Genomic DNA, 144,179 nt, shown 5'->3' with positions numbered 1-144,179 from the left:
CCTACTGGGCAAATGTGCTCACCAGCACAAAAGTGTTACGACTTTTATAGGACAATAAACCACTCTTTGGATTGGATTTGAGACCTGGCATGCGTACAAGTCCACAGCTGAAGATGTCATAAGCTCAAGGGTAGAACCTAATACTGTTATTTTTCTAAATTATCATGTTACCAAACTGCCTTCTAAATGGTGATGTCTACATCTCAAACATGGGCTCCTCCTAGCCTCAGTCAGAAAAGCTTCCATTTGTAGCAGGTAGCAGTCAATGCAGCGCCTCATAAACCGACCAAAGAACTAAGAATAAATGACTATGGTCAGTCCTAAATGGAACATGTTTGTAAACATGCCCCACCACTGACACCACCACCACCAAGGCTCGAGGAACATCATAGCCAAAGAGGCAGAAAGAATGTAGAAGCCATGTTGAAAAGGTATGGAGAGAGTGGACAGCCTTGTTTTGTTCCTGATTTTAGAGGAATTGCGTTGAGTTTCTGTCCATTTAGTTTGATGTTGGCTGTTGGTTTACTGTATAGAGCTTTTATTATGTTTAAGTATGTCCCTGTTATCCCAGATCTCTCCAAGAACTTTATCATGAAGGGGTGATGGATTTTGTCAACATGGTACTTGAAGTTCTAGCTATTGCCATACGACAACAAAGGGGGATCAAGGGGATACAAATTGGGAAGGAAGAGGTCAAACTTTCACTGTTTGCAGACGATATGATAGTTTACGTCAATGACCCAAAGAACTCTACCAGGGAACTCTTACAGCTGATTAACACCTTCAGCAAAGTGGCAGGCTACAAGATCAACTCAAGAAAATCAGTAGCCCTACTATATACAGATGATAAAAGGGCTGAAAAAGAAATCAGAGAAACATCACCCTTTACAATTGCCACAAACAATATAAAATACCTTGGGGTAACGCTAACCAAACAAGTGAAAGACCTGTATCATAAGAACTTTGAATCTTTAAAGAAAGAAATTAAAGAAGCCCTCAGAAAATGGAAAGATCTCCCATGCTCTTGGATAGGTAGGATCAATGTAGTAAAAATGGCAATCCTGCCAAAAGCAATCTACAGATTCAATGCAATCCCCATTAAAATCCCAGCACAATTCTTCACAGACCTTGAAAGAACAATAATCAATTTTGTATGGAAAAACAAAAGACCCAGGATAGCCAAAACAACCCTGTTCAACAAGGCAACGTCCGGAGGCATCACCATCCCTGACCTCAAGTTCTATGATAGAGCTATAGTCCTGAAAACAGCTTGGTATTGGCACAAAAATAGACAGGTAGACCAATGGAATCGAATTGAAAACCCGGGTATTAACCCACACATGTACGAACATCTGATCTTTGACAAAGAAGCTAAAAATATACAATGGAATAAAGAAAGCATCTTCAACAAATGGTGCTGGCATAACAGGAGACTGACATGTAGAAGAATGCAGATCGATCCATGTTTATCGCCATGCACAAAACTTAAGTCCAAATGGATCAAAGACCTCAAAATAAATCTAGCCACACTGAACCTCTTAGAAGAGAAAGTGGGTGGTACCCTTGAACGAATTGGTACAGGAGACAGCTTCCTGAACATAACACCAGTAGCACAGACAGTGAGATCAACAATTAATAAATGGGACCTACTGAAACTGAGAAGCTTCTGTAAGGCAAAGGACACAGTCAGCAAGACAAAAAGGAAGCCCACAGAATGGGAAAAAATATTCACTAATCCCACATCTGACAGAGGGTTGATCTCCAAAATTTACAATGAACTCAAGAAGCAAGTCTCCAAAACATCCAAAGGACCCAATTAAAAAGTGGGCTGCAGAACTAAATAGAGAGTTTTCAATAGAGGAGTCTAAAATGGCTGAGAGGCACTTGAGAAAGTGCTCAACATCCTTAGCCATCCGGGAAATGCAAATCAAAACAACTCTGAGATGCCATCTCACTCCTGTCAGAATGGCTAAAATCAAAACACCAATGACAATTTATGCTGGAGAGGATGTGGTGAAAGGGGGACACTCCTCCATTGCTGGTGGGAGTGCCAACTGGTTCACCCACTTTCGAAATCAATATGGAGATTCCTCAGAAAAATGGGAATAAACCTACCACAAGACCCAGCAACTCCACTCTTAGGCATATATCCAAAAGATGCCCATTCATACAACAAAGATGTCTGTTCCACTATGTTCATAGCAGCTTTATTTGTAATAGCCAAAACTTGGAAGCAACCTAGATGTCCCTCACCCGAAGAGTGGATAGAGAAAATGTGGTACATTTACACAATGGAGTACTATTCAGCAGAAAAAAAACAATGGAATCCTGAGATTCGCAGGCAAATGGATGACACTAGAAGAAACCATCCTGAGTGAGGTAACCCAGTCACAAAAAGAGAAACATGGCATGTACTCTCTCATATATGGATTTTAGACATAGATCTTGGGAGTGCCAGCCTACACTCCTATGGCCAGAGAGTCTGGGAAACAGAAACTTCATTTAGTGGCTGATCGAAGAAGAGGCCGACTCCCTCGGTTAAGTACTGAGCTGAACTCAAGAAAGCCAGTAACAGAGAGGGAGGATTGATGATCAAAGGGATTAAGACTGGGCTGGTTTAACCCCCAGAAACAGCTGACCAGACAAAGGTTAACTCTTGAATCCCAGGCATCAGCCTTGGAATCCAGCATGGGACTGATCAAGACCCCCCTGAATGTGGGTGTCAGTGAGGAGGCCTAGGTAATCTATTGAGCCTTGGGCAGCAGATCAGTACCCATCCCAAGTATACACACGGACTTTGGACTCCCATCGAACAATGTGAGGTGCACTCTCACCCTGAACTCTTGGGGAAGGATCTAGGCCCGGCCCTATATGAAATGACAGACTATGGACACCCCCATGGAGGGCCTCACCCTCCCTGGGGGAATGAGGGGATAATGGGAGGGTTGGGGGGGAGGGCACGGGAGGAGGGGAGGGAAAGGGAGAGGGACCTGGAACTGACTTGTTTCTTATCTAAATTTAAACTGGAAAATAAAATAAAATAAAATAAGAATGTAGAAGCCAGCAGTTGGGATGGAACCCTGAGAAACGCTTTCTCTAGGATATGAATGTTGCATGAATGAACTCATAGAAGCTGTGGGTACCTGCACAAGATCTACCCCATCAAAATTCCAGCGTAGATGGGAAAGGAACTCAGGACGACCCCAAACTGGGGAGTTACTGGCAGTTGATAGCAGCTGGGAGAAGGGGGAACATTCTTCTTTGGGGTGTGGCCCTGGCAGGCTGCCCATGCTCCAGCAGATGGCCCCATGCCCATGCACAGGGCATCACTAGATGGACTTAGTTGATGATTAAAGGGAAAAGGATGAATAGGACATGAAGTTGGGAGGTAGACATGCTGAGGAAGATTTGGGGAAAATGAAGGGTGAATGTGATCAGATTTCATTGTAAAACATGAAATTTTCAAAGATTAAATAAAAGTAAACTCAAAAGCTAAGGAATCCTAAGAGCATCAGTAATATTTATCAAGTATTTAGTGGGTGTTAGGCATTGTTCTAAGTACATTTCGAATATCAATTCACTCAATCCACAAAAAAAAAACTTATGAGAAGTACTGGATGCCTTACTAGCTTTCTAGTGAGGGTAAAAGTATCCTAAAATAGACAAAGTAAAAGTGTCATGCCCATGAGATCAGTGAGAGTATAAGATGAGAAAACATAAAGTACCTGACACTCCCTGATGCAAAATAAGCATAGAATAAATAATTACTGTAAAAGAATAATCAGACACATCTCCACAATGACCAGATTATATGCATTCTAAATTTCTTCTTCCACGTGAATGAATTTATAATTTCCCTCCATTTCCTCATGGGTTTTATCTCCAACAGAATGCATGCCAAGTTGCATGGTCCTCTCAGGTCCTTCACAGCTGTCCATTATTTCCATCTTTTTTTTTTCTTTCCAGTGGAGGGCTGATTTTCTTGCATTGTGATTTCTGTCTAATCTTCAGTGTCTCGGTAAGTTATTTCTTGTTTTACAAAGTCCTAAATTTTTTTTTGGTTTTTCGAGACAGGGTTTCTCTGTAGCTTTGGAGGCTGTCCTGGAACTCACTTTGTAGACCAGGCTGGCCTCGAACTCACAGAGATCTGCCTGCCTCTGCCTCCCGAGTGCTGGGATTAAAGGCGTGTGCCACCAACACCCGGCCAAAGTCCTAAATTTTGATCTAGGAAACAGGAGGGAACTTCTTTGTCTCTGCTACACATCCTTTTCCTCTAAAGTGCCCCAACCCGCAGGACATTCAACGTGGGGACTGGGGGACACCAAGGAGAAAGATGGGGGACAAGAGATATGAGGGAGGACAACAAGACAGGATTCTGTCAAGTCCACAACCTTTATTCATCCCAAAGGGATTTATATAGGGGAAGGAATGGGGGTGTTAACTGTAGCTGCAATGAACCTGGCGGAGCAAAGGTCAGTGGGATGGGTAGGTCATCCTGTGTGTGTCCTCTGGTAAACTAACTGCAGATTCTAACTTTATCTTGCACAATCTACCTTCTATTGCTCAAGCCTACACCCTGGAGATTTGGTAATTTACATGAGGCAGATAAGCCGCAAGTCTATTTTCTTGGAACTTGCTTCCTATCTTAAGAGGCTGTATGTCTGCAATGTAGCCTGGAGTCACATCTTCTCCATGAGGTCGTGATGGTGCTATGGCTGGGTTATAGCAGAGGCCCATAACACTGAAGTTAGGAGTATAAATCATGACTATCATACTTCAAGAGTGCTTCTTGACTGTGAACATTCTACTTATATATAAATCTAACAAAAAACATAAGAGACCAATGTGAATTTAGGAATTTATGTAGTTTTGACAATAATTAAACTTAATTTTGATATTTTGGTAAAGGGGGGTCATTTTGAGTTAATATCTGTGATGGCTAATTCCTTATGGCAGGTTGGAAGATATTTTGGATAGAATTTCATTTAAACCAGTGACCACTAAATAAAACAAACTACCCCCATTAAAATTGGTAGACCTTGTTGGGTGGTGGTGGCACACGCCTTTGATCCCAGCACTCGGGAGGCAGAGGCAGGTGCATCTCTGTGAGTTTGAGACCAGCCTGGTCTACAAGAGCTAGTCTGCAAGGACAGCCTCCACAGCCACAGAGAAACCCTGTCTTGAAAAAAAACAAAACAAAAAACAACTCCATCCAGTTAGTTGAAGGCTTAAATAACACACAAAAAAAATCTGTCTCTTTGAGCCACAGCATCTTCTTAAGAATACACGTTTGGACGGCACCATTGTCTTTTCAGGCAGGCCAGATTTCCTGATCACGTGACCCAATCAATTTCATTTACCCGATGAGTAGGTTTCATAGTACTAATGGTTGAGACTTCACATCTTAGCACTCCTCAAATGCCTGCTCTAGCACACAGCAGGGAGTGCCTGGTCTTTACATCTATTCAACTTTGTTCAGAGGCTTTAAAAACAAACAGAAATGGAGACTCATTTAATTGCTTAATTCTACTTATGTGTACAGGACTCAAGCAATTCCATCTAACTTAATGTCAACCAAAGTTAGATTTAACAACCTTTGCTCCAGAAAATCAAAGTACTCTTCTTCACAGTCCTTCATTGTGATGTCTATTGAAATTTGATTTTTCTAATGGCTCATGAATCTTTTGCTTAATTTTACTGAATATTGTTTAAATGCCCTGTATACAATAAAATATCAAGTAAATTTAATTGGCAGTCTTGTTTTTTTGGTTTTTTTTTTTATTTTGGTTTTTATGAGACAGGGTTTCTCTGTATTGTTTTCGAGGCTGTCGGTCCAGCCCAGCCTCGAACTCACAGAGATCCACCTGCCTCTGCCTCCCGAGTGCTGGGATTAAAGGCGTGCACCACCACCGCCTGGCTGGCAGTATTAAATTTCATGAAAGAAAAACTTTCTTAACTAGTTGATAAGTATTCATTTCTAGGACAAAAGTCTTAAGAATGTGATAACAAGGTGACTTTTATTATTCTTCTGTATTTTTACAGTGACTCGTGTCCAGTTTTAAGATCTAACAGCATTGTTTGTTGGAGGATAATTCACTTTAGGAAATATCTCAGAACTAGTACATTATCTACACAGAAAGTTTATCTCATTCACTATGTCGGGACATACCCTCTGTAAGCCATTAGATGCGGATTACACACCAGAGTAAGCACTGAGAAGATACCAGAGATATCTTGTTTCAGAGAGAGGCAGACCTCTGAGTTCCAAGATACCTTGTCGACATAGTGAATTCCCAGACAGCCAGGGTTACATAGTGAGACCTTATCTCAGAAAACAAAACAAAAAGTGATCTTGTGTGCAAACCCTTATCTACAACTTGGAAGATCAAAAATTGCCATTTCCTTTTGCACTTTCATATCCAAATGCCTCTGGCTGCAAAACATAGTCTCAAATATTATAAATCCCTTCTGTTTATAATAATTTTAATTGATGCCACTTGGTTTGAGTGTTTATGTCTTTTACTGTGTATGTGTTGATGTGCTTAGCTATAAGGTGCTGATTCTTAGCTTCTGAAGATGCTTCACAATAACACTGTTTACATCATTTCACATTTCCAAAAGTTGGAAGGAAAGGGAATCTGATTCTGAAATACTTTTGATTCTAAGTATTGGAAATAGAAGTTATGAAACTAGGAATGAGGAACTAGCTTAATTGACAAAGTGCTTGCAACTCATCACATAGACTTGAGTTTGAGCCCCAGAACCCAAGTAAAAATAAAAACACTAGGTGTTGGTGAGATGGATATAGACAGATCCCTAGGATTCACTGGCCAACCAGCCTAGCCAATTGGTGAACTGGTTAGTGAGAGACTAACCTTGGTCATCATGCATATATGCATACACACGCACATCCCATATGCACCCACACACATAGTAACACACACATGCATACACCTAAAAATAAGTAAGTAAATAAATAATGAATTTGTGAAATTGTTTCCGTAGAGTACATCACTGGATTTGTTTAAAAGTGTCAGTACTTAGCTAGTCCTCACCAAAGACTCTTCATTCTCAGTATTGACATCAAACCCACACACTTAGCAAGATCCTTTACTGGGAAGCCACATTCCTAACCTGCTCAAGAACTTTTCTAAAATGGATACATGTAACATAATTTTTAGAAAGCTTCCCAGATGAGTTTAATATACATCTAGGTTTGAGAACTAATTTAATTTCAAAATTATGTGTGAAAGGGTGGGATACTTATGAGGTAACTTTGGGAGTGTCATGTTGAGTAGACAACGCCATTTGTAAAAGAAACGTAATATAGAAACTATGACCAGAGATCATATCAGAAATTCATTCAAGTAACTTAAAATATTCTATGGTGAATAAAAGACTGTAGCAAAGTGCATAGAATTTTAAACTATAAGATTTGATTTTGTATATGTAGTTTTAGGAAATAAGTCATATTCTAGTTCAACAAATATGTACTAACTAATCCATTAATTCAAAGATCTGTACCAGATATTTTCAAATGTACACAAATTAAATTTTCATTTCATGTTATTTTTACCATAATATTATGAGGTAGGCATTATTTCTGTTTTATAAATGAAGAAACTGAAACTTAATAGAAATAAAATGTTTGGTTTTTTAACCCAGTATCACAAATATTCAGAGGAAAGTTTTTCAGACACATTTATTGTCCTGTACATTATTGACTCCCAAGAAAAAAGGCACAAGAAATAGGCTCTGAGAGTGTAATAAGGAAAAGTAACTCCAACCTTCAGGACTTAACTGGTAATGATTTGGACATTCACAAGATTTAATGGCATTTCCTTTATTGAGGTGATCAAACAAATAATCCTAACTACTAGGAAAGACTATTGTAGAAGGATTTCAATAACTGAAAATACATCGAAAAGCAGATATCTTCAATCTCTTCCAACTTTGGAACCCTTAAATCCATGACTTAAGTACATAAAAGTTATACAACAGATCAGGATACACCTAAGAAGAAAATATGTGGGTGAGCAACAGGAGTTTTCTAAAGAGGGGGACTCTGGACCATGTGCTCCAGAAACGACTTCCTGGAAATGTCCCAAAGATGGCTCAGGTTTGGAAAGGGCATTTCAGGGGAGACTCTTATCACAGAAACCAGAGGCCTATGCATGATACATCAGCCAATTCTGTGGCTCCCATAGAGACAAGACTATGATATAATGAGGGGAACCCTGCAGGTATCGCGGCAGGCAGGGAAACAATCTGCCAAGAGGTTAGTAGAATGACTTAGACTGAATCAAATTTCCAGAGTCTGATGCAGACAGTTTATTACAATCATATTTAAATATAGTGCAACTTGGGAAAAAAGTTTCCTAGTGTAATACAATCCCCAATGTACAAGGAGGCAAACTCAACTCAAAGAACACATCATTTCTTCCAAGAAAATGGGTTCTGGAGATAGGCTGCTTGTACTAGCTTAAGGGCCTAGGGAAGGATCTAGTATGGTCTTGATCATGCAGATAGCATAGAGATCATTTGGGCTATTAGCCACCTCCGGTCCTAGTTGTGGAAGCTTGATATGGCTTGGCCAGATAGGTAACACAGATCACCAGGCTGTTCTGTTAACCATCTTGAATTCCCAGCCTTCTGGATGGAAGGAGAGGTATTTCTTCCTTGAGGAGAACTTCTTGCAAAATTAACATTCTTGGTTTCCTTGGAGATCTGTCAGCACAAGGACCTTTGTGCTTACAACAGTATAAGATTAGAAAAACAAACAGGAATGGCTAGGATGGCTCCGAGGGCTTTAATTCTTTTTAATTCTCTCTCTCTCTCTCTCTCTCTCTCTGTGTATGTATATATACATTCTTATGTGGGTGCATATTGTATGTGTAGGTACATGTGTTCATTTGTGTGGAGACCAGAGGTCAACATTAGGTGTATTTTTCGATTGTTATCCATTTTATTTTTGAGACAGGGTCCTGAAACTCACTGACTAGGCTAGGCATGCTATCCAATGGGCCCCTGGGATCTGCCTATCTCCACATCCCCAGTAGTGCGACTGTAAGTGTGCCCCAACATGTCAGGAAATGTATGAGTTTTATGGATACATAGTATAAGTCACTCTTTTACTATATTTCTTAGAACAAATATAAAGTCTCTAAAAGACACATTCAGCAATATTGAACAAGGGTTATCAGAATGGCGAAACTGCAAACAATTTCTTTATAGCTACTAAGATACAATTTTCTATCTCAATGAATTTATTCTATAAAAAGAAAGTAAAGGCATTTTTTATTCATGAAGTCAGGAAAAGAATTAGCCTGACATAGCATCACAATATGGGTTTCAAGAGAAACACTGCAGAGTTGATGGGTTATGAATGTGTAACCCAGAATTACTGGGGGAAGAGTGCTGGAAGTAAAGAAGGGTAACAGCAAAGGAACCATGCTAGAACTTATAGTTTATGTCTCCCATTAATCCGTGGGTTTGAGTAACATCAAAGAAAAGCAGAAGTACCTGGCATGAACCCTTCCTTCTGATAGGGCCAGCAGCAAGCTGATGAGTGTTGGGATCATACAAGTTCCAGCTCAGTGTGCTAGAAACTGGGTCACAGTCTCTGCAGTGTTGAGTCAGGATAAGGTCTAGGGTTAGGTAAGTCAAGTATTCATCTCATGTATAAAACTTAAGGGGCATAAAAATTCTCAATGATCATATTCTTTAAATAAAAATGGAAGTATTATGTAATAAAATATTGAAAGTTTAAATTAAAACAGGATCAGTATAAGCAGTTTTCATTACTACTACACTATGCTTAAAACCAATTTTCTTGTCCTTAATTCAAAGTTTGATATTCTGTTTAGCATCAATTTTTACATTCATTTTGATTCTTTGACATTACTCTAGAATGTTATTTTTACTACTGAGGGATGTGTGTGTGTGTGTGTGTGTGTATGTGTGTGTGTGTGTGTGTATTCCCTACATTCTTATTTCCAAGGCCAATGTCTTTGTGTATATCCTAGAGTGCCATACTCTAGATGGCTTACATGATAGAAACTTACTGATTCACAGTCTGGAGATTAAAAGTCAATTCAAAATGTCAGAGTAAGTTCATTCTGCAAGCGGCACTCCCTAGCTCTAGTGGTTTGCTGGAAGTAGTTGGCATTCCTTGGCTTATGATGGGTTGGTTCATGGCTCAGTGTTTCTGTTCACATTCATATGTTGTTCTCAAGTGTGTTTCTTTCCATTTTTCCTGTTTATGGAGGCACCAATTATATTTAATTAAAATTTCCATGTGAATCAGGGGCCAAAATTACCATTAGAGATTTGTGTTGGAATATTGCCCCATCTTAACAGTTATATGCCATGTTAGGATGGTTCAGTCAGCAGCAGAAAATATATGTGGCAGGACCCAAAAAGGCTTAGGATTTGTCTGCAACTTCTGGCTTCCTTTTGACTAGATTAAATTCTATATTTACCTAAAAACAAACATCTCATAGACTAGAATGTGTACTCACCTCATCACTTCCTGTTTCCAGTCCATTCAATCTAAGACTTACAAATTGAGTTCTGGAAAGAAAGGAAACAAAGGAGAAGTCAGAGCCACTCGTACCTTGGGATTCTGGGAAATCCTAGGAAGTGCCCCCATACAATTGCCTAATCATGCATTCATCTAGTCTTTATCACTCATTCCTGGAGTTCAGGAAAAATGGAAGTGGCTTGCACACTGACCTTACTTCTCAGAGTCAACAATGAGTTAACTGAACCTTTACAGGTATGTGTTATCTCAACCCTCGCCAAATCTATTGACACAATACAGATGTGAAAACTGAGGCTTAGAGTACCCACAGCTGGTGGGTGGTAGTAAAGTTAGAATTCACACCTGCTATAGCTGACCTCACAGCCCTGAGATCTGAAGCCCCACCCTGCATCTAGGTGTACGTCTTAGATGCAGTTTTAGGGCTTTGCCCGACAATGTAGACTGATCATTACACATAAAGGACACTCAAACAAATGCCACATCCACACACACACACACACACACAGTATGTCCAATAGGTCCCAAGGGATTTATCCTTATCATTGTGTTAATTATTGCAAAAGTGGGTCTGGTACTGAAGCAATTGTGGCCCTGTCTTATCCCATCTCTCTTGACATGAGATGAAGGCCCTCATCAGATACAGCTTCCCCACCCACCCACTTCCTGGTCCATCTTGGGCTTCTGAGCCTTTACAACTATGATTAAGTAGACATCTATTCTTTACAAATGACCAAGTCTCAGGGTTTTTGTTATAGCAACACAAACCAAATTAAGAAACATTCCTCATTTGTATTTGCACAGAGGCTATGTAGTATGTAGGTTTTTGTCTCATCTCTCATCAAGACCTTTGCACAGATGGTTAGTCTAAAGGAGAGTTTAGATGGATGATATATAAATAAGTAAAATTCACAAATATTTTTCATTGTGATATAATTAATGCTTTAATGAAACCACTTAATGAAGTGCAGCAGATAGAAGAACTTGCATCTCTATAACATAATTATTCAAGAAGTAAACATCTGGAGCGTTGAATAATGATGACCTAGGGCTGAGCAGAAGGAAAAAAAGACAAATGAGGGAGACATGTAAAGCCTGAAAATTCCAAACCACACTGTGGCATATTTTTTTGAGAGTTCTTTCGGGAAGAAGCAGCAGTAAACTTAAACAGGGAAAACACATGAGCTTGCCTCCTTATTCATTTATTAGTTGTTGTTGGGTTTTTTTTCTCATGAAAATGTGTAATTAGAAATGGTAGCCCTCAGGAAAAAACCATGGCTAATATAATATCTTTCCAGTGACCCGTTCCATTCTGAATTCATACACTTGCCATCGCTGAAGTCTTAATAATGTCATTTTTTAAACCCTTGTTTCTGAATGCCCTAGAAGGTAGTTTTCTGCTATTTACAGAATAGGAGAATAGAATGTCACCACTTAAAAAGCTCTCCTTTCTGTCACTGTCACCTCTCTACAATCTCACGATACCCATCCTCCCCTTCATTACCCCACTTACTGTCAAGCAAGATGCTCATGATTTGCTGTTAAGGTTTTTGTTTTAACCAAACAAAAAGCTTAGAACCATTTTGGAGTTTTGAAATAGAATATAGAACAAAAATTAAGCATGAAAACGTCTTACTATGAAGGGAGACAACTGCCCACCCTGTGATGTGTTCTTCCTTCCTCGTGAAATTATTTTTGATGGGATATCGACACCCGGACTCAAGAAATGGCCTCTTTCTTGGGAAAGTGAATTTGTCCTTGAGTTGTAATCACTAAGCTCTCTTCTTTACACACAAAGAAGGCTATGTAACTCAATCTCCTATTTCTAATCACCTCTTTATTCCCTTCTTCTTCTCAGGCAACTGAAACAGGACTATCACCAAAGAAGAAACTACTCAAGAAAAAAACTAAGTGTCCCTGAACTTTTTAAAGCCTTATGAATAATAAATACACAAATTCCATGTCATAAAATAATTGACAGTGTTAAATCTTCTATTCATCTTTTAAAATTATATTTACAATTTTTTTCATTATTAGTACATGAAATGTCCTTATAATTATGGAATTGACTTCTGGAACCTTCAGGCCCTGCTGCATCAGCAACAGGTAAAACAGTGGCTTACAAATTGGTAATATTAACAATATGGGAAGAATTCTATAGTCCTCCCTTTCTGGTTTGAAAGGAAATGGTGCATTATCATTTATTGAATAAGCATCAATTTTTAAAATATAGGAAATACATTAGTGAAATAACAGCAATTTTCCCAAGTAGAAAAATTTAAAAGGCTCATGATCACAGCTACAAGGCTCAGTCCATTCCATAGTTTTCTGGTCCTTTGAAAGTTTTCTAGAATACAACATAGAAATAGACGAGAGTCTACCAGAATGGTCCATTGATGCTGCAGCACAATTCCCAGTGTAGACAACATGGGAATAGCTAACAGAACATTTCAATCCCTCTTGAAAGGAAACATGAAAGGTTCTTATACGGGTGAAGAATCTGCCCACATGTCATACTTTCAATGCTACATTCATTACCCTATTTATCTGTTATAGGAAATACTGGCATGTAGGAAGAAGATAAGAAAATCTAACCATTTAGCTTTCACCTGTAATTCTAAGACAATGCCCTGCCAAGAGACATCTCAGCCAGTAATCTCACCTCAGCATGGTGCTCTGGCATCTGTGCAGCCTTAGCCATTAGCTTTAGAGAGATCAGAGTACTCCTATTGTCTACTTGTAAGGAGCATTGCTCAGATCTAAGTGTTTCCTTCCCAAGATTATATATATATATATATATATATATATATATGTGTGTGTGTGTGTGTGTGTGTGTGTGTGTGTGTGTGTGTGTGTGTATATATATATATATGCAATACAGAAAAACAAAAGAAAAAGAAACTCACCTGAAGGTATAGACAATATATTTCCATCTTCAGACTTGTGTTGCTTAAACTGAGGTCTAGTATTTCTACTTGGAAATCTGTTTTTAAACTTGACCTAAGACTGAAAATGGTGGCACATGCCTTTAATCCCAGCACTCTGAAGGCAGAGGCAAAGGCAGAAGCATCTCTGTGAGTTCGAGGACAGCCTGGTCTATAGAGTGAGTTCCAAGACAGCCAAGAGTATACAGAGAAACCATGTACCCCCCCCAAAAAAAAGACAGAAAAAGCTTAATCCAGGGACAGGAAAGATGGTTCTGCTGTTCAGAGTGTATACTGCTCCTGCAGAGGTCCCAAGTTTGATGCAGGGGGACCCATTGACTCTGGCCTCCATGGACACTTGCACTCATGTTCACATATTTCCACAAAGCCACACACACAACTACGTACTAAAATTAAAAAGTAAATCTTTCTAAAACACTTGATCCATTTGTACAGAGGCAACTCCTCCAGACACCACTCTACCATCTCATACCCACCCCTTTCCTCTCTCCTTAAGGAAAAAGGATCTCTGGCCAGATTAGTAAACTGACAACAGCCAGTTGGTCACGCTTAAAAAAAATACATAAACTCTAAGGAAAATACTTTCTCCTGTCATTCTTGTTTCTTGGGGCTGAGTATAAATCAACCTGAATTACCACCAAGGAAAGGAAGGTGCTGCCAAGCCTTCACTATTAAAGGGATGGCTGCCCAGAGGTTTCCAGAATACCCATACACAGACTGGCTGGAAGCAACAGGTTTACAGAACACTTGTGGAATAAAAAATCGTAGACTGTAGTGTGTCCAGAGGGAGGTAGTTCTCCGAGACTCACTGATCTAGGTGGTAGAGAGCTGATAAATTGAGACACACTGATCTAGGCGGTGGAGAGCAGATAAGTTGTCCCCAGCTAACAGCTCTTCACTCTCCACCCCCGTTACTTAAAACTGAGCTGGAGTGCAAGGTGGCAGGTCTCCACAGGGTCAGAAATTGATTCCTTTGGCTGATCAGACCCGAGCATGGTCATGGTGTCCATATGAACATTGAATCCATCAGTATTTTTTACCCACACCCACGACAGCTAGAAAGAGTTGCTATGGCTCACTGTCCTGTCCTGTCCTCAGGCCAACACGGCACTCCAAGAACTTTCTGTGACCTGAGGGCCCTAGATTAACAAGGTTTGTGGAGGAGAAAGGACCTATGGTATAATTTGCCCCAGGTCCTGAACCAAAGGCTGTCTGCTTCCTAGAACTATTTAGAACAGACACAATCAATAACACATTATCCAGGCTTTTGAAATTCTTCAAGGGTCAGTTGGCATAGGCTGTTGAATTTTACACCCTAGAAGTCAACTCAGTCTTAATTTTAGTTCATAAGTTCCAGTAATGAGGAAAATACTTCCTTCTTTTTGAGGAAATTTTCTAACAAATTGACATTTCACATATAATATCACTTCGGGTATGTCGAGAACTAAGGAGGAGCAAAGCCTTCTTAATAACTAACCAGTGATCCCGAAACACCAGGGCATTCGTTTCAATAAACGCACACTCTTCCTCCTATCAGAGACAAAGTGCCATTTAAATATATATGAATACAAATGTCAACAGGATAAATGGGAAAACAACACAACTATAGTAAGATATGAGTGTACTGAACTTGTAATTGGAAATTTTTAATACAGAGGTAAACAGCAAAATTTGTATAACTGTATTTATAGGACGTTTCTCATGAGACATTAATCTTTAATAAGAGGGTGGCCATGGCCTTCTTAGAGTGTCAGGGGAGGGAGTTGATTGCTGTACTCACTCCACAGAGGAGAGTCATCATTGGCTGTACTCACTCTGCAGACAAGTGTTTGTTCCCTGCTGTGTACCAAGTACTGTCACAGTCTAGCGATTTTGGAAACTCTAGGGAATATGACAAAGTACTTTCTCTTGCAGAGTATACTTGTGAGTTGAGAAAACTACAGCAACAACAAAAAGTAAATCATATCCACCCACACAGCAGTCAGTGCTTCGAGGAAAATAAATTGGATCAATGGACAAACTGCAGATGACAGATTTAGGTAAGACCAGAAAGCCAGCCTCGCTTCGGGGAGAAAAACTTTCAGGTGCTCTGCCAACCCAGCGCGAAGCTCCTGAAGCAAAATACAGCCAGCAGAGAGGGCAGACGTTAAAGGAGCAGGAAGGGCCAGATCACAATGCATGTGTTAGATCTAGCAAAGGACCGAATCTCCTATCGTTGAGAAGCCAGGGACCGATGTGAGCCGGCACAGAACAGCGTTCAGAGTCACTTACATCGTGTTAGATGCAGACAAGCACTCTCACGCCAGACCACAGGACGCATCAGAGATATTAATACGATAAGAACAAATAGTCCAATCAATGAGTGACCAACTGAACCAAACAGATGCTTTTTAAGTCAGTACTTAAAATGGACAATAAATGCATAAATAAATGTTCAACATTGCTAGCCACCAGGAAAATGCAAATAAAAATGGCATTGAGATTCCATCTCACCCCAGTCAGAGTGTCGACTATTGAGAAAACAAAATATATATCGGAAAGCACGTAAGGGAAGAAACCTTCAAGTACTGTAATGTCGTCGGTAGGAGTGTAAGCTGATCCAGCCACAGTGGAAATCGGTATAGAGATCCCTTAAGAAACTAAAACTAGAGCTACCGTATCTACCACATGCTACTACTGTACCATGCCTGTGCATATACCTAAAGGAATCAAAGGCAGCATAGAATAGAGATGTCTGCGTACCCATGTTAATTATGACTTTATTCATAATAATCCAAACACAGAGTCAGCCTAGGTGCCCACAAACAGATGAATGGGTAAAGAAAATGTGGCTTGTACACACAGTGAAATATTATTCTGCCAGTAAGAAGGAAATTGTGTTATTTTCTGGAAAATATGTGGATTTGAAGTCACCAATCTAAGTAAGCCAGACTCAGAAAGACAAGTATCATGTTTTCTTTCTAATGTATAGCCTTTGATATATTTTATTATTTTATAATTCACATAATTTATTTCTATTGTATTCATCCCCCACTGTTGTGATATATTGTTTATGATTTATTAAAGCTTGCCTGAGGATTCAGAAAACAAAGTCAGCCTCAAGCTACAGAGATCAGGCAGTGGTGGTACACACCTCTAATCCCAGGACTCAGGAGACAAAGGCAGATGGATCTCTCTGAGTTCAAGGCCACTCAGGGCTACATGAGATTGAATCAGTCTAAAAGAGTAACAGAGCTCATGCCGTTAAGCCTAGCACTAGAGAGGTCAAAAAGACAGGAGGAGGGTCTTCAGCTGTCAGTCTCGTGACTCTCCAGCCACGAGGAGAGCATAGCAGTCTGGGACTGCAAGTCTGAGGTTTGCCGGAGCCATGATCGCCTTTCCGTCTGCGGTAGAGGTAAAAGCTGGCGGCCAGCTGCTTTTCTTTTCTGATTCTGAACTTAAACTTGAACCCCAAATATCTGTCTCTGTGTCTTTTATTCTTCGTGCTGCACCCCACCCACTAGTCTCACTTCCACCGCTAGGTGTCCAGCGCCCCCCCAATTTCAATCGCTTTGTTTTTCATAAGTAGCCTGCCAAGTCCAGCCTGTGCTAACAGTATACTCTTGAGAGTGCGTCTGTCCGCCAGAGCGTGGTAGACCTATCAGAAGCCATACCCTTAGGAAAACTGACCCTCCACTGATGTTTGCCTGAGGCTGAGAACCACTACTTCAGCGTTTGCTCAGCCTGTTGCCGTTCTTGGCACGTGAGAACTGCAATGACAAGTTGACCCTCACCTTTCCCTCTCTCGTGCACCACAGACAAGCTGGCTTCCTACCTATTATCTATCCCAGTGACTCTTTTCTGGAAAACTAACAAAATTCAAATTAGCAAAGAAAATGTGAAATCCTTGACTATTGTTTCCAAAAAGCTATGCACACATGTACAAATGTCAAATATTATATCCCCCATGGTTATAGCTGTTTTACAGTCATCTTTACAATTTGTTTATACATGTAGTGTCTAGGTATGATATAAGATGTAGCCCTCTCAGTGAGTGACAGTTAACGGTACCAGATTTGTTTCCCCTGGTGCATCCTCAACATAAAAACGTAATGGATTTGTGTCCAAAGCAATTCATGTTATTAGTAGCATTTCCCGATATCAGTGTCAGACTCAGTCTCCCCAAAGGAAAGGCCAGCCTCTGGCATGGTGGGCACTTTGCCTACTGTAGCAAATCCACTATAGTTCCCATGTCTTAGTAAAACTGATATAAACCACTAAAGCTCTGGCTTGTCCCATATCTGCTCAGACTACATACATATGGTCTAGGCACTGCAGTGCATCATAAAGATAAACTTCTTGCCCTTCAGGGATCACTGCCTACCTTCCTTCCTTCCTGTCCCCAAGTCACACTGTTATACTGGATCAATGTCTGCGAGTCATTTCCTAAAGCCACCCCAAGTCGCCAAACTCATGCCAGCTAGAAGTGAGCTGTCAAGCTGAGGAAGCCAACCTGATCCAGACTTATAAAATATCATTAATAAGAAACATCCTCTACATCCACACTGACAGGCACCAGAAGCTGCTGAACGGAGCTCATAAGAGATATTACTAAGGGCACAAAGCCCAAGTCTATGAAATTGGCAGTAAATTCACTACACAAAAGTCCTTGGCACTCCTGTCTATTGGGATTTGCTGCTTACTACGGACTGGAGACATTGGGATGTTTTTGATTCTCTCTTTTCAAATGCAAGCACATTTCCTGCTTCTTCACCATTGCATGTGATTGTGCTGGGAACCTATACTTAAGTTTATATGGAACCTATACTTAAGTTTATATGTCTCTTGAACTTGGGAGCACCAGGAGGCTTGACAGAAAGAAATTAATGGAGGGCTTGGCCTTTAAGGGAGTGAGAGACATGTTATGAGTGTACTCCTAGTTTCTGTACTCTTGCTTAAAATAGTTATTATACTTCTTAAGTCTTTATTATTATTGTTTACCAACCTAAGAGGTATAAAACTATATAACAATGCTAAATTGGTTTGCACTTTGACCCTGTTAAGTGCATTGAAGTGTCTTTTAATGTATTTTCTGGTTATTTAGCTATACTCCTTTGCAATCTGCATATGTATGTTATGCTTTTTAATGAGTTTGGGATTTATTAAGCAATAAGAACTATATATCTGATTAGTCACAACCCCTGATTAGGCTCATATGTTCTGCTTTGTAATTACCTGTTCCAAATCTAATGGTCATCTGCAGACATTGCTCAGGGATTCTTCTATCTTATAAACTTTTTATTATTTATTTTCTCAAATACATCTTTTAAAAATATCTTATAACATTATTGTTATTTTTATTATTATTAAGAATTTCCCCCAGAATTAATTATATCTATACTGTCACATAGATGTTTTTCTAGATTCCTTGCCACTGTGTACACCTTTTAACTGTTATTCATTTTCTGTGTATGACACATAGGAATTCAGTTTTATTTTCCTGCAGATGGACATTTGTGTCATCACCAACTGTTGAATCAGCCTTTTCCCTTGCTGTCATATGTTACAGTCTCACATTTCCTGAACTATAACTGGGTGAACTGTTTATCTACTCCTACGCCAGTTCAACCTGACTTGAGTCACATCTACTTTACATTGTGTCTGGTGCCAGGAAAGTTCCCCACTGCCTTTCTTTTAGCTGTGTGTCTTACTTATTTACAGGACTCAGTGGTCAAAAACATTTGCTATTCTTGCAGAAGACCTTCCTTGTTCAGGTTTCATTTTCTTCCATTGGAAACTTAAGATCATCCTATCCAGTTCCAAAAACAAATTCAAGAAGGAATATTAACTGGGATTGCATGAAATATATACATTGACTTGAGATTAGTTTTTAATAGTTAAATATTAAACATTTATTTTATGTTTGTGTGTTTTGCCTGCATTATGTACATGCACCATCTGTGTGCAATGTCTTTGCAATTCAGCTAGAGGGAGCTGTAAAGATGAGGAAGCCATTCCTACTGGCCATTTATCTATCTGATCTCATGGAACTGGAATTAAAAATGGTTGTGAGCAAATATGGAGGTCCTGGGTACTGAATTCAGGTCTTCTGCATTATTGTTCTTGACCACTGAGCCCTGTTAAGTTTCTTATTCAAGAATATGGTATGCATTTTAAATTACTCAGCCTTGATTTTGTGATGCCTATAAAATTATAAAGATATAATATCTACAAAATACATATGTTAATTTTTTAAATATAAAGTTGGGCTGAAAGATGGTTTTGTGGTTAAGAGCAGTTACTGCTTTTCCAGATAACACTTGTTCAGTTACCAGCATCCACATCACGTAGCTCACAACACCCACAACTGCAGCTCCAGGGCATTTGACTCTCTTCTGGCCTATGTAGGTACCTGTGTACACGTGTGTGCACATATGTGTATGTGTGCACACAAGTATTTGCATGCATATGCATGCATGAATACATACAAACAAAATAGTTTTGTAAATATATAATTATATATAATTTAAAATACAAATATATATATTTTGTAACCCACCATTGTACTGTTGTGTGGAAAGCACAACATTACTGTGATTTATATGATATACATGGAGTACAGCCATTCCCGGCCACTCTGGCCACAGAAGACTGAACTAAACATTATCATGTATCCTAAAGCAACAGTGGTAAGCTGGATATTAGAGAGATCTAATCCTTTGAGATGTTTGGAATAAAGCCTGTACCCAAGAGAAATGTACTGTGCTGGCACCAACATCAATGCAATTCATTCCTTTTGCCGAGAGTGAAGTCATATACACACAGAAGTTGGTCAGTAAAGCACTAAGCGATAAAAGGTCACTCCACCTCTTCATTGAGCCTTAGAGAATAAAACAACTACTCCATATTGATGGATCATAGGTAGAAGAGCAAGGATATAAAATCTGGCTCTCATGCTGGTTTCCTGGTCTTAAAGCAGTGACTCTCAAAGCGTGGACCCAGACCACCACCAGCAGCCGCAGCACCTGGGAAGGTGTTCGAAATGCAAATCCTTGGGCCACACCCATCAAGTCTGCCTTAAATGAATAACAACAGTGGTCAGGAGAGACTTTTCTAGCATTTAGTTCTGTTTTCTCTGTTGTACTATAACCTCTGAAAGAAATAACTTCCTGGTTCCATATTTAAATGATAGCTAGAAGATGGATGGATGGATGGATGGATGGATGGATGGATGGATGGATAAATAGATAGATGACATATAGTAGACAGACTGGATTTTGTTCAGCAAATAAAATTTTGACAGATAAAGTATTATTCCAGGATCTAAGTGAGATTGAGCTTGGCATTTCTGTATTTTCTGTGCACAATTTTCCCATCTTAGTTGATCTCCAAAATCTTAAAATTCTCAGCCGAAAATGATCATGCCTATTCTCACATGGCTCTCAGCAGAACCATGTGCTCCTGCATCACTGAAGACTGTGTGGACAATTACACTCATTTTCTTTAGCTATGAATCTATTACTGCCTGAACAAACACAAGAGGAACTCCACATTTAGCCCTTTTAAACTAAGACTTTTTAGGAAATGGAGAAAAAATAAGCTTAGATGAACAAGGAAACTAATGCATTTGTTATATAAGAGATATGCTTATTGATTAAAATCTGAGTTAGGCACAGATTTAGTAAGTAGAAGGCTCTGAGTAGTGTTCTCATTCTAATTCACATGATGTTGAAATACTGCAGCTACTAATTCCTCCTATTAGAGATAATCCCAGAGGTGCAGAGGCCATAATGGAAATGTAGTATATTTGTTTTCCATGGCAGCAATATCCTGCTGTGATTCTGATGAACATTGCCTAGGTATGTGATAATGCATATATGATTATATAACTTTGAATTCATAGAGTTCTCCCAGAAAAAGTCCTATACACTTAAAAATTATATCTAAAGTGATTCTGAGAGATAAAGATACTCTACTCTGGCAAAATATTCCACTTCCCCAAAATTAGAAACTAATTTGAATTTGCCTGATGCCTAAGGATATTTCAACAAAACAGCAAGCAGATAAGGAATGTTGTAATACAACATAAGTGCATATATATGTATATATATATATCATACATACCTACAGAGAGAGAGAAAATGTGTGCATGCACGTGCACGTGTGTGTGTGTGTGTGTGTGTGTGTGTGTGTGTGTGTGTGATGTACAGAAGTCAGAGGACAAGTTGCAGAATTGGTTCTTTCTTACCACTATGTGTGTCTTTCCTGGAGCCTGAATTCATGCTTAGCAGAATTGTCTTTGCTAACTGAGTTGTCTCACTGAACCTCACATATGACCTGCCATAGCTATGTGGTAAAAGCCTACTGTTAAAGATGTCATACTCCTTCATTACAAAGAAAAATTCAGTCTGAGACTGATTAGGAAATTCTCTCCATGCTGACTAGAGTTCTTAGTGCTAGAGGGTGCTATGAGGGTTGTTGGAGGAGAAAAGAAGTCAGTGGTCTTAACCAACCCAAGACCCTTCATGCTACAGTGCTGACTTAACAGGCAAGATGGGCATACTGGTACAACAGTGACAAGTCTATTTATGGGGGTAGCCCACATTCTCTTGATTGGATTTGAGGCCTGCTCTGCAGGAGGGAATACATGCCTGGTCCTGTAAACACGATCAAAGCACATTGCTGAAGAAGTCGTTGGTGCAAGGTGAGAATCTATTAATGCCTTCTAAATGGTCATGTTTGTATTCATAGATTTGGGCTGTTCTCGACTTTTGTCAGGGAGGCTTCTTACTGCAGTGAGTCGTGGTCAATGCAAAAACTAGTAAAGGTTCAAAGTGATGAGAACAAGCAACTGAGAATGCTCAGTTGTAGATCTGACATCTGACATCTGTCCCTTCCCTCCACAGGGCTTGGAGAACACTGAGTGAGGGGAGCAGGAGGAATACAAGAGCTGGAGAAAGGAGATGCATGCTAGGAAATGTCTTCAGGACATGGCAGGGCTGTCATACAAATGGATTCACAGCAGCCATGATGACCTACACAAAACCATGAGAGTTTAAAATGCCAATATGGGGGCAGGAGGCTCCCAAGCCCCCACCACTGACTGAGAAGCTATTAACAATTGATGGCTGGTAAGCCGGACAGTCATTCTCCTCGGGGAGTGGTGCTGGTAGGCAGCTCAGGTTCCGTTAGATGATCCCAAACCCATGCATGTATAGGTAGCACTAATTGGTCTCAGTAGGTTATGAAAATGGAAAGAATGAAGCTGGGAGGTAGATATGTTTTAGGGATTGGAGGGGAGTTGAAGAGAGGGAAAGACAAAGGGGGGTGATTCAGATTAAGATACAATGTATATAAATGTACACAATTTTCAAAAGAAATTAAAAGGAGCCTGAAACCCAAAGCATCTAATATTTAGCTCATAGAAAGTATGCTCTAATGTTTCTTATTTTAAGTAATTTCAACAACAATTTGTTAATAAATAACAGGCAAACAAAATAAGAAATGGTTTAAAGGGTAGAGGAAATAGAGGAATGTATGAGAAAAAGGAATATTAATAAGACGTTCTGGATTGCTTAGCCTTCAAGAAACAAAGTTTCTTATTTAGTATTTGTCAAATAAATAAATCTATAGATCCAATATAGCATTTATTCTGCATTACAGTTACTGCTTTATCAACTTCTGTACAGGATGATGAAAAGAAAAGCATGTGTATTTATAATATATTCTAACACTTAGATCATAGTTCTCACTTAAGAATTAGTTAGTGTATTGGTTGGTTTTATGTGTCAACTTGACACAAGTTAGACTCATCAGAGGGAGGAGCCTCAGCTGAGGAAATGCCTTGCAGAGACCCAGATGTAAGGCATTTTCTCAATTAGTGATCAATAGGGGCGGGCCCAGCCCATGGTAGGAGGCACCACCATTCCTGGGCTGCTGGTCCTGAGTTCTATAAGAAGGTGGGCTGAGCAAGCCAGGGAAAGCAATTAAGTAAGCAGCTCTCCTCCATAGCCTCTGCATAAGCTCCTGCCTCCCGGTTCCTGCCCTGTTTTGAATTCCTGTTCTGACTTCTTTCAGTGAGGAACAGCAGTGCTGAAGTGTAAGCCTAATAAACCCTTTCCACCCCAGCTTGCTCTTTGGTCATGGTGTTTCATCTCAGCAATAGACACCTAACTGAGATGGTTAGAATAAAATAAATGGATCATCTGCACCATTGGATTAGGATCCTTTATACCACAGCATGTTGAATTATCAGATCACCCAGGCAGAGATATCTCAATTCAAGAGACATTGAAGGATGTTCTGGTTCCATTTAAAATAGTGTGTGTTGGTGAGTTCATACCTTAACTCTTCTGATTACAATTCTTAAAACTGAATATAAAAGGTGGTTTCCTTTTATTGCTACCAAAGGCTACATGGAAGCTCAGGGTCTGGGCCACAAACTGTGGCCATGTTGTTAGCTGAGGGTCATGCCACTGCTGGAGCCATGCTGATCTGAGTGACCTGTACTGCCACCCTGATCTGTTGTGTTGTCCAGGCCTGAGCTTCTACCGAGGGCCAGATCTGGGTCCATGGTCCTGCTCTAGTTGAAGTCTGTGTTCATATCTGTGGCCCATGTCACTACAGGAGGCCATAGGAAACATGTGTGATGAAATCAGAGGGCCATGTTGAGCCAACCCCATCTTCGCTGGATACTGCAGCTAGAAAGCTGTCTCCAACCCTCATGTGGGAGAGCTACCACCCCCTGCACTTGGGAGAGATGGCCCCAACCCTCACCATGGGCATGGGACAGCATGGGCATAGAAGAGCTGGCTCTGCCCCCCGTCTGTGTGGGGTGGCCCCAGTAGCCAGACTGACCAGCTCAGCTGCCTCTCAGACCCACATCCAGAGCCATGGGTTCGCCCACCCTAACATCTGCCCCATCTATGTCCTGCTGGAGCCTGGGAGGTGAGCAGAATTGGGGTGCATGATGTGAAATTCCCAAAGAATCAATAAAGAAATTGTGTTAAAAAGAATCTATGTTTAGCTGGGTGGTGGTGGCGCACGCCTTTAATCCCAGCACTCGGGAGGCAGAGGCAGGTGAATCTCTGTGAGTTCGAGACCAAGCCTGGTCTACCGAGCGAGTTCCAGGACAGCCTCCAAAACAATACAGAGAAACCCTGTCTCGAAAAACCAAAAAAAAAAAAAAAAGAATCTATGTTTAATAAAAGGGAAAAATTAAAAAATAACATAAAAAAGAAAATTAATAAGGCCAGCTATGTTGGTGAATACTAATAAAAACAAAACCTAAAGAAGGAACTGTACAGTGTCCAGTTGTCCAGCTTCATCTCATGTACTCCAAATCTTGGAACCTCAGCATGTTCTAATAGAAACATACCCTAATCAGAAGACTGGGAGGGGCGTGCCCTGAAATGCAATTATAAAGAATGACAGAAGAGATGAGACTCAGATGGGCAAAAGACGCCCGCTGGGCAGCCTGGGCCCTCATGGTCCTGCCTGCCTGAAACACCCGCACACCCTGTGGCCCCGGAGGGCTGGGTGTAATTATGATGAGCCAGTGTGTGGTGAAATAAGGCAGAGAACAGGAATGGAGCCTGTGCTATGGTGAGACGCAGAGCTGGAAGAAGCAAGGTCTGTGAGAAATGGACCTAGGTCGGTGGCCTGCTTGCCATCCCGGACCTAGGTGACATGGGCTGATGCCTACCACCATATCTGGGTCTCTAACAGCTGGGGTCTATGGTGATGCCCATGCCCCATGTTGCCACCAAGGCCACCCCAAGTGTGGTTATTGTGGCATTGATGGGCTGTGCTGCCACCATGCTTCTCCCCAGGGGCCACGATGACATCGGGCCTGGGTTGCTTCCGGGGGCCATGTCTGGGCCATGGATGCCCTGCTATCCATGTAGTTCTCCCAGGGCCATATTTCTGCTGGAGCCATGCTAATCTGAATGGCCTGTGCTGCCATCTGGGTCCACGGTGACACCTGAGCCCCGACTGTTGCATGGGACCATGTCTGGTTCCACAGTCCTACCACACTCAGGGTCTGTGATGTGTGGCCTGTAATGCTACCAAAGGCCACACAGATATTGGTGTCCGAGGGCTGTGTGACCACTGGAGCCATGGTTGCCCGGGCCAGGGCTTCTGCCAGGGGCCATTGTCTGGATCTGTGGCCTTGCAGCAGCCAAGGTCTGTATTGATGCCCATGGTTCCTGATACCATTGAAAGCAATGCCAATGACAAGGGTCTAGGTGGCTACCCATAGCCCTGTAGGTGTTAGGGAGCCTCGATGCCAGGGCCATAAGACCATTCTGAGTGGTGGCACAGCCACACAGTGCTGGGCTCATGCTGAGCCAACCCTGTGGCTCACTGGCCCTAGGGTAGTTAGTCCTTCCCCTTGCTGGGCACTGTAGCAGGAGAGCTGGCACTGACCGCCCCTCCCCCTCAATGACCTCAGCACTCAGGAGACATGGCCCCACCCCACAAAGGTGTGGGAGAGCAGGCCCCCCAATGGCATGGGCTTAAGAGAACTGGCTCTGCCCCTCACCTGAGGGGGCAGCCCCAATGGCCCAGACTAACCAGCTCAACTACTGCACAGACTCATATCGTGGGCCTTGAGTTGGCCAACCCTAACAGCTGCCCCATCTTTGACCTGCTGGAGTGCACGATGGGACTGGTGCTGCAGAACGATAACCCCAGAATCTTCATGACTCAGGGCAACAACAGGATATCCAAGAGAAGTTTGATGAGGGCCCAGCCCAGTGGTGATGCTGTGCCAGAAAGAAGCCTTGAATCAGACCAATGACTCATTGCAGCGAACATCTTGAGGGTGGTACTGATTGGATCAAAAGGGTATATTGCATGACACACTGCAGCTCCCGATGCCACTCAGATGAATGAAGAGGTATTGGAAAGATAGAGGAGCAAGGTGGAGCATTTCTGTTTATTTTTTATTGATCTGGAGGGCGGCATACTGCAGGGGTAAGGGACGGATATGGAGGAACTGGGAGATGAGCAGGACTGGGGAACATGTGAAATTTCCAAAGGCTCAATAAAGAATCATGTTTTAAAAGCAGGTAAACAAAATTTAAGTGTTAATACCTATATAAATCTTCCTAGTAGTTTGTTCCTTGTTTCTAGGGGGCCATGTGACATCTTTTAGCCACTGAATTTGGGGGGAAGTGATGTAAAGCATTTTCAAACTTGGCTCTTAGCATCTCATGAAAACTTTCAACTCTGTTCTGCTCCTTCACATTGGAGACTACAGATTCCAGAAGGTAACATTCCAAAAATTAAGAATGCTGTCATATCTGTAAAAAAAATATGACAGAAGAAATATCTGGAGGTCCCATTCTCCACCCATGGGACAGGCAATGTAAGTGTGGGTCTGTCTCCAGCCTGCTCTCTGGTGGCCTGAGCAGAACCACCAGAGACCTGAGGACTTGCCACACCGATCCGGATCCCAGCCCAGTGGGATTCAGCCCACCCAGAGACTGCCAGCTTCCAAGTCCCGTTCTCCACCCACGGGACGGGTGAGGTGAGGGTCCAGCCCAGAGTTTGCCAAAGTCCGGATACTAGGACAGCCTTCATCCACGTAAGAGGAAAGCCACCAGGATGTTGGACCTGCTCTCACCCACTGGAAAGGAAGCATGGTCATATACACACCAGGGGAGAAAGAGACTGCTTCGGCACCCACAGAAAGAAATGATGGGAAGGAGACAATATAACAACACACCAACCAACAGAAAAAAACAATATGACACCGCCAGAAACTAGAGAATATACACCAGGAAGACCTGAACAGCCCATTTCGGAGGAAGCATATGAGAAAGATCTTAAAAACAACTTCATGAAAATGATAGAGGCCCTCAAAGAGGATATGAGAAAAAAACAAACCAAAAAAAAATACAAGAAATGGAGGAAAAATGCAAGAATTGCAAGAAATGGAGGAAAAAAACAATCCAAACAATGCAAAAAATGCAAGAAAAGACAAACCAAAAAATTCAACAACTGCAAGACAGAGAGGAAAAGACAAAGAAAAATTACAAGAAACAAATCAAACAGAGCAAAAGGTTGAAAGCTGAAATAGAGACAACAAAAGACAAAGTCTGAAGGAATGCTGGAAATAGAAAAGCTGGGCAAACGGTCAGGTACTACAGATACAAGCATAACTAACAGAATAAAAGAGATAGAAGACAGAACCTCAGGTGTTAAAGATACACAGGGGAAATAGATTCATCAACCAAAAAAATCTTAAGTCCAACAAATCCCTAACACAAAATATCCATGAAATATGGGACACTGTGAAAAGACCAAAGCTAAGAATACTAGGTATAGAAGAAGGTGAAGAAATCCACCTCAAAGGGGCAGAAAACATACTCAACAAAATCATAAAAGAAAACTTTCCCAACTTAAAGAAAGACATGCCAATGAAAGTACAAGAAGCCTATAGAACACCAAATATACTGGACCATAAAAAAGGAAGTCCCCTCACCACATAATAGTAAAAACCCCAAACATACAGAATAAAGAAAGAATATTCAGACCAGCAAAGGAAAAAGGCAAAGTAGCACACAAAGGCAAACATATGAGAATCACGTCTGACTTCTCCATGGAAACTCTGAAAGCCAAAAGGTCCTGGATAGATATTCTACCAACATTAAGAGACCACAGATGCCAGCCCAGACTGCTGTACCCAGCAAAGCTCTCAATCACTATAGATGGAGAAAACAAGATATTCCATGACAAAACCAGATTTAAACAATACATATCCACTATCCCAGCCCTACAGAAAGTTCTTGAAGGAAAATACCAGTCCGAGGAAGTTAACTACAGCCAGAAAAACATAGGCAATAGATAATCCCACCTTACCAACAGCCAAAAGAAGTCGAAATCCACATATAATTCCACCACCATCAACTATTCCAAAGCAAACAAGAATGAGCACTCAATGGTCATTAATATCCCTCAATATTAATGGTCTTAACTCTCCCATAAAGAGACACAGGCTAACAGAATGGATTTGAAGACAGAACCCATCCTTCTGCTGCATACAAGAAACACACCTCAGTCTCAAAGACAGATATTACCTCAGAGTTAAGTTCCAATAAAATGAACCCAAGAAACAAGCAGGGGTAGCAATCCTAATATCTAACAAATTAGAATTTAAAATAAAATCAATCAAAAGAGATGAAGGAGAGCACTTCATACTCATCACAGGAGAAATCCACCTAGATGAAATTTCAATTTTGAACATCTATGCCCCAAATACAAAAGCAGCCACGTTCATAAAAGAAACATTACTAAACCTCAAATCACATATAAAGGCCTACACACTTACAGTGGGAAACTTCAACACAACACTCTCACCACTAGACAGGACTACCACAAAGAAACTTAACAAATAAGCAAAGGAACTAATAGAAGTTATGATACAATTGGGATTAACAGACATCTATAGAACATTCCACCAAAATAAAAAAGAATATACCTTCTCTAAGATCAGGAACAAGACAAGGCTGTCCACTCTCTCCATATCTGCTCAATATTGTACTTGAAGTTCTAGCTATAGCAGCACGACAACGAAAGGAGATCAATGGGATACAAATTGAAGAGGAAAAGGTAGAACTTTCACTATTTGAAGATGATATGATAGTATACATAAGTGACCCAAAAAACTCTAACTGGGAACTCCTGCAGCTGATAAATATTTTCAGCAAAGTGGCAGGATACAAGATCAACTCAAGAAATCAGGGCTGAGAAAAAAATCTGAGAAACATCACCCTTTACAATAGCCACAAACAACATAATATACCTTGGGGTAACCCTAACCAAACAAGTGAAAAACCTATATCGCAAGAACTTTGAGGCTTTAAAGAAAGAAATTAAAGAAGACACCAGAAGATGGAAAGATCTCTCATGCTCTTGGATAGGTAGGATCCACATAGTAAAAAATGGCAATCTTACCTAAAGCAATATACAGATTTAATGCAATCCCCATTAACATCCCAGCACAATTCTTCACAGACCTTGAAAGAACAATAATCAACTTTATATGGCAAAACAAAAGACCCAGGATAACCAAGACAACTCTGTTAAACAAGGCAACATCCAGAGGCATCACCATCCTTGACTTCAAGCTCTATTACAGAGCTATAGTCCTGAAAACAGCTTGGTAATGGCACAAAAATAGGCAGATAGACCAATGGAATCGAATTTAACACTCCAACATTAACCCATACATGTATGAACACTTGATCTTTGACAAAGAAGCTAAATTACACAATGGAAAAAAGAAAGCATCTTCAACAAATGGTGCTGGCATAACTGGAGGCATAACATGTAGAAGACTGCAGATAGATCCATGTCTATCGCCATGCACAAACTTTAAGACCAAATGAATCAAAGACCTCAACATAAATCCAGCCACACTGAACTTGTTAGAAGAGAAAGTGGGAGGTACCCTTAAACGAATTGGTACAGGAGACTGCTTCCTGAACATAACACCAGTAGCATAGACACTAAGATGATAATTAATAAATGGGACCTCCTGAAACTGAGAAGCTTCTGTAAGGCAAAGTACACAGTCAGCAAGACAAAAAGGCAACCAACAAATTGGGGAAAGATATTCACTAACCCCACATCTGACAAAGAACTCAAGAAGCAAGTCTCCAAAACACCAAAGGATCCAATCAAAAAATGGGGTAAAGAACTAAATAGAGAGTCCTCAGTAGAGGAGTCTAAAATGGCTGAGAGACACTTAAGAAAGTGCTCAACATCCATAGCCATCCAGGAAATGGAAATCAAAACAACTCTGAGATACCATCTCACTCCTATCAGAATGGCTAAAATCAAAAACTCCAACTTCATACAACAAGGATGTCTGTTCCACTATATTCATATCAGCATTATTTGTAATAGCCAGAACCTGGAAGCAACCTAGATGCCCCTCAACCGAAGGGTGGATAGAGAAAATGTGGTACATCTACACTACTCAGCAGAAAAAAAAACAATGGAATCTTGAAATTTGCCGGAAAATGGATGGCACTAGAAGAAACCATCCTGAGTGAGGTAACCCAGTCACAAAAAGGCAAACATGGTATGTACTCACTCACCTATGGATTATAGACATGAATCAGGGGAGTGCCAGCCTACAATCCCAGGGCCAGAGAGTCTGGGAAATAGAACCTTCATCCAGCAACTGATGAAATCAGAGGCAGATACCCACAGACAAACACTGAACTGAACTCCTGGAATCCAGTGTCAGAAAGAGAGAACTGATGGGCAAAGGAGTTAAGACTGGGCTGGCTTAACCCACAGAAACAGTTGACCTGAACAAGGGGCAGCTCTTGGACCCCAGATTGATGGCTGTGTGGAAAGCATGGGACTGACTCAGACCCCCTGAATGTAGGTGTTAGTGAGGAGACCTAGGTAATCTATGGGGCCTTAGGCAGTATTTATCCCTGGCGTACAAAGAGACTTTAAGTGCCCATGACACAATGTGGGAGGCTCTCTCAGCTGGAACTCTTGTGGGAGAACCTAGGTCCTGCCCTGGATGAAATGACAGTCACTGGAGATCCACCATGGAGGGCCTCACTCTCCCAGGGGATCAGAGTGGAGATTGTGTTGGGGATTGAGGAACCTGGTGGGGAGGGCAGGGGAGGAGAGGAGGGAGAGGGAGCTGGGATTGACATGTGAAACAAGCTTGTTTCTAACTTAAATTAAAAAAAAAATAGAATAGAGGAGAGAAGGATGAAAAAAATCTGGATTTGCTTTGGTATTTCTTTTTCTCCATGTCAACATGCTCCAGAACAAGACCTAGCCGTAGGAATCATGCAAGCTTGTGGCGCCCGATTTCAGTGTTTCATTTGTGACACCCATGCCATGAGCAAGTCCGAGGTATCCGGAAATGAAAGACACGAAGTCCAATCTTTTGTGCTTAGAGAATGTGTCTGCCACCTTTATTACCAGGAGACAGAGTGCGTGTGTGCGTGCGTGCGTGCGTGCGTGCGTGCGTGCGTGCGTGCGTGTGTGTGTGTGTGTGTGTGTGTGTGTGTGTGCTGCATGTCTGCCTGTGTGTCTGCTGGCGAGTGAGGAGGAGTCTTAGATACAGCACAGTGGAGAAACCCCAGGTGTAAGAGCTCATGTTTTCCTCGTGTTAGATATTGATGTCAGTTGGGCAAGGCAAGGGCTGTAAGCCAGGACTAGAGAACAGGACGCACCTATGGTTATCAGCTGACAAGGAATGCACAGAAATCCGTGGGGGCTGGGACCCAATACAACCTCCTGAGGCCTCAGCCAAAACACTTTTCTCTAGTCATGAAATGAAGAAAGAGTCCTTCAAAAGGCAGAGGAAGCCTGGGTTTTTATATTTTTACTTTTGCACATTGCCACAAAAACTCGGTGATGCAACTTTCCATAAGGGAGCTAAAATGGAAGCACAGCCTTCTGGCCAGAGAACTGGGATAAATAGAAATCCTTGGAAATGGACATCACTGCGACTCAAGGAGGAGGCCCTCAGGGTCTTCATGCTTCCCTACGAGCCATCACAGGTCTTGGGCTCACTCCTGGGATGGATAGCTCAAGACAGACCCAGGAGAGAATGGGGAAAGCTTTAGAGCTGAAGGGCAATGTAGACCACACCCAGATACCAGCCTGATGTGGCACACAAAGATGGATCCAGGCAGCTCTAAAGTTTCCAAAGGCTGAATCACTGGCATAGAGGCAGCCTCACCAGGCTAACTGCTGCTAAAATCATCTTAGTGGAACCATTAATTCCAGCAGATTTTGCCAACATTTGGAGACTCTTAACACCGCACTAATAATATTCAGGTGCTGTACTGAAAGCTCTTTCAATACAAAAATACCAAATTATGCTTGCTCTTTAAGAGAAAGTTATCACCAAATGTCAACCTTAAGATGCCCGAGTTCAATGATTCGAGATATACTTGAATATAGTTATTAAAGTAATCTCCAAGACATGTATTTGTCTACTTCAGATTCTGAGCTGCTACAATACCCTGCCTACCTCTGACTCAGGGGCCTCTATAACTAAGCAAACTTGTTAAAAGCAAAATTCCTGACTTGACATTTTAATAAATATCGAGAATTAGAGAAGAAATGTTGCTACTTCTCTTAAGAGACACTTAAAAAACATTAAAAGAATGATGTTAACAACTCCATTCACTCAATAATGTATTACAATTCTGTCTTTCATACAATAAGAATCTAGCACTATATAAAAAGCATACCACTTAACCAATATAGTTTGCCTTAGAAATGCAAGAATGCTATAAACATTGAAAGTCAATCAATATAAGTCACCACCTTACTAATATATTACTATAATTTATATATTATATGATTTATATATCATATAATTTATATATATTGTAAATATATATTTCTCAAAGTATAAAGCCATTTTACAAAATTTTGGGAAAAATAAAACCTTATTCATGAAAAATTCTTTGAGGGATGTGTAAAGATTTTTAAAATATGGTCTGGGACTGGAGAAATAGCTCAGTGGTTAAGAACACTTAGTGCTCTTGGGGAGGACATGGGTTTGTTTCCCATCATCCATATGGTAGCTCATAATCGTCAGACATCTGTAGGCACTGTACACATATAATGTACAAACACATAAAATTAAATAATTATTAAAATAAATAAGTAATGTGGTCTCCTATAAAGCTATAACTATACAAATTTATTTGATTATAAATAAACATAGCTACATAATAAAAAACTTGATATGACTAATTTATAATAGGAAAGCTCTGAGCAAAAAGTGGAAAACAGGGAGTCTGCTCAGGTAGAACACACTCTACTGACTGGGGATTCAGACTCTGTTGCCTGGCAAACCGAGATCCCTCCTGGGTCCAACCTCTATCCACCTGTTAACTCTGTAATCTAGGCAATATCAAAAGCACTTTTTTGGTGCCAGATTATTAATTTGCAAAGTGGGAATACAACAGTACCCATTGCCTAGGACTTCTGGGAGGATAGAGAGCTACAGATCCCTTAGCACTTATGTAGTTCCTGGTGAGAGTGGGCTGTGCAGAAAGGAAACTGATGGATAGTGTCACTTGTGTGCTCGATTACAGGTCCTCCCTGTCAATCTCCTCTAACCACAGGGAGAGTGAACTGAGCTCTGACATACATAATAGGTGCTCATTTCACTCAGCCCTCCAAAGCCACTGTGGAATAAGCACTGGTAGCATTTTCATAAAAATTGAATTGGCTTACTATACAGACCACCACTCAGGTGATTGTTGTATCTTGTTTTTAATGTGTGAACCCCTCTGTCTTCTAGCATAACCTCTCCAACATCTAATCCCAAGTCACTATGCACTCGTTTCCTGCATTTTACCTTTCCTCTGCCACCCTCACATCTACCCATTCACTATTTTCCATGTAAAATGCCTTAGTTTACAGACTTTTTCTGAGTATGGAAGCTCCCCTGGGTCCACCTACTTTGACTAAGCAATGAGCAAACCATGTGACATGTGCAGAAATGTGAGCAAATGGGTTGTTTACTGCTTGTAGGAGTCATTGTGAGGACAGATTTCAGTGGCCCTTTCCCATATTGAAAAAGAAACAATGTGTAAATGCACACAGGAGACTCTCCCTGCTGTTTGGAAGCAGTCCTGGCTGTTTTGGAGTGTTTTCTTAGAAGTAAGTGGTTCAATTTTTCTGTACTTTATGTCAGTGACTGTGTCAGCATGGCTGATTTGGAGGCTAATTACATGATTTCATAGCTATTCTGGGAAAACATGAATATACTGGAAATAGAGTGGGGAGGGGTATCACAGTGACTGAAAAAAAATGGAGACAAGCCAGATTGTTAATGATTTCCCCAGTGCTCAGCAAAATTGTCTCCCACGGTCTCTGTTGATACACAAGATGGAAGCCTTCCAAATTATGGTTACTTAAGAAGTGACCATGATCAGGGGAGTGCCACCCTACAGTCCCATTGCCAGTGAGTCTGGGAAACAGGGAGGTTCCCAAGAGAGATGCATGATACCCCAGAGAAGGGGAATGAAGCAAGATCTCATAAGCATATTGGGAGCATGGGGGGAGGGGAGAGGGAACTGGGAAAAATAGAAGAGGAGAGGAGAGGAAGATATGGGGGAGCAGTAAGGTTGAGCCGGGGGAAGAATGGAGGAGACCAGGATGAGAGATACCATAATAGAGGGAGTCATTATAGGTTTGAGGAGAGAGCTAACACTGGTGGGATTTCCAGAGATCCACAAGGATGACACCAACTGGCAAACTAAGCAATAGTGGAGAGACTACATTAATTTCCCCTCCCTGATATTGAGATTGACGACTACGTTATATGCCATCCTAGAACCTTCACCCAGTAACTGATGGAAGCAGAGGCAGATACCCACAGCTAAACACTGAACTGAACTCCTGGAACCCAGCGACAGAGAGGGAGGAATGATGAGTCAAGACCATGCTGGTGAAACCCACAGAGACACTGACCTGACAAGGGGGAGCTCTTGGACCCAAGAATAACGGCTGAGAGGCCAACAAGGGACTGATCCAGACCCCCCTAAATGTGATGTTAGTGAGAAGACCTCGACAATCTCTTTGGCTTTGGGTAGTAGATCAGTGTTTACTTGGGTGGACAAATGAACTTTGGGAGCCCACTCCATATGGAGGGAACCTCTCTCAGCCTGGACACATGGGAGACGGCCTAGGCCCTGCCCCAGATGAAGTGACAGACTCTGGAGATCCCCCATGGAGAGTGTCACCCTCCATGGGGAATGGTGTAAAGATTGGGTGGGAGGCTGGGGGAACAGGTAGAGGGACAAGGGAGGAGGTGTGGGAGAGGGAGTTGGAATTGACATGTGAGGCTAGCATGTTTCTAATTTAAATTAAAAAAAATATTGAGGAAAAAAAAAGAGTGACCATAATGTAAACTTCTTGTCCTTAAACAAGAATCTAAATTATATTTTTTAGTCTTTTTTGTGTGTTATGATTTTTTAATTTAAATTAGAAACATGCATGCTTCAAATGTCAATCCCGGCTCCCCCTTCTCCCTCCACCAGCCCCAGCCCCCACTAACCCACCCCCGGCCCAATCCCCACATCATTCCCCAGGGAGGGTGAGGCCCTCCTTGGGGGGGATCTCCAGAGTCTGTCATTTCATCCAGGGCATGACCTAGGCTCTTCCCCATGTGTCCAGGCTGAGAGAGCATCCCTCCATGTGGAATGGGCTCCCAAAGATCATTCATACACCATGGTAAACACTGATCTACTACCCGAGGCCCCAGAGATTTCTGAGGCCTCCTCACTGAGACTACATTCTTGGAGTCTGGATCAGTCCCCTGTTGGCCTCTTAGCCATCCGTCTGGGGTTCAAGAGCTCCCCTTTGTCCAGTCAGCTGTCTGTGTGGGTTTCACCAGCACAGTCTTGACCCCTTTGCTCACCACTCCTCCATCTCTGTCCCTGGGTTCCAGGGGGTCAGTTTGGTGTTTACCTGTGAGTATCTGTCTCTGATTCCATCAGTCTCTGGATGAAGGTTCTAGGATATCATATAAGGTAGTCATCAACCTGTTGAGTGCAGCCTTCCCACCGGCCTGGTTCCAGAGCCACATCAGTCCCAAATAAACACACAGGAGGCTATATTAATTATGAAGCTGTTGGCCATTTGCTTGTTTCTTACTGGCTAGCTCTGACTTAAGTATTTAACTCATAATTGTTAATCTAAGTATTTCTCTTACCGGAGAAAAGGGTCCTGACCTCTTATTCCTATGGCGGCTAAATCATGACTTCCCGTGTTTCCCTTTCCCAGAATACTCCTCAACTCCTAGTACTACTTATCTTGCTTCCCCATTGGCCAACAGTGCTTTATTCAACAACAAATAAGAGACAGATTTCAGAATGACATCTCCCATCATCTCCTCTTTTCTGTCTAAATAAAAAGAAAGGTTTTTAATTTAACATAGTCAAATTATATATAACAGAAGAATTATCAAGAACATAGTTACAATATTTGACCATTAACATTTAGTAAGATTTAAAGAAAGTATCATCTATCCTATCTTTGTGAGTCTAAAGTCTTATATGTAGCTTATCTTTTATCGTAACTAAAGAAAACTATGATTATAACTTCTGCCTTTAACTCCATCAAAGACCACAGAAGGATAATATATAAACACTAGGATTGACAGAGACATCTTGTTACCTGGACAGTCACCTAAAGTTCCTCTGTAACGTTGGGGCATCCATCTTCAGCCCATAGGCCACAATGTGTCTGGAAGACTTCTCAGTAAAGCAGGAAATTTCAAACTGTCCATCTGCATTGGCAGTCTGTCAGTCATTTTTCTGTGTCCTGTATAAAGTCTCATAGACTTTTCCATGAAGCAGAAACCCTGAAGGACTGTTTGAGTTTAGCAGTCACTTTCCTATAGATCCTGCATGTCCAGTTTATACAGCAATAGTCAAGCAGTCCAGGCAACGGCAGTTTCTTGCCCAAATGGCTAATCTGCCATGTTAAAAGCAAAATCCTTAACCAGTTTCTTCGATGCCCATCTTCCTCTCAGACGTAATTGATGCTGCCAGGAGCAGCCATTTCTCATTGTCAAGAAAAACCCTAAACCATTTTAAATGACATTGTTTGAAGGTCTTTGAAAGGTTTGAAGACTATATATCTCAAATATATCTCTGTATATCTAGAAAACCTAACTAACATAACTATAAGTTCTGACTCTTATAAGTGACTATCTATAGTCTGTATTTAATTATGCATTATATTTTAAAAGATCAGTATAAGCACAGTACTTAATCAAGAGGAGAAATATACATATCACAAAATTGACCTTGAATTTGTATCAATAAATGAAAAACCATACCAATACCAAGTATTTGTTTCCATACCATAATTCCACTTTTACCATTAAAAAGAATTTGGTTATAATCATTAACCAATTATAAGCAACCCCATTTAAATGAAAACAAAGATATATAAACAATATGAGAATTTGAACATCGCTCTTCAACCTTATCATCAGGTAGTGACAATTAATGTAGTTTCTCTGCTATTACTTAGTTTTCCAGTTGGTGTTATTCTTGTACATCTCTGGAAATCACACTAGTGTCAGCTCTCTCCTCAAAGCTATAATGACTCCTACTATTATGGTATCTCTCATCCTGGTCTCCTCTATTCTTATCCTGACTCAACCTTCCTGCTCCCCCATGTCTTCTTCTACCCACGTCTTATCCCCCCTCTCTTTTTCCTGATTCCCTCTCCTCTCCCCCCATGTTCCCAATCTGCTCAGAAGATCTTTCCACTTCTCTGGGGTATAATTCATATCTCTTGGGAACCTCCCTTTTTCCGAGACTCCCTGGCCCTGAGATTGTAGGCTGACACTCCCCTGATCCATATCTAAAATCCATATATGAGTGAGTACATACCATGTATGTCTTTTTGTGACTGGGTTACCTCACTCAGGATGGTTTCTTCTAGTGCCATCCATTTTCCTGCAAATTTCAAGATTCCATTGTTTTTTCTGCTGAGTAGTACTCCATTGTGTAAATGTACCACATTTTCTCTATCCACTCTTCAGTTGAGGGGCATCAAGGTTGCTTCCAGAATCTAACTATTACAAATAATGCTTCTATGAACATAGTGGAACAGACATCCTTGTTGTATGAATGTGCATCTTTTGGGTATATGCCTAAGAGTGGAATTGCTGGGTCTTGTGGTATACTTATTCCCATTTTCCTGAGGAATCTCCATATTGATTTCCAAAGTGGCTGTACAAGTTTGCACTCCCACCAGCAATGGACAAGTGTTCCCCTTTCACCACATCCTCTCCAGCATAAGCCGTCATTGGTGTTTTTGATTTTAGACATTCTGACAGGCGTAAGATGATATCTCAGGGTTGTTTTGATTTGCATTTCCCTGATGGCTACAGATGTTGAGCACTTTCTTAAGTGTCTCTCAGCCATTTTAGATTCCTCTATTAAGAATTCTCTATTTAGTTGTGTCCCCCACTTTTTAATTTGGTCCTTTGGTGTTTTGGAGAATAGCTTCTTGAGTTCTTTGTATATTCTGGAGATCAGCCCTCTGTCAGATGTAGGGTTAGTGAATATCTTTTCCCAATATGTGGGTTGCCTTTTTGTCTTGCTGACTGTGTCCTTTGCCTTACAGAAACTACTCAGTTTCAGGAGATCCCATGTATTAATTGTCTATCTCAGTGTTTGTGCTACTGGGGTTATGTTCAGGAAGCTGACTCCTGTACCAATTCGTTCAGGGGTACCTCCCACTTTCTCTTCTAACAGGTTCAGTGTGGCTGGATTTATGTTGAGGTCTTTGGTCCATTTGGACTTAAGTTTTGTGCAAGGTGATAGATATGGATCTATCTGCAGTCTTCTACATGCCAATAACCAGTTATTCCAGTACCATTTGTTGAAGATGCTTCCTTTTTTCCATTGTATAATTTTAGCTTCTTTGTGGAAAATCAGCTGTTCATAGGTTTGTGGATTAATCTCAGAGTGTTCAGTTTGATTCCATTAATCTACCTGTCTATTTTTATGACAATGCCAAGCTGTTTTCAGGATTACAGCTCTACAATAGAGCTTGAAGTCAGGGATGGTGATGCCTCCTGTCGTTGCTTTGTTGAGCTGCGTTGTCTTGGCTATCCTGGGTCTTTTTGCCATATAAAGTTGAGAATTGTTCTTTCAAGGCCTGTGAAGAATTGTGCTGGGCTTTTGATGGGGATTGCATTGAGTCTGTAGATTACTTTTGGCAGGATTGCCAATTTTACTACCTTGATCCTACAATCCAAGAGCATGGGAGATTTTTTCCATTTCTGGTGTTTTCTTTAATTTCTTTCTTTAAAGACTCAATGTTCTTGTGATATACGCCTTTCACTTGTTTGGTTAGCATTACCCCAAGGTATTTTATCTTGTGTGTGGCAATTGTAAAGGGTGATGTTTCTCTGATTTCTTTCTCAGCCCTCTTACTGTCTGTATATAGTAGGGCTACTGATTTTCTTGAGTTGATCTTGGATCCTGCAACTTTGCTTAAGGTGTTAATCAGCTGTAAGAGTTCCCTAGTAGAGTTCTTTGGGTCACTTATGTAAACTATCATATCATCTACCAATAGTGAAAGTTTTACCTCTTCCTTTCCAATTTGTATCCCCTTGATTTCTTTTTGTTGTCATATTGCTCTAGCTAGAACTTCGAGTACAATATTCAAGACGTATGGAGAGAGGGGACAGACAGTCTTGTCTTGTTCCTCATTTTAGCGGAATCACCTTGAGTTTCTGTCCATTTAGTTTGATGTTGGCTGTTGGTTTGCTGTATATAGCTTTTATCATGTTTAGGTATGTTCCTGTTATCCCAGATCTCTCCAAGATCTTTATCAAGAAGGGGTGTTGGATTTTGTCAAAGGCTTTTTCAGCATCTAGTGAGATGATCATGTGATTTTTGTTTCTCAGCTTGTTTATATGGTGTATTACATTGATAGATTTTAGTATATTGAACCAACGGTGCATGCCTGGAATGAAACCTGCTTGATCATGGTGGATGAGTTTTCTGATGTGTTCTTGGAGCTGATTTGCCAGTATTTTATTGAGTATTTTTGCATCAATTTTCATGAGGGATATTTGTCTGAAGTTCTCTTTCTTAGTTGTGTCTTTGTGTGGCTTGGGGTATCAATATTATTGAAACCTCGTAGAAAGAGTTTGTTTGGCAAAGACCCTTCTGCTTCTATTGCATGGAATACTTTGAGGAGATATAAACTGTTTGAATTTCTGGTAAAATTCTGCACTGAAGCCATCTGGCCCTGGGCTTTTTTCGGTTGAGAGATTTTGATGACTGCTTCTATTTCTTAGGTGTTATTGATCTATTTAAATGGCCTTTCTGTTCTTGATTTAATTTTGGCAGGTGATATCTATCCAGGAAGTCATCCATTTCCTTTAAATATTCGAATTTTGTGGAGTACAGATTTTCAAAGTATGACGTGATGATTCTCTGGATTTCCTCAGTGTCCATTGTTATGTCCCCCTTTTCATTTCTGATTTTGATCATTTGCATGTTCACATTCTGCGGTTTGGTGAGTTTGGATAAAGGTTTGTCTATCTTGTTGATTTTCTCAAAGAACCAACTGTTTGTTACATTGATTCTTTGTATTGTTTTCCTAGTTTCTGCTTTATTGATTTCAGCCCTCAATTTGATTATTTCCTGGCATCTACTCCTCCTGGGGGAGTTTACTTCTTTGTGTTCTAGAGCTTTCAGCTGTGCTGTTAATTCTCTAATGTAACTATTCTCCAGTTTCTTCATGTGGGCACTTAGTGATATGAACTTTCCTCTTAGCACTGCTTTCAAAGTGTCCCATAAATTTGTATATGTTGTGTCTTCATTCTCATTGAATTCTAGGAAGTCTTTAATTTCTTTTTTATTTCTTCTTTGACCTAGGAGTGGTGCAATAGCGCATTATTCAATTTCCATGACTTTGTAGGGTTCCTGCAATTTGTGTTGTTGTTGAACTCTAACTTTAAAGCATGGTGGTCTGATAAGATACATGGAATTATTCCAATTTTATGTACCCGTTGAAGTTTGCTATGTTGCCAAGTATGTGGCCAATTTTTGAGAAGCTTCCATGTGGCAATGAGAAGAAGGTGTATTCTTTTGTCATAACTTCTATTAGTTCCTTTGTTTCTTTAAGTTTCTGTCTTGTAGTCCTGTCTAGTTGTGACAGTGGGGTGTTAAAGTCTCCCACTATAAGCATGTGAGGTCTTATGTGTGTTTTGAGTTTTAGTAATGTTTCTTTTAGGAACGTGGATGCCTTTGTATTTGCAGCATATATGTTCAGAATCGAGATTCATCTTGGTGGATTTTCCTGTGATGAATATGAAATGACCTGCTTCATCTCTTTTGACTGATTTCAGTTTAAAGTCTAGTTTGTTAGATATTAGGATTGTTACCCCTGCTTGTTTCTTGGGACCATTTGATTGAAAAATCTTTTCCCAACCCTTAACTCTGAGGTAATATCTGTCTTTGAGGCTGAGGTATGTTTCTTGTATGCAGCAGAAGGATGGGTTCTGTCTTCAAATCATTCTGTCAGCCTGTGCCTTTTTATTGGTGAGTAAGACCATTGCTATTGAGGGATATTAATGACCTTTGGTTGCTCATTCTCATTTGTTTTGGAATGGATGTTCTTGGTAGAATTGTATGTGGATTTCCACCCCTTTTCTCTTTTAGGTGTTGGTAAAGTGGGATTATCTATTTCCTATGGTTTTTTTGGTTGTAGTTAACTTCCTTGGACTGGTATTTTCCTTCCAGAACTTTCTGTAGGACTGGGTTAGTGGATATGTATCGTTTAAATCTGGTTTTGTCATGGAATATCTTGTTCTCCATCTATAGTGGTTGAAAGCTTTGCTTGGTATAGTAGTCTGAGCTGGCATCCGTAGTCTCTTAGTGTTGATAGAATATCTTTCCAGGACCTTCTGGCTTTCAGAGTTACCATACAGAAGTCAGGTGTAATTCTTATAGGTTTGCCTTTATATGTTATTTGACCTTTTTCCTTAGCTGCTCTAAGTATTCTTTCTTTATTCTGTATGCTTGGAGTCTTGATTATTATGTGGCGAGTGGACTTTTTTTGTGGTCCATTCTACTTAGTGTTCTGTAAGATTCTTGTACCTTCATTGGCATGCCTTTCTTTACATTGGGAAATTTTTCTTCTATGATTTTCTGTCCCTTTGAGTTGGGTTTCTTTACCCTCTTCTATACCTATTATTCTTAGGTTTGGTCTTTTCAGTGTCCCATATTTCCTGGATATTTTGTGTTAGGGATTTGTTGGACTTAAGATTTTCTTTGACTGATGAATCTATTTCTCCTAGCGTGTCTTCAACATCTGAGATTCTGTCTTCCATCTCTTGTATTCTGTTGGTTATGCTTGTATCTGTAGTACCCGACCATTTCCCCAGTTTTTCTATTTCCAGCATTCCTTCAGACTGTGTTGTTTTTATTGTCTCCATGTCAGCTTCCAACCCTTGCACTCTTTGAATTGTTTCTTGTAATTTTTTCTTTGTCTTTTCCTCTCTTTCTTGCATTTGTTGAATTTCTTGGTTTGTCTTTTCTTCCCTTTCTTGCATTTGTTGGATTTTAAGTTTGTGTTTTCTTCTATTTCTTGCATTTTATGGTTAGTTTTTTCTTCCATTTCTTTAAGGGATTTTCTCACATCCTCTTTGAGGGCCTCTATCATTTTCATGAAGGTGTTTTTAAGGTCATTCTCTTCTGCTTCATCCACATTGAGGTGTTCAGGTCTTACTGGTGTAGAATCTCTAGACTCTGGTTGTGTCATATTTGTTTTTCTGTTGCTGAGTGTGTTCTTATATTGCCTCTTCCCCATCACTTCTTCTAGTGGGTATAGAAAGTGTCTCTTTCTCACCTGGTATGTAGGCAAATCCAATATTCTCTGGCCTCTGCTCTCTGTCCTCTGCTCTCTGCCCTGAGTGTGGGCAGAAGTAGATCAGCTATCTCTCAGGCTCCTGGTTGCTTGGTGGTCTCTCCAGGGGGAGTCGACCTGGCTGCAGTATCTAAGCCAGGGAATCTGAGAGAGGGTGAGTGGGAGGAAATCAGGTCTAAGATCCTAAATTCTATTTTAAAAACAAATATGATTCAACAAACATGATAATAATCAGATTTCACATTAGACTCTATGTAGCTGGCCTGTAGAGGTCCTCTCACAAGAATAAATTAGATGGACAATAAGCTCAGGAAGGTCTTCAAAATCAAAAGAAACGGTACTAACAGTAGATCTGCTCATGGACATTAGAGAACACAAGTCAATCATTTTAAGTGACTCTTTCCTATACCAACAGTAACACACAGATGACATTATTATAACTATATTACAGTCACCTTCTAAGATAATTTCATTATTGAGTCTATTAATAATCATTCAAATAAGAAAGACATCAAATCAATTTGGATTTAATAATGAAGATCTCTATGTTTAATAATAAAAATGTCTACATTACCAATCCCTGCATCTATTCACTCTGCCTTGCACAAAACAGGCTTTATTCTCAAATCTGTATAAGAGCCTTCCCCACTGGTAGCAGTAATATGAATACCATAAAACCAAATTTATGCTATGTCTCAACACCCAGAAGAAAAAAGATGTGTCTTCTGACATTTTCTCTACATTGCACTTTTTGTTACCTTTCTTTGAGCTCAGTAGGGGCCATTTTAAATATTATTATTCTGGTCTGGTTATGCACCACTGTATGAAGTAATTATGGTCATAAAGATGGTATTTAACCCAAGGTAGACTGTATGTTCTGCAAAAGACATGTGATGGATGAGCTCAGTGATGTGCACAGTGACACTTCAAGCCTTTAATGCCATCCTCCCCAAGAGGGTATCTCCTCTTTGGAGCACTTTCAGAACATGCTTTCAGATGTCCTTTATCAAGACCAAGACAGCCATACACATTAGTAGAAGTACTCTTTAGCTCAATTTCTACTTCCCGGGGAGCTTTCCTTCCTTTTGTGTGCAGAAAATTCACCTCACAGACTAAGCAGTAACTGGAAGAAACTTTTGATCAGAATGACACTTTCAATATGAAGGAACTTTAAAGGGCGGCTTTCTTTTGGCAATCTTTTCTTTTGTTTAATTTCCTGTGTGATGTCATAATATCCTCATTTTCTGATACTTTCATCCTATAGTGGGAGCAGGAAGATTGTGAAAGTATCTAGCTATCAGCATACTGGATTAACCTGTTACAGACAAGAGATGTGAAAGAACAGGGTTTACACTACAGCGTGGGTCTCAAGAGAAATGCAGTGTTCTATCCTTTCTGGCTCTGACACACTTGCCTCGTAGCCTTCAAAGCTCACCCATGTGGTGTGCAGAACACCCCATTGCACCTTCCTAATGCAGTTCCCCAAGACTGACATATAAACTAAAATACATATACAATGATTTACAAATGAAAGTTTGTATTGCCTTGATTCCCATAGCCTACCCCTTCTCTACCTGTAGGAAGGGTGGGAAGGAATATGGAAAGATTTCACTGTTCTTACAGCATTCAGACTTGATGATAAATTGTATTTGTGAAACTACTCAGGCCGTGGAGTCACCAAATGAATCATTATTTTTAGGTATGTCTATGAGAGTGGCTTTGTAAGAAATTGACATTTCAGCAAGACGACACTGTAAACTAAAGCTCCCTCTCAGTGTGAACAGGCACCATTCATTTGGCTTGTTCGAAAGAACTGGAATTTTCACCATCTGCCCTGGTTTTCAGACCTTCCAACACAGACGGAATTGTACTACCAGTTTTCTTTCTTGAAAATAGTAGACAGTGGGACCTCTCAGCTCCCGTCACCTCAAAAGTCAATTATTCACACTCAATAAACAGGCAAACACTCAGTGAGCCTGCTTCTCTGGAAAGCGTTAATGCTGCACTCAAAGTGACACAATGAAGTCAGGAAGAAAGGGACCATGAGTCACAAAAGTGGCATTCCACGCTGAACCAGCTTATCACAGGTTTGTTTTAATTGAGTTAAAATTTGCATTCTGTGTGGTGAATTTTTCAAATTTTACATGAGTATACATTATATAATCAATGTCTCAATTAATTTTTAAAATATTTCCATACTGAAAATAACATTACTATCTCCTTTCACCCTATTCCAGTCCTCAGACAGCCACTGTTATGATCTGTTACCAGCTCAAATTTGTCTACTCCAGCATCATATAAATGGATTCATAGAGTCTTCTTGTCAGAGTCAATCCTCCCAACAAATTGATTTTGGCATGTATTTGTATGGTGGTGTACATCATGTTTTGTACATTTATTTTAGGAACAGGGTTTGGTCACCCACGAATGCAGATATGATGACAGTTGTCTCTTCCTGCCACCCTGCATCTCATTTTTTGAGACAGAGTCTCTCAATAAACACACCACCTACCAATAGGTTAGATGGGCTGGCCAGTGAACCCCCCAGGATCCACCTTTCTCCTCCCTCCCAGAGGTACAGTTTCAGATGTGTGTAGCCACGCCCAGATTTATGTGGGTGGTCAGAGTCAGGGCCTCAGCAATGCATAGCTAACACTTTATCCACAGGGCTGTCTCTTCAGCACTCAGCTTTTCCTTGTAATACTAATCAGTATTCCATTGTTCCATTGTATGAGGACATCACAATATTCATGCATTCTCCTGCGAAAGACAGTGGTGATGCCAGCCCTGAGCTTCTGCAAATCAAGCTGCATAATTATTCTCACACAAATATCTGTTTAAGTTTCTGTTCACTCAGAGGATCTGAAAATGACAACACTCTGATCATATCTCATGCATGGTTCTTTACTTTTTTAATTTTGAGATTGTAATATAATTACATTTCTTACTTCCCTTTCCTTCATTCAAACCTTTCCTGCTCTCCTTCAAATTCATGACCTCTTTTTCTAATTGCTACTGCATGCATAGATCTATATGTGTAATACATATATATATATATTTCTAAATATAACCTGTTCAGTCCATATATATTTATAAATATAACATTTGGTCCACATAATATTACCTACATGTCTGTTTTCAGGGCTGCCATTTGCCTCTGGACAAGCAGCTGGTATGCTCTTCCCTTGGAAAGACCACCTCTTCCACTCCGAGTTGCTTACCTATCATTCTCTGTGTGTGTGGTCCCTATGCCTCTTGGCATATCCATCAGTGCTGTTCTTTTTTAACTCACATTTTGGTAGCCATACTGGTGAGACAGCATGCCACAATAACCCTAATAGTGACAACACAGAGTTTGCCAGTGACCAACAACTCTCTAATTGAACTTAAGACTTGGTCAACAAGAGGGAAATCATGGCTAGTACTGGAAACCTAACTAACTGCTCCATGCTAGGGAAGTTACTGTTATTGTTATTGGAAGAGAATCTACAATCGCTAATTTACTAAACCTGAATATCCTTAACAATAATCTATGATCATTTGTCCTTCTACTCACAGATAAGTGTATTCTTTATCCTTCACCAAGGAAACTTTTCTATGAAACAGACTAAGACTACTACAGAAAAACTGCAATCAATCAAATGTGGTGTTGTGCCCAGTTCCAACAAAACACTCCCACAGGTAAGCATCAAGGAAGATTGTAGAAGAGGGATGGAACGATTGTAACAGCAAAAAGTTCTTCGGTCATGGTGGGAAATGCTGAGAAATGGGGGACAGCAAGTGAGGGAGATGCTCTTTCTTTCCAGCTTAACTCTGATTTTCATAACATGTTCCCCACATTCCACTTTCTATTAGTATCTCCAAATGAAACCCCTCGAGTGGATGACGAACATCAAAATGTAGAGATTGTAGAAAACTACAGAAGAAAGGACCATTGTATTTCTTTCCTAAAGAGACAATGACTTTAGCCCAGCTGTTGTTCTATGCATTTTATATACTAGTAAAGGATGGGAGGAACTGGGAGGATTGGAGGGAAAGGAATCTGTGTTCAAACTATATTGTATGAGAAAACAATCTATGTGAACAGTCTACAAATCCTTGTCTTATCCTTCTACTATTTTGTTCACAGCTCATCCAAGTGCTGATAGTTCTAACAGACAGCATATGCTCTTCATTCTCCACTCAATTATTTGAGCAATTATTAGTCACTGATTTGTCATGTGTGAGAAGACATTTTTATTCATGTGTTTAGCTATCAAATCTCTCTTAGGTAGTGCAACTTCTTACAAGTATCCTTTGGGTTCATGGTACTGAGTTTTGACCTTCTCTTCCTCTTCCAGCCCACACACACTGAAAAATCATCACGGCCAAGAGCAGCCTAAGTAGATGTGGTAACTAAGTGTAATATGGGTCCTGGATAGTATTCTAGGGTTGGAAGGGTCATTATGTAAAAAAAAAATTTAAAACCCTAAACACAAGTACTTGTGTTATTAATTCTGTCAGCAATGAGTAACTATAACAAGCATACCTTATTTTTAGATGTTAGAATAAGTCATACCATACATACCATTTTCTAAGATGTTCAAAGTAAGTGATATCATATATGGGAACTGTGCTACCTTCTTCAGTTTTCTAAAATTGCAAACTCTTCACGTGTATGCCTGTTCCTGTGTGTGTGTGTGTCTGTGTGTGTGTCTGTGTGTGTGTGTGTGTGTGTGTGTGTGTAAGCGTTAGATGCATGTGAGTGTGAAGGTATTTGTTCCCATAGAGGAGCATGTGGAGGCCAGAGCAGACTGACGGATGTCACACTCTACTGCTTTCTCCACCTTATTGCCTTGCTCCAGAGTCCCTCCCTGGATCAGAAGATCACCTTTTCGGATAGGCTGACCAGTGAGACCTCTGTGCAAGAACAGTCATGCTGGGCTTTTTACCCGGGTGCTGTGGCTCGAAACTCAGGTCCACATTCAGAGCAAGTGCTCTCATCCACTGAGTCAACCCCTAAAATCTCAAACTGTTCTGACAAATTAAGTCTACTCATGAAAAAGAACAATGCTGGGGTAGTATCTGTGGTTCATCTCCAAGCCCATGTTCTGCTTTCTTCACTGAATACCAATTAAAAGTCCACATTTCTGGATATCTAAAAAACTTGAAGTCTAGCTTTCTGACCCTTTCCGGGCAGCCAAGATGTCGAAGCGAGGATGTGGTGGGTCCTCTGGAGAGAAATTCCGGATTTCCCTGGGTCTTCTGGTAGGAGCTGTGATCAACTGTGCTGACAATACAGGTGCCAAAACTTTGTATTTCATCTCTGTGAAGTACATCAAGGGACGGCTGAACAGACTTCCTGCGCTGGCGTGGGTGACATGGTGATGGCCATGGTTAAGAAAGGAAAACCAGAAGTAAGGAAAAAGGTCCATCCAGCGGTGGTAATTCGACAACGAAAGTTGTATCGAAGAAAAGATGGGGTGTTTCTTTATTTTGAAGACAATGCAGGGGTCATAGTAAACAATAAAGGTGAAATGAAAGGTTCTGCTATCACAGGTCCAGTTGCAAAGGAATGTGCAGACTTGTGGCCCAGGATTGCATCCAATGCAGGAAGCACTGCATGATTCTCCAGTGTATTTGTAAAATATATTCATTAAAAAGTCGAAAAAAAAAACCTTGAAGTCTAAAAAATATTGTCCCTTGGTGATTTTCAAGTTTCCCTATAGAATAGTGATGGCTTTCTTCCAGTTCTTGTATATGAAATTGACCCTTTTCTGCTGCTCTTGAAACATCGCTGGTCTACAGATGAGGCCATACCCTAGAGTGACAGTATGGGGAGCATTGAAGCATACCAATCACCAGCCTTTCAAGTAGACATGTGAATTTAGCCATCCAATCCCAGTTTATCTTTCATGTGACTCATAATAATGATTTGTGGGGACTAGATGTTAGGATGTTTTGTTGTACAATAAATCATCAAATTTAACCAATATTTATCCCACCAATTTCTGTCTTTGTTATCCACAATTTCCCAGTGTTCTACCAAAACTGAATGGACTTTTTATTCTTTTTGAAAATATTTAGTATTCATACATTCGTGTGTTTTGATCAGATACACCTCTTTTAATTCTGCCTCTATCCCCCCTCCATTTTTCCCTGCAACTTCATGTTCTCCCTTTTTAATATTCATGCATCAATGTAGTGCTGCTGCCTGTTTGTGCATGGGTATGCACTCACCAACTTGAGTACGAGAAGCTTTCAGGGCCTGCTTCCTTGACGAAAGCTGATTCTGTTTCCCCAAACATTTGAAAGCAGCCTTGGTAATTTTCTGTACATTGTCTCAGTCAATAACTCCTCAGAAAGTGGTAGACTTTATGATCCCATTCTCCTTTATTCCTTGAAAATACCTTGAACTTCCTAGATATACACTCATCAAATTTCTTTTTTTCTGAAGTGCCCTTTATACCCAAATTTCCTTAAAGAACATATGATTCATCTTCCCTGCTTACAGAAAGTTGCACATAAATATAAAAAGGAAGAGAAAGGTTGGTTTCCTTGATTTCCTCTTGGAATGAAAGTCCCTTTGGTGGAAGGGCATGTCTAAACAAGGTTTCTCTGTAGCCCTAAGTGTCCTGGAACTAGCTCTGTAAACCAGGCTGGCCAACTGCTGGGATTAAAGGCATGTGCCATCACCACCCGGCTCAAGAAAATCCTATTTTTAAGAGATGTGTTGATGTTAAGAGAGATCATCAGAAAGTCAGCGCACTGACTGGGATATAAACTCAGTCACAGACACTCAAAATACAAAAATAGAAGCAAAGAAATTTACTTCTGTCTCACAAAACAGTCAAGATATAATCATTCAGGAATGGTCTGAGTATCTCAGAGATCTAGCCCTTTTTCCATATTCCTGCTGCCATAGATATAAAGTACTTTTATAGATATAAAGCACAAGATGGTTTATTATAGCCATATCCACATCATAGTCAGAAAGACAAGGGAAAGGTGAACAGAAGAGCAGGCATGTGTCTTTAGGACAAAATCATGTTATGTCCTTCAGTTTTGCTTAAATCACATTGGTCAGACTACTGTGCTTGGATTCACAGGGGGCTACAGAATATAATCAGTATCTGGCACTCAAATATTCTCTGACTGTGGAAGGGAGTGAAGGGAGTGAACTATGGTGATCAATGGAGTCACTACTCTACATAGTATGACAGACAGTCTGCTAGCATGTTATGTACACGGCGAAAAGATGAGCTGGCCTTGTTCCTGAGAGGCAGAAGAGAGAGCAGAACCATCAAGAAAGAAACAAGACAAATAATAAGAGGTCATGGTGTCTCTCTGTGTTTGTGTCTGTGTCTGTGTCTGTGTCTGTATCTGTCTCTCTGTCTCTCTCTGTCTCTCTCTCTGTCTGTGTCTCTGTGTCTCTGTGTCTCTGTCTCTGTCTCTGTCTCTCTGTCTGTCTCTCTCTCTCTCTCTCTCTCTCTCTCTCTCTCTCTCTCTCTCTCTCTCTCTCTCTCTCTCTCTCTCTCTCTCTCGTTTCCCCACACAACATTTGTATTGATTCTCTGGGAGTTTCCCATCATGCACCCTGATCACAATCCCTTCCCATCCTTTCATGTCTCCTTTCCCATTGCTCCCTCACCCAAGAGAAGTAAAAGGTTTAAAAAATTCTCTATATACTCACTGGAGCACGGCATGGTCAAATTCTCAGTGGCCTGCTCCTTGAAATAAAACTGACACTTCTCCCACGCCCCTTCCCCTCCCACGCCTCTTCTCCTCCCACGCCTCTGCCAGAAGCCTTTGATTGTAGAGGGCTACCCTTCAGCATCTCCATCACACTTTTTAAGGGGTTTCTTCACTGGCTTCCTGTCTAAGCTGCTACTTTTTGGGGGAGGGGGTAGGCTGGAGGGTGTGGCTGTTGCAGGGGTCTTCTATGTCTCTCCTCCTCAACTGCGCACCTGCAGTCATTGATATCGTGGCAAAAGTAGTCTCTTTGCAGTTATCAGGACCTCCACATGGTTTCTGGGGACAGCACAGACCATGAACATATCCTCTTGCAGGACCGTGGACCCAGACAAGGCAGGTTCTCCAATGCTGCCCAGACCACTGGCATCAACGTGGCCTCAGGTGGCAGTCCTGGCCACTCACTTCAGTATGGTCCCCAGTGGCAGTACACCCTATAGACATCATGGCTTCAGGCTCCACCACAGACCACATACATATGCATGGCCCCTGTTGACAACCAGGACTATGGACATCAACACAGACCCCAGCTGAAACAAGACCTCAGACCCAAACGAGGTCCTCAGTAGTAATGAGGACTCAAACTTCGCCATGGTCAGCCGGGCCCACAGGTCTCAAAATGACCCCAGGCTGCAGGACAGATCAGGGTCATCTGCTTCCCCCTTTTGATTGGAGTATATAAGAAGAGCTCTGAGTAATAAACTTAGGGCAGACCCTAGTATTCACTAAGTGCCCTTCCCGTCTCTATCTCTCCTCTCTTGCCTATTTCTTCCCTCAGTTCATACTCTTCTCAGGTACAAACTGGACAGGTCTGCTGGACCTGACAGATGCCTCCATAATGTGGGTTACTACAATATCTATATATTATTTGTCATTAGCCCTACTTACTTAGATACAATAAGTGTAACAAAAGTATCATGCTTTGAAGTTTAATCTAACATGGTTATATTTAGTACAACATAGGCATTCATAAATTATTATATAAATATTAAAAACAAGGTTAAGGGTTGCTAATATTGCTTAGTTGGCAAAGTGCTTGCTCATAACTATGAAGACATGAATTTTATTGTCTCTATTGTGTTAAAAAAACACAGGGAGTGAAGGCAAGAAATCTATAATCCTTATGTGAAGAAGACAGAAACAGGAGGAGCTTTAGGCTCATTGATAAGTCAGTCTAGTAAAATTGGTGAGTTCAGGTTCAGTGAAGGAGTCTGTCTCAAAACAAAGTAGAGAATGATTGAGGAACACACTTGACCTCTGACCTTCATATGCACCCGCCTGCACCACACTTCACATGTGCTCATGCACGTGTGCACATCAAACACAACAGTTCTCTCATCCTATAAATGATGTTCTGTGAAAAGACAAGGGATATCTAACACCTCAGAGCACTTGACACTCACCAGACACCATTCATAATGCATTGACTAAGCAAGAGCAATGGACATTGGCTAACTTTCCTAATATCTGCTGTTAGGCTTAATGTTGGGATAGCAAGCAATATAACTCATATATTGCCATCACCTCTCATTGTTAATCATGAGAAAGCTCATGGACATTTGTTCGTCATGTAATAGTAAACTGTCATCTTAACCACAAGGTTTTGCATGGTGTGAGCTAGATATGCCACAATGTGAGCTGTTTCCCTAGTATACAGATTCTGTGAAGGCAGAAATTTCTCTCTCTTGATTGCAACCTTACTCTCTGTGTCTAAAATAGTGCTCGCCACAAAGTAGGCTCTCTGAAGGTATTGTTTTCTTCTCTTCTGTTGCATATTCAGTGAAGGAAACTGAATATACACTGTTAGAAAGAAATAAGCATTAATCTACAGCACATCTTTAAATGTTAGAAAGCTTGCCATAACTGCATTCAAAGCATAATCCCTACTCTTGGGGTTGTACTATTGAGTTTGGATCTGAGTTCTGGTCTGTGATCTGCTATATCCTACCATTAGCATTTCAAGGCCCCAAATTTCCATCTACTGGTAAAGCTACCACTCTGAAAAGAAAATCTTGCTGAACGACAGAGACACCTGCTGGTTAAATGATATGCTTTAAAGTGTACATCTACATTAACAAGAATTGAGCGGCAGACGTAGAGTAACATTTAAATCCCCATTACTTAAGTTCAGGTATATTTACATTTTCGTGAATAATGCAAGTACACACTGACTACGAAGAGGCGTAACTACAGACAGATATTCTGGGATTCAAATCATATTCTAGATAGTCTCTATAATAATTATTCAGGTTCAGATTAAGGGTGTAGAGGTGTTACTGTGATAATAGATTTACATTTTTAAATATCAATATCATGACTTTTTTGTTTTGTCATATTTCTTTTTTTTTAAGATTTTATTTATTATGTATACAGTATTCTGTCTGCACACATGCTTTCAGGCCAGAAGAGGGTGCCAGATCTCAGTATAGATGGTTGTGAGCCACCATGTGGTTGCTGGGAATTGAACTCAGGTCCTCTGGAAGAGCAGCCAGAGCTCTTAACCTCTGAGCCATCTTTCCAGCCCCTTGTCATGTTTCTTTAGTCAAAACTCCCAATCCAAGGCAGTTGGTAAAAACTAGAATTTGTCTTCCCAGCAGCAGGTGTAGAAAATACCAATCTTCCCTCACATTTCTGTCTTCACTTTCTTTATCTACTTTATCTGATAGTAAAGAATAAGACCCCTATCAGAAAGATCCCGCTCCTGGAACATAAGAAAATACCACACGAAGAAACAAAAAGGATCTAAGCCTACAAGCATTGCTAGGTTTTTCTCAATGTTTTAGCACTAGATCATATCTTATCTTGTCAACTTGATGTCCATGCTTCGACCACATATTTGCAGCATAACCTCCATAAGCCCAGGGTAGGATTCAGAGCCTCTGTATGGCTGAACATATGACAACCTTGCAATGTGGCACCTGGTCCTCCATAATTCTCCCTCCATATCTTATGTGTCAGCAGTGAAAGCTCACCTAAGATTCTGTGGAGGAGGATGAGCTGCAAGTCTGCAATTTAAATGTGACTGCTTTAAGGCTTAGTGAAGGGTGTCATATATATGTGTATGTACATACACACATACACACCACATATACATGTGTATGTATATACATGTTTTTTGAAAACTGTTGATAGGAACTAGTTTTCCATAAATGTGCCAATTATTCTTTCACGGTAACTATTTTCAGTCATTTTATTGCTTTTCTAGTTCAGGGCTTTCTTAGTTTCTATTTAAAAAGACGTATTAATTTATTATGTATACAGTGTTATAATGAGAGTAGGCATTTGCTATAACGGGTGAGCCTTCACTGACACACCATTAACACAGAAAGTACATGGTTTATGTTAGAATTCATTTGGAGTATTATATGTAACAGACCTGTGCGTTTCGCTCCAGCTATAAAGGCATGTTACTATTTCAGTACCAAAAAGTCTTCACTTCTATAGGAATCCTTGAACTCTATTCATTCCCCTGCCCCTGGTAACACTAATGTCTTCAAAGCTTTGCTCGTTAGAGAATATCACTGTGGTGGATGAATAAGAGTGGCCCCTGTAGGCTCAAATATTTGAATACCTGGTTTCCAGTTGGTGAATTGTTTGGGAAGGGTTAGGTATGGCTTTGTTGGAGATGGTGTGTTACTGGGGGAAAGTTTGAAGTCTCAGAAGCCCATAAGTAATTGGCCCTTTGTCTTCAACTTGAAGATAAGGATGCAAGCTCTCAGCTACTGCTCCAAGGCCATGCCTGTTACAATGTGCCCCTTCATAATGACTATAGACTCATCCTTTAAAACTAAAAGGAAGCCTCCAGTTAAACTCTCTTTTATTTATTTCATAAGTTGCCTTGGCCATGGTGTGTCTTCACAGAAATAGAAAAGTCAGACAATCACAATGGCCTAGTCTTACCATGCATAGTGTTTTGGATGGTTTTCTTCATAGAATAATATATATATATATATATATGTATATATATATATATATATAATGATTCTTCTCTACTTTAGCACTTAATAAAATTCCTTTGTATGGGGCTGGGTGGTGGTGGCCCACACTTTTAATCCCAGCACTCAGGAGCCAGAGGCACATGGACCTCTGTGGGTGTGAGGCCTGCTTGGCCTATAAACCAATTTTCAGGACAGACAGAGGCACACAAAGAAGCTGTCTTGAAAAAGCAACAGCTCCATTGTATGGATGTGCCTCTGTGTTTAGGCATTTACCTCCGCAGCTCTCAACCTGTGAGTCCTGGCCCCTCTGGGGGTCATCTATCAGATACCCCACATATCAGATTAGTCATAATTGCAGCTATGAAGCAGCAATGAGATAATTTTACGGTTGGGGGGTCCACCACAACATGAGGAACTGTATTAAAGGATCAAAGCATTAGGAAGGTTAAGGACTTCTGATTCACCTGCGGAAACACATCTTGGTTGGATACTAGATTTTGTCATCTGTGAATAAAGCTGCTGTAAATATAGTGTACAGGTTTTTGTGTGTATGTAAGTTCACAATTCATTTGGGTAGAGAACAAGGAAAGATTGCTTTTATCATATGAGAAGAATGCTATTTTATTAAAATAAGGGGGGGGCTAAATTCCAAAGAGGCTATACCACTTTATATCACCACCAGTAGTAAATGAGTTTCCGCTTTCCCACAACCTTGATGGTATCTGGTGTTGTGTTTTTTGCTTTGGGCCTTTTTAATAGGTGTTACTTGTTATCCCAATACTTTTATAGTCTCTTTAATTTTGTGAAATGTGTGAGAAAAATGATGCTTAGTGGTAAAAAAAAACTACATACATTTAGCTAAAACTCTAAGGATATACTACATTTTCTAATCAAATGACAATTTTCAGTGTGGTTTATTAGAGGAAATCAATAAATTGTAGGGACCTTATTAGTTACTTGAAACGCATTGTTACAAGTTTACATAAAGTCTTTAGAACTGAGAATATTAGTGAAAGCCAACTTTTTTTTCTATTTATGAGAATTTCATTAAGCGTTATTTTTATGTTTCTTGTCCTCCAACTTCTCCCAGATCCTCTCCTTTCCTTACCCACTCACCCGCATGTTCTTTCTCTCTTAAAAAGAAAAATCCCACTAAGGAAACACGGGGCCCAAACTGCCCTGGCCATGTACTCCTGTGAACCAAGTCTGCCACTGAGTATGGCCGACATTCAGTTTCACTCCCCTGAAGAAACGAATTTTCTCTTTCCCAAGGGCTATCGTTGGCAAACATTTTTGATTAGGGGTGGGACTCTGTCCACTTCCCCTCCTTCTTGCTTACTTTTAAATACCCAGCTTTAAGCTTTCTATCATCATCAGTGAAAAGAAAGCAGAGCAGAATACACTTGGTTTTATAAACAAGTTAAATGCCATTGAACTCATAAAGGGAATACCAATAGGACCCCTACTGCCTAGACCCTTATTTTTGTTTGTTTTGAGATGGGACCTATGTAGCTCATGATGCCTCAAGTTGCAGAACCTTCTCCCTTAGCCTCTTCTGTTCTTAAATTACAGATGTATGTAGGCCTGTGCCCAATTTGGGGCACTTCAAATACAACAAAAAGCAGCTTCTTGGATGTTGCCATCAAAGGGCCGGCACTTTTTGCCGCAGGTGGAGATTGTGACAGAGAACCACAGATGGTCAGTGAGCAGAGTTAAGTGACTGTGGAGTGCTCTTCCCAAACGGGGCTTTTATGACAAGAGTCCCTACACCAAGGCTAAGGGAGCATCGCTGAAGCCGGCAGCAGAAAAATGGAAAGACCCAGGGGAATGGCGAGATTGTGGTGAAATACCCACCACTCAGCAGCACACCAGTCAACATTCCAGCATGGACTGGGTGATGGCTAACTAGGTTCCATGCCTGGCTAAGGCGCAAGTCAGTCAAGTCAGCTGAGGGAGTCAGTTTCCTTCCTCAAGAGACCAGATTGGTTTCCATGTTCAAGAGCTCAGCCCTACACCCCAGGGCATCTGGACTACGTATGAACTTGAAAATACACACACACACACACACACACACACACACACTAGAATAACAGGAGCTGACTTTGAGCGGGGCATGTCAGGGAGAACACGGCAGGGAAGAACGAATAGGATCAACAAATGCATTTACTCGTGTATGCAAGTCTCAAACAACAAGCAACCCCCTTAAGGAATCTGTAAAGATCGGCACCGGGAGAGAGCTTATATTTTGTTCATTTCTAAGGCTTCAGACAACCGAGCTGCAGTCGGCATAGAACCCAGCACCGATCTCGAACCGTGGTTTCCTAGAAGCGAGATCCCACTCACGGAGGTCACCTTTCACCAAGAATTACCCCGCGCGCCCAGACACCAAGGCGCAGACACAGCCCTGCTCTGCAGTCTCAGGCTCTCGGAGCCGGCCCACACCGCGGATCGTCCGGGAACTGAGACTCGGGCGGCGGTGGGGCCAGAGACAGATGAGGCGGGCAAGGGCCTTCCTTTACAGACAGCAGCAGCAGCAGCAGCTGGGTGGCGGGCGCCAAAGACGACCACGGCTCGCTAAGGCAATGGCGTCCGACACCGGCCGGGCACCCTAGCCGCGCGCCGACGCGGGCGGAAGTGACGCCACGGGCGGCGCGCAGGGCCTCCCCACGAGAGAGGCGGGCCGGAGGGGGGGGGTTGCTGGGAGGCCGGGGGCGGGGCGCGGCCGAGGCTCCGTTTCCGGTGGCTGGTTGCGCTCGCTCACCCCAGCTGCCGCCGCTCTCTCCCGCGGCTGCTTCCTCCATCCTGGTATTTTTTGGAGCCTCCATCCTGGTTCTTCCAAAGTGCCCGGACCCAAAACAGGAAGTAAGTGCGATGGAACCTTCAGGTCCGGGCCTCTGCCGCAGCCGCTCCGCCCAGTGCGGCCGGGCCGGCCCCTTGCGGGCCTCGGCTGCCGGCGGCCGGCTGCTGCGGGCGGGGTCGGAGCTCGGCCTTGGCCCGGCCGCCGCGGCAGGCCCCGCACGCTGTGCCCCCGCGACCTCCTTCGCCGGGCCCGTGCGGGCGCCGGCGGCTGGAACGGCCGAGCGGGCTCCGAGGCGCGGCGGCGAGCCGGCGGGGGCGGAAAATGGCGGCGGGCCGGAGGAACTAAATGGCGCCGGGACCCCTGGGGGTGGGCCCGAGCCGCGGAGGACGGGCGCCGGGGTTCCGCGGGCGTCTGCGGGCTGGGCGGCCGAGCCGTCGGCCTGGCGTGGCCGGGTCCGCCGAGGAGCGGGCCCCCTGGGCGTGGGTGGGGCTGGCCCTGGGCGGGGGTCGCCCCCCAGCCCACCGTGTCCCCTCTGCTCGGTCAGCCTGGGCGCCCCTCGCCGCTGCACGGCTGGGCTGGTCTAGCCACCGAATGGTGGGTGCGGTGCTGCTGGCCGGACCTTCTCTTTGAAGACCGCGGGACGTGCCCTGGGGTGCGGGAAGAATCCTAGCCCAGCGAAGTCGTTACGGACGAGATCGTGCCGAGCAAACCCCCATTTGGTCCTCGAGTGTCGACTTTTGTTTTGTTTTGTCTTGAGACTCCGAGGGAAGTGGTCCAGTGCAGTCCCTGTGCTGTTGAATGATACAGCATATGTCTTCAGGGCAAAAGACTCACTCGGTGTAGCCAAAGAAAGGGTGATGGCCCGTGAAAAGTACACTTCTTCCTTTCCCAGGCTGGATTATCGTAATTGTTTTAATCAGATCTTGTACCCCTTACTGACAGCAAGAATTCCTATTGGGGCATCCTAGAAAGAAAGGGGGAGGGAGAGGAAGAGAGAGAGAGAACATTTTAGTACTGCTTTTAGTATTTCAGGTCTTATGGTAGATATAATAATTGGAGATTTATTAACTAGACCTATTATTTTTATTTTGTAAATAACTTGAGGCTTTTAGGCTGCAAATCAAGAAAGGAACGTTTGATTATGGTGAAAGTTTTACAAATACAAAAGCCATTTTTATTAAGGATTTTCTTTTTCTTGTGCTGCAAATTTCTTTAAGCTAGTTTCAAATGACTGCTTATTGTAGCATTTAGAACTATAACTATAATAACAAAACAACAGTCTTTATTAGTCTTTTACTGTAATAAAGTAGTGACAAAATTGTGCATATTTAGCTAAGGTTAGAAAAAATTTTAATTACATCTCAAAAATTGTTATGCCGAGAGTACCAAGTGCTCCCTACCCTAGTCAGAAACTACAAATAACGACTTGATCCTATATGGGGAAAAAAAATATTTGCTAGATTAAGAGAGCATTTATTTTATGGTGATTTTTATCCCATTACTTTTAACTCTTTCCTGAGATGTTTTTGTGTACCAACAAACTAGTATTTATTTCGTTATTTTAGCTGATAGGCTTATCCCACACTATTGGGGGAATGATGTAAGAAATCTACCAATCTGAATCTGTCCTGTTGGCTGCCATTGAGGAAGTGATGGGTATTGCATTTTTCTTAAGAGTTTAAATCTGTATCTTTAGGGGTTTAGTATTTTGAGGGAGGAAATCAAAGTTTTAGACTTACACTTTGAGCTTGAAAGTAGAGCATGTCCAGGGAAATAGTTCCTAGTGTCTAGTGTCATCTGGTTTTTCCTTTTTTACAGTTGTGCTTGCCTGTGTCATTCTGTGTCTGTCCCTAACAAAGGGCTGTGCTTTGTGTTTATTAAAGAGCACAGAATACACGGTATAGGGGTTAAAAAGGATACCATTTTATAGTAACAGTTTTACAAGGGAAGAAATTGCTTTACTGACCCAAAATAGCAAAACCAAACCATGTTATCAAACTACTACATTTAGCATCCAACATGTCTGAGGAATGTTTTGTTTAGGGTTGCTTTCAAGCTGTTGATTGCTTTCAGCAGATTATTAATCACAACATATACACAAATAATTCTGGGTCAGGAACATGAACATAATTTAAGATTACACATTTAGCTTAGGTTGTGAAAGCTAATTGCATGGGAAATCCAAGGCCCAGTACATTGGTTATGTTCTCATAAAGGCATACTAAACAGGCCGAGCACACAGTAGGACAGCACATTAAGTACTTAGCCTTAGCCTTAAATGATTTCAAGGCATGTTATTAGCTTCCCTGCAAGGTCTGGCAAAAATTCAGTCTCTTCAAAGACTGGATATTTTCATACGGCTCCACAGATTTTGTCTTAATCTATTGATGGCTTAAATTAGCATCTCCAAGGATACATGCCTAATAAGAAACAAGCATCCCTAGGTATGTATGGCTGTACAAGTTGGATTAAGGAGAGAGTCTATTGTTTTTCAAAGTATCAAAGAACTGGGTGACTTTAAGTGTCTGTTACAAACGTATCAAAACTTTAGATAAGCATTGAAGTTAGGGAGGGTACAGTGGTGACCACCTCAGCCAAATGTTTACTGAGTGAAGTGCAGAGGCCGTGGAGTTTGTTGGCTTTTGTGTCATTCTCCATTTATCTTAATGGTGTTTTTGTTTTGTGAAGAGTATTCTTGTAATAAAAATGAGTAAAAACCACAAAGTTGATTTGCTTTAATACCATAAAGGCAAATTGGTTCAGTTTCAATAAATGGAGGAATCTATTTATTGTGTCTGCGTTTTTCAAGTTTGTGGAAGATAGTCCACTCCATGATTAAATTCCAGGACAAAGTTGTCATGAATAAGTGTATTGGAAGGTCCTGTATAAACTTTTTACATCTTTTAAAGCAGCATTTTGGCTAGATGTGCCATCAGGTCATTCCTTCCAGCTCTGGTGTTTAGAGCTAACCCTACACTCACTGAAAGGTGTTTTATGCAAAAGACGTGTGTTGGGTTTATTCACTGCCTCGTGTGTTTTAATATTTGGTAAGGAAATGTGATTTTTCAATAAACTAATTGAATGATAATTTGTATTTAAAAACATGTTTTACAAAAATGCTGTTTTGAAAGGATGATACCTTACAGTGTAACCAAACACATAAGCTCTTATATCATCATTAATTAATTAATTAGAAAGGCAATACAGTTTTATTGCCAGGCAAGGTATGAAATTTTATACCTCCTAATGACCATTTAATTTACCATTTAATTCACTTTATCCAATTGTAGCATTAAATTCCATTACCATATGTAGTATTTACATTTTTGCTGTTGTTTTTCAAAAGAGGGTTTCTCTGTGTAACTGTCTTAGAACTGTTCTGTAGACCAGGCTTGCTTCAGACTCACAGAGATCTGCCTGCTTTTGCTTCCTGAGTGGTGGGATTGAAGGTGTGCACCACCACCGTCTGAATATTAATGCCACCATTAATTGTATAATTCTATCTTACCTACTTTTTCAGACTTTCCCACAAAGTATACAAAAGGATTCACAGGGATCCAGAGCTGTTACTGCTAGCAGGGGATCTTTTCCTCTGGCTGAATATGAGTCCTGGATAGGAAAGGAGGCTCTTCAGCAATCCTGGAGTACCCAAGACCTAGGGTCTGGGCTGACAGACCTTATGTATAACAGTTAAGAACCCTGAGCAATATAGGTCTGTTACCCCAGGCTTTCATTTTAACCCAAGACTAACAGCCCTACTAGACCCTCAGGTTAGAGGTTAACTGCTCTTGGCATTAACTGTCAGTGGTCCCAGAACTTGGCAGCTTTTGTTATCTGTGGATTTGGGCAGTCTTGAACAGCAGAGGTAGGTATTGCTCTTAATCTTAGAACTTTCTTGCTGGTGACTCCACAGTAGCAACTGAGAGCTCTATAGCAAAGATAAATGGGATCTTAATCCTGTTACCAGTTCTCAATGCCCAGAGAGTTTGCGACCCTTGGCAGCTTCCTCCTTGTGGCCCTGTCATCTCTGCTCCCTGTCATCTCTGCCCTGTTAGCTCTGGAACCCTTCAGGTCTCCTTACTACTGCCACTGTCACTGACTCTGCTTCTGCTTGGACTTTTCCTTTTTTGTGTGTAACCAACTAAGCTTGTTCTAATTAACATAAAAAGCAAGATGTGATGACACCGGAAAGCCTTTTATTGGGCCTAATGATGCACGCAGGTGATAGCAAAGGAATATCTCACAGCACCCTCACAAATGTAGTGGGGGTGTTTCCTTCACAGCAGCCCATACACATAAGGAAATGTTTATGCCAGTCAAGGCAAAGCCCCTTATGCAAATGAAGAATTTTGTGCATAACTATCACAGGCCTTTAGTTGGACCATCTTGGGAGGTGCTCCCCTTTTGACTGGATAGAAACAGCTGTGGGGTCATGGGGAGTTCAGCAAAGCTTGTGGTGGTGGAAAGTGTGGAGGTTGTTGGTTTCTGTGAAGCTTTCTCAAAGCACCTGTCTATAGCATAGTCCAAGGAGTTGGTGGCATAACTCACTCAGCTGGCTATGCTGTTGGCAGTTCTTTATTAAAGAGTAGTGGAGGCACTAGGAGAAAGGTCTAACATTTGTCTAATTAGAGTCAAATTATTCCAACTCCCTACATCTTAGGTTAGTTGAAGGAAAAATAAACATTAAAAGGATGCTCGCAATACAAACTTAGCCTTAAAATTAATGGTGTTTTACAATGCTAAACAGTTAATCCAGTAACTGAAGAGGTGGAGCTATCTGATCTGAATCAGAACCATTTCTAAAGCATCCTACATTATCTGCCAAGACTTTGCTGCTTGGCAGAGTGTCATTATCTTAGAAAAGTAGTACATTAAATATGTTTTTTAAGTGGCACATTACCAAATAATTCCCTTTTAAATGTTACCTAATGGGTATTATATACTTATTAAATTGGTAGGAAATAATTGGTGTTATTGGGGGAAGGAAGATGTGTGCATTTGGGCATGGTGGCACATGCTGGTGGTCCTAGCACTTAAAGTTGGGAGAGTCAAAGTTTAGAGCTAGTCTGCACTACATGTGAGGCCTTAACTAAAAACTAAATCATATTATAATACAAAAGGTATGCTGATTGTGGTGGTTTGAAACAAAATGGTTCCCAAGCTGAGTGGTACTATTAGGTGGTATAGTCTTGTAGGAGGAAGTGTGTTACTGTGGGACAGGCTTTGAAGTCTCTTTTGCTCAAGTGTCCCTTACTGTGACCCAGGTGACTTCCTGTGGCCTGCAAGATGTAGGACTCTGAGCTATTCCTCCATCACATCTGCCTGTATACTGTCATGTTCCCATCATGATGATAATGAACTGAACCTTTGAAACTGTAAGCAATCCCCCTCAATTAAATGTTTTCCTTATAAGAGTTGTGGTCATCATGATGGGGAAACCCACAGAATTAGCTGACCCAAGCTAGAGAGAGATCACTGATTCAGGTCTTGTAGAGTGTAGCCTTCCTTCTAGCCTGGTTCCAGAGCCGCATCACTCCCAAATGAACACACAGGAGGCTATATTAATTATGAAGCTGTTGGTCGTTTGCTTGGTTTCTTACTGGCTACCTCTGACTTAAGTAATTACCCCATAATTGTTAATCTAAGTATTTCTCTTACTGGAGAAAAGGGTCCAAACCTCTTATTCCTATGGCGGCTACATCATGACTGACACTGCCTCTCTTTCCCAGAACCCTCTTTGACTCCTAGTCCCACCTATCTTGCTTCCCTATTGGCCAACAGTACTTTATTGACATATACACGGGACTTCCCCAACATCCTCTTTTCTGTCTAAATAAAAAGAAAGGTTTTACCTTTAACATAGTCACCTTCAGAAAATGGCATTAAAATGGTTTAGAGTTTTTCTTGACAATGAGAAATGTCTGCTCCTGGCAGCACCAATTACGTCTGAGAGGAAGATGGGCATCGAAGAGACTCATTATGGAGTTTGCTTTCAACATGGCAAGATTAGCCATTTGGGCAAGAAACTGCTCTTGCCTGGACCGCTTGACTGTTGCTGTATAAACTGGACATACAGGATCCACAGGAAAGTGACTACAGGGTTCCTGCTTCATAGAAGAGTCTGCCAGACTTTCCACAGGACACAGAAAATGACTGATGGACTGCCATTCCAGATGAACAGCTTAAAATTTTCTGCTTTGCTGAGAAGTCTTCCAGAAACACTGTGGCCTATGGGCTGAAGATGGATGTCCCAACGTTACAGAGGAACTTCAGGTGACTGTCCAGGCAGCAAGATGTCTCTATCAATCCTACTGTTTATATATTATCCTTCTGTGGTCTTTGATGGAATTTAAGACAGTTATAATCATAGTTTTCCTTAGTTATGATAAAAGGTAAACTACATATAAAACTTTATAGTCTCACAAAGATAGATGATACTTTCTTTAAATCTTACTAAATGTTAGTGGACAAAATATAACTATGTTCTTACTTGATAACTGTTCTGTTATATCTAATTTAACTATGTTAAAGGTAAAACCTTTCTTTTTATTTAGACAGAAAAGAGGAGATGATGGGGAAGTCCTGTGTGTATGTCAATAAAGTACTGTTGGCCAATAGGGAAGCAAGATAGGTGGGACTAGGAGTCAAAGAGGGTTCTGGGAAAGAGAGGCAGTGTCAGTCATGATGTAGCCGCCATAGAAATAAGAGGTTTGGACCCTTTTCTCCAGTAAGAGAAATACTTAGATTAACAATCATGGTGTAAATATTTAAGTCAGAGATAGCCAGTAAGAAACCAAGCAAACAGCTTCATAATTAATATAGCTTCATGTGTGTTCATTTAGGACTGATGCAGCTCTGGAACCAGGCTGGCAGGAAGACTTCACTCTACAGGTCTGACCAAACTAGACTCCCTTAATATAGTTGACAATGGTGTGACTAGGACATTATATGAGGCCACTGGCAGTGGGTCCAAGGTCTAACACTAATGCACAAACTGACTTAATGGGGCCCATTCTATGTGGAGAGATACCTTGCCCAGCTTAGAAATAGGGGTGAGGAGGTGGAGAGTTGCCTTGGTCCTGCCTCAACTAGATGAAGGGACAGACTTAGACTTCCTAGGGGAGGCCATACCCTCTCCATGGAGCAGATGGGAGGAGGGGCCGAATGAGGGGAGCGGGAGGGGGGAGGGATGGGGAACTGGGATTGCAATGTAAAAAATAAATTAATAAAATGTTTAAAAAGTTAATTAAAAAAGAGAGTTGTGACCATGGTGTCTTTTCACAGCAACAGAAACCTCAGACAGAAGTTGGTACCAGGAGTGGGGTACGGCTGTGATAGACCTGACCATGATATTATTTGGAGTAACATGAACTTTGGTACTTTGGGTTAGGAAAACAGTGGAATACTTTAAGCACTGCTTAATGGGCTATACTAGTAAAAGCATGGAAGACAGTGATCCTGAGTATGATTTTTGGTGAACTGTCTAGGGCTGGATCAAGGGATTTCAGGAGAAGAATTTTGGTATGTTGCTTAGAAATCTTTTTTGTGATATTTTGGTGAAGGAGGTGGCTGCCTTTTGCCCTTGTCCAAAGAGTGCCTGAAGCTAAAGTGAAGAGTTTTGGATTAATTCTGTTGGCAGAAGAAATCTCAAAACAGCCCAGTATAGACTCTTGTGGATATTAGTGGTAAGTCCAATGAAGATTTATAATGAAAAACAGTAAGCTGAGCAAGGAAAAATGTAACATGAATTCTCTTTGGTCTTAGTAATAAAACTCAGAGTCAGCTATCAGGGTGAAAGCTGAAAGATCAGAGAAGCAAATTGGCCAGCCACTAGAAAGTTCTGACCTCTACCAATGATCAAATCAAAGGTGGCATTCAACTAACAGAGATCCTTCTGCCTCTGTCTCCCAAGTGCTGGGATGAAAGATGTGTACCAACACTACCTGATCTTTATGGCTGTCTAGTGTGGCTAGCTTTGCACCCTGATCTTCAGGCAAACTTTGAGGGGAAAGGGGGCACCAGGAAGTAGAATGAAGCTAAATTCTCTGTTCAAGGAGATAAATGAATTAAGAGATGGAATAAAGGGAGTGATGACCTCAGAGGGCAAGATCTCACCCAACTAAATTTCCAGTTTGTGAAAAGGAACTGAAGAAAAGCTTGGAGCTGAGTGTGGTGAGGCACACCTTGAATCCCAGCCCTGGCAAGGTAGAGGCCGGCTGATTTCTCTTGGAGTTTGAGGTCAGCCTGGTCTACAGAGCAAGTTTTAGGACAGCCAAGCTTAGGCAGTGAAAGACAGCTGGTGAAGATGTTACTGAACAAGGGTACCATATTCCAGAAGCAGCAAAACTGGACAGCTTGGGCCATGTGGTTCTGTTTTAGAGTTAAAGATAGAAGAAAGGAAGGCAGGCATGTGTCAGGGGCGTCCCTAAATGGAGTCCTAATAGAAAGGCCATTGCATGAAGCTGTAAAGTTGAAGCCTAGATTGCCTTGAAGACCCCATGATGTCAAAGATGCCACAGTCGTGGGATACCTGTTGAGGAAAGCTGCTAATGTAGTGGAACCAGCCCAGAGAAAGAAGTGCTGCAGTCAACAACGCTCAACAGAGTTGGAGATCTGAGGAGCGTTTTGACGGCAGACACGGGGCTGCAGAGTTGGCAGTTTGTCCGGCTGGTTTTTGGTATTGTTTTGGCCCAGTATTTTCTCACTATGTTCCCTTCTCTGCTTTTGGAATGGTAATATATATCCTGTGCCATTATATGTCGGAAGCATATGACCTGCTTTTTGGTATTGATTTTTACAGGGGGATTACAGTTAAGATAGTGCTGTGTATCTCAGAAGAGACTTTGGACTTTGAAACAAGTTTGATACTTATATGTTAAGAGAAGCTTTTTCTTTTGCTAGCCGCTTTGGTTTATCCCCCGCCAGTCGCCTGGGCTCTGCCGCGCCAGCCTGGTTCTAGATCCGCAATAGTCCCAAATAAACACACAGGAGGCTATATTAATTATGAAGCTGTTGGCCTTGCTTGTCTCTTACTGGCTAGCTCTGCCTTAAGTAATTACCCCATAATTGTTAATCTAAGTATGTCTCTTACCGGAGAATAGTTCCCGGCTTCCTTCCCCATGGCGTCACATCTCGAACTCTCTTGTGTTTCTCCTACCCAGAATCCTCCTGGATTCCTAGCCCCACCTATCTAGATTCCTATTGGCCAGCAGTACTTTATTGACAAATGCACAGGCAAATAACAGGACTTCCCCAACATCTACTCTTTTCTGTTTAAACAAAAGAAAGGTCTTAATTTTAACATAGTCAAATTGTATATGACAGAACAGTTATCAAGTAAGAACATAGTTACAATATTTTAGCAAGATTTAAAGAAAATATCATCCATCCCATCCTTGTGAGTCAAAAGTTCTATATGTATCTTTTATCATAACTAAGGAAAACTATAATTATAACTATTTGTCTTCAACTCCATCAAAGACCACAGAAGGATAATATATAAACACTAGGATTGACAGAGACATCTTACTGCCTGGACAGTCACCCGAAGTTCCTCTGTAACGTTGGGGCATCCATCTTCAGCCCATAGGCCACAATGTGTCTGGAAGACTTCTCAGCAAAGCAGGAAATTTCAAACTGTCCATCTGCGTTGGCAGTCTGTCAGTCATTTTTCTTTGTCCTGCAGAAAGTCTCGTAGACTCTTCATGAAGCAGGAACCCTGTAAGACTGAGTTCAGTAGTCACTTTCCTGTGGGTCCTGCATGTCCAGTTTATACAACAGCAGTCAAACAGTCTAGGCAAGAGCAGTTTCTTGCCCAAATGGCTAATCTTGCCATGTTGAAAGCAAACTCCATAACAAGTTTCTTCGATGCCCATCTTCCTCTCAGACATAATTGGTGCTGCCAGGAGCAGACATTTCTCATTGTCAAAAAAAACCCTAGACCATTTTAAATGCCATGTTCTGAAGGTCTTTGAGAGGTTTGAAGACTGTCTATCTGTCTCAAATATATTTCTGTATATCTAGAAAACCTAACTTACCTAACTATAAATTCTGTTATAAGTAACTATCTATAGTCTGTATTCAATTATGCATTACATTTTAAAAGATCAGTATAAGCACAATACTTAATCAAGAGGAGAAATATAAACATCACAAAATTGACCTTGAATTTGTATCAATAAATGAAAAACAATAACCATACCATATTTCCCCTTTTTACCATTAAAAGGAGATTGGTTGTGATCATTAACCAATTATAAACAATCCCATTTAAATGAAAACAAAGATTTATAACCAAGATGGGAATTGGGACGTCGCTCATTCCAAACTGCTTCCTGCTGGAAGGGGGCGCTGTTCACACCATGCGGATCATGACAAAACTCAGAAACCTGTATAAGTCCATATTTTCGGGGTCTGTAAGGCTGCATCATCTTAGCTGTCTCAGTCGTTGGAACACCTGGTCCACTGCTTCCGGGGGTCTTGGTTCGTGAAACCACAGAAGTCTGGAAGGAATTCTCAGCTTTTCATTTTCTGTAGAAACATAAGTAAAAACTCCTTTTCCAAGTAACATATCCTTACACTTAAATTTTGAAGTCAAGGCATTTTTAAAAGATAGAAGTTGGATTAATTCAGCAGCATTTATAATCAAGTGTACTTTAGCAGCAGTTCCTTCCTGAGCAAGCAAAAAACTGAAAAACACAATAGCGTACAGTATCCAGACTCTCTGTGTATTTTCCATCTTTACATGGCTTATTTATCTATTATTACTTTATTTCTTTCACTTTTATTTATTTTTCTCTGAGACAGGGTTTCTCTTCGGAAACCTGCCTGCCTCTGCCTCTGGAGTAAATCCTACCGGCGTGCGCCACCACAACGCCGGCTTTTGTATTTATTTACCACTTTGTCGTTTCAGTTTCTCTCTCAATCTCACATATATTTTTAAACACACTGTAATCCTTTAGACGTTTTCTTTATCCAAGTCTGACTTTACTGTAAATCTTTATGTTTTTCTGGCCACATGTCTTATCTGTAAAACCGCGGCTGTTTTAAACTGCCGTTTCAAGATGGCGGGCGTAAGTGTGACTCCAGCTTACCGCCTCAGTCCATGCTGACATCCAGCAAATGCTGCCATTTCCAGCTGTATGTACACACCTTTCAATCATTAGTAGAGTCTCTTAAAACAACCTTGGTTTTTTTTTTTTTTTTTTTTTATGCCGAGTCAGGAAGACTCCGGTAAACGAGCCACGTGAATCTCGGCTTGTCGCTAGCAAAACAGAGCACACCTGAGAAAAATGCTGCTACCAAAATCTGTGCTTCTCTCTGTTCTTCTGTTTCTAAAATTCCTTTAAAGCTTTTGTTGTTTTGCGTGGAAATTCAATCCCACTCCTGACAACCATTATGTTAAGAGAAGCTTTTTCTTTTGCTAGCCGCTTTGGTTTATCCCCCGCCAGTCGCCTGGGCTCTGCCGCGCCAGCCTGGTTCTAGATCCGCAATAGTCCCAAATAAACACACACTTATAGACTATGGGGACTTCTGAAATTGTACTGAATACACTTTTGCATTGTGATATGGCTACAAGCCTTTGGGGTCAGGGAGTGAAATGTGATGGTTTGAAAGAAAATGGCCCTCAAAGAGAGTGGGACTATTAGGAGGTGTGGCCTTGTTGGAGGAAGTGTGTCACTGTAGGGATGGGCTTTGAGGTGTGTTGCTCATTTCCTTTGGTGTGATTGTCAGTTGACTTCCTGTTGCCTGCAAGATGTTGGACCCTCAGCTATACATCTGCCTGCATGCCACCATGCGGGTCCCTGCCATGATGATAATGGACTGAACCTCTGAAACTGTAAGCCAGCCTCTCAATTAATGTTCTCCTTATAAGAGTTGCCATGGTCATGACACCTTTTCATGGCGAGAGAGAGAGAGAGAGAGAGAGAGAGAGAGAGAGAGAGAGAGAGAGAGAGAGAGAGAGAGAGAGAGATCACTAAAAATTTGGACAGTAATCATTAAAGTGTTAAAGAGAAATGGACAATTGTTAATTAAATATGTCCTTGCTGCTTTAAGTTACATCTCTCTGTAGTGTTCTGTATTTCCCATTTCAGTGACCTCGCCAGTGAGTTTTCCTATGCCTTATAACTGCATCCCGTCTTCCAGTTTTGAATGTAAATAATCTCTGTCATCCTAGCGTCAGCCTGTGTTGCCCCTGGCTTCTCATGATCACCACCAGTAGTGTCTGCATAGACAGTGTTGACCTGAATTAGGAAGAAATTGAACTGCTTGGTTGATTGATTGGTTTGTTTGTTTTGTTTTGTTTTGCTTTGCTTTTTAAGATTCTTACATTTAACTGCCCCCAAATTCAGGGTAATAAGGCCCAATGGACATGTACACCTAAGAACTTTACATCAGTACTGAAATAGAGAGGAGCATGAGACTTACTTCTTCATTGGATTCTGTATTAAATAACAAATGTTGCTTTGTTGTCCTCATCCCTTTTTGTCCCGCCAGGTTATTGTGTTCTAATAACTCAGGTCAGACGGTGGCACAAGCATGTTATGCCAGCACTGGGAAGGCAGAGACAGGAGGGTAATGAATTTAACACCAGCCTGGGCTCCATTATATAAGAGACCCTGTTACACGCCTCCCTCCCCCAAGCATGTCTATTAGGAACTATAAGTGAAAGGGTTATCTTTCAAATGTGAGCATACCTAAGGGTGATTATAAATGTTTTATACCATTTATAGGTTCTTTTTCTTGAATCTATTAAGATTTTTGTTGTTTCAAGATAATTCGTCAAATGATGGGAATATACTGGCATGTCAGTTTGCCAGATAAAGTGTTATCTGTCTTTCATTGTGTCTAATTAGTATAAAGGGGTTCTACCAATGATTTGTGGGGGTTGGTCAAAACGGGTTGATGGTGAAGTATATGTGCTCCAAAAAGTTCCAGGTAGTGTTGGAGTGTAAAAGGATCCAATGTCGAGCATGATTTTGTATCTAATGAATTCAATACAAGCACTGAATTACTAATTGGTTTAATTCTTTTCATCAACATCTCTCTCGGTAACGTCAGAAATACTCTTTCTTCTGTTATGAGCCCATTTCCTTCTCCCATTCTCCTTACCTTCAAAGTGTGTCTTGTCTTCTGTGTTTTGAATTCTCTGTTTGCCACCCACTCCCAGACCACTGAAATTACTTTTGCTTAGGGCGTGAGTGCTCTCCATATTACCAGATCAAATGAATACGTGTCTGTCATCTAACTGACAGTTAATCATTGAATACTTACTAGTTTTCCATCTGTGTCACTAACTAGTCCTCAGTCTCTGCTTGTCTTCCTCTTTGCTCCTTTTTTTTAAAGATTGATTTATTGTGAGTGTTTTTGCCTGCATGTATGTCTCTGTACCACTAAGCCAGAAGAAAGAGCTGGGTCCCGGAACTGATTACAGATGGTTGTAAGTGCCATGTGGGTTCTGGGAACTGAACCCAGGTCCTTTGGAAAAGCATCAGATGCTCTTCACCCGAGCCAGCCCCTTGTCTTCTCTTGACTTCCATGTGTAAGTAAGAGTGTGCTGGAACTAGGATCTAAGCTGTCTTCTCCAATTTCTAGGTGTCTTTAAAGATAACTTGCATGCCGGGCGGTGGTGGCGCACGCCTTTAATCCCAGCACTCGGGAGGCAGAAGCAGGCGGATCTCTGAGTTCGAGGCTGGGCTGGACCGATAGCCTCCAAAACAATACAGAGAAACCCTGTCTCGTTAAAAACCCAAAAATAAATAAATAAATAAATAACTTGCATGCCCTATTAACTCAGAATTACAGGTATTATTTATGCCTGTTGAGCACAATGTAAATATTCAACTGTCCACTTAAATACTATACATCTTACACTTGGATTTAATTAGTACTAATATTAATAAAAATGATTTGTGATCAAATACCTCATCTTAAATTGAAGCCAGAAGCCCAGGAATGTTGAGATGGCATCCATTTCTTAGTCTCATTCTCTTCTGTCATAAAGCCTAGTTGGCTCTGCTTCCAAAGCATAGATAATCTCTGTCCATCGTCTCCCCTTAAGTGCTGTGACATTTCCATACCACAGTCACCTCCTAAACAGATCTTTCTAACATAGCCTTCGCTGTTCTCCATACTGAGTGATCTGCCAAAAATGTAATTATCCCCAGGAAATGTTTCTCACCTGATAATAATAGAAAGGTTGGTTAGTTGTTACGGATTCCTAGATAGGGTTGTGCACCTATCCTCTTAATGTGGGTGCTGATTGAATAAATAATGTAAGTACTTTTTAACGTTTTTAAGCTAAAGTGGGGTTTTTAGAGATATTAATAAATCATTATGAAAGAACATGTTAACTGGAAATGTTAGTTTTTCATATGAGGTGAGTTTGCACAATGATCCCAAGGTCTGCCATAACCACTTGTTTGCCTAAATCTGGATCTGCTTGAGGAGTGACAGCTTGGGTTGAGAAACTTGGTGTGAGCTCTAAGTAGATGAAGAACGGATTGTTTGTCTTGTTGTCTATTTGCTGTACTAGTTTTGAGGCTGACTTCCATAAAGTGCACTCAGAAGAAAATTGTCCTTCTGTCTCGCTCTTCTGAGTGCGACGTCAGAGGTGGGAGGCCAGAGAGGAGCAGCATTATTTCCAGTGCTCAAATCAAATCTACTGTTCTTAAGCCTTGTGTAATGTTGTTACTGTTTTAGAGTGCTGCAGATGCCCAAGCATAGAGGAGAAGCAGTCAGGATAACATGAGAGTGATGCTGCTAGCCAGAGCGCAGAGACTGATTCCATGGGAAGGGCTGTAGCTGATCCACCCGTGTTCTAGGTAAGCCTACCTCTACTGCAGAAATCCACCTAATGGTGTGTCATGCTAGGTCATGATTTCCATTCATCTTTACCTTGAAAATTATGTTCTTTTGTATAGTAAACCTACAGTACTCATTGGATTTTTACCATGTAATTATTAATATAGTTATCTTTTTGCCAAATACTTGTTTAAATAGTAAACAGTGTGTAAATGGACTAATACCTATGTCAAGATACTGAGTAATTAATTAAATACACATCAAGATTTTGTCTGTATTAATGGTAAAAGGTATGGGGGGGCTTCTGAGACAAGAACTGTGTTAAAAGATTTTAAAGGGGTCAATCAGGACACTGATCATCCAGTATATTTGTCCAGCCCCATTACTACAGCAGAAGGGTTTGGTTGGTGTTTTTATTTTTCAGGTAATATGCCTTAAATACTCATAATAAATGTCTTAGAATAATGATTATTAGATCAAGGTGAAAGTTTTGTTTAATTAGCTAAAGATACCAGGCTTGAAATCTGTTCAGTGGCAGACCATTGGCCAAGTATAAACAGAAAGGTCTGGGTTCAGTCACTACTGTGTCCTCCAAAAAAAAACAAAAACAAAAACAAAAACGTTAAGAGTCAGATGTTGAAAAGGTTGTTAGAACAAATACATAAACTACCAGTGAAAATACTAAACCATAACTAATAGTTGAGCTTTACTTTTAAACAACTTAAACATTCTTTTCCTTTGGCTGTGGTAAAAACAAAGAAAGGATATTGTTGCAGCCAAATAAAAAATCTGTTTAAAGGGTTATTTATCAGACTTGGGTAGATTCTTGCAGGTCATTGATCCCAATTCTGAATAGTGAGTAGATACTATGAAAGACAGTTTGTGAAATCTGAACCCCTTTATTATAGTTTTATGTAAAGACAGAAGCAGATATCTAGCTGGATTTCGTGTACTGTGTGGAAATGACTTTTTAAGTCCTTCAGTAGTCTCTTCTCATGCAGATTTGAGTATGAGCACAGTTGAAGAGGATTCTGACACAGTAACAGTAGAAACTGTGAACTCTGTGACGTTTACTCAGGACACAGACGGGAACCTCATTCTTCATTGCCCTCAGAATGGTAGGAGACTTTGATGACTATTCAAACTGGGGATGTCTCCGTTTTATTTTGTCTGTCACCCACACACATAGCTTAGGCCAGTATACTTGAGAAAGTGATGGTATCTTTGGATTGTGGATTAATATTAAATTATGTGTGTGTGTTTAAAAAATACCTTAGTATTTTTAAGTTAGCTGAATTTTAGTCTAGTAACCATTTTACATGGAATATAAATCTCTGAAGATGGTACAATAGCTATAATACATTTTTAGATCATTTCTTACCAGAGTATATTTGACATATAAGTAGTTCTGCCATTGATTGATGCTGATACAGGAAACAGGATTTTATGTGACTGATTCAAAAGTTTGTGAAGTAAGTGTGTGTGTGTGTGTGTGTGTGTGTGTTCATTCTTTACTAAGCTACTTTCTGTCTTATTGCTCTGGAGTCCCTGGATTATTTCCCTCAGTCATTTTAGCCACCTGCTATGGTGGCTCGTGTTTCTGTCTTTATTACTAAATTTTACTAAATGTCCCAAGCACACTCTCCACACTGCACTCTACTTTTTACTTACAGTCTCTGTGGTCACAGCTAAGAATAAGTGGTGACTTAACTGGAGGTATGCTGTTGGAAAGCTCTGTTTATCCCTGTTATGCGTCGTCTTTGTTTGGTCAGATTATCTTTCTCATCTGGGTAACTCTGGGCTACTCTCCAGTTTTCCTGTTTCTTGATGCTGTTTTGAAAGCTTACCAGGATGTTTTGAGAAAATATTTTGGGTACTTTTGATACTTTATTTTCTTCCTCCTATCCTGCCTGCCTTCCAGAGTATCCACAGTCCATGTGACTATATTCTAATAGTTCATAGTCATTGTATTTTCATAACATTTGTTTTCTTCAATTCTACTGCACATTTTGCTGTTACTGGCAGAAGGAACTAACATGTTTCCCTGCCCCATTTTTTCCTCCCTCAAGCTCATGATACCTCCAGGAGAAACCTCCCTTCATATTCAATCTCAATGTGTTTCTTCTGTGTCCTGTGACAGCGTCTCCATTCCACTTTCACAACTCTGAGTACACCGTTTTGAAATTGTTCATTTAGCTATTACTAGGCCATAACTTCTTTCGTGGGGTATCTTTTCCTTGATAAGGTACCCTTCCTTCATAGGGTATCCTTTCTTGAGAGGGTATCCTTCATTGTACTGTTCCAAACACTTAGAACAGACTATAGACATGTAGTAACTATCTGAATGAATCTGACAACCAGCCTCCTCTTTGTGAAATCTTTGGAAAACCAAGCTAGTTAGAAGGTGGCACTTTGTCCATGACAGTTCTTGGTACAAGAACAGGGGCTGAGTACTACTGAAAGCAAGGAGAAGGCAGTGTGCTTGGAGTCCTTGTGTAGCTGGGTGAATTTTATTTAGTATGAGCAGGTGGGTGGAAGGATGGTTTTAAATGGATGAGAAAATTGCTGCAGAGACGGCTGTACCAGGTAGAGATTTTGTGTTTTCATAATTGGTTTGAAGATTTTGAACATTGTGTCTGTTTTCTTTCCCCTTCCTCTAGATCCTGATGAGATAGACTCAGAAGACAGTACTGAGCCTCCGCGTAAGAGGCTTTGTTTGTCCCCTGAGGATGACCAGAGCGTTGATGACGCTGCTCCCTGCATCTCAGTCGTTGCACTCCCACGTAAGTCTCCTGAGAACAGGCCCTCTGAGTCTGATGTTAGCCGTGCGAGCCAGTCGGCATTTCTAGGGAGACGTGAGCTCTACTTAGTCAGAAAATTGTTTTCAAACAAATGCTGATGGGTGTTTATTGTATGTAGCATTAATTGCCTTTACGTATTGTCCAACCTCTTCAACACTTCTTTACTCTCAACCGGCTGCTGTAGACTTTATAATGAATATGCGTGTGCACCTGCTTTGTTCAAGAGTATAATATAAGGTTTTTAAGCCACATCCTTCCCCCAGGCCAACATGCTGTGCAGTAGGTACTGTTACCATTCACACACGGAAGTGAAGGAAAGGAAGCTCAGCGAGACCGTGCATTTAGACAGTTGCAGGTAGTCTGGTTCCTCTAGCACGTGCTGTAGCCCTCCCTCATGCTCATCTGCATGGGAATTAAAGGAGGTGCCTAGTTTACTTCATCGTAACACAGCCCTTAGTATGTTTAGATTCTAACAGCCTTCGAGTAGGCTAGACTCCAGAGAAGATAGAATGTTTCAGATGAAATGCCATTGGCAACGGCATACCAGCAACAGCAATAGATCATATCTCTGATTTGCTTAGTAAAGAATATGAAACCCTGTTCCTTTAGAGCCGGAATAGATGCCTTCATCCGTGGTAATAGAAATCATGTGGCGGTTGATGGTACTTTAATAAAAATTACCATTCTCAAAAATTCTGACTTTACACTTAAGCATCAGGTGAAATCATATCTTATCAACGAAATTAAGACTAGGTTTTTAGCATAGAAAATTGTATCTTAGCAAGTAGTATGCACGTAATTGCTTAAATTGAACAGGAAAGAAACAATTTTACTATAATTTACTATGCATTAAAAATCCTGTTCAGGCTAATACTGTTTTCAAGTATACCATATTTGTGCCCAAAGTTTTGAACTAAATGAATCTTCCTGTCGATTCATGTTTTTAAATGTCTTCTACTGTGTCACTCAATTTTAATAATTAATTGGCCTACTTACACTGATATAATCCTACGTGAATATTTTATAAGCCAGTTTTTTGAACAATTTTTTGTGCTAAGTCATGACAGGTTAAGTTCGTTATTTAAAGTGCTTAGTTCACTCTGCACTTGGCACTTTGTTCCATTCTTATGACAGTAAGTCTTTGTTCATCACCTAATAGACATGGAGACGCTGACACTAGTGTGGAGGTGACACTCAATTTGCTCATTACATATGGGACATAATTTGGAGTCTAATACAAGACTGAACTTAATAAGCTAGGCTCTGGGTATATATTCTCACATTTGTAAAAGTTGTTGATAAAATCAAGTTAGGAAGGTTTCTCCTTTAAAAGAAAAATAGTAAGCTATAGTGAAGGTGCAGAGTTTGGCCATTTGTCCCCTCAGCCCTTGACTCTGAAGAGTAGGTAAGCCGCCTGTCCCAAGAAGCTGAGGCCAGCTAGTCCTGCCCACCACCCCAGGAAGCAAGCATCCCACCCCTGCCCCCCCACAGCTTTGTGAAGGTGACTGTGTGTGGTTTGTATACACTGATGGGCATTCTTTCCTTGTGCCCACTAGGGCAGCCTCATCTCCACAGAAGTCGTCTGACATCTGTGTACACTCTGCCACACCACCAAGTATGCTGGGCCTACTGGAGTAGACCTGTTTCCATGTGGCCTTTACAAATTAGCAGGTGCTTTACCTCCATAACACTCTGGCTACATCTTGCCTAGAAGGGACCATAGTGGCTACATCATAGTTGACAGCATCAACCCACAGAAACTGACAGGGAGCACGTGATGCCTAGATCCACTGGCTAAATACCACTAAGAGAGCTGCATCTTAGCAAGTAGGATAATCCCACTCATACTTTATGGTCTAGGCCACCAAGTCACCCATAGGTTACAGCTGAAGAAGTTAGATAAACATTTAACTGCTACATCTCCCTGGGACCAAAGCCAAAGTAGTCTACCCAACCGGTGCCTTAGGTCACATCTCTAGGAAAAAATTCTACCTATGAAACTAGTAGAAGCAACTTAATGTACAGATTTACATGTTTAATGTATTTAGGGACAAAGACACACATACACACAAATAAGGAAACATGTTACTGCTAAAAGAATAAAGCTAAAGGAAGCAAGTTCAAAGAAAAGAAAATAAACAATTTGCCTTTATAATAGTTTAAATAATAATTCTAGTTCAGTAAAGCATGAGAGAATGAAATTAGGAAAATACCTTTTGTTCTAAAATAATCAGGATATATTAAAAAATATAATTGGAGCTAAAGAATGTAGTAAATGAAGTCTTAAAATATAATAGAGTTTTGGGATCCAGCAGAGGAAGAACCTCTGAGTCCAGATTTCTGAGTTTGAAGTTATAGTAGCTGTTTAGAAATAACTTAGATTAAAAGAAGAAAGCATCTGTAAGACTTGTGGTTAAGCAAATAGTACTATTATTCGGATTTCGTAATAGAAGGAAAATAGGCATATAAAATGAATACAGCAAAAAAGGGCATTTTTTTCAAGTCTTCAGTTAATGTATACTTCCAGGTCCAAGAGCCTGAGAGACCCCTAGTAGATTCACTCAAGAAAGGTCCTCCCTTAGGTGTATATATGTATATAGTCAAACTAACAAAGGCCAAGACAAGAGTGCCAACACGTGGGATCTTCTCTGGACTAGCTGCAGACTTCTCAGCAGAACGTCTAAGGGCTAAAAAAAGAATGAGACATACTCAAATTGTACAAATAAATAAATCAATTCAACAAAGTACTACCAATCAAAATGAAAAGTGTCTTTCCAAGACAAGCTAAACCAGACAATCCACTTCTGTCAAACCACACCAGCTTTATTATACTGAGACTCCTTCACTACAATCAGAAGGACATCTATTAAAACAAACAAACAAAAAAAAAAAACCTCGGAAGTATAAGATACATAAAAAAGACAGACTAATTAAATCTTACCAGTACCAAGAAACAGCTATCCAAGAGGAAAAAGGAAATTAGTGTATACTAAGAAAACTCCAATTTTAATAAAACCACAAGAATATAAATTAACAATATTAATGTTAAATATAAATGGATTAAATTTCACTATTTATGGATTAAAAGGCAAAAATCTTAAGATTAGCTTTCTTATGAGAACACACAGTAAACCAAAAATTAAGGAATGAAAAAATGAAAAGCATCAGGAAGTTATTATTTAAGGAAAAATGGATTTACTTATTTATTTATTTATAGATGGGAAAAACAAAGGTCATCATAATAAAAGGGTCACCTGACCAGGGTGACATAGTAGTTGCAGACAAGTGTACACACCCAATAGTAGAGCACTGTTACATAAACCAAATGTTGGTATAAAGAGATACTTACTGCCTAAAGCGATGGTTGAGGGTTTCAGTTTCCTGTTTTGATCTCTAGACAAATCAGATAGAAAATCAACAAAGAAACATTAGCATTAAACTTCACTATAAACCAAATGGCCATAATAGACTGACATAACATTTCATCCAGGAGTGAATTATTCACTCTCTTCAATACAAGGAGCATTCTTGAGGACAGACCATGCATACATCAGGCCACATTCCAACAAATTTCAAAATGAAGTCATCAGACCACCATGTGAATTAAGTTAGAAAGCAACAGGGAGACCTCAAAAATCAAACAACATGCTATTGAATGAATAATGAATGGGTTAACAAATCCAGAAGAACTATCTAAAACATTTCTAGAAACATGAAGATAGCGGCATGGCTGCCTGGGCCCAAGGGATAAGCAATGTTAAGAGAGAAATTAATAACAGTAAATGCCTACTTTGAAGTAAGAGTTTACATAACCAGGTAATGCACTCAGGTACCTAGCAAAACAATAATAAATCAAACTCTAATCATAAGGGAAGAAATAACAAGTATCAGATCAGATTGAAACAAACTAGATCCTAAAAGTGCAATATAAAAGCTCATTTGAGGAGAGCATATATACTTGATAAATCATTAGATTAATCATAAAAAGACTCAAAATCAGACCAAAATGAGAAATTATAATTGGTACAACAGAAATATGAAGAATTAGAGGTACCTGTATTTTTAAATGACTATGCCAATAAATGGGAAAACAGAAAATTTGAACAGACCAATAGTGGATAATGAGATAGGTCATCTCAGGCTAAGTAGAATGGCTGTAATTAAAAACAAGGGTGCAGCAAAAGAATGTACTGCCATTCTGGAAGACAGCATGAAGGCTCTTCCTGAAGTAAAATTGATAGATAATCTATCAGAAGATGCCTGCATTTCACATTCCCATGATCATAGCACTGTCTTAGTAGCCAAGATGTGGCGTCCATCCATAGATGAAGAAAATGTACATGGAAATTGTGGAATATTAATTTGGACGTAAAAGAATAAAGTGCTGCATTTAAAGCAACAGCATGTCTTAGGTGAAGTAAGCCAGGCACTAGAAGCTGAAGAGATTGATTTCTTGGAGGTAGGAAGTAAAACGGTGGTTGCTGGAGTTGGGAAGGATGGGAGTAGGTGTGGGGAGCCTGAATAAAAGGCACCAGGATGCAGTTAACTGGAGAGGGGAGATTAGTGTTCTGTGATGAAGTAAAAGACTGCTGTTCCCCATGTAGGGAAGTGGGCCTAGAGACAAAAGCTAGGATTGGAGCATGGAATGCTGTGTCTCACGCTAAACACTTAATTATACTTCATGCAGGTTGGCTGGTTAGTATTACGATTTATATTCAGGCTTCACATTTAGTTCATTGTAGCTCACTACTTCCTTTGTGGTCACTTGCCAGTGCATTTATACCATTTCTTGCTCATGGTCATGGGAATTAATTACCTGTGGGTTTGGTGATTCTTTTGAGGCCCCGGTCACTCATTCTTTGTGTTCTCCTTTTGCTGCTCCCATTGCCACTCAAGTCTCTTGTTGCTGGTGTGCGTTTGTGGCCTTTCAGACCTGTTCCCGCTGTTGGTTCTTCTCTCCAGCTCTTCCCTCTGTAGTGCTCAGTGATCCGTTTCAGCTCTGAACCCACTGGTGGGCCACGCAGTCAGGGTTTGTTCTTCTGCACTGTGTCCTTCCTTTTCTCCTTAGCCTGTGGTAGTTTTGTCGTTAATCATTATATTCACGGTCCTGCAATTACCTTCACATGCCTTTCTTTCATTGTTCTTTGGTTAAACTTCAATCCTGTCTTAATTGGGTTTTGCCTGTCTATGTCTAGCACAGCTATTCAAATGGTTTTGGAGAAAGGCAGGATGAACAAGCTGCCTTGGCTCTATCCCTTACAAGTAGGACATGTGCTCTAGCAGGACATGTCACACCAGTCTCACTCAAATTCTCCTCCTGTCTACTCTGAGATCAGTGTTTCTTGCCCCAAAATGTGACAGCTGCACCTTTCTTATTCAGAGGACAACCTTGCTTTCTATTTCAGAGACAATTGCAGTAGTGAGAAAATAGACTGTACACTCTGTTACCACATGTGTCTTCACCTGTGTCTGTGTATCCTTGTCTTCACCCTGACCAGCTAAAGCTTTTCCATGTACCAGCTCCATGACTTTGAATACTCAGAGATGTGGTTCTCAGGTCTGTCTTCTGAATCACTAATGGCTCATTCTCTACCTTGATGATTCCCATTAGTGTTAAACACATGTTTTTCTGTAAACTAAAGCCCTGAAGTCATTTTTGGCCACTGTCCAACAGCCTGTCCTTCCCTCCATGTCGTTCCAGTTTTCCTGAATACATTCCAGGGTTTCATGCTTTACCAAACTTTTTCCTAGGTCTCCAGAGATCTTGTGGCAAATCCAGTATTCTTTCTTTTTCTCCCTCTTTCTGATTTTGTCTTTTCTGTCAAAAGCTTTTATCACTGGCTTCTGGAAACACTTTTCTCTGGTTTTCTTTTACATGCCCGTCTCTTAGTTTGACGTGCGCATGTCACGCCAACCTCTAAATATGGAACCCCCAGAACTCAGACTTGGCTCTTAGATTGCTGCTTCATTACCCATGTGATCTTACCTGGTGGTTTTTCTCTCTGGTGATGACAACCCCACTTACTTTAGCCAGACTTCTCTTAGATGTGCCTGTTACATTAGAGCCACCTGCAGGGTTTCCTGAATTCTTGATGTTTGGTAAATATCTCAGGCATGTATTTAAAACTGGCTTCCTGAAAATTCACAAATGCTTAATAGTAGTCTCTTCTTGTTGCCTACACTTAAGAAGGAAGAAAGCACCTGTCATTCATCCTTGACTTGTCCATTTCTCACACATCTAGTTTGTCTTCAAATCATATTGGCTCCGTCACAAACATTTATTCAGAACTTGAACTACTCCTGTTTCCACCTAGTCCAGTGTCTTCTCTTACATTACATTAGCCTCTTACTGATCTCACTCTAGCCTTCTACCCTTCACATTGTTTCCCTCATAGCAACTAGAGCAGTCCTGTTAAAATCAAAATGTTGGTATCATTTCTCTGCCCAGAATCGTCTTGTGGTGTCTGGTCTCAGTTGAAGTTGACATCTTGGCTTTTCAGTGACTACAAAATCTCACAGTCTCCTGTTCTTACTTCATCTTCTGCAGCAGCAATGGACTTGATTATACTTGTGCCATTCTAAGCATGCCCTATCGCAAAGCCTTTGTGCTCTTTGTTTCTTAAGATGCCTCCTGCAAGACACCATCAAGACTACCTTTCTTACTTTGTCCCAGGGTTTGTTGCCCCAGCTCCTACCTAAAATGTCAAACATACTGCTTCAGTCCACCTCATTCCCTTCTCTGTAAGTGTCATCCAATATGGTATCTTGTTCACTTTTAGAATGTAAGCCCCCATGAAAGGACCTTCCCACCTGGCACACATGGCTACTAGCAAATTAACATGCAGTACATTGTTAGAAGGGTGTTAGGAAACTAGATGATCACATTTTCCTCATGGATTTTGTTAGGGTAATTAGATCCTATGATTATTATTGCGGAGATGAATCATTATTTTCTTGAAGTTTCAGAAAATGATCAGAGCTTTGAGGTGACCATGACGGCAACCACAGAGGTGGCAGATGATGAACTTTCTGAGGGAACTGTGACACAAATTCAGGTATAGTACATCTTTTAAACTGGTTTTAGTGAGGAACATGGTTATTATATGCAGCTTAAGTAAAAAATGATAAGCATATACTCTGGCAGCATTGCAACAATGAAATCAATTTAAGACCTATCACTGAGGTTTCTAGTCTCCACATGTTGTAAGCAAAAGTAGATTCTGAATATTTGTTCCTTATAGAGTAGTTCTGACTGTTGAAATGAAAAATGATGGGTGTGTATTCGTCTATGCAGTGATTATGGTCGTATTGTTTCATCTGGTGCTTGTATAACTTGTATAGCTAGATATCTCATGTGTTGTGAGGTTGGCTGGTGGATGGGCCTTAAAGTTCTTTTTTTTTTTGCCTTTTTTTATATTTTCAGTTAGAAGCAAGCTTGCTTCACATGTCAATCCCCTCTCCCTCCCCTCCTCTCCCGCCCCCCTTCTGCTTTCCCCCAACCCCTCCCCCAATCCCCATTCTGCTTTCCAAGGAGGGTGAGGCACTTCATGGGGGATCTCAAAAGTCTGTCATATCACTGGGGCAGAGCCTAGCACCTCCTTCATGTGTCCAGGCGGAGACAGCATCCCTCCAAGTGGAATGGGCTCCCAAAATCCATCTGGATGACAAGAATAAATGTTAATCTATTGCCCAAGGCCCCAAAGAATGCTGAGGCCTCCTTCTGATACCCACATCCAATGGAGGTTTGGATCAGTCCCATGCTGGCCTCTCAGCCATCAGTCTGAGATCCATGAGCTCCCCTTGTTCAGGTCAGCTGTTTCTGTGGGTTTCACCTACCAAGTCTTTACCTCTTTGCTCATCACTCCTCCTTCTCTGCAATTGGGTTCTAGGAGTTCAGTTCAGTGTTTAGCTGTAGGTGTCTGCCTCTGCTTCCATCAGCCACTGGATGAAGGCTCTAGGATGGCATATAGTGTATTCATCAATCATGCTATCAGGGAAGGGCATTTAAGGTAGTCTCTCCAGTATTGGTTAGATTGCCAGCTGGTATCATCCTTGTAGGCCTCTGGACATCTCACTAGTACCAGATCTCTCTTCACACCTATAATGGCTCCTTCTATTATGGTATCTCTCCTCTATTTTTCCCCTGACTCAACTTTCCTGTTCCCCCATGTCCTCCTCTCCCCGGCTCTTCTCTCCCTCTCTTTCTCCCAGCTTCCTCATCCCTTCCCTGGTGCTCCTAATCCCCTCAGAAGATTGTGTCCCATTCCCCTTCTCTTGGGTACCATGCATATCTCTCTAAGGGTCCTCCCTGTTTCTCAGACTCTGGCTTTGGGATTGTGGGCTGGCACTCCCCTGTTTCATGCCTAAAATCCATATATGAGTGAGTACATACCATGTTTGTCTTTTTGTGACTCGGTTACCTCACTCAAGACGGTTTTGTCTAGTGCCATCCATTTGCCTGCAAATTCCAAGATTCCGTTCTTTTTTTCCCTCTGAGTAGTACTCCATTGTGTAAATGTACCACAATTTCTCTATTCACTCTTCAGTTGAGGGGCATCTGGGTTGCTTCCAGGTTCTGGCTACTACAAATAATGCTGCTATGAACATAGTGGAACAGATGTCCTTGTTATACGAATGTGCATCTTTTGGGTATATGCCTAAGAGGGGAATTGCTGAATCTTGAGGTAGATTGATTTCCATTTTCCTGAGGAATTTCCATACTGATTTCCAAAGTGGCTGTATGAGTTGGCACTCCCACCAGCAGTGGAGGAGTGTTCCCCTCTCTCCACATCCTCTCCAGCATAAATTGTCCCATGTGGCACTGTGAAGAAGGTATATTCTTTTGGATGGAATGTTCTATAGATGTCTGTTAAGCCCAATTGGGTCATAACTTCCTTTGTTTTTTTGTTAAGTTTCTGTCTGGTGGTCCTGTCTAGTGGTGAGAGTGGAGTGTTAAAGTCTCCCACTGTAAGTGTGTGACGTCTTCTGTGTGATTTGAGTTTCAGTAATGTTTCTTTTATGAATGTGGCACCCTTGTATTTGGGGCATAGATGTTCAGAATTGAGACTTCTTCCTGATGGAATTTTTCCTGTGAAGAATATGAAATGACCTTCTTCGTCTCTTTTGATTGATTTTTGTTTGAAGTCTAATTTGTTTGATACTAAGATAGCTATACCAGCTTGTTTCTTGGATCCATTTGATTGGAAAATCTTATCCCAGCCCTTTACTCTAAGGTAATGTCTTTGAAGTTGAGGTGTGTTTCTTGTATGCAGCAGAGTGATGGATTCTGTCTTCGTATCCATTCTTTTAGCCTGTGTCTTTTTGTAGGCAAATTAAGACCATTAATATTGAGGGAGATTAAGGACCGTTGAGTGTTAATTCTTGTTTGTTTTTGATTTGGTGTTGGTGGTGTTATTGTTTGTATATTTTACCCCTTTTTTCTTTTGTCTTTTGGTAAAGTTGGATCATCTCTTGCCTGTGTTTTGTGAGCGTAGTTGCCTTCCTTAGATTGAAGTTTTCCTTCCAGTACTTTCTGTAGGGCTGAATTTGTGGATATGTATTGTTTAAATCTGATTTTGTTGTGGAATATCTTGTTTTCTCCATCTATAGTGATTGAAAGCTTTGCTGGGTATTGTAGTCTGGGCAGGCATCTGTAGTCTCTTAGTGTTGGTAGACTATCTATCCAGAACCTTTTGGCTTTCAAAATTTCCATGGAGGTATGATTCTGATAGGTTTGCCTTTGTATGTTACTTGGCCTTTTTCCTTTGCTGTTCTTAATATTCTTTCTTTATTCTGTATGCTTGGGATCTTGATTATTATGTGGCGAGGGGACTTTTCTTTTGTGATCCACTCTATTTGGTGTTCTGTAGGCTTCTTGTACTTTCATTGGCATGTCTTTCTTTAAGTTGGGAAAGTTTTCTTCTATGATTTTGTTGAGTATGTTTTCTGCACCTTTGAGCTGGGTTTCTTCACATTCTTCTATACCTATTGTTCTTAGATTTGGCCTATTCACAGTGTCCTATATTTCCTGGATGTTTTGTGTTAAGGATTTGTTGGACCTAAGATTTTCTTTGGTCGATGCATTTATTTCTCCTAGTAAATTTTCAGCACCTGAGACTCTCTCTTCTGACTCCTGTATTCTGTTGGTTATGCTTACATCTGTAGTTCACCTTTTCTAATTCCAGCATTCCTTCAGACTTTTTTTATTGTCTCTATTTCAGCTTTCAAACCTTGCACTGTTTGAATTGTTTCTTGTAATTTTTGGTTTGTCTTTTCCTCCATGTCTTCAAAGTATTTTCTCATTTCTTCTTTTAGGGTCTCTATCATCTTCATGAAGTTGCTTTTAAGATTGTTCTCTTCTGTTTCATCTGTGTTGTGATGTTCAGATCTTTCTGGTGTAGAGTCCCTAGAGTCCAGTGGCATCATGTTGGTTTTTCTGTCGTTGTCTTGTATTGTTGTCTTCCCATCCCTTCTTTCAGTGGGTACAGATGGGGTCTCTTCCTTTCCTGGTGAGTACCGGCCCAAGGTTCTCTTCTGGTAGGTGCAAACAGGTCCAATTCACTGATGGGTCTCACGGTGGGTGCAGATGGGTCTAAGGCACTCCCTCTCTCTGTGGGTAGGAGCTCTGTACTCTGCACTCTGCACTCTGCCTTCTGCCCTCTGCCCTCAGGCTCTCTAGCAGGTTCCTGGTAGCTTGTCCTCTAGGGCAAGTCCAGCTTGCTGCAGTTCCCAGTCTAAGAGATCCCCGCCTTAAAGTTCTTAATGTGAACTTCTTTTGCTGTCTTGATGTAGGCCATATCTGAAATATGTGTGTATTATAAATTTATGTCTGCCTGATTGTGCCTTTTGTTTTAGTTGCCTTATCATTTTGCTTCATATCTTCATTTCATAAACTACTTAGTATTTTTAATTAGAAACATCAGAACATTTTTATGAATCATATCACAGTGGCCTTTTACGTAAGAAATACAAGAGTCCCGGGTTGATACATAACATCAAGAACTGAGAACACCTCAGACATGTGTTCTGTTTAAATGGGCAGGACTTTTTTCAATTCTCGTAAAGCAATAGAAAAATCATTTCTTCAGAACAGGACTTGTCAAGTCAAATTTCATTTTTTTGTTTGTTTATTTTTGTTTTTCTAGACAGGGTTTCTCTGTGTATCAGCCCTATCTATCCTGGAATTCACTTTGTAGACCAAGCTAGCCTTGATTTCACAAAGATCCCTCTGCCTCTGCCTCTGCCTCCCGAGTGCTATGATTAAAGGTGTGTGCCACCTGTCTTCGATGTATATTATTGACTAGATACTGCATATGAGGGAGAAAGAGCATGCAGTTTTCTTCTTTCTGAGATTGTATGATCTATGATCTTACTTTAACATTTGTTCTAAGTCTGTCAATGTTCCTAAAAATTTTGTTATTTCATTCTTTTAGAACTGAGTAGTATTCTATTTTATAAATTTTTATTATTTAGTACTATTTCATTTGACAATGAAAAGGCATTTGACAAAGTCCAACTTGCCAACATGGTAAAACGTTCTGGAGACTTTAGAAGTAAATGGAATATACCTCAAGTGGGGAGGAAGGGTTGTATACAACAGACCTGTAGCCAACCTTTATTAAATGGAGACAAACTGAGATCATTTCCTCTGAAGTCAAGAATGAAACAAGGATATATACTCCCCTCTATTATTCTATAGGATACTTGAAGGTTTAGCTATAGCAGTTAGATAAGAGAAAAGCATAAAGGATAAAAATATGGAAGAAATCATACTATCTGCAATTATAGACCACATGACATTTTACTTAAAGGACTGTATCTAATAACCAAAGCCGTGAAAGACTTCTACAGCAAAAGACTTACGATATGGGAAAAGGAAATCACAAAAGAAACTAGACAATGGAAAGATAGTCCATGTGCCTGGATTGGCAGAATTGATATCATGAAAGTGATTATATGCTACCAGAATCAAGCCATAGAATTAATACAATACTGGTCCAATTTCTGGTGTCACATCATAGGGTTATAAAAACACGACACAAGAATTCATATGGCACCTCAAAAGGTCATGAATAGACAGACAATCCTAAGGAGCAAGAGTACTGCTGGAGTCATTATAATGCCAGACCTCAAATTATAATGATAAAGGCAGCCTGGTACTGAGGTAAAATAGACAGGTAGAGCCAGGTGGTGGTGGTGCACGCCTTTTATCCCAGCAATTGAGAGGCAGAGGCCGGAGGATCTCTGTGAGTTTGAGGCCAGCCTGGTCTACAGAGCCAGTGCCAAGATAGGCTCCAAAGCTACACAGAGAAACCCTGTCTTCAAAAACAAAACAAAGAAATAGACAGATAGACCAATGGAGTAGAATAGAGGACCTAGAAAAATAACAAAGCTGTGCCCACTTAATTTTTAACAAAGATGCCAAAAGCATACTTTGGAAAAAAAGATAGTCTACTCAACAATGGTGTTGGTAAGCCTCTACCTGCAAAAGAATTAAATTCTGTTCTTTCACCTTGAACAAAAATCTTTTCAAAAAGACATCAAATATCTAGAAGAAGAAAACACAGGAGACAGCCTTTCAAGATATTGTGGTAGGCAAGAAATTTTTCCTAGATCGCCATTAACACAGGAACTAGCCTCCAGCATCAACAGACTAGACTACATGGAAACAAAGTTTCTGCAGAGCAGAGGAAACAATCATCCGAGCAAACAGCCCACAGAATGGTAGGAAGTCTTATACCAAGTACACTTCAGACAGCAGCTAATGTCCAGAATCAGAAAAGATTGCAGAAATTAAATACTAAGGAGATAAAACTGCTAGTCAGCACATGAGCAAACAAACTGAAACTTTTCAAAAAGGGCATACAAATGGCCAATAACTGTATTTAGATGTGTTCAATACCTCTAGTTATTAGGGAACTGCAACTTCACGTACAATGTGATCCCCAGGGAGAAATGCCTGTTACCAGCATACCTGACAATAAATGTTCAAGAGGATGTGGAAAGAGAAGAACCCTTCCTCCCAGTTGGGTTGGGGGTGTTCACTAATACAACTATTGTGGTAATCTATTGAGAGATTGGTAGAAAAATTGAAACTAGAACAACCATTTGACCCTGCGGTTTGCCCTGAGAACTCCATGCCAAATGAACCACAGAGGTATCTGCACCCCATACTGCCGTTTTACTCACTACAGCAAAGAATCAGAACCAATCTAGTTATCCATATTCCAAACTTAAAGATCCATAATCTCACTTTCTGTTCATTTTTCAACCCAACTTTTTAGGCAGTTTGCCTCGCAACCTAATTACTGTAAGGTTGCATATTGATAAGGTTTTTGGTTGGTTGGTTGATCAGTTGTTGATTTTTGTTGTTGTTGAGACAGGTTTCCTTTCTGTAGCCCTGGTTGTCATGAGACTAGCTTTGTAGACCAGTCTGGCCTTGAATTCACAATTTATTAAAAAAGCAATAGCACACCAAGTAAACAATGGGTAGTTAAGATTTCTGTATAAAGTAGTGTAATTAGGGTAAAATAGTATAGGGCTTACTGTGCACACATTGAATATATATTAGTAACCTTCAGTCTCTTGCTGTACATAATAAACTTACTGTTATTGGACAATATTGAAAGTTACTGATACCACTTCTTTATTCACTCAATGGTCATTTACAATGACTTAATTAATAATTTTAACTCATTGTCAGGAAAGTTTGAGCTATACTATGTTAACTGCCCAAGAAATCATTTGGCAGGCATCTTTCTGAAATTCATAGACTGGGTTCTACTGTGCAGTTAGTTTTTAGAGGGGGATTTGACTGTCCTTTGGAAGTGATACATTTAAATGATTAAACAAGAGTTTTGTTTTGTGTTCTTTCTGAGACAGGGTCTCAGAAGTCCTAGGCTGACTTTAGACTAGTTGGAGCTCTCTTCCCTCAGTCTCTCATGCTGGGATTACAGGCATGAGCGATTTTAATACAAGGCAATATATGTGCTTGGATATTTTGATAGATTTCATTAATGTATAATACATATGTCAGATCCTTTGGAATTGTGATTTCATTTCATGTCTGTGTGTGTGTATTTGTATGTGCATGCATGTGTGCACATGTACATGCTACAGCACACATGTGATTGTCAAAAGATACCTTACAGATGTGGATTCACTCCTACCACATTGTGGATTCTGGGAATTGAATTCAGGTCAGCAAGATTGATGGCAAATGGTCATTTGCTTTAAATGTCTGCAGAGAACATCAGAACCAAACAAACATTTGGAAAGATTATGAAATTTTCTCCTTTTGGAAATGTGCTATACCTTTAGGTCAGTTTACTCTTTTGGGGGGTACATTTTCTCTGGGTGTTTCCCCTTCTTTGAGTGTCTCGTTTGTCTAGTGGTCTTCAGATCCCTTAGTTGGATGCTTTATTCTCCTGCAAAGACAAAAACAGAAACCTGCCCAGCCCTAATTTTGGGGAATTCCTTTTTAGCAGGTTATATCCTTGTTAATGCAAAATGTTTTTTTGGCAACAGAAAAAGAATTATCTTTTAATCATGAAAAATTTATTAATATTTTTTAAACCTGATCAAATGAAAGGCATTTGTTAGTCTTATAAGTTAGTTTGGATTAAATGGCCAAGCTGTTCTAATCATGAGGTCTCTCTGTTGGAGAGACTTTATCAGTCTTGATGGTATCCATAGCTTTTCTTCTTCTGTGGAAACAAAAGCAAAAACTCTTTCTCAGCATAACACATATGCTGGTTTTCATTCAGACTTATAGACTGATTTAACTCAGTAGTTTCTATTGTTCAATGTCTCTCAGCTGTTACTTTCTCGTTAGCATTTAGAAAATGTCTAAACTTCTGAATCTGATGTCTGTTTATAGCTGATATCAATCTTTGTAAAAAAAAATGTCAGTGAAGGCTTCCTTTGGGACTTGTATAATTTTAATAAATTACTCAGACCTCTTTTCTGAGTCTTCAGTCCAGTCCCAAGCATTCAAAGCTGCTATCTGACATATCGCCAAGGTGTGATCATCAAATCTAAACCGTCTTTGTCAACTATTCACTGTCACAGGGAGGCTGTTCTTAGGAAATCTCAACACCTCTAGCCTTATTTCACTATTCACCCTAGCTCCTTCTCTACTATGTTTTCACTGTAACTGAGGACCAGCTTCTAACATTGCTGTGAATAAATCTTTCCAGTCTTGTGGAGTAATTCTGTTCTGAATGGCCCATGAATATAACATCTATCTGCCTTACAAAGATGAATTAAAATGACTGTTTCCTTCAGTCTCTTCAAATCTAACGTTTCTTCAGGATTCCAATTAGCATTTGAATAGGCTTAAGGTTATCTATCATCTGATATGATATGGATAAATTTAAGGAATTTCCTAATAACCTTGGGCCTCTCCTGTTCAGTTTCATAATGCAATGTGTGAGGTTTTGCTCAATTCCTCTGTGTCTGAGGGTTTTGTTTGTTTTTGTTTTGTTTTCATTAGTAGGTCTTTCTAAGGCTTGTATCTTATCAGTAGTAAATCCTTCATGGGCTTGTATCCTACTAGTATCAAATCTTTTTAAAGTTTGTTATCAATAGTAAGTCTTTCTAAGGCTTGTATCTTACATATTTAGCACAATTGCCAAATGGCTTTTTTAAGAATAAGATATGAATTACCAAACTGATAATAATTATGATTGACATGTCAGTCCTAGCTAAATTGTTTATCCCCTCATTTATTTTTTCTGTTTGTAAGCTATTCATAGTAGCACTAACTCTGCATTGTGATATTTCCAATTCTCAACATTGGAAAGATTCCCGCCCCCCTCTCTTTTATATGAGCCTAATTCTCCCTTTAAGAATTGTCAGGTGCCTCACCAGATCTGGTGACAATGGCAGTGAAGGCAGAGCTATGCACGAGTGTAACCAGCTGTGTCAGTGGCACTCAGTCGAGGGATGGGGCGCAGCTAGCTGTCGCTGCTTAGTGTAGCTGGACACAGGTGGACACTGGCAGTGGCGGCAGCAGTAAAAGCCCAAGCCCCCAGTGGCTCTTAAGGCAGCAGAGCTGGCCTGGGCTCATCGCCCATGGAGGGGGTCCAGGGAAGGCCCGTATGGCGTGAAATGAGGACATGAGCCAGTCCCCAGATTACCCCAGTGACATTTGGGGCCAGGGGTGGGCAGCTGCTGGAGGCTACTGTAGGAAGACTGCAACAGAAAACCAGGCACGGAAGGCCTGTGGGCAGGAGACAAAGCTGGCTGCAGCAGTGGTTGCAAAGTGGCGGGCTTACCGCCTTGGTGTGGTGTGATTTAGTAATGCCCATGTGTGTGCCAGATGTAATGATTATCTAAATTATTCTATTATTATTAAAATGTAGTCAGGAGTAGGGTATGAACCTGGTAGATCCAGTGACAGAAAACCCTCCTCTGCTTTTCCAAGATCCAAAAAGACCCAAGAAACTCCTGAGCCCCTCATCCTTCCTCCCTGTCTCCCACTCTCCACATCTGAGTTGACCAAAAAACTTTGGCTTATTCTGGTTAACTGAGCGTGAATTCCTTCCTCTGTATCAAGGTTCAGTTTATTGACAGTTCCGGGGGACAGAGCAAACAGATCTCCTGCGACAATTCCGTTCCTCTTCAGATTAGCTCAGTCTCTGTTGATAAGAGAAACGGTCCATTCGGTTCTTAGAATTTACCTCCAGGCAGTGACTTAGCACAGCAGCATATTTAGACCAGAGACTAAACCAAATGACAGTTAATCATGTGACTCTCCTTATGTGCCTATGACAGCGCCATACATGATGTGGTAGCACTGTTGCCAAATATGTCCGCTTTACAATGTCATTGCCTTTATGCCCAGGGTCAAGTCTGTTCTGTGTAGCTTTCTTCCTGCCTACTTAGTCTGAATATACTAAAACTGCCAGTGATGAGTATATAAAGATCATGCTGGTGTAAACCGTCTTAGGTTTTGAACACTATCTTCACAAGCTTACACAAAATTAAGTAAAACAGACAGTAGTTTTGCAGTAATTTAAGTAAGTCTGATAATCTTTTATGAAGAAACTATTAGGTCAGAGAAAATCACCCATGAGGACATTAGCCAGTCATAACATCCAAGGACAGGAGACCACTTTTTCCTATCTGAAGCTGATGTCAACTGGATGGAAAAGTTCATTTTGCATACAAAATATCCAAATGATTTTGGAGTATCTTTTTGGTTTTTCGAGACAGGGTTTCTCTGTGTAGCTTTGTAGACGAGACTGGCCACGAATTTAGAGATCTGCCTGCCTCTGCCTCCCAAGTGCTGAGATTAAAGGTGTGCGCCACCAGAGTGTAGCTGAATGTCTTTTTTCTTAGGTTGGTTGTTTTTCATTTTCTTTTGAGACAGGATCTCTTTATGGATCTGAGTATCCTGGAACTCATTGTGTAGACCAGGCAGCCTTGAACAGAGATCTGCCAGCCTCCGCCTCCTCCTCCCACGTACTGGGACTAAAGGCATGCACAACTATACACTGTAGCACAAGCTCTAATTGGTCTTCATAATAAAAATCCAGAGTCAGATATTAGGGGTAAAAGCTGAATATCCTATTTTCATTTTCTGAAGCAGAATCTCACTATATAGCACAGGCTGGCAAACTCAAAATTACCCTGCTTTGGCCTCCCAAATGCCAGGATATTAGGTATGTACCATAACACCCATATAATGATTTAAGTAGTGCAGTATCGGCCCAAAATATAAAAAGCTTAAGACAATGCATACATGAAAGTGAATTATTATATTAGAATTTTATAATTCCTAGCATGAACAAATGTCAATCAGGCTGGGCATTAAATCAAGCTGCTCACCCTCCCCCCCTCCTTTTTTCTTTTTAAAGATTTTACAGAATGATCAACTAGATGAAATATCTCCATTGGGTACTGAGGAAGTTTCAGCGGTTAGCCAAGCATGGTTTACAACTAAAGAAGATAAGGATTCTCTCACTAACAAAGGTACAATAAACTGAAGTTTGGATCCCAGTACTGGAAGCCATGGGCCTAAAAAGGCCTGTTGTCATCAAGATTCTGAATTGAACTTTCTGATGGATTTAAATTTCACCATGAATGATACCACTATGCCATTTATTCTACAATGACTATTACCTTTTTATTTCTAATACAAACTTAAGTTTTGCCGCGTTATTTTTGAACAGATAAACTGTGGTGACATTTAAGAGACAAGTCAGTTATTGCTTGTAAGAGGAGAAAATGAGTCTTACTTGTGTTGGAGAGTCTCTTAGAAGCTTAAGTGAGATAGCATTTACAGTGCTGTGCTGCTCACCAGCATAGCTGGGGAAGCTGTTATCAAAGAGCCAAACAGTGGTGTGCAAAGAAGCAGAGACACGTGAATAAATCTCAGCCACAATACGGTGATACTCTTAACATTTATTCACTTGGTATCCAGCTGATTATGTTTATTTAGCCCTAGAATCTTCTGTGCTTATTCTTTTGCCTATAAAATTAATTTCTTAATGAAAGTTTTCCAATCTTTTGACTATGATTTGACTCTCCTTACTTTTGTCTCAGTAGTTTTATTCTTCTGAAAGAGAAGTAGTACATTAAAAATTGTTTCATTATCTTTATTCAGTAGGTTACAACAATTACCACACTCGAGGATGTTTCAGACGAATGAAAAACTAGATTAGCCCAGTTCTATTTGCAGTGGCAATTCTATCACAAAGAAAACTGCTGTATTTTATTCCTCTCAAAGGGTATTTTGTGTAATAGTTCTTTTACTTATACTATTTTTTTAAAGGACACAAATGGAAGCAGGGGATGTGGTCCAAGGAAGAAATCGATATTTTGATGAACAACATTGAGCGCTATCTGAAGGTACCCATGAAACAGTTTTCAGGGTTCAGTACTTTGTATGCTGATGATTGCAAGCGTACCCAGGTAGTACTGTGTCATTTCTGTGAGTGTCTCACTGGTTTTTATAACAAGATTGATGCCTTAATAATTTCAAGATCTATGAGGGTAGTGTTATATTTTTAAAACAAATTTTGAATTTTAACCACAAAGTAGTTTTAGTTACTTGATGAAGTTAGGACAGAAATCTTCGTAACTTCTCGACTTCCTAAGGCTTTCCTTATCTTTTCAGATAGCCTGAGAGTTCAGCTTGTCCACACCCTGGGGTTTGCATCTTCTTTCAACTTAAATCATACTAGTTTCATTGCTTTTTTTTTTTAATCAACTTTAAATTCATTTGCATAGGCTGTTATCTTGCAGTTCTTGTCATCTTTACTAATGTCCATTGGATGTAGAATTTTTGAGGAGTCACTAGAGACAAGAATCCTCAATAGGTCCTATCTGTGGAAAAAAAGAAAACAGTGAAGAATTATCTAAGGTTTCTCCCATGCAAATGCTGTGTATGAGTTGCACCTTAAGAATTCAGGGGAAATTTGTTTATTCTCAGGATTGGAACAACTAAGCAAAAAAAAAGAATTTGGTTTGTATTTTGAGGCAGGGTCGTACTTTGTAGCCTGAAACTCGCTGTGTAGTCCTGGCTGACTGGAGACTTGTGGCAGGCCTCCTTCAGCCTTTGTGGTACTATGATTACAAACAAGCCACCACGTTACATGAACCCATTAACTGGAAACTAGATAGGCAGCCTTGGAACAACTGGCATAAAGGCCAGGTCAAATAAGTAGACCTTTATTGTTCAGAAAATGAGAAGTAATAAACCGTAAGGAAAAGCTGATAGTGTAGTTAGATTGGTGGTGGAGACCGATACTCTTCTTACAGAATCCTCTGCAGAGCCTTGCTACCTTCCTTTGAGGTGGAGGAAGAGTCTGAGGTTTGAAGTGTAGATTGTCAGCATTGCTTGGGATAGCCGTGTACCCTCCTTATTATCTGTTAGCATTGTTTGACATATGCAAATACATTGTTGCCTCCTGGATGTATATTCCTAAACTAAATTTTAACTGCAGTTGTCTAAGGTGAGCTTTGTAAACTATAAGCTTAAAAAATATCCATTCTTATTATAAGTTCTCTACAAATGGTGAACAAAATGTTTTTGCCTAGTCTGTTTTTTAAAAAAAACAAGAAGTAAGTAAATTTTGAGAATGTAAGTTGTCCTCTGGTCACATAAATTGAGGAGGAGAGGGTGTTATAGACAGTGATTAAATGCTTACCTGGTGGAAGGAGACATGGGTGGCCAGAAAATGCTAAACATCTAGATACAGCAGTACAACATGGTAAGAAACACCAGATTTGGGAAACTAAGGGTGTGGTTTCTTGCCTAGCAGATTTGAGTAGACAGTCTCAAGGACCCTTCCATTTCAGTGGTCCTGAGGAAGACTTGAGAACTGCAAAAGGGCCCAGCAGGCTAGGTGAGGATGGCCAGAGAAAGCTGCTGGGCAAGTGCTCCAGTCCCGTTAAGGAAGAGTTGGAATCACTTGAAAGTTTTGGTTTTAGGTCATTTGGAGACTAATGGTAGGATTGGCAGGAATAGGCAGTGTTGAAAAGATGCATCAGTCTTGGGAAGCGGCAAAGGTAATTTACTTTTGAATTCTTGGTCTTATGCTGAGATGCTGAGGAGCCACTTTTAAACACAGCTTTCTCATTGGTTAAGTGTTAGTCCATATTCTGGGCAAAATGATAAATGAAAGCAACGGCCACAAGCAAAATTGAGAAGGACAAACATGCCCAATTCATGTTGTCCCACAGTGCCAAGCATGTAAGTGTTTGCGTTTAGCTTGGATTTACCTGTGTTTAATTGCCTGCAATTCTGAAACTAGAATGAATGAGTTAGAAAAGATTCTAAACTTTTTTTGAAAGACATGCACCACTTTGATTTTAGTTAGTTTTGACACTTAGGTTAAAAAGATGGCATTTCATAAATTGACTCTCTTGCTCAGTATTGTGATTTTTACCATTGATTTGTTTCACTGTATTACTGTGCAAATATATTTCAGATTTCTCATTACACAGGATTGCTTATTTTATTCTTTTTAAATTATGCTTATTGACCACTGTGTTTTTAAATTCCTCTTTGTGTTTTTTACACATTTTGCTATAGGTTTTTTTTTTTGCTTTTTGTTTTCTGCTAGATGTTCATAATATTTGGTATATATTAAAGGTTTATAAGTCATTCTTTACAGATACCTTGTCAAAATTTAGAACCTGTCTTTTCTTTCTCTTTGAATAACATTTAATGGACATTCTTAATTTCAATATCTTTTTTTTTCATTTAAACTTGATTTTTCATGCTTGTGTAAGACATCTCATAGGTATGAACCTATTATTTATTGTCCTGTTCACATTTTTATAAATTCACATCCCCAACTATTGTGAAATAGGGCTTCAGTTCTTTCTGTGTATGGATGAGAACTGCCCCAGCATTTTGTACAGTGTAAACATCTTTTTTCCCAAGCTTATCTTTCTGTTATCACCTTACCTGTACCAATTTAACGCTAGCCTGAATGGTCTAATACCTGAAAGGGCAAGCCCCTTCATGAGCGTCTTGGCTATTTTTAGCCCTCTTCTGTTAGAAACTTAGTTTGTAGAGAATGAGATCCTGATAGAAGTTTTTATTAGAATCACACTGACTCTCTTTGTAAGAATTATAATACTTTTTAAATTCTGTATTCTCCATAGAAGATTTTCATAACCTTTGTATAGAAATGCAAATGTCTATTTATTGATTTGGTATTTGGCAACTCACACAGTGCTTGTTTGTTTGCGTTTTTTTTTTCACCTCAACCTTTTAGCTATCAATATATACTTGACAACCTCTACAAATAAATCTTTTCAAGTGTGTATTTCTGATGTTCCTTTATCAGGTCTACAGCTAACCCTGATTCTGTACGAGTCTTGTCATTTATGAGTATTTCCTCCGTAGTTTGAAATTTGGCGTTTTCTGTAGACGTGCTGCTCTCAGTCAGCAGTAGTGATTGTAGGGCAGCCTCTGCCAGGACGGCCATGCTCTCTGTGCATCTCTGAGCTCTGTGCTGAGCAGCGGGCTTCCGGCCTTGTGTAATGAGTAAATTCTCTTCTGAAATCTTCCTCATTGGGATTTGTTATTGAGGGTATGTTAGCCTAATAAAACCAGAAATTACCACCACAGACATTTTCTCTTAAATGTTTGGTAGTTTTTATTCATAATATCACTTGGATCAGCACTTTCATTATGGTAAGATTAATAGTAACAGATTTTTTTTTTTTACTTTTCTGGTTTATATCTCTGATTTTCTATCTTTTCCAGAATTCATTTTGGTAAGTTGACTGTTTTTAGGAGTTTGGTCATTTTATGTAAATTCAGACTTATAAAGTTGTTTATAATGCTCATTTGTTTTTCAGTCTCTGTAGTGTCTCTACTTAGGTCACATTTTTTTTCCTTTCTAGTATTTATGCCTTTTATTTTTGCCAGAAATGTGTCATTTCAAAATTTATTCCTAATTGATCCTTTCAAAGAATGAGCTTTAAAACTTATTTTTCAATGTATTTGATTGCTAATGATCAATTTTGATCTTGATTTTCTTCATTTCATGTTTATTTTTAATTTTTATAAATTTTAAATAAAATTTAGACAGAAACTTATGAGTTGTTTTAATTGGTAGTTTATTTTGGTGCCCTTAGTATCACTTGAATAACTATTGCAACATTTTAAAGTTTATTTAGAGTTTAGACTTACGGTCTTTCTCTGAATGTCATTGTTGACCTTTAACATTAAAACTAGTTTAAAAGCACAATATATCCACATGCATTGTATCAGAAATCCCTAAATCAATGAAATGTAACCCATTTAGGCACGTGGAATAAAAGATGCTACAGAAATCATCTTTGAGATGTCAAAAGATGAAAGAAAGGATTTCTACAGGACTATAGCGTGGGGGCTGAACCGGCCTTTGTTTGCAGTTTACAGAAGAGTGCTGCGCATGTATGACGACAGGAACCATGTGGGAAAGTATGAAAAGCATTAATGCTGCATGTCTTCCTGTGGCTGGGGAAAGGGCTATGGAAGTGCCATTTGTTAGAGTTCATTCCGGAAGAGAACGCAGCTGTGAGACCTTACTGATAATTGTATCTGACAGGTGCTAGCATATGCTGAAACTTCATAATAAGTGCTCACTTAGAAAGTAGAAATCTGAACTACCTTACTTTAGATTAACGTGATTGAGTTTACTATGTCATAGTTTGCTTTGTAGAAATTAAAAATTGGGGTGGTTAAAGATGTGGGGAGTGTTAAAAGAACTCCAGATTAGTTGATAGCATTTTATTTCCTGTTTGATTTGGGAATATAGGTTAGTGACTTCATTTATTTTTAATGAAAATCAGAGTAGAAAAAACTTGGCTAGCAATGGTGAATAGATTTCTGCTAAACAAGCATTTATGGAAAGGTGATGGTTCTGTGATATTGCTGATGCTTTTGTCGCTGGGATTTTAGGTGGCATTAGTATGATCTGATAGACACTATTGAGCTCCCAGGGCTGGTTTTTCTCTATTCTGTCAGCAGGCTGCCAGTGGGAATACATGTGAATCCTGAAGGGAATCAACTTAATGTTTTATGAGGGTGGGCAAAAAGAATTTTTTGGCTCGCCAGGCGGTGGTGGTGCACGCCTTTAATCCCAGCACTCGGGAGGCAGAGGCAGGCGGATCTCTGTGAGTTCGAGGCCAGGCTGGACTGACAGCCTCCAAAACAATACAGAGAAACCTTGCCTCGTAAAACCAAAAAAAAAAAAAAAAAAAGAATTTTTTGGCTCAAGAATGAATGATATGACTAATTTTTAAAAATCTTCCATGTACTGGACAGCCTTATAATTTTCAGACAAAAGTATTTATTTTAATGTATAAAAGAACATTATATTGGCTGTGGAAATAAAAAGGTTTTATTCCTGGCTAGAAAAAAAATAAGAATTTTTCTCTTTTTATTATGTACTATGTTATCCATAAGTCTATTGGAGTAGTTGCAATTTCAACGTCCCTAGACATAACTTTGAAATAAAGGAACAGCTAGGTAACATGAGATAGGTACATGTTTTAAATACTGGACTTCCATAGAGAAAATACTGTATATATGTATATGATAGCTAAAACTAATTACTGGGTTTTTTAGCTTTTTTGTTTGTTTGTTTTTCAAGACAGGGTTTCTCTGTATTGTTTTTTGGAGGCTGTTCTGGAACTCTCTGTGTAGACCAGGCTGGCCTCGAACTCACAGAGATCCACCTGCCTCTGCCTCCCAAGTACTGGGATTAAAGGCATGCGCCACCAACGCCTGGCTATTTTAACTTTTAAGAAGTCACTTTAAAACACTTTACAAATATTATCCATATGCTATATGGTTTAATTTTCAGGTCTCTAAATAAAACTGGGTTTTGGTAATGTTTTTAGCATTTTATATTGAATTAATTTCTTTTCCATTTTTCTGAATTTCTAGATACACTCCTGAAGAAATTGAGAAGCTCAAGGAGTAAGTTCTCAGTTTTGTTTTCATTGACTGTAATTATTTAGCTTTTTGTCTTATTTTTAATTCCTTAAATCCATAATTCTAAGCTTTTTGGCAGACTGGTATAATTTCGTCAGACTATTTAAAAAAGCATTAATTTCTGTTAGAAGTTATATATTAGCTATGCCCATAATAGACAAATTAGTATTCTGTTGTCAGTTACCAGGTGTTTGATGAAACCACTATAACAGGAATTCCAAAAGAAATTAAATCAACGTTTTCATTGGCCTGTACACTACATGTAGGGAATTATTACCAGGATCAAAGGCATAAGCCTGACCTGGTGAATGTCATCTTGAATATCTGCCTGGCACTACTTGGTAAGGGTTGCTGGATCTCCAGAAGCTTCTTTCACTTCATTGAGCTACGGTCGTGGATACAGTGTGACAGGCTATGTATATCTGAAGAAGATCGAAAGTAGATCCTCTTTCTGGAGATCTGTTGGACTTCTTAGGTGTCTAAGGAAGAGTTGTTAGGAATGTGCTCAAAAGGAAAAACTCTGGGGATTGCCTGGGATTTGTGTCAATAACCTGAGGGGAAAATCGGTCTTTTTGAACACATATCCAAGTTATCTATTTCTTCTCTGACCCAGGAAAAGGGCAATTGCTGCCTGTTTTTTTTCACCCACAGACAACTGTGGACCCCAATAAAAGGCCACACTTTCAAACTTTGGCTCTCAAAAGTATTGCTGCCCACAACTTCCATACCAGTCAAAAGGGAAGAAGAAGAATGAAGAATAAGTGATGAAATTAAAAGGGAGAAAACAGTTGAACCAAATGCTGATTGGCAGACTCTTGTTCTAGGCTCCGGATAAAGCATGGCAATGACTGGGCAACAATAGGGGCGGCCCTAGGAAGAAGCGCCTCTTCTGTCAAAGACCGCTGCCGCCTGATGAAGGACACCTGCAACACAGGTACCGCCAGCGCTGTGCTGTGCTGTGCCGTGAGCGAGAGCTGTGCCGTGAGTGAGAGCTGTGCTGTGAGCGCTGGCTGTGCCGTGAGTGCTGGCTGTGTTGTGCTGTGAGCGCTGGCTGTGAGCGCTGGCTGTGCTGTGAGTGAGGGTTGTGCTGTGAGTGAGCGCTGTGCTGTGAGTGAGAGCTGTGCTGTGAGTGAGAGCTGTGCTGTGAGTGAGCACTGTGCTGTGAGTGAGCGCTGTGCTGTGAGTGAGCGCTGTGCTGTGAGTGAGCGCTGTGCCGTGAGTGAGCGCTGTGCTGTGAGTGAGCGCTGTGCTGTGAGAGCTGTGCTGTGAGCGCTGTGCTGTGAGTGAGAGCTGTGCTGTGAGTGAGAGCTGTGAGTGAGTGAGCGCTGTGCTGTGAGTGAGAGCTGTGCTGTGAGTGAGAGCTGTGCTGTGAGTGAGCGCTGTGCTGTGAGTGAGAGCTGTGCCGTGAGTGAGAGCTGTGCCGTGAGTGAGAGCTGTGCTGTGAGTGAGAGCTGTGCTGTGAGTGAGCGCTGTGCTGTGCTGTGAGAGCTGTGCCGTGAGTGAGAGCTGTGCTGTGAGTGAGCGCTGTGCTGTGAGTGAGCGCTGTGCCGTGAGTGAGCGCTGTGCTGTGCTGTGAGAGCTGTGCCGTGAGTGAGAGCTGTGCCGTGAGTGAGAGCTGTGCTGTGAGTGAGCGCTGTGCTGTGAGTGAGCGCTGTGCTGTGAGAGCTGTGCCGTGAGTGAGAGCTGTGCCGTGAGTGAGAGCTGTGCTGTGAGTGAGAGCTGTGCCGTGAGTGAGAGCTGTGCTGTGAGTGAGAGCTGTGCTGTACTGTGAGAGCTGTGCCGTGAGTGAGAGCTGTGCTGTGAGAGCTGTGCCGTGAGTGAGAGCTGTGCTGTGAGTGAGAGCTGTGCTGTGAGTGAGCGCTGTGCCGTGAGTGAGAGCTGTGCCGTGAGTGAGAGCTGTGCTGTGAGTGAGCACTGTGCTGTGAGTGAGCGCTGTGCTGTGAGCGCTGGCTGTGAGTGAGCGCGAGCTGTGAGAGCTGTGCTGTGAGCGCTGTGCCGTGAGTGAGAGCTGTGCCGTGAGTGAGAGCTGTGCTGTGAGAGCTGTGCTGTGAGTGAGAGCTGTGCTGTGAGTGAGCGCTGTGCCGTGAGTGAGAGCTGTGCCGTGAGTGAGAGCTGTGCTGTGAGTGAGCGCTGTGCTGTGAGTGAGCGCTGTGCTGTGAGTGAGCTCTGTGCTGTGAGAGCTGTGCTGTGAGTGAGCGCTGTGCTGTGAGTGAGCGCTGTGCCGTGAGTGAGCGCTGTGCTGTGGGTGAGAGCTGTGCTGTGAGTGAGAGCTGTGCTGTGAGTGAGAGCTGTGCTGTGGGTGAGAGCTGTGCTGTGAGTGAGAGCTGTGCTGTGAGTGAGAGCTGTGCTGTGAGTGAGCACTGTGCTGTGAGTGAGCGCTGTGCTGTGAGAGCTGTGCTGTACTGTGAGAGCTGTGCCGTGAGTGAGAGCTGTGCTGTGAGTGAGAGCTGTGCTGTGAGAGCTGTGCCGTGAGTGAGCGCTGTGCTGTGAGTGAGCACTGTGCTGTGAGTGAGCGCTGTGCTGTGAGCGCTGGCTGTGAGTGAGCGCGAGCTGTGAGAGCTGTGCTGTGAGCGCTGTGCCGTGAGTGAGAGCTGTGCCGTGAGTGAGAGCTGTGCTGTGAGAGCTGTGCTGTGAGTGAGAGCTGTGCTGTGCTGTGAGTGAGAGCTGTGCTGTGAGCGCTGTGCTGTGAGCGCTGTGCCGTGAGTGAGAGCTGTGCTGTGAGTGAGCGCTGTGCTGTGAGAGCTGTGCTGTGAGTGAGAGCTGTGCTGTGAGTGAGAGCTGTGCCCGTGAGTGAGCGCTGTGCTGTGAGTGAGAGCTGTGCCGTGAGTGAGAGCTGTGCTGTGAGTGAGCACTGTGCCGTGAGTGAGAGCTGTGCCGTGAGTGAGAGCTGTGAGTGAGCGCTGGCTGTGAGTGAGCGCTGTGCCGTGAGTGAGAGCTGTGCTGTGAGTGAGTGCTGTGCCGTGAGTGAGAGCTGTGCTGTGAGTGAGCACTGTGCTGTGAGTGAGCACTGTGCCGTGAGTGAGAGCTGTGCCGTGAGTGAGAGCTGTGCTGTGAGTGAGCACTGTGCTGTGAGTGAGCGCTGTGCTGTGAGTGAGAGCTGTGCCGTGAGTGAGAGCTGTGCTGTGAGTGAGCGCTGTGCTGTGAGTGAGAGCTGTGCTGTGAGTGAGAGCTGTGCTGTGAGTGAGAGCTGTGCTGTGAGTGAGAGCTGTGCTGTGAGTGAGAGCTGTGCCCGTGAGTGAGCGCTGTGCTGTGAGTGAGAGCTGTGCCGTGAGTGAGAGCTGTGCCGTGAGTGAGAGCTGTGCTGTGAGTGAGCACTGTGCTGTGAGTGAGAGCTGTGCTGTGAGTGAGCACTGTGCTGTGAGTGAGAGCTGTGCTGTGAGTGAGAGCTGTGCTGTGAGTGAGAGCTGTGCTGTGAGTGAGCACTGTGCTGTGAGTGAGAGCTGTGCTGTGAGTGAGAGCTGTGCCCGTGAGTGAGCGCTGTGCTGTGAGTGAGAGCTGTGCCGTGAGTGAGAGCTGTGCTGTGAGTGAGTGCTGTGCCGTGAGTGAGAGCTGTGCTGTGAGTGAGCGCTGTGCTGTGAGCGCTGGCTATGCTGTGAGCGAGCTCTGTGCCGTGAGTGAGAGCTGTGCCGTGAGTGAGTGCTGTGAGTGAGCGCTGGCTGTGAGTGAGCGCTGTGCCGTGAGTGAGAGCTGTGCTGTGAGAGCTGTGCCGTGAGTGAGAGCTGTGAGTGAGTGAGAGCTGTGCTGTACTGTGAGAGCTGTGCTGTGAGTGAGAGCTGTGCTGTGAGTGAGAGCTGTGCCGTGAGTGAGAGCTGTGCTGTGAGTGAGCGCTGTGCTGTGAGCGCTGGCTGTGAGTGAGCGCTGTGCTGTGAGTGAGCGCTGTGCTGTGAGAGCTGTGCTGTGAGTGAGCGCTGTGCTGTGAGCGCTGGCTATGCTGTGAGCGAGCTCTGTGCTGTGAGTGAGCGCTGTGCCGTGAGTGAGCACTGTGCCGTGAGTGAGCGCTGTGCTGTGAGTGAGCGCTGTGCTGTGAGAGCTGTGCTGTGAGTGAGCGCTGTGCTGTGAGCGCTGGCTATGCTGTGAGCGAGCTCTGTGCTGTGAGTGAGCGCTGTGCTGTGGGTGAGCGCTGTGCTGTGGGTGAGCGCTGTGCTGTGGGTGAGCGCTGCGCCATGAGCGCTGTGGGGACTGCCTGGGCACTCTGCACTCCTGCCCCTGCACATACTGTGCTCCATCCATCTTCATTTAAACAACCATCTCCTCGACTTTGTCTTTTCTTCCAGTGTAATAGACAGAGCCAACTGGGTTTTGTGCTTTCAAATCCAGCAGCGCTGAGCGCTGGTAACGAGGACATAGCGGCACTTCACCTCAGACCATTGTGCTGCAGTTCTGTGTCAGTTCAGAGGTGCTCCACTTGGGAAAGCACTGCTTTTTAAGATACAGAAATCATTTTCTAACTGAACTTAGAACACAGCCTATGCTTGTGACAACTTCAGGCGCAGGGAAGTCTCAGAGCAGGAAGAACCAGTCCATGTCTCAGAGGTTGGGATATATTTTTGTGAATCTCCAACTTGAATTGCATTTTTTCCATAAATAAGTTTATGATTATTAGTTTCTCAGTGTCTTGGCCAGACTGCATATAGCTCTTAATATATACATATGTACTGTATCAAGCCCATTCCTGATTAAACAGTGGTATATGGAAACTCTGCCATTGTCCCAACTTTCTAAACCGTAATTGCTCTGCAAAACAGAGATTAGAATAAATGCTCTCATAAGTCTCCTTTGGTTTTAATATTCCTGAAGGATCCATAATCCATATTCAATCTTTTAATTAAAAAAACAAAATTCTCGTTTAGCTTCAGATTCCAAAATGTCTTTTTCTTTATCCCTTACCTAATTAAAGTAAAATCAAGAATATGCCCTCTGATGTTGTTACCAGTAAGTAAGAGAGCAAGAACATGAAATTTCACCAACTGTCTATCACTCATTCTTTGGTGTGACTAGCTTAAGGAATGAAGCTTTAGATGAAGCCCAGAGCTTCTGTGCACTAGTGAGGAATGCCATTTCCCAACTGAGCATTGTTGGGAGATAACCTCGTCAGCCCAGCAGCTCATCCTTTGCATTGAACTTGGCCATACAGGGCTGGGTCCTGTAGTGCTGGAGGAGATGACAATGTGTCTGGATGATGTCCTTCTCAGGGAAGTGGACAGAAGAGGAGGAGAAGAGACTTGCAGAGGTGGTTCATGAACTAACAAGCACAGAGCCAGGTGACATCGTCACACAGGGCGTGTCTTGGGCGGCCGTAGCTGAGAGAGTGGGTACCCGCTCAGAAAAGCAATGTCGTTCTAAATGGCTCAACTACCTGAATTGGAAACAGAGTGGGGGTACTGAATGGACCAAGGAAGACGAAATCAATCTCATCTTAAGGTTTGTGTCCCAAGTCTTTTAGCAACAAAAGCCTGCCTCATTTCTATAGCTGTCTTGATGGACTTTCCTCTTGATTTCCTTGAATGCCTAATGAAAAGCATCTTTTCTGTGGAGAGCCATGTTTAAGACCTGAGTACTTTATGTGAGCTGTTTGTCCCTTTATGGTAGATGGAGTGCTCAAGCGAAGTGCCAGACTGAAGATGCAGAGGCTTAGGCAGGGGAGTTTCCCATTGTCCCACCAGTGGCCGCAGCCCTAGCCTACGGGAATGTGGTAGAGTAAGGATTTTTTAGTCCTTAGTGCTTAGTTGGCAGTGAGGACCTAGTGTAACGGTCACACACACCATCAAGCTAGATCAGAGTAAGCACTTCTGCCTCACACAAATTCAAAAACAGCTTTAGGACACTTGGGGGGGTGACTGGAGGATAAATTTTTTTCTCAACAAAGTCTCTTTTATATATGATGAATTTCTAAACATGTTTAGTTTAAATGGAAGAGCTTAGAGCCAAGAAATAACTTATTAAAAAAAAAAAACTATGTAGCTGGGAGGTGGTGGTATTTACCTTTAATCCCAAACCCAGCATTTGGGAGGCAGAGGCAGACAGATCTCTATGAATTCAGGGCAGCCTGATCTGCAGAGTGAGTTCCAAGACAGCCAGGGCTACACCAAAACCGTATCTTGAGAAAGCAGGAAAACAAACTCTAAACACTGCAGCGCTGTGTGTCCAGCCAAGCCCACCCTTCATGTGGCTGTGTTCTAGCCTGCTCCCTTCCCCTGGCGCTGCGGCTCTTCTCCCACTTACAGGGCCCTGGTTGCTCGCTAGCATTGCTCAGCTCTACACTTGTACCGCACGAGTCTTTTGATTTAACAATGGCACCTACCATTCCTTGATTGCTGGACCAAGAAGGGGTTTGTAAGTACATGTAAGATCTAATAGATTTCTTTTGTAATCTGTAGGATAGCAGAGCTTGATGTAGCCGATGAAAATGACATAAACTGGGATCTTTTAGCTGAGGGATGGAGCAGTGTCCGTTCACCACAGTGGCTTCGAAGTAAATGGTGGACCATCAAAAGGCAAATTGCAAACCATAAGGATGTTTCGTTTCCCGGTAACGTACGACTTGCTTACAGTATTACTCCTAAAAAGTTAGTGGTTAGTTCTTTGCCTCACGTAAAAGCTATTATGGCAGATTTTCACTTAACCTGCCCTAATTCTTTTAGTAGCTGTCTTTTCTGCCCTACAGAAGAATGCATGCAATGAGTTAATTCCCAAAGCCTGTAAGGGGAGGACACATTTACACGTTCTCATTCTTCCACATAACTATAAAGACGGAATAAATTTTACATGCTTTCATTTAAGTACAAACCTTCCTCAAAAATGACTTGCATACTTTTAGCTACCTTAGCTAAGTTTGTTATTTGGAGAAAAGTCTGGTACCCTATAGTGTAGAAAATAGGCTCTCTGGGTTTCCAGGGAATCTTTAACTGGATTTGCTTAAAGATTTGTCATTTCATTGCCTTTTTTGCATTTAGGTGCTAACTCAAGTTACACAATCTCTCTGCTTGAGGTTACCAAACTCATTTCTCCTCTTATGGCACTCCAACTTCCAGTTTTCAAAAAATTCAATGCTGAGGATTTGAGTTCCCAGTTACAGAGGATTAGTATCACGAAAGAGCAAAAGCTGGACATCGTGGTTCACACCTGTAATCCCAGTACTTACAAAGCAAAGGCAGGAGGATCACCAGGGACCCCCTCGCACCCCTCCAAAAGAGCAAAATCTAGAGTAAGGAACCCTTGAAAGACCTTGAGTACATCTTTGTGTTTGGCAGTCAAGTGCAGCCCTTGAGTCATTGGTGGAAGAATGCATTGTTCATTTAAAAATAGAAACAATGTATTGACATTACCAGTAGTCTTCCTAAACAGTTCTGCCAGAAGCCCTAGGACACGAAGATGTTTATTTCCGTGTCCTTGACAATGTCCACCCTTTCCATTTTGTTATAATTCAGATGGCAAGAACAGTATGCTTCCAGTAATTCTTAAAGTCTGGGCAGGCTTGGTGGCACATGTCTCTAAGTCCAGGCAGCTTGAGGGGCAGAGTTACAGGATCACTAGGACCAACAATTGGAAACCAACCTGGGCAACATAGCAAGACCACTCCCATCCCCAAAAAAATTTTTAATCCCTTTTTAACCTCTTATGATGGATGTTTCCAAAGATTTAAAGACAGGTTATAGTTTGGATATTTTTATTATTCTCACGTGCAGTGTACAGCTATTTACTGCAAATACTTTCCCTCCTTGCCTTCCTCCCACCCTCCTTCCCTTGATGCTTAGACGGTGGTCTGTCAGAGAGTCAATGTTCTTTTTGTCTACCCATCTCCCTTCAGTCTTAATAAAAGGTCTTAAACAGTTACATGAGAACCAAAAAAACAACCCAGTGCTTTTGGAGAATAAATCAGGATCTGGAGTTCCAAACAGTAATTGCAATTCCAGTGTACAGCATGTTCAGATCAGAGTCGCCCGCTTGGAAGATAATACAGCCATCTCTCCAAGCCCCATGGCAGCGTTGCAGATTCCAGTCCAGATCACCCACGTCTGTAAGTGTTGGCACCTCAAGACTCCTTGCCATTGGCCCTTATGATCTAGTTAATGGCTCCAGTGCCTTTAGTCTTCTAGAGTGTTGATAGAAATTGATGCATTGGGAGATCTAAGGAATTTTATGTTTGACTCAGTGAACATTTGCACAAGTATGAATGTGTAACAGTAGGAAGCTCAGCCACCTAGCAATTACAAGTATTTCTAAATCATCTTTCTAGATTTTATAATTAAGGATAAGGACTTTTTATATAATTTAACCAAATAGACAGCTAAATCACTGATTAGAAAAAAGCTTCCTAAAATATTAGTTACCAGGCAGAGAAATAGTGTTCAGTGTGACATGAAATCGCTGTTTAGTTGAAAACTTCCTAAAACATTATTTGGCAAGCAGAGAAATAGTATTCAGTGTGGTATGTCAATTAAAATTTCTCTGGAATACAAACAATATAGGGGTGGGTCTGAGGTAGTGTATTTTAAAAATGGGATCTTTATGAAGACAAAAAAATTTTAGTGAAGGGCCAGCTTGCTGTGGAGAAGTGTTTTAATCTCAGTTATCTTTGGTTGTCACAGTTTTATGCTTAGAAGACTTGAGTAAGCCAGCAATAGAGAGAAAAGATTTCTCACTTCAGCTCCATGTTTACCTTTCTCCCCCTTTCTGACATTTCTTTTAGTGACAGAAAAGAAATGAGTTCCAATGCTTGGAACCACCTTTACCATTAGTCTCCCTCCCCCTTTTTTTTGGTGGTGGTGGTGGTCCTACATGATGCTGTTTGCCTATGAAAAGATTATTGCCCACAAGTATACACTTTCTTGTTTGCACCTGGGCATTTTATTATTTATTGCATTTTGACTAAGTCTTTGCAGGATACCCTCTGATTACAATATGCTCAGTGTTTCGTGACCTCATCTACAAGATGGTAATAGTGCTTTCCATCATTCAGACATACATGAACACACACACACACACACACACAGACACCCTCGTTGAGAAACACTGAGTACCTGTTGATACTATGAGCTTCATATATCTGTATATGCAATGACTATCAAAGTACCTTTGAGGGGGGAATTGCACTTGCCTTGAATGGGTGAAGCCCTGGGTTTGATCACCTGCACCACAAAACAAAGCTGCTTTGGAGACATTTGAACTAATGACATGCCTTATTCTTTATATGTCCCTCCCATGTTTTTTTTATTTTATACTTTTAAGAATTTCAAAGTAGCAGAAGTTCCTAGTCTAAATAGATGAGCTATTATTGAGTATAAATTGTGCATAGACAATGTTAGCTACCATTAGGATGACACTATCCATTAGGAAGACAGCAAGTATTTTATTAATGGAACTTTAATACTCATTCATACCATCTCTTTTTAAGAGTATTTTATTACTTCTAGCAACATATGTGAGTATAGTAAGAGTTCTGTATTCCGTTCATTATTGTTAGCATTTTGACCCCAGTCTCTTGATTTTGCTCGTCACACCCCATCAAATATGGTCCTCTGGGAAAAAAAAATATTTTCATATATTCTTTTGGTTTTAAAATTGCTTTTGCTCCTCGTAACAACTCTATATAGTAAGGACAGATAAAATCTCTGAATGTTAATTTGAATTAAGTTACTTTCCAGTAGCCATGGGAGAGGCAGGGTTACTAGAACTAATACCTAATGTTAGAGACTGCCGGCCCTCGTCTGTAGTGCTTACTAAAATTTCCAGAGTTTTGTTATTCTGAGTTCCTTTCTTTTTCTCTTTCTAGATTAGCATTGGTGTATTCCTCTTGCTTCCTAACACTTGAAACACTTTCAGATACACCTATGAGTTATTATCAAACCTATCATATGGTTCTGATAATATCTTTGGCTTTATAAACCATACAATGACACTGTTGCTTTCTATGAAGTGTGAAAGCAACCATATAAAAAAACATGGGTGGGCATGGTTCAACCAGCAGTGGGCTGAAGTTAGCTGTTGTGTTTGTATGTCTGATCTTTGTGCCATCCCAGCAGATAAGTCCATTCTATGACTTCAGGTTTGCAGGCAAATGATTCAATGTGAGATTTCCTTCATGAAACTGGTTCTATTGGAGAAACTTCACAAAGCATTTTATTATTGTCCTTGTTCTTGCTACAGCTTCCACAGACTCCCCTGCTGCTTCTGTTGACTCAGAAACAATAACACTAAACAGTGGAACACTACAGACATTTGAGATTCTTCCAGTGAGTAATACTTCAGATTCTAGTTATTGGCTATCTTTATGCAAAAGGAAGATCAGGTATCTCTTACAGAATTATTGTGTAAGTAGATGAAATTAGGGTTGTGAGGCCAACTGAATAGACGTAACTGAACTCCCACTTTTATGTCATTGTCTTCTGCTTTTTCTCTGTGTACATAACCAATACATTTTTAAAATCTGAAAATGACTAATAATGAGTGGTATAAATTTGTACTGGCTCATGTCAAACTGATTATTAAGAAAAATTTGGTGGACACTTCATAAGTTATTGGTAATATTTATTGAATATGTTGAGTAAGCTTTTATGCTAGTCACTAGACACAAAATGTTTAGTTGCAGTGCTTATGGTTACAGTTTTGTAAAATCTTGTTGTCTGTAAAGATGGTAAGCAGTTATCAGGAGCTTGGGAGATGTGCTTTTATAAGCACAAGAACCTTGGATTCTCAGCAGCATACACAAACTTATAACCCCACCATTGGGGGTTTAATAGCCAGCCAGTCTAACCAAATGAGTGAGCTCTGTTTCAGTGAGAGACTGGTTGGAGATTGAGGAAGACACCTGTGTCGCCCTCTAGTGCACACATTGCATTTACACACCTATGTACCTACTATATATTCATTATCAGTGATACTATTCTAACTGCAAATTTATCTTAAATGAATGAAAATACCAGTTGACACTAAATTCATGCCTGAATGCTCAATTTTGGATTTGGGGCTAGCAGTGTGACCTCTGTGCTGGGTGGTAGCAGAAGCTGTAACTACAGTCAGCTGTACTGACTGTTACTAGGAAAATCAAGCACTCATCTACAGTGTACAGCTTGCTCTTCAGTGAGTCATACAGCTTTGGCTTACCAATGGATTTACCTACATGCAGCTCCATAAGTAAGAGAAAATATTTTGTGGTTCTCACTTAATTGAAATTCTCCAAATAAAGAAACATCTGGATACGATTCAAGTAAATATTTGTTGCCTGTAGCTGGGGGGACGAGGTCATGACTTAAATGTACAGGATTTTGGGGGGGTAATGAAAATTCAAGAAGCAAAAGTCCCAGTTCATGTCCTCCTTCCTAAAGCAAGCCCAGTTAGTTCCTATTTTATTCAGAAAACATGAGCATGAATGTTACTTCAAGATTTATTTTGAAGAATTATATGTGAATACAATAATTTACTTAACACCCTTTAGCTGAGTCCCTTGAAGTTCACCAGAGTCCCTAAAGATTCAATACTGATGGTGACAGAATTTCATTGTATGCTTATTTTTACTTGAGAGAAAGGCATATTGGGAGTAGTGTTAAAGGTTTTTACTTCTGAGGGCACAACAGAAAATTTAAGAGCCTGGTGCTGCAGACATGAGCACGGGCTGCTCTTCCAAAGGAGCCAAGTTCAGTTCCCAGCGTCTACATGGTGACTCACAGCCATCTGTAACTTAAGTTCCAGGGAATTCAGCACCCTTTTCTAACTTGAGTACACAAACAGCAGGCAAAACACCCATTTGCATAATTTTCTTGAAATATATAGAGACTTAAGTTTATTAAAACTCTTGAAATATATGGTATTAGTGTGGATTCCTAGCTATATTAAACACTTTTAACCTTTAGAAAAATGATTGGTTTTCACTTTGGAGAAAGCAGAGAAAAACTGAGTTCCCAATGGTGGTAGACACTTTAATAATAATCATTCTGTCAGCCCTTTCCATGAAACATAGATATTATCTCATTAGTAATAAGAAAACCTGTATTTAGGGATTCAGGACGCAGGAAAGATATTTTGGCCAAGATATCAGACTGAAAAAGACTCTACAGCTTACTTACCCAGCCCTCCCTAAAGTACAAAATACTTAACTCTGCACCTTGTTAGGACAACCCTGGCTTATGTAGACACTATGGTTTAAAACCTATTAGTGGATAATTCGGTCACTCTAAAATTGCCAGTTAAGAACCTTTTCAAATGGCATCTTCATAAAACATTTCAGTTAAACCAACACTGCCAATGTGCCTTTTCAGAAATGTGATATTAAACTGTTGCTGTTATTGTCACTGTTAATGCATCTCATTATGGGTGGGGGCAGAGGGGAGGCTGGCACATGGCTTAGTGCTGATGGGTGTCAAAGGATAACTTTCAAGACTTTGTTCACTTTGTGGGTCCTGGGGATCAAACTCAGGGTTAGTGGAAAGTGTCTTAACCCACTGAGACATCTTGCTGGTTTTTATTTACCACAGAGAAAAGTTTTAAAGATGTAATTGAGAATTGGGTTCCTACATCGCCCATGGTGACTCGTGAACCTACTGTGTGGATACTTAGTTGAAACCAGAACTAGAAATACATGGGAGTAAAAGATGATAAATGCTTTATTCATTACTTCTCAGATATTTGAAATAGCGTACATAATGAAGAGTGCTCCTTGCCATTTGTACCTTCATGATTAAGTACATCACTAGCTACTAAATTCAGACTGGTTTGGTTTTTTTTTTTTTTTTCGATGCAGATGTAGGCTTTTGTACCTGTGTTGAACCTCTTTTTCTTCTTTAGTCTTTCCATTTACAGCCCACTGGTACTCCAGGTACCTACCTTCTTCAGACAAGCTCAAGTCAAGGCCTTCCCCTGACTCTGACCACAAGTCCAACAGTAACCCTGGCAGCTGCTCCTGCTTCTCCTGAACAGATCATCGTTCATGCTTTATCCGTATGTTGCCTAATTAAACTTCATTTTCCAGTACCAGTTGTGATAGGTCGGGGTCAGTTGATAGAAATGTACTTTGGGCTGGGTAGCAGAGTACTTCTCGTATCACTTGTCCTCAGTGAGGTATTTCACCTAATTTTTCACTGGGTATACCTCTAATCTCCGCTATTGCCTGTTTTATTAGATGGATATCCATTCAATAAAGAATTTACAAGAGGAAGTGACTCCATGGGGAGGAAACACAGATTCTAGAAAAGTGATAAAATTAGTTGCAGAGGTGAAAGGTATAAAAGGACAGACTGCTAGTTCTTTGTCATTGATCGTTGCCTTTACTATTTTATAGCCAGAACATCTGCTGAACACAAGTGACAATGTCACAGTGCAGTGTCACACGCCAAGAGTCATCATTCAAACTGTTGCTACAGAAGACATCGCTAATTCAATATCCCAAGCAGAACTGGCGGTTGATAGTGATCTTCACTCATCTGATTTTCCTGAGCCTCCAGATGCACTAGAAGCAGACACGTTCCCAGACGAAATTCCTCGGCCTAAGATGACTATACAACCATCATTTAATACTCATGTTTCTAAATTCAGTGACCAAAACAGCACAGAACTGATGAATAGTGTCATGGTCAGAGCAGAGGAAGACATTGCCGACACTGACCTGAAGCAGGAGGAACCACCTTCTCACTTAGCCAGTGCTTACGTCACTGAGGTAAGCGGTGTGGATGACTGCAGCCTCCTCACAGGTCCTTTAAGGGAGATGCTCTCCAGGTCAGTGGTTCTCAACCTTCCTAATGCTGTGACCCTTTAATACAGTTCCTCATGTGGTGGTGACCCCAACCAGAAAACTATTTCATTGCTACTTCATAACTGTCATTTTGCTATCGTTATGAATCAAATGCAGTATCTGATGTGACCCCACAGGGTTCGAAACCCCCCAGTTTGAGAATCACTGATCTAGTACCCTTTTTTCTTTAGACTCAGAGTACAAACTCAAACAGTACCAGTAGACCAGCTCTTACTGCTGGATACACCTGAGCATAGTTCCTTGCTGAAGGGTCTCCCTCCACATCTGTTAGCATCCGCTCTTGGCTCACCTTTCGGTGGTATGGGGTAATGACAGATTTTAGCTGCATCCCACAGTGCAGCATAATTGTTCTATGTACAGATGACATAGGACAGGAGGGAGAGGGAGCTGGGATTGACCTGTGAAGCAAGCTTGTTTCTAATCTAAATTTTAAAAAAAAGGACTTAGAACAATTGGTTGAGTTCCTTTTTTATCAATACTCATTATATTATTATTATATCATAAGATTATTGAGATTCATGGACCCCCATCTTTTTACGGTTTTAATCTTTATGCTCTAATTTTAAAATGGAGGATATTTGACTACTAAGTGCTAACAGACCTGGATGTACTTGGGGAATATAAGTCTATCTCTTTTTTGTTTCCTTTTTTAAAATATTATTTAGGATTTAGAGTCTCCCACCATAGTACACCAAGTTCATCAAACAATTGATGATGAAACAATACTTATCGTTCCTTCACCACATGGCTTTATCCAGGCATCCGATGTTATAGATACTGAATCTGTCCTGCCTTTGACAACACTAACAGGTACTGTACTAAGACTCTTAATCATGAGCCTGGTAAATAAGGGGGGGAAATCTGGCAGTTTTATCCAGTCTGTTAATCTTGTCTTGGTCTATCAGTTGTTGGCTAAATACTACATGCTGGTAAAACACTTGGGCTGGGTAATAAGTAAAGCACATTTAATACTAACTTTTATTTCAACTTAACTCATTACAGATCCCATATTCCAACATCATCAGGAAGAATCAAATATAATTGGAGCATCTTTAGGCAGTCCTGTTTCTGAAGACTCAAAGGATGTTGAGGACTTGGTAAACTGTCACTAGATTGTCAGAAACAAGAAATACAAGTAAAGACGCCACATCGTTGATACATATCTCCAAAGAAAGGAGCAGTCGCAAGAGCTGTGGTTTGCCATTCCTCTGGCTTGTACGTAGTACCGTGCTTAAGCCATGCACATTGTTGCTGCTGTTACTTTTACCTCCTTTCAGTGTATCATCTGAGGTCCAATTTATGACAATGTGTTATGGAGTATAGGAAGTTTTAATTGCCCAGACCTGTTAAGTTTTTTGTCAAGAGGGAGGAGTTGCATTCACTGCAGCTACCTAAATCACCAAAGCTTAACTGCTCTGGTTTTAGACACTGTACTCTGTCCAGACTCAAGTTGGCCTGGTTATAATTGAGGTTAGTTAACAGTGACCTTCAGAAAGATTGACTTGTGAGTTTAAGACATGGCCAGCATTTAATACAAGAACATGGGAGGAGGTGGTGGTGAAGGTTACTTTGGTTACCCCATTGCTGGCAGTGGGAGCTGACTAAGGAGGGCTACAGAGAAAAGCATTAAAGAGTCAAGAAAATCCACTACAGGTCTTTGTCTTTAACTCTTAAAGGGAATAGGGATGGAGAAACAAAACATACCATAGCAAAGCAGTTACCACCCCTCGTCAGAGACAGCCAGTAGTTTACAGTTAGCACTTTGACCTCATTCAGTGAGGGGAGGGGACATTGTCTGTATCTGGTAACTGTCACTTTTTATTACATGTTTTACTATATCAATTGCCCAGGAAATAGTTGAGGGGTGTTAGAATATGCTGTTCACGTAGTGCATTACCTGTTGGGGGTGCAATATAGCTTCTCCCTCAGGCACTTTTAAAAAACAAAATTTGCTTCTGTGTCAAAAGAAAACAAATCAAGAGTCATTCCTAAGGGTAAAGCCAAAATAAACCTATAGGGCTTTAATGATATGTTCCTTAAAGAAAAGTCCAAAAAGCAGGAAGTGGGGGAAGGAAACTTGTATAAATTATTTTATTTATTATTGTAATTAGGTCTTCACAATCAAAGTTGTCTTTTCACCATCTCTGTTTTATTAATGTGAAACTGTAGTAATAAGCAAAAGTTGGTTGCCTAGGGAACAATAATTGTATATTCAGTTTAACAGAAATAAAAGAATATTTGTCTTAAAATGTAAGATTGAGCCATGCAATTAAATTGTAAAAAAAATTTTTTTCAAAAGTGAAAAGACTTTGCCATTTGAGGGCTGGAATGTTTCAGCTTCTTTAGAAAAGCGGAAATTTATGATACAACTCCCTTGCAAGAGGGAATTCAGAGTTACAATGAACATGAAAATCATGTACCAGACTTCTGCAGAGATTCTTCAGCAAACTTGTTTCCAGCAGTTAATCACATAGTGTCCTGGTAAGTATTTCTTGTTGGCAGCTTCACCTCCCCACATCATGGAAGTACAAGTTTGCACATATACATAACATGATGATAGAAAATAAGATATAGTAAATTAGATTTCTAAATTTCGGTTCTAAGTCTCCTTGTCGATACCAGTAGATCTAAAAGAAGAATCAAATAAGAATTTAAGTAATGACCAACTATAACAATGTAAAATACAACTAATTCTTTTTATATGGATATCATAGAATTTATTGTCCTGAGATAGTCCAGTTAATCATCATTCCTGAGGCCAATGCAGCCATAATTCTTTATGATTCAAGTAGTACTGCATGTGTTTCCATTGTCCAAGATCGTATATATTCCTGTTTTTGTGATGTATTTCATTCTGTGATCAAAGCAGTATACCAATCAAACTAATAAGAAGATGTATCTGGATATAGTTTTAATATTTGAATTACTAGAAGGGCAGGCACTTAGATTTATGTAACTGATTCAGATATAAGAGCTTATGTAAGTAAGTACATAATTTAGCTAGCTCAGCCTTGGTCACTCAGGGCTGCAGAGCATAGGAGACAAGAAAACGTCCAAGTAGATTCGAACCTAGACTAGTTCTTCTTAAGTGTTATGGCTTAAAACCTATGTGGGTTTGGAACAATGTAAGGATTTACTTTTAAAAAATGTTACTGCTTTTTTAAAAATTGTTTTGGAAGTCAAACCCAGGGCTTCTTGTATATTAGAGAATCTCCCACTGAACCTCAGCCTTACCCCAAGGTTTTACTGTTTCATGAATTGAAAGGTAAAACCAACAGATAACCTCTAAATAACACCAAGAACCAACCATTTTTTAGAGGTAGGGTGGGTGCTTTTATCTCCCAAAGAGGTCTGTATTTATAGCCATCTTGTTAAAGATAGAACTACAACTTAATAGCCACAAGTTTCCTGAGAAATGTGATGTTACTTGTCTCCATTTGGGGAAGAACACAGATCCGAGTGACCCATATGTAATTACCCAGAAGTGTTCCTGTCAGACTGTTGGACCCAGTATGTAGTCGCCATGTGCAGATAAGCCCATCTGACTTTGTACCATTTGAAGTATTGTGGCAATTCTTGGGAAACAGTTTTCTTTGGGCTTTTTGAAATCCAGGAGAAAGGGTAATTCTGATTAACCTTGGTAAAACCCAGTAAGTATCCTTGGGGAAGAGAGGTAAAAAAGAGAGGTGCCCTTTTATGTAGATCCAGGAGCTAGAAGTCTGTCCTAAGCACTACCAAGTTCAGCCCTTACAAACACTTAAATTCTGTGGTACTCACAAGTATGCAGGCAGTGATACTACTCAAAGAGATGCAGACAGCAAAAAATATATTCAGTGGTTTGGGAGGTAGTTGAGGGAAAACAAAAGCACTGATCAGTGTTACCTGTATGGAGAGACGTGCAAGGCCTTGAGTAATTCCAAGGTGTAGTTAGACTGAAGCTAGGCAAGTTATTTAACACTTGCAACTTTTCCAGCAAGTACAAAAGAGAGCAAAACCAGTCTCAAAAAGAAGCCTCTTCATTAACAAAGATTAAGCAATCATTTAAATCCCACTGCCAAAATTAATAACTACTAGAAAAAGATCTGATTATCTTGGTATTGTAAATATTCCTACCAGAAGTGAATGCTGTTCACTTTGGCAGAGCATATACTAAAATTGGAACAATACGCAGACTAGAATGGTACAAGAGTGACATGCAAATTTGTGAAACATTCCATTTTTATCAAAACTATCTCCCACAAAATGGTGTGGCACATACTCATTCATAAACTGTTGATATCCTTGTGTCTGTTCTCAGCACTGCCAAGATACTATGGGATTAAATTATCGAATTAGAAGAGAAGGGTGAATACACACAAAGCTGGTTTGGCCTAGTTTTATGACGAATACTAAGCGATAGGTTTCTAATCCCCATTTTGTTTCTACCCTGTATTAAAAAGCAATGGAGAAACGAAGGTTTGTTCTCTTAGCATATTCTTGGTTTTCACATTTTATAAACTATAGCTTTTTACTTTGGTCACACATATTCTGATGTGCTATACATAATTTTACGATACACTGACTCAATTTTTAAACCTGGGAGAGGTAATGGTCAATGGTTAGTGTCACTATCATTTTTACAGATACACTAGGCAGATAAACTTAGCTAACTCAGTTGACTGATTTACTCTTTTAAATTTGACTATGATTGGTATGTCTATATGTTCATGTCCTCTTTAAAGTCTTGTTTTGGGAGGATTGATAATAAAGTTCTCAAAACTGGCCAAGAGTATAAATGCAAATAAATAAATAAGTAAGATACTTACTAGAATCAACAAGATGGTTAAGCTGCCAACAACTAAGTTGATGATTCGGTCCTGAAAGAGACAAGAGTTTGTAAGCTGGATGACTTGGATTTGGGTGCTGCCAGAATGGAAGCCAGATTCTTACAGAATGAAGAGACGGAAGAGCTGGCCCTTTGATATCTTTCAGAGAAAACTGCCAATACAAACGCGAAAAAGTGTAAATGGGGTTCTTAGTTGGTCTAAGTAATAAAAACCCGGAGACAGATACAGAGAAACTGCTGAGACATCAGAGAGAAGGAGCAAGCCACAGCACACCTTACCTCCTTAGTGTCTCAGCAGACAAGAGAGCAAGTTCCTGTCTCTCCCTCCTTACACCCTGTTTCCACCCAGCTACCTCACTTCTGATGGCCTGTACAGACCTCCAGATCTCTATGGTTAGCGAGTGGCAAACTCCATTCTCTGGCCAGTTTTATTTGTACAAGCAAGGTATCACTACAGAAAAGGTTATGGAAAATGAGGCCAACCAAGGAACGCATGTGCTGTTGGGACTGGTATGAGGGGGAAAGGTGTTCAGGCTGCCACCATGGCCTTGGCACCTGACTGATAGTCACATCAAGTGTCACTTGTATACATCTATCTGAAAATATTTGGTACTGCCAAGAAAGAACCCAAATGCCATGCTGGAAGTCCAGTTTTATTATTTTTCTCCAACTTAGTAAGACTCTAATAATATAAACAAACTGAAGAGCCAAGGGCCCTATCCAAGTTTTCTTGTGGTTTTCAGCCCTAACCCAACTATCTCCAAAATCAAACATAACTGTGTTACAGATAATAAGGCTGCCAAGTTCTTTAGAGAGAACAAAGGGCTAGAGTTGTCGCTCAGTAGTACAGCACTTGGTGTGTACAGGGCCCTCGGCCTGATTCCCCAACACCCCATCCCAAGAGAAAAGAAAGTGTATACAAGGCTGGGTTTAAGACTTGACCAGGAAACAGTACTTACATCTTATTTGTGACAAGCCAAAGCTTAGTCCTGAATTTGTATTTGTGGAACAGAGGCTACTGGGATTCAACCCAATAGACTCCCATACCACTTTGGCCCTTGAAAGATTGTTTTTAGTGTCAACAGAAAGGGAGAAACAGCAACAAACTAAAACCTCTCTTCTAGATTCTCTACTTTAGAAAAACACAAATCAAAGTTGTAGGCAAAGCTGGGAGTGTAGGAAAGCCAGGTTTGGGTGTGCCTAATCTATGCAAGGAAAATAACTCCAGATGAAGGCTAGTGACCAAAGGTTAGAAGGAAAAACTGAACTACAAACGCACCCTAATTGCACTAAGAACTCAACAGACCTTACACCACAGCCTACCAAAGTGGATAAGGATTAAGTCTGTACAACTTAATGTGAAAGTTTCAACTGTCTGTTCTGAGAATATCTGCTCTTAGAGATTTTGGTCTTCATACCCTAACAGCTGTCACCAACAGAGATGTACAATACCAAGGTAAGCCAATTTCCAAATGTCACAGCAGCTTGTTGGCCAAAATCAGGAGTGACAAGGGGGGGAAGAAAACAAACAAAACCAATGGAGAGCAACTGAGCAGACTCACAAAGCTTTTAGAAGGGATGGGGTTGACTGGGGACACAGCTTGGTAAAGTGCCTGCCGCACAAGCCAAAAGGACCTGAGTTTGGCTCAAACCCCAGCATTCACATAAAAGGCTGGAGATGAGCCTATGAGTACCTGTTAACTCTAGCTCCAGGGGATTCCACACTCTCTCCTGGCCTCTGGACACAGGAGGGGATGAGGTATAGAGACAAGAGGGTCTATAGAGCTCAATGGCCAGCCAGAGTAGCTGAGTTACCAGACCTTATCTTAAATATATATTGAATGATAAAGGACAACACTGAGCATCAACCTCTAACCTCCAATGTATGCATACATATGTACACCACACATCTAAGGATGAAATTTCAGTATGATTTGCATATGGGAATAGAAGCTCAGGAAAATAAAAAGATTGAGGCCTACCCCCCCAAAAAGTTCCTATTGAACGTTCCATGCTACACAGCATATCCTAAAAGCCACTACTGCAGACAAAGCTGTCAAGTGACAGATGGCACCTCCCAAAGCCTATTAGTAACATATCCTATTGGCCTATTAAGAATAGCATAACTGCTTTGATCATTGTAATGAGAATAGACCTAAATAAAATTTCCCCGCCAAGTATCCCCCTGAATTCACAATTACTGGGTGGCTAAAAATCGGTACTCTCTCCGTTGTTCCTAAGATGAGATGAACTATTCTGGATGTGACAGAAATGCTTCTTAGCAGCCTTTTCTTGCTCCCAGCTGATGCCATGCCTTCGGGTCTCCTGCTATAGACGACCATAAATCCAGGTCAGAAGAACCAGAGTCAATTTGAAACTTTTCACTTCTAATGCTGTATCCAAACCCTGGCTACTCCAGTGTGGAAAAGGGGCAGTTGCATTAGCCTCTCCTAAGAGCCCATTTAAATGCAAAATCAAATCTTGCTTCAGATAGGTTGAGTCAAAATATTTTTAACAAGATCTCTTATGAGCCTTGAGCAAACCCATTTTGAGATTTCAAAGCTTAGGATAGAAATGCTTTGTTCGGGACAAAGATTATATTCCAGGGTTCAGCAGGTTCTTAGAATGATTCAACCACTAGTTAAGGTGTCAAAGAGCATTTAAGGGACACATGGGTTCCAAACCTGAGCTATGTTGTACAGGGTGATAAATGTTGCATTTAAACTTTGTTATTTGTAAGAGAAACTGAAACTCAGGTTTTTCTGGGTCTGCAGCTAGTGTGAATATTTTTCCTAGAAACCATCTCCCTTCATACCGCCCCCCAGATTTTTTTATCCTAATTCTTAGCTTACGTCTGCCACTGTCTAGCTATGTAACCCCTTAAACTCTATCTTGTTTGATAGACCAAAATGGGCTAAGTGATAGTTTCAACAATTTATAATTCTGAATCCACTTCAGACTACACTTGGGTCAGAGTAGGCCTAGTCACCAAGTCCCCAGTCTTGCCTGGTCAGTCATCTCCTACACAGGAAAAGGTACAGGCCCTCAGACTGCACCTCAGGTAGTGATGGCTGTTACAGGACAGGAACATGCCAAGCAGCCAGCAGCTATCACCCACCCTTGGGAGATACCCTGTTGCTATAGAGTTTAGAATGCTAACAAGCATTGTCTTCAACCTTCCATTGCCATGGCAAATTATGCTTCACCTACTCCCAAAGCAGACTTTGTGCTAAACATACAACCCAAGTAACAATAAAAGGATGAAGGCAAGAATTCTAAAGGGGCTTAGATAACATTAAAAAGTGAAGTTCTGCAAAAGGGAAAGACTTTACAGTTGCACCTCAGATATCCACGGTATATGGTTAGTACTTAGATAAGCGTAGGGGTCTTAATTTACACTGCCTATGATTTCAGGCATCTTGAAGTCAAAGGACACTGTTCTCAGATGTATGGCAGCTGAGAGTTTTAATTCTCACTAGTCAGAGTATACATCCTGCCGGATCATCAAGTGAGGCAAACTTTTGGCCCTAGGCAAAATTTGTTGCACAATATAAACATAGATATGGCAAACACAGTATTTCAAAGACAATCAGTTCTCCTCTTAGTCCATAAAGTAAGCTAAAGACACTTTGACAGGTACAATCCCAAATGAGCGAACTGTAACTTGGGAGAAGAAGCGGGTGAGCTGCTCCCAATTCAACTACCTCTCCCCCATAGCCAAACCTAAGACATCACTTCCTCTGGAGATCAACTACCTCTCCCCCATAGCCAAACCTAAGACATCACTTCTCTAGAGATCCGTTCTGGACATCACCCCTCAGGAGAGAGATTCCCACCTCTAACTCCAGAGATCACCCAGACTTCACACTTAATCCATCAAAGTAAGATACACTACTTGTGTGCTTCCCTGACACTGGCAGCTAACTAACAGTGGAAAGACGACCTTCCCTTCATTTTCCTTAAGGCCTCTTCTCCAGTAGAGAGTACTCCTCTCTCACCTGGGACCTGACCTGTCAGCGAGTGTAGCCTCACTGCTTTGTAGGTCAGGCATTTAACAGAACAGCAGAAACTCTGGCCTGGTCCTGTACCTCAGGCCCAACAGCCTCTCAAGTGCTTCCTGGGATGTGTTGATTTCAAGGAAGCAGCAATAAACTCGGGGAATTACAAGGTCAGTTTCTGCTAAGGCAGGAAAAGGCAGTGATTGCCAAGGCTTCATTTTCACATGGCTCCTCCTTATGCAATGTGCTCAGCACTCCCAGGAAGAAAACAGGAAAGGAGGGGGAAAAAAAGGATGCCACACATTCTCCATACTCTTGGAGAAGGTAGGATAGGGGAGCCCTCAGGGAGGGCTGGAGGTTGCCCTGTAGAATTACACCTCTCCCCAGGTTTGTCTGTCTCCACACTGCCCACTTGAATGTTCCTCTTTTTCTACCCCAAAAGCTCACACCCCTGAGTACCATTCCTAGACTCAGTGCCAGGACTTCACCGGGCTGCGTGTTTTCTTTCCCAGGCCAGCATAAGACAATTTTCAGTCACAGCAACTTCTTCCCATCCTCATCTTAACTATCTGCTATGCCAAATCCCCCTCCCCCTAGTCCTTTACCCTCTTCTGCCCCCCAAACTGGACCACATTCACTAACGAGGACATAACCAATCTACTACACCAAGGCTATGATTCGAGGGCCTCTCTTGCAGACTAACTGTGAGCTTAGCAATTCCAGAACTACACAGAAGACTCCATGGAGGATGCATCTTGGGAAACTTGGGCCTAAGCCATGTGATCTAAACCAACTACTACTGGGCACTGGCACTAGGCCTTGATCTGGGTAGTCTAAACTATATTAGTACTTGGCTTATCTCTTCCTCCACATGCCAAAGTTGGGGACAGTAAGGCCAAAGCTGTTTTACTGTCAGATGTTGAGTCACTTCTATATAAGTGAACTTCCTAGGTTTGCGCCGCGGAACATGTTCTCACCCTCCCAGAAGAGCACCTTTTCTGATTCAAGACAAAACCAAGCCATATGCCTGTGGGAGCCACCCCTGCTCACAGGGACTTCACTGTATCTCGTCATACTCGTCTGCCAACCACAATACCCAGAATATGTAAGATGACTGCATGGTAAGGGCAGAAGCCAGGTTCAACACACATCTGTGTTGTCTGTCCTCAGCTAGTCCTTCACTGTGCCCCACACGTCTTACTTTTACTTGACTGCTTCTGACCTCTGCAGAAAGTGGCTGGAAGCTCTCCTTCTTCCCCTCAGGTTCTCAGTCCGATTCCTGAACCCACAGTATCAATCATCTCACAAAACAAAATGCTGGGAGAGAAAGGAGTGTCCACCCCTCCCTCCCCACTCCATCCCTCCTAACGAGGATGTGAACGGGGCCTGTTTTGGGGTCACTCCTGCACCATTCTCATCCTTAATCCATCTCCATTTAACCCGTTCACCTGTCCTCACCGAGGCCCATCACTGGCTTTAAAATCAGAAGAGCTCATTCTGTCATGCTTTTTCTATTGACTAAGATTCCTTGGTGAAGAGTGAACAGAGTGGGTGGGGGCAGGCATGAGAAGTCACTCTGGGGCATGAAATTTGAGAAGCCTCCTTTTGAGGAAAAGCAAGGAAGCATGCAAGAATTTAGAGAGGAATGCTGCAAACAATGTATTCAGCAGTAGCCAAGAATGAAAACAGGAATGAGCCTGGAGAGCTCTGCTCCAGCTTACATAGTGGCATCCTCTCCAAATCTAATGTGGAAACAACCCTCCAGGGCTGATTTAAGAGGTATCGATAACCTTTTGGATCCTGGCATGGTGGTGCACGCCTTTTTTACTTCCAGCACTTGAGAGGCAGAGGCTAGTGGATCTCTGCGGCCATGGCCAACCTAATTTACAGAGCAAGTTCCAGGACAGCCAGGGATACAGAGAAACCCTGTCTGGGAAGAAAAGAGAGGGAGGGGGGAGGAAAGGGGGGATGTCATCTTGGGATGGCGCAGGTGCCCTCCTGCATGGGATCCTCACCCCTCAAAGCCTCTAGCCTTTGCAGCCTTGCTATGTTGAGAACACAGCATTACTCCCCTCTAGGGGGCAGCAACAAGTCACCACCTTGGAGGAAGCCCCCCTCCTGACACCAATCTTGATGTTGCCTTTGTCTTGCACTTCCCAAACTCTTAGAAGAGCTAGAAAATAAGTCTCTGTCCTCTACAAATGACACACCAAGTGGCACATTGTTCCAGGAGCACAACTGTACTAAGAACAAAAAGAACCAGGTAAAGCCCAATAAGCAATGGTAAGAGAAGAAAAGGAACATTCTATCTTCCCTCCAGCACTTACGAGAGAAAAAGACATGACCCAGCACATTTCCTGGGATGTAGTTGTGGACTTCATCGATTTGCACCGAACTCTTCTTGAGATCTGCTATCACTATGCCCAGTTAAAATTCTACTTCTGCCTCTAGGTCAAGGCGCAGAGTCTGACCTGACATCCTTGAGAGCTCCAGCTATGCAAAGGGACATTCTGACACCTATCACTACTCACCTGCCTGTCCCACACTTCCTTCAATGTCTCTGGATACCGGGTACTGTTAGTAAGGAAGCAAAGCAATGTGTTACCATGCATAGCCCACTAGAGAACTCCCCACCGTCACCTAGAGCGAGGGAGTCAGACCTGAGCCACACCCTGCTTCCACATTTCCCAGACTTAAGGGTTCTAATGCTACAAGCTAGAGATGGGTTTTCAGAAACTACTTTGCGACAGCCTCCAAAACAATACAGAGAACCCTGTCTCCAAGAAAAAAAGAAATCACTTGGCTTTTCTTCCAGTCGCAGAGAAAAACGTCATGTCATTCAAGCTCTAGAAAGCTGGGTGAGACAGCCCTGAGGAAAGTTCCCTGAGAAGATATGAAATGTGGGAGGGTTCCTGCTGTGCCCTGACAGTGTTTCTTGTGAGCTGTATGGCTCTGCCTAAATGGGGCATTCCTACTGGATGATAACCAGAGACAGCAGGGGGCGGGAGGAACATTCACATGAGTGGAAATGAGACTCCTGCCTCACTGGCTAACTCTAGGGAACAGTGAGCTCTCTGCCCGTTGGTACAACCTTCCCAAGACTTCCCAAGGAAACAGCACTCAACAGAACCGCAAGGAGTAGCAATTCATGGACAGGGATCTCCAGAATGCAGGTGCCCAGGCATAGACACAGTCCTTTAATCCCAGCACTCAGGAGACAGAGGCAGGCTGATCTCTCTGAGTTTGAGGCCAGCCTGGTCTACATAGTTCAACCACAGCCAAGGCTATGTAGACCCTGTCTCAAGAATAAAATTTTAAAAATGTGTGCGACAGTGTCACACATTTTGCACTGCTATGCATGAATATGAATCCAAAATTTCTTCTTTGTTTTGATCAAGACAAAGTTCACAGACATTTGTTAATTTTCCCTTCTTTCATCATATTCACATTTTGAAGCACCTTCAGGTTATAAATATTTTTGTACATCCATCCATCCTAGCAGATTCTCCTCACAGACACCTGAAATAGATTATGGTCATTGAAGCCCCATTTATGGAAATCAAAGCAAAAACAGAGCACAAACACAGTCCACATGTTTAAGGGGAGAGAAACAACTAGAGTTGTTACCCACAGAAGCTCACTAATATGTGCAGCCAAGCTTCAGAATGGCAGACTGCTAAATACTGAGGCAGAGTCCTGACGATGTGATTTACAAGCCTTCTTCATAAGTCACTTAACTTTTAAAATGTTATGTACAACTTGCTAGGTTACTGGAAGGATTAGGAAATGAAAGTCCCTACAACAGAATGGTTGTCATTCAATGGTAAAAGGTGGCCTGTTCAGGTGGCCATATCTAATGAGAAGTCTTCAGTGATTGATTTAGTGACTCCTCCGTGCTTAGCCCCAATTTCTACAGCAGCCAGTAACTTTAAATTCGTTTCACTTCCCATACAAACACTCAAGTTTGCCAACAATCTGAGCTCAGAAAATACTGTTACCACATATCTATACATGACCTGCATCTGACCATAAAAGAAATAATTATTCAGCTCATGAGAACCAGGCAATTACCACATCTGAGCAAAAGTCCAGTTTTTCCAGAGAACAGTAAACCATTAAAACTTTTTGAGAGGCCAGGCTTGGTTTGTTTCTTACACCCATTTACTACCGGCCTCTGCTATATATACTTCAACAGGAAGAGAGACAGTAATTGAATTGCCTGAGAGTTTAAAACACGACTTCCTGTTTGGGCAACCAGTGAACCCAAGTTTCTGAACAGAGAAACCTTTGCATTCTGTTGTTTTAGAATCTCCCAAGAATACAGGTTATTTGGGGATGATTCTAACCCTCACATCACTTAAAACTTAATACACTTAAAACCACACACAGGATGAGTCCCTTCACTTAGGGACCACACTCAGAAGAAGTCACGTTCCTGTGCCAGGGTGCCTCTCTTAACCAGATTTGTTGGAGAGAAGCAAGGACAGAAGCACAAAATTGAGAGGCAGTTAGCTGTAAGGCCAACAAGACAGCTCAGTGAGTACAAAAAGCACTTGCCACACAAGCCTGACATCCTGAGTTCAATCCCCAGAAGGGAAAGAAGCAGGAGGTAGCTCCAAAGGTCAGAGGAGAAATGCGACCTCAATGGAGCTGGTACACAGCCAGGTACAACCAGTACAGCTCAACCCTCTCCGGATGTCCTCTGCAGAGCTTTGCAAACATTTGATGCCTGGCAGAGGCCCATCCCCAAAGACCCCAATTCCACTGATCTTGACACAGGAGGAAGAAAACTTACAGAGTAGAAAGGGAAAAGTCACTGCATTCATTTGTCCAGAACTGCAACTTTGGCACAAGGAACTGAAAGAGATTTGGCAGGCTAGCTGAGAAAAGACAAACTGTTTGCAGTCCCTTGGCAACTAGCGCTCCTTCGAGGGAGACAGAGCTGTGCTCATGGTATCACAGAAATTAGCTGTCAAGAGAATCTAGAAGCTTACACTCCTCAGAGGGAAGCTTTGTGGGATCCTGAGCAAGAGAGGCAGCAAAGTCCTTAAGCGGGGAAAAAGAAACCAAAAAAATTTTTAAAGGGGCTAAAATGACACAAATAGCATTCTAATTTTACATTCGAATATTCCTAGTTCAAACAATTAGGACTAAAAGTAATGAAAAAAAATCTTGGTTTTGCTACTTGTTTGCTTACTTATTTACTGAAGGATGTGGGAAGGGGAATTTGCTCTCAGAACCAAGTTATCTAAGCCTCAGAGTCCACAAACCTCTATAGAGCATATCTCCTTTCTCATTGCTATCAGCTATAGAGTGCACCGTAGTAACTCCTCATCCTTGCGTTCCAACACAAGGAACAAAATGTCACTGCTTTTCTTAGATTAACTGCATACTTGAGATCAGTGGCCGTCACTGGAACACATTCATCTGGGAACCATTTTATATTACATCCCACCCACCAAGTGAAGATCTGTCCTCAGCCCATCTGCATTAGCTGTGGGGAAATGTTTTGCTTTCTCCCACCAAAAAAAAAAAATCACTGTCCTCTTCGCACCCAGGTCTACCCAGCCTAGACGGCTGAAACTGATACCTAGCAGCCAACTACAAAGTCAAGAAACAATGACACTCAACCCTGGACAACTTACTGCCCTTCTACTGTAGAGACTGGTGTTTGTTTGGTTTTTCTTTGTTTTGTTTTTCAAGACAGGGTTTCTCTGTGTAGCTCTGGCTGTCCTGGAACTCACTTTGTAGACCAGGCTGGCCTGGAACTCACAGAGATCCACCTGTCTCTGCCTCCCAAGTGCTGGGAATAAAGGCGTGTGCTACTACTACATGGTGAGACAGGTGTGATGGGGAAGTCCTGTGTGTATGTCAATAAAGCACTGTTGGCCAATAGGGAAGCAACATAGGTGGGACTAGGAGTCCAGGAGGACTCTGGGTAGGAGAAACACAGGAAGTCAAGATGTAGCCCACCAGAGAAGTAAGATGTCCAAAACTTTTCTCCGGTAAGAGAAATACTTAGATTAACAATTATGGGATAAATACTTAGTCAGAGCTAGCCAGTGAGAAACAAGCAATGCCAACAGCTTCATAATTAATACAACGTCTTGTGTGTTATTTGGGGACTGCAACGTGGCAGAACCCAGGCGACTGGCGGGGGGGGCAAAGTTGCAGACAAGAAAAAAGCTTCTCTCTACACAGGTGTTTTTCTAAAACCACGGAGGACTATCTCCAGAGGAGCAAAGAACGAGTCTTAGGTCCACCATAAAGCATCCTATAGAACCGTGTCTTGGAATGTTCTCTCAGTGAGGGGAGAACTAGGTAAGACACTACTATGGCTAAAAGGCCACACCACCAATCGGAAGAACAACTCACCCACCCTCATCAACTAGTATCAGAGAGAAGATCAGCACATCAGACTTCTAAAAGTCCCACGGCAAAAGAAGGCACTCATAAACTGGGCTACAAACTGCAATGGTGATCCACCAGCTTTGGAACATGCAGTCCAAATGATGGGATTGGTGGCATTTGGTTAGTACCTGAAATGTGGCCAATCTAAACTGAAACAGACTCCAAGCATAAAACACACACTGAACATCAAAGACACAGTACAAAACATTTTAAATCTTAATTTATCCTGATTATATGCTGAAACAATGGATTATGGGTTTAAATATTTGGTAGGTGTACAAAGACATTCTGAATTATTACATATAAGGCTCGAGGTTGATATTGGGGATAAAACACACAAGACCTTATGTGTTAGCAAGTGCTCTAGCACTGGGCTGAAGTCTTCTGGGTGCTTTGGTTAGTTGAGTGGGGATGGGGCTTGAGGGGTGGGGCAGGGAGTGTTGTGAGTTGACCTAACCTTTGTGCCTGCTAGGACCACACTGCTTTTGTGGTTCATATGTGGGTAGTGCTCTTTTAGAAAGTACAAAAACTACAACACGGGCTTAGAAACATCCCATATGTAGTATTCTGCTCTCTGTCATACTTAGTTTTGGTTTTCATCTGAAAGAAATGTACTATGCAACAGAACTTAATGTTTCTGTTAGAAACAGGGTCCCACATATATCTCAGACTGGCCTGGAGCTACATAAACTAGGCTGGCCTCTGACTCGCAGCAATGTAACTATCTCCTTGCTGAGAAGAAACGGTTTCAAACCGTGAAAAGATCTGTTTGATATCCTGACCGGGACTGATAACATTTTAAAGGTATTAGTGAGGTGTAGCGTCTTATAAAAGATGAGTGTCACTCCCTCTGTCAGTGTCCCTCAAACGTAACAAGAACTGTTCTGATGGCTCCATCTATGCAGCCGTTCCCAAACGTCACGGTGAAGACTGAGTAAATGTGTAATTCCAGTCACTGAACTCACTGTGACCATTCAGTAGGGAGGGCCTACCATCCTTCAGACCTGCCCACCTGCATGCTGTCAAGGCCCACCGGGTTATGTTCCTTCAGACTGCGGTGTCACGAGTCCAAACTCACTTCTTGACCTGGGGCAACCACTTCACCCCATTTCCTGGGAAATAGCAACAAGTATGTGAATGTCTACAGTGTGCCAAGAGTGTTTCACACTAAGTTACTATTCACCTCACTGTCTCCCTCACAAAACGGAACTGTCAGAAGACTGCCAGAGAAGTAGCGTGTGACTGAACAAACAACCCTGTGAAGTTCACTTCCTTAGACGTACACCAGAAACAAACCTCCCCTCTCATAAGGGCACTGATGATCAAACAAGAGAAAGCTGAGTGCCCTCCAGACTCCCCTCTGTCTGGGCTTCAGTCCTCCTTACCTTAAAAATTAGGGATTACACCATATAACTGCCAGCCTATAGTACACCTATAACTGTGAGCCTGTACACTATCGGTTGTTTTAAAGAAATAAGATTTTTTTTCTGGTAAACCATAGTTCACTATTATCAAGTTTCCACTTAAGTGACTACTGTGTCTAGTTTCTGGGCATCTGAAAAGGAGTAAGCCAGAGATGCCCACACGCAAGGGAGAGAGTGAAAATCCCCGAGACTCCTCCAGTTCCAGCAGTCCAAAGGAACGGCTGTACTGCAATGTGTCTTAGCGCTAATGAGGTAGGTTAATTGCCCCCCTAGCCTACAAATAAAGTCTTTATTGTAAACAAAGACAAATGCTTCTCCTTCACGTTAGGCATCTCAATTCATTGGAAACACGTTTGTCTCATGCCAAACCATGGATCCCTTTCCTGTCTCCACTCCACGGAATTTATATGCAATGGCCCCATCTACCTCAAGAGGCAATCTGGGTGATGCAGCTGTAAGAGAGTTGTAATGATAGATTATTCTTACATTTCTCCTTGGGTCGCCACAGCTATGATGTTTAAAGCTGCCTACATAGTGCAGAGCACTCCACTCAATACACACTTGGACTCAGGTGTCTCATGAACGGAGACATATTTGGATTCTGATGTCCTTGGATGGGTTTCAAATGGATGAGGGATGGCAGGAAACTTTCAAGCATTAGGCAGTGGGCTGGTCAATAACATCAATTATTTCTCAACGTCTACATAGTTGTTAGGAGGTTTAGCTGTTTTGCTTTTGAAGCTTCTGGTTTTGTGTTGGGGTTCAGGGTTGCACTATGTACCTTGAACCCCTGAGATCAAGTGCTCCTTCCACCCCAGACTCCCCAGTGCTGAAACTAACACAGCGACTCACTTGTGTGTGTCTGCACAAGTCTACAAGTCCATCGGGCAATTCAGTGCCACTGTATTACAGGGTCTATGGAGTCCAAAGGGGTCTCAATCGCTCAGACTCCTCAAAGGATATGTGCAGGAGATAATGCTTTGGGGACAGTTGTCTGAATTTTCTATACAAATGCAACCAGTTTCTCTTTGTACCGAAAACACATTTCCCCTGTGCTGTGACATAGGACACATCCACCTGTATCTTCTATTCCTGGCCACTCTCCTTCAATGCCCAGGACCCGATTTGTAACGAATGCTTACTAATGTGTGCACTGAACTATAGCACAGTGAGCTGGGATTCTGTAGAGCCACAAGAATCGGGACGTCGATCTTAAATATTTTATTAAAAAAATACTCCAAAATAAAGCAAAATCTATGTGGGATTTAGGCAGGCTGGCAGCTTCCAAATTCAGGGTGGTGCCCCTGACGGCCAGGTGGAGAAGTTCTCTCTATGGACACTACAGGCTCTTCCCCAAATGTAAGAAATCCAAGGTCTGCACTAGGCGAGGTAACTTTGGAAAGGCTGACAGCCCTTTATCAGGGGTCAATGGTCACCGGTGCCATTTACAAGTGAGGGAACAAACAGCCGGTTAATCTTACCCAGAAGTCTCGAAGTTAATGCTGAGTACAGAGAGCTCTTCGGTTGTTGGCCAGAAGCATTACCTAATCGAGAGCTCTTTGAAAAGTGTCATACTCTTTGCTTATTTGGGCGCCGGAACCCTTAGATCACCTCCCGGAAAGGTGGCCAACACCCACCCTCACATAACTGCTCCACGGCCTCAGCAAGGACCCCTTAACGGCTCTAAGTGCACACGGATCAGAGGCAACCCTGAGCTCTAGGCGGGAAGCCGCACACCTGAAGCCCAGCTCGGAAAGTGCGGTTGTGCAACCCTCGCGGGCGCCCCCCTCCCTCCACCCCTCCCTCCCTCCCTCCACAGTGGGGCCCCCGCACTCCTGTGAAGGGCTTCCCGCAAACCGCCCAGAACTTTCTGGACGCTCCTCCACTCCAAGCTGCTCTTGGAGACAGACGAGTGCAGGGCAAACATCCCGAGAGGCAGGCGGCTGGCAGGGCCAGCTCTCTCCACTCCCAAGCCCACTCCAGGCCCGCGGCAGGAGCCAGGGGCGGAGGGGGGCGGGACGGGCGCTCGCGGGCCCCGGGCCCCACTCCCGCGCTCACCTTGGCAGACGTCTCCCCGAACAGAGGTCTGTTGTCCAGGCCGCTGGTCCCGTAGGTCCGGGTAGTAAAATCCTCCATCTTGGGGCTGCTTCTCTCGTCCCCGGCCGCTCAAAAGCGAGTCCGCATCAGCTCGCCGAGTCCGGACGCCCGCCCGCCCCTCACGGTGCACGCCGGGCCCTGGCCCTGGGGGGGGAGGGGAGGGGAGGCGGGAAATCCCGACGGGGCGACTGTCACTCCCGGGGGCCGCGGCCGCTCCGCCTCAGCCCCGCCGTCCTCATCCTCCAGCGGCTGCCGCAGGAAGTGAAAAGCAACAAACTGCGCTTGGCCGACGCCCCAGCCGCCCCCAATCTCCGCCGGGCTCGGCGGGGGACAAAGTTTGCCCCGGCCCGAGTCCCCCCGCGCGGCGCGCGGCCGGGAGTGAAGTTGCGGAGCGAGCGCCCTCCCTTCCCCCCGGCCCCCCGCACGCCTCCCGGGGTTCCGGGGAGAGCTTGGCATCCGACCCGCTCCGCGTCCCGTCCCCGCGTCCCCCGCGCTCCCCGCAGCCCCGGCTGCGCCCGCAGGGCCAGACCTCGGCGTCCCCGGGCCACGGGCGCGCGCGCGAGCGGCGGATCCCTGGCGGAGCCACGCACGGCTCCTCGACGCCGGCGGGACCCCCGGCACCGCGCGGCGAGTCCCCCAGCGATCCCGGACCCGCGGCCACCGTCGCAAACCGGTCGGGCCCGCCCAGACCGCGTCACGGCTCAGGCAGCCAATCCCACGGGCAGAGACGCCGCCTCGGCGGCCGAGCTTTCTTTGCAGAGGTGCGGGCTCCGCGGCCACGCGTTTCTCCGTTTCTCCGCCTCCGGGCCGTGAGCGGCTGCGCCCTGCACGTGGCCAAAGCGCGGTGCCGAAGACACCTAGAATATCGGCGTCTTCTAAAAGTGGTCTGCTCTGGGCACTCCGGCGTTCGGATTTGGAGACTTTTTTTTTTTTTAAGCACTGGCATTCTGTTTGCTTGTTTATTCTGTATCACATACAGAATTGAGGGGTCCTGGTTTACACAAACGGGAAGAAATGGGGCTGGGTGTTTCTTTGACGGGTCCAGTGAAGGGGCTGACTAAAGACGTTTGCTGCTGCCTGCCGTGGCCTCTTTGGAGATTTGGGGATTTAGAGAGCTGGGCGGAAGTGGACAAGCACCGTCGCTCTACTTTTGGAGTCCTTTATAATCACCGAAAACCAAACCGCTGCGCGGGATTGTCCCGACACTCTGTGATACCTAGATTCAAGAGAGCTCCGAACGCGTTAGTGTGCAGGAGACCCTGAGTGCAGGTGTCACAGCCACGCAACGCTTAGAACCTAGCCTCGGGTTCCAGAGACCACGCAACAGTTTGGAACGAGGGATGGGATGACAACCACAAGGAATTCCCAGCGCTGGTACACTTAAGAATTATATGTATCCCGATCTGCCAATCACTCCACGTGTTTTACAAATTACCTGTTTACCCACGACTTTCCCTGAACAGCAGCTGTGCTGCATAACCCGGCGACACCCAATTCTATGAAAAGGTTCATTGGTCCTACAAATAACTTCATTCACTTATATTCAGCTACATTCAACAAAATATTTTTTGAGGCTCTCACCTGTAATCCTTTAACGGCCTGAGGAATGTCATTTCCAAGTCAGTCTAGCCTATACAGAAGACCCTATCTAGGAAAAATAAAGACAATATACTTCGAGAAATTGTTATGTGCCAACCAACTATCCATCAGAATTATACAACAGTTATGGACTTGGGTAACAATCCCAAAAAACAGTCTTTGATGCTATAACCCCAAAGTTGAAATACAGGACAATCAAAATCCCTAAAGTCTAAAATTCAGAAAGGTCAAAATTATGAAAACAAAATTCTGGACAAATTAAAGACTTTAAATTTATTTATTTATACTTGTATTTATATGTATGAACTTTTTATTGATTCTTCGTGGCTGTAACATCAAGATCCCTCATTCCATTCGTCTCTCTATCCCTTTGTATCCACCCTCTGCCCTTGCAACCCCCTCCCAAAAATAAACTAATAAAAAAACTCCCTGTGGAAGCTGTGTGACAGAGTAAGTCACACAGTATTCTCTCTAGTGCATACATCTTCACTTGCAAGTGTTCATTGCAGGGGGAGTCGGTGGGGTTCCAGGCCTCTGGCTTCTGCTACACTATTGATACTTATTGATACTGGGCCCCCACTGGGACTCCTCTTGGATCTCCTGTTGTCCTGTGTCATGGAGATTCTGCAACCTTGGGTCTTATACACAGAAAAATTAACTTTTTAAAAAAATTAAAGCTCCTAGAATTTCAACAGCTCAAATGCCAACGTAGATTAATGACAGATTTGTGTATGTGTGTGTGTGTGTGTGTGTGGTGTGTGTGTGTGTGTGTGTGTGCATTCGAGTGTGCATGCGCACATGCATGTGTATGAACCTAGCCAAGGAGGCCAGAAATGGGTGTGTCAGTTCCCCTGGAAATGGAGTTACAGGCAGCTATCAGACACACACTATGGGAGCTGGTAACTGAACTCAGGTCCTCCCCAAGAGTATCAAACTCTCTTTTTTGCTGAGCCATCTCTCTAGCCTCCTAAACCACATTTTATTTTTTTGGTTTTTTGAGACAGGGTTTCTCTGTGGCTTTGGAGGCTGTCCTGGAACTAGCTCTTGTAGACCAGGCTGGCCTCGAACTCACAGAGATCCACCTGCCTCTGCCTCCCAAGTGCTGGGATTAAAGGTGTGCGCCACCAACGCCCAGCCCTAAACCACATTTTTGAAACCAAAACTTTTGTTGTTACTGAAGTCCAAGGCCACCTCCCTCCATAGAATTAGAATTCCTATTGCTGACTCAAGAGCCTCTTTCCTTTGGAATTGTGATTTTCAAAACTTTGCCTTCAACGTTTCAAAATTTGGTATTTTCATCTTGTGAGATTAAAATTTGGGGGATTATAGACTAGGGGTTTTGGTCATTCAGGATTATGCTCCTTAGGCTTATTTATGGTCACCACCCGGTCTGCACATAAGCATGGACATCGTCTTGAGACTGAAGAAGACAGAGCGAAGGCTCCCAGTCTAGGGAAAGAAGAGCGCAGAAACACCAGCTTTAAAGCTGATGGCCTCACACTCCATGTCATCACCTACAAACTGTGTGACCTCGGACGAGTTATCTAGCTCGATGGAACGCCTTCCCGTGTAAAGGGTGAAGATGAAAACCCTGCAAAGTAGTGGGCTCCTAGCGCTCAGAAGGCAGAGGCAAGTGGATCTCTGCAAAGTCCAAGGTCAGCCTATTCTACGTAGTGAGTTCCAGGACACCCAGAGCCACATAATGAGGTCGTGTCTTGAAAAACGAAAGTGAAGATGACAATAAGTTGAAAATATGACTTTAACTGTATTTAAAATGTTTGATATGGATACATAACACACTAACAAATAGTAAGTTTCAAAACAGTGGCTGTCATACCTGGAGACAAGTGCTGTAATTTGATGTTGCTAAAATTCCTTCCCTGAGTAGACATAAAACAATATCTAGTCTTCCTCCTAATGTCTCAACCATAAATCAAGCTACAATTCCACCAAAGTTCCCCTGGGGAACCAATGGGCTTATTAGGCTTCTATAACAACGGTGAAGGGTTACAAACAAGAGCATAAATGGCCTTAAAGTAGCCACACTGGAACACCTGCACTCAGTGGGGAACATGGCTTCCAGTGGCTGTGAAAATGAAGTCTCCTCCCATCGTTCTTCCCCACCTACATCCTGTAGCCTTTCCCCAGAAGCCCTACCTAGTCCATGTGCAACTGGTGCAGAATCATACGCAACTGTTTATTTGGGAGAGGTGTCTGGATACTCGGGTGAGGGCAAGACCTTCCCCCACTGCTTCTTTGAGGGAGGGGAAAGAGCCAGATAGCCCAGCTGTGATGATCTCTTGGAAGCAGACCCCTGTTTGTACTCTTTGCTGCTCTTTATTATTTGGGAGCCCGCCACCCAGCTCCCAAGTAATCACATGGAGACTTAATATTACTTTAAAAATGCCAGGCCTTAACTTGACTTATTTCTAGTCAGCATTTTTAACTTAAATTATCCCATCTGCCTTTTGCCTCTGAGCTTTTATCTTTGTCTATTCTGTAGGCCTTTCTTTCTTTCTCTGTGGCTTGCTGTGTAGCTAGGTGGCTGGCCCCTCATGTCCTCCTCTCCTTCTTTTCTCTATCCTCTATCTTCTCTTTCCCAAACTTCTCCTTCTCTTTGTTGTCTCTGCCTGACAACCCTGCCTATCCTTTTCTTGCCTAGCTATTGGCTGTTCAACTCTTTATTAGACCAATCAGGTGTTTTAGGCAGGCAAAGTAACACAGCTTCACAGAATTAAACAAATGCAGCATAAAAGAGTGCAACACATCTTTGCACCATTAAACAAATATTCCACCACATAAACAAATGTAAAACATCTTTAACTAGTATACTACAACAGAACCCAGCAAAACTCCTGAGGATTATGTTAATTTGCCTGGGATGACAGCCATACACTATTCTGTGGAATATTCCTTTACACTGTGTATCTATGTTGCTGTGACTGGTTTAATAAACCAGCCAGTAGTGGAACAGGATAAAGTTAGGCAGGAAAGCCAAACTGAGAATAATGGGGAGAAGGACGGAGTCGAGGGAGATGCTAGCCAGCCACCAGGCAAGCAGGACGTGTAGAAAATGAGGTAACAAGCCCTGAGCCACATGGACAGACATAAAAAGAAATATGGTCTAATTTAACCCTAAGAGTTAGGTAGCAATAAGCCTGAGTTATTGGCCCAGCATTTATAAGTAACATTAAGCCTCTGAGTGATTACTTGAGGGTGGCTGAGAGACAGGAAAACTCCACCTACAATACTACACCTGGACAGTGTGTATATGATGGAATTTGTGAGGGATGCCCACTGCTTCAAGTGACAGGAAAAACACCTAGTGAGAGAAGGCTTCTAAACCAAGACCCCAAAGGAGAGTATGAACCAAGATGAGGAGAGCCAGGATGCAGGCTGCCAAGGCCAGCTCCTTCTGTAGGGTGTGCTTGGGAAGAAAGGTTGACTCAGACACAGAGACCTTACTTATCCAATGTATCCAATGCTTCTTCTCTGGGTCACCAACTCTAAATGCTGCTTCATTCCCCTCCCCCCCCCATAAATTTCAGCGTTCTCATGATGCCTATCCTGCACACCTCCCCATTTGGTTTTCACTTGTTTGGGTGCTAAACTTGGGGGAAATGGACCTATGGTATAGCCCCATGGCTCCTCACTGTTCGACATGCTCAATGTGATTTTCTACTTCAGTTCACCTTGTCTTGGTCATTATTACGATATGTGAAGAAGCACAGTGACCAATGCAATGAGTATTAGGGGCTCGCTTACAGTCTCAGAGGGTTAGTCCACTCTCGTCATGGAGGATAGAATAGTAGCAAGCAGGGGGGAACGGTGCTGTAGAAGTAGCTGAAATCTAGATCCTGACTCACAGCAGAGGGAGCAACACTGTGCCTGGCCTGGGCTCTTAAAACCACAGACCTACCCCGGAGCTATACATCCTCCCACAAGGACACACCCACTCCCGAAAGGCCTCCTAACCCTTCAAAACAGTGCAGCAGTTGAGAACCAAGCATTCAAATGCATGAGCCCAGGGGGGCTGTTCTTATGTTTTTGGTTGTGAGCCTAGCCTTTAAGGGCTGAGCCATCTCTCCAGCCCCCATGGGGGCTATTCTTATTCAAAGCAACACACACACACACACACACACACACACACACACACGCACAGAATTTTTGTATTCTTTGTCTTGTTGCTGGTGCTGAGGATCAAACGCAGGGCCTTAGGCTCGGAAGGAAAGTTCTCTAGCACTGAGCTTCTCCTCTCCCCTTCTCGTAAAGAATGCTGATTAGTACAGATTATGAACTGATTCTTAGGTGTGTTAGTTTCTCCACCCGCTGCTTTATCTTTTAAGATCTACTCCTTTCGGCACAATGATAGCAGTGTTTGAAGGAAGCAGATGCACATGGGTGTCAGTGACAGGATAAGCAGTGCCTTGCCACTCTCCATAGCATCTCCAGATGAGCAGTAGTGTGATAGTTGCGAGAAATGCAAATTTTTAACTTTCGTTTTATTTCTTTGTGTCTTTCACATGCTTCTCGATCCCATTCATTACCCCATCCTTTGGTATCTGCCTAGCAACAACCCACCACCAATAACATAAAATTTAAGAGAAAGAAGAAAAGGAAAGGGAAATCTTGGCATGGAAGCTGTCCTGTGACACAGTGAATCCCACAGCAAACCTTTTGCCCATATATCTTTGCTTGCAAGTGTTCATTGCAAAAAGCCACTGGTCTGGTTCGAGGCCTCTATAGAGTTTCTGCTATACTATAGGTACTCCGCGTTGTGGAGCTTTGGGTCTGCAGGACTGGCCCCTTCCTGAAGATCAAAGATCGGGGGAGGCTGGGGTGGGTCAACTCTTAACCCTGGTTCTGGGCCTGGGTAGTTGCAGGGTTGGTGAGTCTACCAACTCTCCCCTGTCCTCACCACCAGGGTGAGCTCTCCAGCATTGCCCTGGCTAGCTCACCCCTTGCAGCGATGAGCAAGGGGCTGGTACAGTTGTTTTCATGCCCTTGGGGTGGGCTCTCTCACTCATGGACCATCAGGGTCAGCTCCTCGGATTGCCCAGGTGAGGTGCAGGGGCCACTCTCCCAAGTGCTATCCCTGGTGAGGGAAAGACACAGCTCTCTTGCTTTTATGACCTCAGGGCCATCTCTCCCACAGGTGGCAAGGGGCTGGAGGGGGGAAGGCATCTCTCTCCCTCATCCACCATGCTGTCTGGTTGACAAGGGGCGGGGTCAGATCTCCCATGCTCAAGTTCTTGGGGCCGTTCGCCCATATACCTGTCAATAGCGTCATAGCGTCATCTCTGCTGTGCCACCAGGGTGAGGTGCAGAGCCCACTTCCCCAAGGTGGTAAGGGGGAGGGTCAGCTCTCTCACCCACCACAGGTAGCAGGGGCAATCGGTAGAGGGCATCTTTCCACACGAGGCAGAAAACGAGGGTGTGACCAGCTCTGCCAAGCTCACAAGTCTGGGGCTAGCTCATCCACACCTTTGCCACAGGGTCAGCTCTACTGTGCTGCCCAGGCAAGGAGCAGGGCCTGGGCTCCCAGTGCTGCAGCTGCTGGGGGACAGGAGGAGCTACCCTGCTCTCATAATCTCAGGGCCAGCACTCCAAGGCATGGGGGCGTGGCATCTCTTCCCTGCCCATATGGCCGATGAGGGGCGGGGCCAGACTCTCTTGCTCAAGGTCTCTGGGCTAGCACACACACCCCTAAACAGGGTCAGCTCTACTGTGCAGCCCAGGTGAGGTGTAGGACCCTTCCTCCTGAGGGCTTCAACCCGTGAGGGGCGGGACCAACTGTATAGTTCTGTGATTTGGCCTTTGGTGGTATCGGGAGCCATGGACATCAACAGAGACTGTGGCTGCATCAGGACCATGAACCCAGACATGGACCCCAGCCCCAGCCCAGGCCCAGACATCACCATGGCCACGGTGGCAATCAAGCCAGCCGCCTCAGCCCACTCCTCAGGGCTTTCACCTCTTCAGATCTGCCTCTGTCCATTGGAAGTGAACCTCGCCCCACCCCCTCTCGCTCCCCATACCACACCGCACGTTTATTTGCTCGCCATAGCAGTGCCCATCTGCCTGGTGCCGCAAGGTGCCATGTAGGCCTGTGTTTTCTCCTCGGGCCACCCCAGGCCTGCGTGCGGGTCTCCTTGTCCTGCTCAGTCCATCACGGCGCTGGGCTGGGCCATGCTTCCTCATCCCAAAAAGACCCTAATAGTGCCCAACCGCCTAGCACCTGTGGTTGGTGCAGGGTGTTTCAGCTGTCCTCTCTCAGGCCAGGGATAGAAAGCCCATGCTAGGTTTCCAGAATTTTCTGACACATCAGTGTTTACTGTATCGCTATTCACAGTAGCTGTTACGGAGCCCAACGAACTGTCCACCAACAGAGGAACAAAAAAAGAAAACATAGCATATACACAAGCACTTGTCTTCAGCCATAAAGAAAAATGAAGGTATGCTATTTCAAGGCAAATGACTGCAACTGAAGGTAATTATCTCAAACTAATCAAGCCAGTTTCCTTTCTCTCAGTTGTTGGTTCTAGATTTTATACAGACGCATAAAATCACATATATATAGATGACGCAGAACTGAAATTAGGGGAGTAGAGGGGACTAAAAAGAGAAAACAGGGAGAAGAAAGAAACAGAATGAGGAATGGGATTGTGCTTGAAGCATATGCTTGCACTAATGGGCTTTTATAACTCCACTTAATACACTACTAACAGCAAAGAAAATTTAGAATTTCAAGTCTCATCTTAGAAATAATCAACTACACTTGCCTTTTACTAATTTTTTTTGGGGGGGGTTACGAGACAGGGTTTCTCTGTATTGTTTTGGAGGTTGTCAGTCCAGCCCGGCCTCGAACTCACAGAGATCCGCCTGTCTCTGCCTCCCGAGTGCTGGGATTAAAGGCGTGCACCACCACCGCCCGGCGCCCTTTACTAATTCTTATCATTACAAAATTTATTAAGGGCACATAATCAACCCCCCTCCTCCATACACACGCGCATGCTCACACATACACACACACACACACACACACACACACACACACACACACACACACGCATGCATGCACTCAGGCTTCTCAGTTCTTGATCATCTTCATTCTCTCTCAGCTGTACATTTTACACATTTTTAACTTGGTCCATGCCCAGAACCACTGCGTGTCTGTGTAAGTCAAGGTGGACCATTGGTAAGCCTCGCCAGCTCTCCAGCTCAAGTCAGCCTACCTCTGCTGATTCCCTGAGGGAAAGGCACTGTTTTCACTTTCTCCTGACTGAGATTCCAAGTTCTGTCGCTGCACTCTCTCGTCTTACGTATCTCCTCTTCCCTTTTCTGTTTGCTTTGCTGCACGTGTGCAAAAAGTCTGCCGAGACATTAACCTGTCTCTTCAGGATTTGTGGCCAGACGTGTAATGCAGACGCAGAGTTTAGGGTTCTCAGACTGGACAGCCACCTTCCACTGTATGCTTAAAGTCATGGGCATCCTGTGTTGCCTGGGCAACCTGTCACAATGGAAAAAACACTCACTTCAAAGTGATTAAGAGACAGCTTATTCTAGAGCCAAATTTGAGTGACCATGGCTGGGAAACAGATTTAAGTTACCCCCAAATTTAAGTTACCCCCAAATTCCAGGTTCCAATGTGGAAGCAGTTTCATGAAGTTTTATGCTTTTAATGAACAAAGAAATCCATAAGTCAGGGCAAGTTTAAAATACATTGGTGGGTACATCAGAGAAGCAGGTACAGAAACATGGAGAAAATCTCTCCTCTAGGCCTCAGCTGGTATCTGATGGCATTCTATAGACAAGGTTGACCTCGAACTCACAAAAGTTCCTCCTGCCTCTGCCTTTTGTCTCTTTCTTACCAGATGTTGGTTCTGACACACAGCTAAGCAAGAAATGGCTATTCAGAGGGCTATAGCCTGAGAGAGGGAGGCCTCAGCATCCCCCCTCCACATCATCACTGCAGTGCAGCACCCCCTCTCCACATCACTGCAGTGCAGGATCCCCTCTCCACATCACTGCAGTGCAGCATCTCCACATCCACATCATCACTGCAGTGCAGCATCCCCCCTCCACATCATCACTGCAGTGAGCATCCCCCTCTCCACATCATCACTGCAGTGCAGCATCCCCCTCTCCACATCATCACTGCAGTGCAGCATCCCCCTCTCCACATCACTGCAGTGCAGCATCCTCCTCTCCACATCACTGCAGTGCAGCATCCTCCTCTCCACATCACTGCAGTGCAGCATCCCCCCTCTCCACATCATCACTGCAGTGCAGCAACCCCCTCTCATCATCACTGCAGTGCAGCATCCCCCTCTCCACATCATCACTGCAGTGCAGAATCTCCCTCCACATCATCACTGCACTGCAGAATCCCCCTCCACACCATCACTGCACTGCAGCATCCCCCTCTCCACATCATCACTGCACTGCAGCATCCCCTCTCCACATCATCACTGCAGTGCAGCAACCCCCTCTCATCATCACTGCAGTGCAGCATCCCCCTCTCCACATCATCACTGCACTGCAGAATCCCCCTCCACACCATCACTGCACTGCAGCATCCCCCCTCTCCACATCATCACTGCACTGCAGCATCCCCTCTCCACATCACTGCAGTGCAGCATCCCCTCTCCACATCATCACTGCAGTGCAGAATCCCCCTCCACATCATCACTGCAGTGAGCATCCCCCTTCTCCACATCATCACTGCAGTGCAGCATCCCCTCTCCACATCATCACTGCAGTGCAGCATCCCCCTCCACATCATCACTGCAGTGCAGCATCTCCCCTCTCCGCATCACTGCAGTGCAGCATCCCCCCTCCACATCACTGCAGTGCAGCATCCCCCTCCACATCATCACTGCAGTGCAGCATCCCCCTCCACATCATCACTGCAGTGCAGCATCCCCCTCTCCACACCATCACTGCAGTGCAGCATCTCCTCTCCACATCACTGCAGTGCAGCAATCCCCTCTCCACATCACTGCAGTGCAGCATCCCCCTCCACATCACTGCAGTGCAGCAATCCCCTCTCCACATCACTGCAGTGCAGCATCTCCTCTCCACATCACTGTAGTGCAGCATCTCCCCTCTCCACATCACTACAGTGCAGCATCCCCCTCTCCACATCACTGCAGTGCAGCATCCCCTCTCCACATCACTGCGCTGCAGCATCCCCCCTCCACATCATCACTGCAGTGCAGCATCTCCCCTCTCCACATCACTGCAGTGCAGCATCCCCCTCTCCACATCACTGCAGTGCAGCATCCCCTCTCCACATCACTGCAGTGCAGCACCCCCTCTCCACATCATCACTGCAATGCAGCATCTCCCCTCTCCACATCACTGCAGTGCCGCATCCCCCCTCCACATCATCACTGCAGTGCAGCATCCCCTCCACATCATCACTGCAGTGCCGCATCCCCCCTCCACATCATCACTGCAGTGCAGCATCCCCTCCACATCATCACTGCAGTGCAGCATCTCCCCTCTCCACATCACTGCAGTGCAGCATTCCCCTCTCATCACTGCACTGCAGTGCCAATCAGCCAACCAGCCTTTGCACATGCAGCTTCTTCCCGGAATGTCACCGACACATCTGTTCTTTATGCCTCGGGGTCCTCTTCACTCAGCAGGTGACTCTGCCACTTCATGACCCAAACAGCCAGCATATGGGGATTTCCTCAACCCGGAAACCTCCCTCATCTCTCTTTCCATCTAATCAGAGTAAAAGACGACATACCTACCCATCTCATACTTTTAGATCCCATGGCATCTATCATAGAAGTCTCACCCTGTAAATCGTTTCTAAGAAAACAAATGTAAACATGTTGTTTCAGCCATGCAGAAACACACACACACCCTTCAATGAGCCCATGTTCCCGTTAGCTGCTGTGTGTTCTCTTGGCTTCATCTGAGGAACTCCCGATTGTCTACACACCCACCTGTCCCTTCCTTGCTGCTGAGGAAGGAGCTGGGTGTTTAGGCCAAGGAGTCCCTAGGAAATCTGTTTAATCCCCTTAGGAGATGTATCGGGGTCACAGTTACCTTCAACTGTCAAATGAACACCAACCCAGGGCCACTGGAAAGAGGGAACCTCAACCGGAGAACTGCCCAGATCAGACTGACATTTCGCCATGTCCATGAGGCCCCTTCTTAACTGCTAATTGATGTAGGCACACTGAATGAGGTGCCATCCCTAGGCGGGTAGGCCTGGGCTGTGTAAAGTAAAATAAGATTTAAGTAGCTGAGCAAGCCTGAAGGAGCTAGCTGGTAACCAGTCAGTCTTCCTCCATTCTCTGTTTCAGTTCCGGCTCCAGAGTTTGACTTCCTGCTGTGACTTCCCGCTGTGGTGAACTGTGACCTTGAAGAGTAAGCCAAACAAACCTTTTCCTCCCCTCCCCCCCCCAGTTTCTGTTGGTCAGAATGTTTTATCACAGCAGAAGAGAAGCAAACCAGAGCAATCAGGAGAGCGTCCCCTTTGATGAAATAAAACGGCTGAGGAGAACAGCCCTCAGATACCTTCGTGTGAGGACGTGATATCTGGACATAATTTCCAAATCTTTAGACAACGAGAGACCACCAGGAGTATCCCAGAGAAATCAGCCAGTCTAAAACTGTGACCTGTATCCCTCTGGCTTCTGGTTCTGTGG

At 42.1% G+C, this 144,179-nt stretch overlaps 2 protein-coding genes, 1 long non-coding RNA gene and 1 pseudogene across 9 annotated transcripts; 2 read left to right on the top strand and 2 right to left on the bottom strand.

Moving 5' to 3' along the window:
• The first annotated feature begins 47,968 nt into the window (after positions 1-47,968).
• LOC101843527 lies at positions 47,969-48,533 on the top strand (annotated as a pseudogene).
• Positions 48,534-57,283: 8,750 nt separating this feature from the next.
• On the top strand, positions 57,284-115,409 carry Dmtf1 (cyclin D binding myb like transcription factor 1). 5 transcript variants are annotated; one of them, XM_005083590.4, is made up of 18 exons: positions 57,284-57,419; positions 72,061-72,182; positions 73,164-73,280; positions 74,823-74,945; positions 81,924-82,018; positions 92,825-92,939; positions 93,742-93,818; positions 97,736-97,893; positions 99,364-99,396; positions 100,236-100,345; positions 104,604-104,832; positions 105,789-105,940; positions 107,219-107,428; positions 109,558-109,643; positions 112,192-112,344; positions 112,685-113,059; positions 113,821-113,965; positions 114,158-115,409. In XM_005083590.4, the coding sequence occupies exons 3-18, from the start codon at positions 73,172-73,174 to the stop codon at positions 114,265-114,267; spliced, it is 2,280 nt and encodes a 759-aa protein (XP_005083647.1). In that variant the 5' UTR covers positions 57,284-57,419; positions 72,061-72,182; positions 73,164-73,171; the 3' UTR covers positions 114,268-115,409. The 5 variants fall into 5 exon arrangements, with proteins under 5 accessions (XP_005083647.1, XP_005083648.1, XP_040584713.1 ...); XM_021234978.2 differs by lacking the exon at positions 57,284-57,419 and adding an exon at positions 64,914-65,042; XM_005083591.4 differs by lacking the exon at positions 107,219-107,428.
• LOC110343445 lies at positions 77,376-81,930 on the bottom strand. The gene is made up of 3 exons (XR_002385720.2): positions 79,780-81,930; positions 78,313-78,356; positions 77,376-77,650 (listed from the first exon to the last, which is right to left on the bottom strand). It is a non-coding gene; the product is annotated as an uncharacterized LOC110343445 (long non-coding RNA).
• On the bottom strand, positions 115,219-132,010 carry Tmem243 (transmembrane protein 243). Of its 3 annotated transcripts, none has more exons than XM_040728780.1 (5): positions 131,872-132,010; positions 117,961-118,011; positions 116,933-117,037; positions 116,634-116,814; positions 115,650-115,782 (listed from the first exon to the last, which is right to left on the bottom strand). In XM_040728780.1, the coding sequence occupies exons 1-5, from the start codon at positions 131,947-131,949 to the stop codon at positions 115,742-115,744; spliced, it is 456 nt and encodes a 151-aa protein (XP_040584714.1). In that variant the 5' UTR covers positions 131,950-132,010; the 3' UTR covers positions 115,650-115,741. The 3 variants fall into 3 exon arrangements, with proteins under 3 accessions (XP_021090638.1, XP_040584714.1, XP_040584715.1); XM_040728781.1 differs by lacking the exon at positions 131,872-132,010 and adding an exon at positions 120,987-122,555; XM_021234979.2 differs by lacking the exon at positions 116,634-116,814 and having other exon boundaries at positions 115,219-115,782.
• Positions 132,011-144,179: the final 12,169 nt, after the last annotated feature.

The sequence above is a fragment of the Mesocricetus auratus genome, unplaced genomic scaffold, assembly GCF_017639785.1.
Source record: "Mesocricetus auratus isolate SY011 unplaced genomic scaffold, BCM_Maur_2.0 Super-Scaffold_100019, whole genome shotgun sequence".
NCBI lineage: Eukaryota > Metazoa > Chordata > Mammalia > Rodentia > Cricetidae > Mesocricetus > Mesocricetus auratus.
The sequence above is the reverse complement of the archived record's forward strand: the minus strand, read 5'-3'. Positions and strand labels throughout refer to the sequence as shown.

Bases quoted from the DNA above. Each gene is read 5' to 3' on its own strand.
- Tmem243 (XM_040728780.1), bottom strand. From the start codon at position 131,949: ATGGAGGATTTTACTACCCGGACCTACGGGACCAGCGGCCTGGACAAC. The intron at 117,038-117,960 runs GTAAGTATCTTA...CTCTCCATACAG, and splicing joins TAACCATCTTGTTGATTCTA to GTAACACTGATCAGTGCTTT. The intron at 116,815-116,932 runs GTGAGTACCACA...CTCTTCCCCAAG, and splicing joins GTATCACTGCCTGCATACTT to GATACTTACTGGGTTTTACC.
- Dmtf1 (XM_005083590.4), top strand. From the start codon at position 73,172: ATGAGCACAGTTGAAGAGGATTCTGACACAGTAACAGTAGAAACTGTG. The intron at 97,894-99,363 runs GTATGAAAAGCA...CTGAATTTCTAG, and splicing joins GACAGGAACCATGTGGGAAA to ATACACTCCTGAAGAAATTG. The intron at 107,429-109,557 runs GTAAGTGTTGGC...TTCTTGCTACAG, and splicing joins AGTCCAGATCACCCACGTCT to CTTCCACAGACTCCCCTGCT.